Source organism: Leishmania martiniquensis, chromosome 11, assembly GCF_017916325.1.
Source record: "Leishmania martiniquensis isolate LSCM1 chromosome 11, whole genome shotgun sequence".
In the NCBI taxonomy this organism is placed as follows: domain Eukaryota; phylum Euglenozoa; class Kinetoplastea; order Trypanosomatida; family Trypanosomatidae; genus Leishmania; species Leishmania martiniquensis.
In genome coordinates, this window is record NC_090146.1 from 176,333 (window position 1) to 295,412 (window position 119,080).

Sequence of the window (119,080 nt, forward strand, 5' to 3'; positions counted from 1 at the left end):
CTTCACCAGGTATCCACCGTTTGCGTGCAGAGCACTCATGCGTGTGCAGGAGAGACGGTGGGAAACGCAGGGGGAGAGGTAGAGTCACCATCCCGCACACAAGGTGGCGTCCACGCGTGTCCGGTGCCGTGCAGCCTGGTCGGCGAGCCGGGCCTCCGGTTCACCTCCGCCCCATCTGGCGGGGCAAAAAACGCATCGAGCTCCGTTGTCCGATTGGCACGCGCACCCTACATTACCCGACACGCTCTAACCTCACGCGGTTGAGCCTTTGCCTTTGGACGCCGCCAAAGGTAGTAAAAGCTGTGGTTCGTCCAAAAGCTTCCGCGTTGTAGGGGCTGGTTTGGGTGTCGCACAGGGAACCGCCTAACAGTGACGGGGGGAGGAGCCGCACAGGTTTTAGGGAAGCGGAAAGGGGAACTTGGAGCCCAGCTGGTAGGTTTGAAAGTGACGAGAAAAATCTCTAGTTGCAGAAAAGACGACCCACTGAAGACATGCGCCTGTTTTCACGGGTCGAAAAAGACACCTGCGCCGCCCGGGAATCGAACCCGGGTCAATACCTTGGGAGGGTACCATCATGCCACTAGACCAGCGGCGCTGTGTAGTGGGGCTAATCGTTCTTCTCGGATAGAGCGCGCTAGTCGTGTAGAAAAGTGGACGAGTAGGGGATCGAACCCTAGGCCTTCCGTATGCGAAACGGACGCTCTACCACTGAGCTACACGCCCATTGAACTCACCAGGTCCTCGACGTAACGCTCTGTAGGCAAGACCCCTCCCTACATTTTTGTGGGCGACGCAAGGTGAGATGGTCGAGTGGTCTAAGACGTTGGATTAAGGTTCCAATCCTTTCGAGGGCGTGGGTTCAAACCCCACTCTCATCACTTTTCGGTTCGCGGCCCACGGTCTCCTACACCACCCCCCGTTTCAGCAGGTTTCTGAGTACGACCACACTTGAGTGAAAACACCATATCCCGTCCGATTTGTGAAGTTAAGCACTCACAGGCTTAGTTAGTACTGAGGTCAGTGATGACTCGGGAACCCTGAGTGCCGTACTCTTTTCTTTTTTCCCGGGCACGCGGCGGTGGCTCTTGGGCTTCCCCGTGTGCCTTTCCTGCTCGCCCTGCCGTCTCCCCCCTTTCCTCCTGGGGCGGCAAAAGCCCTTCGAGCATGGGTTTGTCGAATTTTGGCCTCTCTGCTTCCATGGCACGTGGGAGTAAAGATTATGCAAGGTTGTGTGAAGAATTGCCAATAGGTTAAGGGCCTGGGGGGGGGGGGTGAAAGAAAGTCAAGGATACCCGCAGTGACTAGTCGAGCGCTGGGGCAGCAAAAAGGTGCAGGAGTGGGCGCAGTATTTACGGCTGATGATTCTTTCTGAGGAAGCTAGGGGAGCTGAGAGAAGTTTTTCATGCATGTGGTGAGAACACTTCAGTTGTACACTCAGGCTGGCGGAACTCCCTGTGTCGGATGTCCCGTGATCACACTGCAGTGGTGCCATCTCCGTATGATGGGTGAACATACTAACAGCGCAGGGTCATGTATGCATGTTTCAATTCGCACATTGCTCTTAGTGTTTCGCAAAGTACGTTTGAGGTTTCGTGGCACGGATGATGGTGTGGTACGGGCTTCTGGACTGTTTTGTTTTCGGCGCATACAGTTTCCCCTGATAATCTGGGGCAGGTTTCTCACTGTTTGGCATCTAAGGGTCGACTGCAGACTCAGTGAAAAAGCCAAGCAGTCCCCTGACCTCTACTAATGGTGGGCTGTCTCTGGTGGCGGCTGCGTGAAGACCCTACGACGTGAGGGGGGGGGGTCAGAGCGACGTATCGCATTAGATACCGCCAGTCAGGTCTCCGGCTGTGTGGCGCTGCAACGATTCCCAACGGTGAGCGCGTCTTTGCCGCCGTTGTGGTAGGTAAGGTGCCAGTGCGACTTGAGCGTGGCTTATTTGGCCCTAAATGCATACCTTCGGGCAGCGTGAACCATAGCGAGGGGTGCACCATGTCGCAACCGGCATGGTGGTGGTGGTGCTATGAGGCGCCATGCTCAGCTTCTAGCGAATAGGTAGAAGTTCGGGCTGGGTGGTACTCACACGAATGAGGGCGAGTATTGCTGTAACGCGTATTTACGGCATCCTCTGACTGGACGACGATTCTTCAAGAAATGCAGCACAGGGAAGTTGGGCTGCACCTGTGTGGGTAAATGGACGATAACGTTTTTCCCGATGAGTTCTTATCTCCTGGGTGACGCAGAAGCTTCCGCAGAGAAATAGGCAAGTCTTTGTGAGCGCTTATATATATATATGAGAAGCTGTAAGAGACTTTTCGTGAACTCTACAGCGATCATATGGCTTGTGTATTCGTGAGGTGTATTGTGACTCCCTCTTTTGTGTGAACGACCTTTATCTTTTTGATTGAGCGCGGAGACAGGCAAAAGCTGGGATAAATGCCGCAAGAGAAACACGGCTGGGCAGGGTATTGTAGTGTGGATGTAGTTATTAAGCTGAGGAAGCTAGAAAAAGCCCATCTTTAATGAGACGCACAACCTTGTAGATTTGAGAGGTGCTTACGGGAGGCAAGTGTTTATTTGACTCCGTTTCAAAGGTAGTGAAAAAAAGTCATTTTCAGAGGGTTGGTGGGACTGGGAAACGGATCTGGTCAAGCTGTGCTAGCTTCTTTTTTCAAATGGCATACTCGGATGCGTTGCAGAGGGTCAATACTCGATGTGAGACCCAAACAAGAGAAAAAAGTTGTTTCTCATGTGCAATTTGGCGAACAGGTCTCGTACCGCTGAATCACTTTTGCAGCTGAAGAAATTGTAGGATTGCAGAGGCTTACATGCGCTCTCTTCGCGATACCGCTTGTTCTGATTCGATCACCGTATGATTTCGGCAGGAAATCTCTCCAGTGATTCAAAGAGCGGCAAACAAAAACAAGATGGCGCTGATCCTGACGCTCTCCCGTTAGGAAAGATGGTATGCTCTCTTTTTCTCATTTAAACCACTTATATGTCTTCTGCCGAAACTATGTGTTGCCATTTGATGAGAGTTTCATCAACAGTGCTGGTCTTTTTTCTCTCAAAGAATTCAACATGCTCAACGCTAATGCAAAAGCGTTCGTTCCACCGGGGGTGATCGAGGGGGCACCGCCGAGCTTCCTTACAATCGGCTGGTACCGGTATCGACTGAGCGTTCCGGTAGAGCGGAAAATGAGCGTCCTTCACGAAGATCGGTACCTGAACAGCATTTCATCGCTTTTGTCGCTGAAGTACCTCTACGCCGAACGAGGCGGCTTAGACGACGACTCTTTGCAGTACTTTCTAAACGGTCAGTTCATTATGTCGAACAACATCCCGTCAAACGGCAGCGACGAGCATGCTTCGTCAGGCTTTTTGCTCTCTCGGTCTATCTTGACGCTATACACAGACGTCGCCGCCATCGCACATTTGAATGATTCTCGGGGCCTTCTGGTGCACCTCAATTTGCCGACGGAATTCAGCGCCGACGTCTCTATTTTCTTGGCAAACGCATGGGAGGCCTTTTTCGCTGCCGTTTCGGAAAATGTGAGCGTGTCAGCAATCGGATACAGCCGCTCCGTGGTCGGTATGAGCGGAAACAAGACGAAAGGGACATACAGGCACTACTTTTTTGTAGCGTGCGTTTCGCCCGAATCGCTAGGGCCAGTGATTGCGAGCACCATGTCGGAGTCTCCTGTTCCCGTGGCGCGCATTGTTTGCGTGAAATCTGTTGTACCGTACCTATGCAGTCCCCATTTGCAACTAGGCGTTATGATTACTGTCGGCGAGGAGGCAAAGTGTAGTTCAATCAAGGATCGGCGCGCCGATTTTTCACTGGAAATGAAATATCGAGCAGACGATTTTTTCGAGGCGTGGAAACTTCTGCGCGGCATCGAAGAGCGAATATTGGAGACGCTCGACGGAGATGTGAAGTGGGACAGAATTCATGTTTTGCACCTGCACATCGACGTGGAACCAAGCGAAAACCCAGTCAGGGTACCAATTTGGGACATAATATGGTTCATTGGACTTGTGTGCAATGATTGTAGCGCCAGCATCATCGGTGTCTCATTCTCCACCTCAACTCTCGATGGTCCGACGAAAGGGCTGGTGAGTCGTAACAAAAGCGCACCATTTTATGTGTGCAGCAGTCTTGACGCAATGCTGAAGGCGGATTCGTCTCTTGACCCGGACAGCACATATTACGGGGGGGTTCCCTCGCATGTGAAGACAGTTTTGCCGACCTGGGCATGGGTGTCAGCCACTAGTGCCATGGAATTGTGGCAACGCGTTCAAAAACAGCTTCCCCAAGTCGAGATGTTGACACGTATGTCATTTGCGGAAGCTGCCGACAGCTTTGCTCGTGGCACGTACATGGTTAACCGAAAAGCTGTGGGAACGCCCATCGTCGTCGGAACAGATGCGAAGGGCCACATTTTTGGGCTCGACGTTACCCACCACAGCGTTTTCGGCCTTCCTCTGTGTTTTGGTGGCGCGGTAGATCCTGTGATCAGTTGCGTGTTCAAGGGCACGCTTTCTCCTTCGTACCGGAGCTGCCTGGATTATCGTATCATCATAGACGACGTCTTGCTTTTCAGAGGCAAGGAAACTAAAGGCATTCCATTTGCCGAGCGCATGCGCATGGTGAGCAGTCTTGGGATCGAGGACGAAAGCACGTGGCCGCACGCCCATCCTGGGCACATTGTGATTCTTAAAGCGGAGTGCCTTCCGCTAGATTCCTCCAAGAAGCTTGTCGACACTCCAGTCTTTGATCACAGTAATCTGGGTCTCGTTTTCACCCCATCGATGCGGCCAGATGATGATTCGATATTACCCACGTTTGTCTGGCTCCCCCCAACGTCCATCACTGTTCGTTTCGCAGTCGAAAGCGTCGTACCCGCTAAAGAAACGAATGAAGGTTTCGATCGCGCTTACCTTGGGGTCTCTTCAAACAACGTCCACAACAAAATAATCATACCCTACGAAGGCGAATTCGCAGATTACCAGAGGGAGGCGTACCCCACACTAGCTGCGGGCTCGATTGTGGAATGCCTACTTCGCCGTGCGGAGGATGGAGCTCACTGGTGGGATGTTCTGCAGGACGTTGACGTCGCCGAAAACTATGAGGCAGATTCGTTTGATCACGTTGATGAGCTTGTTCATAGTCCTGGTGTGACGCAGGAGGAGATGTTGTGGCTTTTGAAGGCGCCCTCTTATCAGTGCGAGAGATGCCACAAGGTCAATGATATGGGAAGAAGGAATATTAGGCACAATGCGTACTGGTGCAAGAGCTGCTGGATCGAAACGGGCCATGGCGATTGCATGTACTGCGGACGCATTTTTCTGCTAGGCATGCTGGACGGCACCAGCAAGCTTTTTTACTGCGAAGAATGCTGGAAGACGTTTTCGACCCTCAACACGGGGGCTGAAATCGGATACCACGTCCCACCGCCGCCAAACGCGACGTTTACACAGCAGGTGACCACGCGATGTATCTCTCTCTTGATCGATCTGATGAATCCAAAGACGCCGTCGAACGACGTACTGGATTTGTGCTGTGGCGGGTCTGTTGTGCGAAAATGGATGCGGAACAAAACTTCGCGCTATGTGGGCATCGATTTGAAGCGCAGTGTGATCGATGCGACGACGAGCGTCATTTGTAGCTCGAAGGAAATGCCACTCGATGCACGCTACGACGCCATATGCGGCGACGTGTTTTCCGACGACTTTTGGATGAGCACTATTGTGAAAATCCATCCCCGGCAGTTTCACGTCATCAGCTGCTTCGCTGGGTTTCACCATGCTTTTGGTAGCGAGGAAAAGGCGCGTCATTTTCTGGGCAGCGTCGCCAACGCCCTGGTTCCTGGCGGCACCTTTCTCGGTATGTTTATCGACGCTAGCGTTCTCTTTGCCAAAGGGAAGAAGTACGCAAACAGCATCATGAAAGCAGGATGGTCCGTCGACTCCGTTCCGCGCATTGGCCACACGTTCCAGTTCACCACCAACGACGGGCCAATGCGTGATGTGAACGTCATACCCATTGATTTCTTGATAGCGGTGGCCTCAGAGTATGGGCTTCATGCGGTGTCCGAAGCTTACCTGACGTTTCGCGAGCTGATTGAGAAAGATGCCAGCTGGACCAAAGTTCCTTCCGCAGACGAAAAGGAGTACTTGTGCGCACGGCGAACATTTGCCTTCAAGAAAGAGAGCAATGAGCTCGCACCGTCCTCGCCTGGACGTAAATCTGACATCGATTGACGTTTCAAACGCCATCCGCTCGGAGGGGTTGCTGCTCTGACTTTTTTCCGCCTAACTCGTTCGGCGCTGAGGATAAAAGTACAGCGGCGCAAGTCGTGCTGCGCAAGTCGACTCATTCTGCTTCCTTTCCGCCTATCTATAGCGCGCCGACCACCCAACTTTACGCCGTAAGGTAGTCTCTCTTTTTTCTGTCAGCTCGCCACCTTCTTTTTCTTATTTGACTGATTGTCTCTCTTCCCTTTTTTTCGTTCTCGTTAAGGAGGTGTGCGTGTGTGTACTACACTCTGATTGATAACCGTTTTTATCTAAGCAGGAGCGAAGACTCGAGAAGGCTTACTTAAGAGTTACTTGAAAAGAGGAGCAAGGGCGCGGATATGCTGAGCGCCGCTGCGGCAGGCTCTCAATTCTCAAATGAATATTACACACTGATGCGCGTTGCTCAGCCTTCTCCGCTGTATTGTACCGTGCGCCCTCGCTTTTCACACGATCACCACTTTTTTCCTCTTCACTAAAAACTACAAGATTAAGTAACCCTTTTCCAGAAAGCGAAGCAAATCTAACCAATTGGCAGATGCAAAGGCGATGACGCTGCTGCGCGTTGGGACAATCGCTCTGGGTTCGTCTGGGCAGTCTCTTCCCCTCAAGGCAAACTTCACTGAGCTCTTCCCGCGGTTTTGGTGAAGTCGAAGGTGTCACCTCGTTTAGCTTATCCGCTGCCGAGGGGGTAAAATGGAAGGGAGAGAATGTGTCACGTATACTTGTCTTACATCGCCTGGCTTCTTCCCGACCGCTTGCTTCCCCATTGTATGTAGCACATCTGCCCTCGGGGTGAAAACTAGAATCCTCTGGTGTCTTGTGTATTTAGTTGTCTGCATCGCTGCAGCGTTCTCGCTGAGGTCGAGGGCGTCTCTTGCACCTCTCACGCTTAGCACATCTAGTAGCTCTTTCATACATCCCAGCAGCTGGTCGCCATGCCTCCGAAAGGCCGGTCCAAGTCCTTGGCAAAGGCTCAGAGGGCAAAGGCCAAGAAGGAGAGGCAGCTGCTGGAGGCTCGGATGCGGCTCTGCGAAGAAAAGTGCGCTGAGGTGCGAGGATATCTCGAGCCGACAGGTCGTAACGCTGAGCCCAACTTCATCAAGGCCAAGGCGGCGTTGGATGCCGCCATTGAGGCATACGACGCCAACTCGCTCGCGTTCTTCATGCTCGGGCAGTGGAACCGGAAGCAAGGAATGTACGAGGAAGCCATTGAGAGCTACTCTCAAGCGCTGGATTTGGAGCCGACGAATGTGCAGGCTCTCGAGTGGCGCGCAAGCTGCTATCAAGCTTTGCACGATTACTTGCATGCCATCGAAGACAATACCAGTATCATCTCGCTAGATCCAGAAAACGATCACGCGTATAACATGCGTGGCCTGTGTGTTCTGCAGAGCAGTGTACCCGGTTTGCGTTTGCGCTCCATTGACTTCAAGTCGTGCGTGCGTGATTTTAGCACCGCGGTCCGCCTCAACGAGGCTAACTACTACGCCATGGCAAACCTGGGCAAGGCGTACGAGATTCAAGGCCATTTGGAGAAGGCGGTCGATTGCTACAGAAAGGCGCTTGAAAGCAGCGAGAACTATACCTACGCGAGGTTTCGCCGCGGTTGCACGGCACTGTGCATGGCTGAAAGGTTGCTTCTGCGGCGGGGGGAGGAGGAGGGGAATTCTGAAAGCGACACGGAGGCAGCTTCTGGCACGAATAAGGCACAGGGTTGCACCTCGACCCGACATATGACAGAGGCGGCATCCTCAACGAGCAATCGAGCCCCTGGAGGCGCAGCGACTCTCAAAGAAGTGAAGGCGGAGGTGCGCCAGCAAATGGAGGAGGAGAAGGAAGCGCGAAAAGTAGAGGAGTTGTTGAAGCTGGCTGATAGTGATTTCTCCTTGCTTCTAGACCATACCCCAGAGGCAAAACAGCTCGCGGCGGACCCGGCAGTGGTACTGAGCATCGGCATTTGCGCACTTTTGAGCAAGAACATCAACAGAGCAGAGGAGTACCTGAGGCTTGCTCAGGACATCGTGGCGAAGAGGCCGAGCCTTGTCGAGAATGGGGAAGCGCCACCGCTCGAAAACAGAGACACGTTCAAGAGTGTACTGGATATTCGGCTAAAGGAGCTGCAGAAGCTGAAAGACATGGCAAGATCCGCGGCATAACACCGCTTACACTCTTTTTCTCTATGCATATGTACAGATGAAAAGCTCCGTTTCGTTCTTGGGCACCTGCCAAGCGCGCTGGGCGTTTCATTTTTCCGAAACGCCGAGCCCTATGGTACCTCATTGTTTTCGTCGTGATGTGAAAGAGAAGTCAGACAAAGCGGCGACACCCTCGCACGCACGAAGCGAGAGCCTCGGCGAGTCGGGTTATCAGTGTTTCAACCTATTTCAAAGCAACGTACGCTGCGAAAAAAGAAACACCCCCTTGCGTAGCTCACAAGGGGGCCGGGAGGACTTGAGTCCGTCTTCGCGCACACGGCTCTCGCATCTCAGCAGAGAAGGAGATGAACATGTGCCGGCCACGGAATGGCCGGCGATGGGGCACGCCTGCGGGTTCTGTTTCATCGTAAACCTTTTCTGCTTGGCTATCGATGACGGCACACACTCTACCCTTACTCCTTTCCGCGCACTTCATGACGTTTATTACACGCGCAACGAGAAAAAAACACAAATCATATGCATCCGGGTACACACACACACACAAACCGAAAAGAATCTTTCACGTGTTGTCGTACCCTCCTCCTGTGGGTATTTTCGATTCGTTTTTATAGCACATTTGTTCGCCCATGCTTCGCTCTACGGTGACGAAGCGGAGCGGCTTCAGCGTAAAAGAGCTGTATCCGCATGGGGTGCCGACGCGCACCTTTCCGTATCGCGAGCATCAGAAACAAATTAGCTTGGCACCCACCGCAGGCGGGTTTTATGTAACCAAGCATGCCCTTGGCTGGCCGTTTCAAATCCCGTTCGAGTGGCTCTTCTATCGCTCCTCCGTGACCTTCTTTCTGCTCTGCGTTGCGTATGATATGCTCTTCGGCCTTCCACACCCCTTCATGAAGGAGGTGCCGCCTGGAACGCCGCATCACTTTTTTTTCGGTAACGCCGGCGGGGCGCCGCATCACTTGTGGCAGTACCAAGACGGCTGGACGGTGCCGAACATGTCTGGTGGCCGGCGCTGGTGCGACTAGGGCGCTCTCCCAGCTCGCGTCTGCCACGCTAAAGAGCTGCAGTCAGCGAGGTGGAATACCCCGGTGGGGGGGGGAGGGTGAAAAAGGGGCAAAGCACCACTAGGATACCACTCCCCCCCTTCCTCTCGCCCCAGACAGTTTGCACGCACACATGAACCACCTGGGAGGAGTGGATCGGGGTCTTCCTTTTTTCCATTTTGTTTTTCCTTTTCTGCGTAGAACTGCTTAGCACATCTGTAGCCTCTGCGATCTAGTTCTGATGCCGGCTCTCCATACACCACATGCCCTTTTTTTCCTTTGTCCCGGCAGCGATGTGGACTTGGCATCATCTGTGCTGCCCCCTTCCCCCCTCAAGAAGAAAAGGCAAAAACAAAGAGATATTTTATGGGCGCATTGCTTCCAATGTGCCCACGTATGGAATCGGCGGACTCTCAGCGCAAGAAGCGCAGCTCGCCCTTTTTTCACCTCAAATGAGCACCATCTCCCCCGTGACGGGAAGGGGCGCAGGCACATTTGATGCTCATCGCCAGCTGATAGGTGTGTGCGTGTGTGTGGGGAGGTGAATGACAATCAGCACTCTTTTCTTTTCTGTCCTCCCTTTTTTCCTCCTCTCATGACCTTGACGCTGTCAAAGCTTCGTCACCCTTTTCACACATGAGCTCTTGTGCTGCAGAGGATCAAGAGCTGCATTAGGTTGATTCGCTCTCTTCTGGACACACGCACTCGCAGCCGAATATATATATATGTGTGTGTATCAAAACCTCTCGCGTATGGGCTCTTCCAGCCGCTGGCACACCGCTCAGCGAACACCCCTTTCGATCTCTTCAACTCTCACGGTTTGCCTTCGGCCTTATCTTTATCGGCTCCCTTCTTGCCCCTTCCACCACATGTGCACCCTGAACGGTCTTTTTTTTTCTTTCGCTCACATTCTGTATCCTCGGACTCGCATTGCCGAATGCTGATTCACCTCTCTGCACACCCTTCTACAGCCTGCTCTGATGTCGCGTGGACTTTAGCGTTATGCTTGTTTAGTTCCCTTCCCTGATATGTGTTCTACCCTTCGGTTTGCTCTTTTCCACGCGTCGAGCGGTAACCTCTAATAAAGTTCCTTGTTCCGTGCTTTTCTTTTCTGGGTCGCTTTAGTGCACCTATGTCTGGCTCTCCCTGTCCCACGGCCTGGCTATTGTGGCGTTTCCTTTCCGCCGGGGGTGTCGTCTTTATTTTTTTCGCTTCTGGTGCACTTCTCGGTGCTCCTGTGCTCTCCTCGAAAGCGCGGCTCATCGCCAACATCGACTCCCTCTCTCCTTCCACGTTCCTCTTATCCCGCCGGTCAACCCTCCTTATCGCCCTTTCGGTCATGCCTTGCCTCCGAGAAACAAAAAGGCAACGCCACATCCTTCCGCCCTCCTGTCTCGCCCTTGCGGCTGGACACACTTCCGCGCGCACGCACACACCTGCAAGATCGACGCCTGCTCCTCGATGCGCTCTGAGAGTGGGCTTCGCCAAAGGTGCTCCTCTTTCCCTGGCCGCCACGTGGCGCGCCGAGCCGGAAGATTGGAGTTTTTGGCCACGAACGAGGGCGGCCAACAGGTTTGGGGGGGGGGCTGGCTTCAGCGAGCAGGGAAGCCTTCTCCCCTGAACGCGCCTCCTCTGCGATGATGATGTCGTGAACAAGTCCGATGCCCTCTTGGCGTCTGCATAGTGTATATTACCGTCACCTGCCTACGGTCAGGCGACGCGCTTGCTCACCCGCTTTACGAGTGCGACGGTCTGGCAGTGGAACAGGGCAGTCTGGACGGAGACGGTGCTCTCACACTTGTGAGCGCAGAGCGTGACGCAGCGGCAGCAGACCCCCGCTTCCCTCGATTTCCCGGTTACCATAATCGGCAACCTGCAAAGGGAGGCGTCCGGCAGGTCCACGGCCACTCAGGGCTCACAAGGCGCTGGCGCCAATGGCTCTGCTCGGCGGGTTGGCGGCCAAGGCCTACGTCCTTCTTTCCAGAGGGCTTCGAAGAGTGCGTCGTCACGGTTTTCATGGGCCAGTATCGATGGGTGTGCTGGGGTCGGCGCAGCGGCTCTTGGAACGCTAGCATCAAGGTCGAATGATCCTCTCAGATGAAGCGCCACTCGCGCCAAGCGCTTTACGGCATTCTGGGAACTGAGCAGACTTTTTCCCGACAGGAGCCGTAGTTTACCTTCTCATAAACCACAGCCCAGCGTCGCCCGCCACCATGCAGTCGGAAGAGGGCTCGGCTCCTTGCTGAGGCTTCGCCCTTCTCCCCCCCCCCCCCGCGTGGCCGTGGCGGGGGGCGGCGGAAGGTCCCCCTACCGCGCTCTCATTGAAAAAAAAAACAGCTGCAGAGGTAAGCTGGCGGCCCGGAGAGATGGTGCTTGTGGGGGGACGAATCCTAGGGGGGAGGAATGGGATCTCTTTCCCTTCTCTTAGAAAAACACAAGGTAAATGGGGAAGCTTCTTGACCTGTGAATATCGAAAGCGGCACTATGGCAGCCCTGCGGGTCAGTCAAAGATGATCGTGGGCAGCAGAGGCAGCTTCACGTCACTTCCCTTGGAGTGTGCGCAGCTATGAAGACAATGCATCCATGGCTGTACAGCACCCTCGGAGGTGACCACACTTCCACTCTACTCTCCCATATACTTCATGTACGATATGGGGAAGAAACACACACATGCACACACAAAGTATGTGTGTGGGGCTGAGGAGAGCCAGAAGGCGAGGATGTTCTGACTTTTGTGTTGCCCCACGCTCTCTCTCTCTCTTTCTCTCTTGTTTTCTTCTCCGGCGCACGCCTCCGCTTTTTCTGACTCTCGTGTCTCGACGAGACGACTTTTTTTTTTCTCTCTCTGCTCTCATCTGACATTCCTGCATCCTTTCAGAGTAGAACAGCGAAACACACATACGCAGACGCACACGCACGCCCATAAGACGAAGGGAATACACTGGTCTGCTCGTGCTTTCTCCCCCCTTTTTTTCCCGTTCTCACCCCCTTACCCTTCCACCTCTTTCTCTGTCGTCTTTTGCATCTGCATAGACGTCCGAGTTTACATGGATGGCACTTCATCCACCAACGAATTTCTTGTTTTCTTCTCATGCTTTTCATCTTATTTACTGGTCTCACCGGATCCTATAAAGCAAGCTTTGCCACAGTGGAGGAGAAGCGCCTGCAGACGTGGGCGCAAGGAAGTGAGATAGCGGCGAAGCTAGATGTAGCGTCATACCGCTTGACTTTGTAGGAGTTTCAGCGGTGCTGCCTTTGGAGGTGCACCAGCAGAGGCTGACCAACATGGATCCTTCTGTGTACGAGGTCTTCGAGGAGTGCCGCTACAAAAGTCTGCTTGCCGTCTGTCATCTAGCCCGGCTAATTGATGCCGCCATGTCTGGGTTTGAGGAATCGGCACAAGTGTCTGCTGCGCAGACGCACGAGGACGCAAGCTACTACGATGGCGCCCTTAGCAGTACCTTAAGCACAAAGCGGGAGGAGCCTATCGGACAGCCCACCTCGGACGTCGCCATTAGCCCCGGTAGCACGGAAGATCTGCCCCTCTTCATTCCCTTGGTCGATAACGACTCGGACAGCTCATTCTGCACGATGCTGCACGTGGAGGCGGAGGGTAGCTCGAACGCAAGTGGGCTGGGGTACTTTTCTGAGAATGCCGCAAAGGAGCGAAGCAAGCAGAGCACAGACGTGAAGGGTGCCTCCCCGGCCGCTCCTGGAAGCGGAGAGCGTCATGTTGCCCTGTTTCCTCATTTCAACGGTCACTGGGAATGCGGCATCTTCAGCGGGAAACGGGTGTACATCGATACAGGCGGCTTATACATCGGTCGTGGAGCGACCGCGCTGGTTTACGAGGGGTGGATGGTGGTGACGGATATGGTGGGCGGCAGTGAGGTTTGCCTTGCCAAGGTTCCAGTAGCGATCAAGGAGGTAACGTACAATGCAAAAGAGAGAAAGGTGCGCACGTTGTATGAGCTGGCGGTGAATCTGCGCTTGGATATGGTACATCCTGGTATAGTGCACAGCTACTACGCAGGGACGTACACGCCCCACCTAGATGTCTTCCGCGGAGGAGGGAAAGCAATGCTGTACGCTCACCTGGTGCTGGCACGCAGTGCCACAGGCAGCGTTGCCGATGTGCTGAAGCGCGCTGGCCCGCTTCCTGAGTCGGAGATTAAACGATGCATCGCGGAGGTGCTTTCGGCGCTCCAGTGCATTCACGAGGACTACCGCCTCGTTCACAACGACATAAAACCGCACAACATTCTTATCTTTGACGACCCCAGTGGCTATTATGCAGATTTCAAGTATCAAATTACAGACTTGACCAGCATTGCGCCGTCCACACCTATCGAGGATGCTCTGCGGGATATTGCCGCCGCAACGAAACGGCATGGAAGTGTTTTCTCGGAGGGGGGTACGGTCATGTACATGTCCCCGGAAAGCTGTCTGGGGCTGGGGACACTGACCAGCAACGATGTGTGGTCGCTCGGCATCACGGCGTTCCACATGGCAACGGGAACGTTGCCTTGGCGACCACTGGAGCGGCAGTATCCCAGTATCATCTTGAACGGGTACCGCCAAAAGTACACCTTGCAGAGTTTGGTCGGCATGCACTTCAACAACATAAGCGAAGCTTCCCGGGCTTCTAACCCGACAGGGGCAGGGGACCTACCGCATGCAGACTGCGACAAAAAGCCCTGTGTCCGATTTCACGCCAGCAGCACTTCTAGCCCAATGACGACAGGTAGCTCCAGCTCCACAAGCCAAGTACTCCGCGACCAGTACAAGGAGTTTGAGCCCGTGCTTGACATTTTGGACGAGGTGAACGTCTCAAGTGAATTCCGCAGCTTTTTGGCACAGTGTCTCATTGAAAATCCAGTCAAGCGCCCTACCTGCCGTCAACTAAGAAGCCATCCATTTGTGAAGGACGTAAAGTTGGCGTCACAACACTGACGTCTGTCTGTGGCTGCGCATGTGCGCTGTCGCTGCAACCTCTCTTTTGCCTTCCACGCTTACTTCGTTCTCTATTCGTTGTCTACTACTCAAAGCCATTGCTCTTTTCCGTCCTTTTTGTTTCTGTATTCGCTCGCTCTCTCTCCTCCGCGTCGTCTCGGACGCTCATCTCTGCAGGGTCCCGTTACGGATTGTGCCACGATGCGCGCGTTTCCCTCGCTTTTGAGGTAAACGGTCGTCTTGGAGCTGCAGAAGGGAAGGCTACATATCGAGAGGGATGCGCGCGGCGCCCGATTGCCTAGCATGTTGCGACCACGCAGTTGGTTCGTCGAGGCTATCTCTCGGTCCTTCTCGGCGACTTGCGCGGTGGAAGAGTGCTGCGGATGTTTTTTGAGTCCCCTGTGTGCTCAACATCCGCCCAAGCTCGCTTGCCGCGTGGTAGGAGCGGAGATGAAGCGGCACTCGTCACGTGTTGGGTAGTATGGCACCCGCGGATGACCCTGTGCTACGACCCTCGCTTAGTAGAGGTGGATATGCACACTCCACAACTTTCCTGGGCGCAGATGGGCCTTAAGCGGAAGCAGAGACGACGTTTCGGGCAGCCCCCTCACTCCCTCTCCCTCTCCCCCCGAAAAATTTTCGACTTGCGTGAGCCTGGGTGACACGAAAGCCGAGGCGAAAGTGAGGAGGGAAAAGTGAAAATTGATGCACGGACTGTCGTCGTACATTTTTTTGTTTGGCTTCTTCAATGCGTGCGTGTGTATATTTTTCATCTGCGCCTCGCTATTCCTTTCCCCCTCAACCCTCTGAGCTTTATTACCTGCTCGTTTTTTCTCGTCTCTACTCGTGTGTGTGTGCGTCGTCGAAACATGTGGCAGCACGTGCGGGCAGAATTTCACTATGTGGGTGTGACTTCCCATGTCGTGGTTGGGCAAGCGTTTCATCGCCTGCTCTCCTCCTCCTGCTACACGTCTACTTTGCTTCCCGATCTGTGATGTGTGTTGTGGTGCGCTGCCCCCACCACGTACACCCCGACGGAGACACGGAGGATACAGCAAAGCGTTCTCTGACTTCTTTTTTTGTATCGGTTTGCATTTAACCCTGTCGGACGGTTTCGTCTTGTCCTCTCCCCTCGTGCGCGTCTCGCGCGAGCTTCACTCTCAGCGGGTGCGACCACTTTTCTGTTTCCCGTTTTCTCTCTTTTTTTTCACTTTCCCTTCCAATCGCTGGAGAGAAAGGGCTGGGCACACTCAGCACATCAGAGCAAAAAAAAATGAAAACGCCGCCACGCAAATAGGAAGAGCGAAACGAAGAGGGGCAAATCGAAGTCGCCCTGGAGGCGAGCATGACACCTGTACCCGCTTGCTTTCAAACGTGCAACTCATCGAAACGATGCTTTGGATATGCTTTATTCACCCTTTTCGCAGGCCGTCGCAGCGAATCTTATCAACAGCGCCAATCGAGTTTTTTTTTCTTTCAAAATGGTGAAAAAGAAGGAGCCGAGGAAGTGCTCACCAAGGGTACTTAGGGGTGCGGAGCGCAGCATTCATATACACCAACATACGCACGCTTTCATACACCTGTGGTCGATCCCTAGCAGAGAGGGAGGGAGGGAGGGGAGGGCCATCTGAACCTTTCCAAGTAGACATGGTACTTAGTCGTGGTGGTGGACGCGAAGCACCTGCTTGCTAGTCCTCTGCAGCTCACATCATCCTTTCTCTCTCTTTTCTTACAGTTCTGCATCAATAAGACTAGGCTTCTTCTGACTTTTAGTGCGCACGCAAACGGGCAGGGAGGAGAGGAAGGACGCACCTAAGCGAGGAAACAGAAAGTGAAGAGGTGAGAGGGGGGCTCTCTTTTTTCCGTTAGGCTTGCTTCCAGCGTTCAGCGGAGTGCGTTCGCCCTGCGGGCGGGTGGGGTGGGGTGGGGGGAGGCAGAGGAGTGAGTGCAAAGGCACATGACCCCGGCTTTTCTCTACGTGAGGGGGAAAGGACAATAAGGGGGGAGCGTGACGAGATCTCTCGCCCTATTCCCTGTAGGGCAGGCCATCCAGAACCATGCAAACAATGCTTTCAGCTTCACGCAAAGGACAGCGTATCTGCGTATCCGCTCAGGTGACGATATGTATGGGAGCACACACGCGAATGAGCAAGGCAGCAGCACTGTTGCGCACGCTTCTTTTGCGCTCTCCTCACGAAAGGCGTACACCACCAAGGGCCATGCCTTCCGGGGTGTACTCGCCAAGCTGGTTGAGGGAGATTGAAGCCATGGGCGAAAACGTTTGACTGAAAGTACTATGAGCGCGCTGTTATTTCAGCCCGGCTCCACATGACGCTCTTCTTTCCACTTAGACGATGGCTGACTGCTTTGATTTCTCACCTTTGATTTCGCACCCCTGCATCTTTGTGCGCCTTCACTGGGCACAGCCTCTGCAATACGCACTATCCCCCCCATACAGCTTTCTTGCTTCGCAAGGCGCATTGCATCGCCTCTACTCTACGGCCACAGGCTACCCTATCCTCTCTTTCCATATTGTACTGGTTGCAGTAGCTCTCCTCCTTGTTCTTGGCATTTCTCTTGCCACCCTCTACGGATCATTGAGAACGCACTTTCTTTGGTCTGATTTAGCAACACTAAAGGCGCAGAGGCTGTGCTCCACCGCGCCGACGAGAACAACTGTACGCTTGCCCCGCTCAACCAGTGTGTGGCTTCTTTCCGTATCTGCCTTGGCAAACATTTCCTTTGCAGTTTGTAAGGTGCGGGTGGCTCGGAAACGACCGTATTACTGTGCCTAACCTCACTCACGCTACGGTCAGCGCGGTCTTGTTCCTCTCCCCCCTCTCTTTCTCCTTAGCTGACGTTACAAGGGGCAAGACGAATTTGCAGAGAAAGGCATACACGCGCCACGCCACACGGCATCATACATAACACTCGAGTGCCCCACTGCTCACGAAAGGGCATTTTTCTCTCTCTGTGTGCTTGTGTCTCTTTCCAACCCCCCTCTTCCCCCCTCAGTGTCGTCACCGTTCATTACCGTTTAATTCCTCTCAGGGTCGCGCCCCTTTCTCGCCGATACAGACGTATACACACACACACACACGTTTTTTTTCGAGACTTCAACTCTTTTTTTGTTGCAGCCAGCACAGTCTTTTTTCTCGCACACCACCGTCGACTGCTTGCGAGCGAAAGGCGCCCTTCCTACTTTTCCGAATCGAGATACCACAGCCCCCTTTCCGCGCTCACCATTCTAGTGCCTTTTAACACTTTCACACTGCTCTTTACGATCGTTGTGTGAATGAAGAGGTATGACTCTAATCAGTTAGTTCGGCAGGTGTACGAGCACCCGCCTCGTAGCCACCTTTATAACCCTGTAGCACCGAGCGAGGGCAATCTCACTCCTACCGCATCATCCGTCGATGCGGCCCCCAGTCCGCACGAGAGCCCGGGCGGCAGGAGCGCCAGAGGGGAAAACCAAGATGTGACCGATTGTTGCGTCGACTCCTCTGTTTACGCCTCAAATAGGGTTGATGCGAAGGCGCCGCAGAAGGCGGCGGTGAGACGAAAGACTCTCTCCACCTTGCTTCTGACGGGACTAATGTACACATTCACCATCAGCGGAGCCTACGGGATCGAAGAGTCGGTGATGGGTGGCGGTGTCTTCTTGACCATTATCTCTATTATGGTTCTTCCTGTGATAATGGGGGTCCCCATGGTGCTGGTTGTCGCAGAGCTCGCATCTGCGGTGCCGTCCAACGCTGGCTTCCTCATGTGGATCAAACTGTCGTTTCACCGGTGTGTGTACCTTTCCATGGCCCTCATGTCGCTCATCTACATTGCCGTCGACAACGCCCTCTACCCGACGTTGTTCTCCGAGTATTTGTGCACATCTATCAGATGCAGCGAGCTGGGGGCGAAATGGCTGCGGGTGGGCATGCTTCTCTTCACGTATGCCCTGAACCTGCTTGGGGTAGAAGCGGTGGGTGTGGCGAGTGTCCTGCTAACCGTGCTCACAGCATCCCCGTTTGTCATCATGTTTCTTCAGCAGCAGCTGACCACCGGCTTTTACGTGAACTGGCCAGCCGTGGCCTTCATCCCGAAATCCATCAACTGGACCACGTTCATCGCCACCGCTTCTTGGTGCCTCTCTGGGCTTGAGCAGGCGGGAACCGTCGTGGAAGACGTCGAGGACTCGCAGCGCACCATCATTGGCTCTCTCATCCCCCTCATCGGGCTCGCCATTGTCACTTATGTACCCCCCATCGTCACGGGCGCCAGCGTATCGAGGGAGTCGCTTGACTTGTCAAAGTGGCGGACAGGCTATTGGGCGGAGGTGTCTTTCCAGGTGGGCGGCAATGCTCTCAAGTTCATTACAGTGGCGGGCGGCATTCTCTCCGCGCTCGGGCTGACTCTCTCGGCGCTATGTACGACGACTCGCATCATTTCGGGGATGGCACTCACGGAGGCCTTTCCAGGAAAGGTGGGCGTGTGGCTGTCGCAGCGCAACGAGCGATTCGGCACGTATCACTGGACGTTGACCCTCAACACCGTGCTCACCGGCCTCTTTTCGACGGTGCTGGGCTTTGGCTCGTTGGTGCTGGTGGATCAGTGCCTCTATGGCATTCGCGTGATTGTAATTCTGATCTCGTTTTACCGCTTTCGCCAGCTTTACCCGTATCTGCCGAGGCCCTTCCGCATTCCATTCGATGGTTGGCGACTGCACCTCATGATGGGCGTGGCGCTCCTTTCGTCTGTGGCCCTCACCATTATTTCTCTCTGTCAGCAAAAGTTGACTGCTATTTTGTGCGCGGCTGTGGTCGTGGGCTCCTGCCTCGTATCTTTTGTGTATTGCCACTTTTTCCACCGGAACGATTTTGCTGGGCGTATTGTGACATTCGTCACCACGATCCCAACCGATGCGGAGAGCACTGGTGGTGGCGATAGGGCTGAGACCGTCTCGCAGCGGGAATCGCAGAACTCTCTTCTCCCCAAAAGGGAATAGGGACTTTCTTCCCCCCACCTCCGCGTGCCCACTCTCTGCCGTACAACCTGCATGCAGCCCCACCGCCCCCCCACGCTCCCAGACGGTCACGGGGACAATCACGTGGTGCGGAGGAGCATGAGACGCCCGTTGCAGCAATGTGCCCGCTCAGCTGTCTGAGCTCGGCCTCTGCCCTACACTCTGCCCACCCCGCCTCGCAGGTCGTCTTGAGGCCGCACGGCCCATGCCCGTCGCCACCTGGTGCGCTTCTCGAGGTGGTGCAGGCTGCCTGCGAGTGGGCAGAGCGAGGCCGAGGGATGGGGGGGCGATGCGCTCGAGTCATGCTGGCACCCCCTCGCCCATCATGTGGACGGCGCAGACGTGCCGGCTGTCGCTGGTCTGTGAGCCGCGCGCACGGAGGGGTGCGCCTTCTCTCGTCATGAGGGCGAAGAAGAGAGGTGACGTGGACGCACCACAAGGGACTCATAGGACAAGGGAAACGAAGGCGAAGAAATGCCGGGCAGGACTTACGCAGTGAACCATATGTTTTCGTCCCCCTTTCTTTTTTCGTATAGTGCGCGCAACGGCTTCACGCCGCGCGGATCTAATGGTTTAGTTTCCGTCTCTTTTATGGAGTGCTTTCCTGTCTTTTTTTTTCCGTTGCTTCGCTTCTGTGCTCTTACGAGAAAAGGCAGGTACTGCCGTAACCCCGCCTGCGGCTCTCTCTCTCCTCTCCGTGGGCTGGCAAACAACATTACCTCCCCTCTGTCTGGCCAGCTGCCGACCAACCGGAAGCGAAGGCCCCCTTTTTAGTGGTTCTCGTTCTTGCGTGAAGCCCTTAGAGGGGGGGTTGTGCGTCATTTCCGGTGAGGGTGTGGAGGCCTCTCTCCCCCTGAAGACGTTTGTATTTACATATATATATATAGAAGCAGGTGCATGTGGAATGTGTGAGGGCATTCATAGGTAACTAAATGCTTCCCCCCTCGTCCTCTTGCATTGTACCAAAGAGAGAAAGTGGTTGCGTTTTTCGTTTTTTTTCCCGTTCTGCTTTGCCTTCTCTCTTTTTCTGTACACCCTTCGCGAGCTCTTTTTGCACACGATTTGGTAATGTGGGGGGGGCGCGTGCTTCTTGGATGCATGCCTGAGCTTTTCTGTTGCTTCATGCCGAAGGCGAGGCTATGATGCAGCGCGGGGATGGAAGGAGAGGGGGTGCGCCACAACGAGAAGGCATTGCGTACGCTTCTAAGCGCATGCACGCACCCATGCATGCCTATGCTTGTGCTTTTATGGTGAAGCGGGAGCGAATTGTTTGGTGATGCTGGTTAAGAGGAGCGCCATTTCCTCATGTATTCGCTTTCTCGACCGCCGTCAGGACTGCGAGTACAGGGGGGGAGGTGAGCCTCCGAGAGGGAAGGGGGCGGAAGGGAGACGGCATTTTCAACGACGCGACACCTCGTCAGGTGATGAGAAAGAACCACTTGAGGGAACGTCACAAAAGTGGCGTGCGCCGTACGTGCGTTCAACCCACCAGGCCCTTCCTCTCCCTAACTCTTCTGGCTTGACCCATCACCAATCCACATGAAATGCTGAGATGCGTCTTGAGGGGGTGTGGGACTGGGCGATGGGTTAGTGCTCTTGTAGTCCCCTCTCCGCCCTTCCTCAACACGAATCGTACAATAATGAGTGCCTCCTCCTAGGTCAAGGTTCGCGAGAACCCCGGCAATGCAAGGGGGTGATCCTGACGGAACCCAACGCAGTGCTTTCCCTTTCCTTGCGCATGTGCTGCAGAGCGGACATCCCGGGCAAGGAGGACCGTGCGCCGCCGGCGACTTTGGAGATGCGGCCAAGTGGTCGATCGCGTGGGTCAAGGAGCGCTCCGAAAACGGAAAGCAGCGCTGCAGTGCTATCGACCCGCAGACGTGATTTCTCTTCTGTGCAGCTGTCTTCAGTGCCACATAGAAAGACATACACGCACACGCACAGACAAAAGCTCCGTGCCCCTTTCCCTCTCTTCCTCTTCGAAGCGTCCAACACGGGCACACTCAGAACATCGCCGCAGTCGTCGAGGCGTGGAGTACGATTTTTTGGAATAGGTGCACGCTATACCAAGCATGCATATACATATACGCACACACGAACGCATAGTTGCCTCTCTTATTTGCCCTGAAAGTCACTGTTTCTCTTGGTACGCTGACAATCTTCATGTCTGCTGCCGCCGTGACTGCGGCACCCGGCTGCGCTGTGGGGCCAAAGGATGCGCTATGCTACCCGTGTGCTCTTCGCATGTCAATGCTGTTCGATTACCCCCCTCCACGAGCGGTGGGACAGCTTCACAAGCGTCTTGCTCCAGGACCTCTCTCCGACCTTTCTGATGACACACTGCCAGCGCTGGACGATGACCATCACCCGCTCTTCACTCTCGTTCATGAGACGCCTCTGAGCGCTCGCCGCTACTTTGGCGGCACTCTACGACCGATTGCCACCATCACAGACGATCTAAAGGCGCCTCCTTCAGCTGGCACATCCGCGGTAGAGGGAATCACGGCCACCACATCCACAGCACATGGCATGCTTGGCGGCGATGCTGACCCCAAATACGCAGTATCGTGGCTGTGTGTTGCATGCTTGGGCCTGTACCAGTTCATTGACTTCATCCACGCCCCCTTGGCGGCAGCCGCCGTGCGGGCAAGCCCGTTTTACGATTCCGAGTCCATTACCATTAACGTCAACATTAACCGTAGCTTCACCTTCACGTGGCTGGCTGCGGCAACCCGCTACTTCGACGTAAAAGGGACGGGCACGGGGCGGCCATTGCCGTCGTCGATCGTGAAGGAGGAGCTGAGCAATTTCAAAGACTTTTACATGAGCGACTTGCGTGCACGTATTGTGTCCTATCTGCTGCACTCGCATGATGATGTGGCAGCCTCAAGGGGGTCGCCGGCAGCCGTTTCGAGAAACGCCCAGCTTCCTGGGCTCGCTGTGTATGCTGAGGCTGTTGCGGCGATGTTATCGAAAAGCGTGAAGACGGCAGGAAAGGAAATCACTGAAGGAGAGCCCGTTCCCAAGCGCGCTCGAAGTGAGGTGATGGCCGCCGCTTCGGGGCCGGAGAGCTCTTTTACAGCAGCTGTGCCAGATCGAGGTGCGACCAGGCCTGCTCTCGTGGCGCTGCAGGCCTTTCGCTACGGCGGGACGAGCGAGAGTCTCATTGGAGAAGTGTTTTGCCGACATCGCGCAACGGAGGGCCTGATCACGGAGGGGCATATGCCCGCCGAATACTGCGGGAACCGCTCCACTGAGGTGCTCCCGTACAGTGTCATCTACGACTACGCCGTTCCGTACCTTACCAAGGTCGGGTGGATGCCGGCGCCGGTGACGGGGCCGAGGGAGACATGCCAAGGGGATCGCCGGACAACTGTCCGACAGGCGGCCAACGTGTCCTGTCATCTGCAGCACGCGAACATTTACCTCATGGGGAGCTACCGAAAACTGATGCGTAACATGTCGCAGTCTCCGTGGTTCCTGAATGGCCGGCGCATCGGCTCATTCTCTCTTCAGGAGGTCATCGCCAATCCGCTGCTTCCTTTCTTTTTCCCGGATATGCCTGCCGCGCCTTCTGAGGCGCCTGAGTCGCCTGCGCTGCTCACTAGCGACGAAGGGAGGTCGACCTCAGCCGCGCTCCTTCCTCAGGAGCGCGGTGCCCATGCCACTCGCTGGCAGTCTGTTGCCCCGTCTGTCGCTTCATCTGCCATGGTCTTTGGCTACCACCGCTACAAGTTTCATAGCGCCGGCCGCGAGGACGTGGATGTGCGGATGCTTGGCGAGGGGCGTCCATTCGTGCTGGAGCTGGTTTCACCGATCCGTGAGCGCTTCACTGAGGACGATCTGCGTCGCTTTGAGGCGTCTATCTATGCCAGCTACGAAGGCAGCGTAGAGGTGAGCGAGCTGCGGCGCACGGATGCGAGCATCACTGTCCGCCTCGCCCGCCATTCGGAGAGCAAGGTGAAGCGGTATCGCTGTGTCGTTTGGTCCAGCCGCGCCATCGACGACGCCGCGATCGATCCCCATGTGCGCGCCATTCACGCGATGAAGGACTTGGCGATTCAGCAAAAGACGCCCCTGCGTGTGCTGCACCGGCGCTCGCTGCATTCGCGGCCACGACTGATTCACTCGATGAGGCTGACGCCTCTCAATACGCATTGGTTCCTGCTCGATCTCGAGACGCAGGCCGGAACCTATGTGAAGGAGTTCGTTCATGGTGACATGGGCCGCACGACGCCGCATCTGGGTATGCTGCTGAATACCCGCGCGGACATCATTCAGCTGGATGTCGTGGGGATGGCTATACACGGCCTCAGCGGCAAGTGATACGTTGGCAAGTGCTCAAGAAGCTTATGGCGAGTGGAGGGAGGTAGCAGCTTGATGTGCAAAGGTGCCCGCAGTAAAGGTTGTGCCGGTGCTTATTGAGCGACTCCTGGCGTGCCATTTCGCCGCAGGCATTGAGCGATATCCACCTCTTCGCTCCCTTCACCCTTCGAGTAACTAAGGTGCGTACGCAGAGGTATGTGTGTGTGTAGGCTCTCGCACTTCTCTCCGCTGCGCACACAAAGAGCAAACAGGTATAAAGAGTAGTGCGCTGATGCTCGAGCAACAGCGACGAAGGTGAGGTTAGAGAGATGCCTGGCACCTCGGTTATGGAGCCTGCCACTTGTGTGCTTGACGCGGAAAGTCCCCTTCCCCCCCTCCCGCTCTTTCCAGGGAAGCTTCCTACTGGTTCCACCGCTGCATAGTACAGCATCTGAGTGGTGGAGCATGCCCCCCGTTTCGGTGTGTGTGTGTGTGGGGTCGGTGACGCCCTCTTCAATTAGTGGAAATGCGTGGGATCCGTGGCTGCATGTGGGCGCGCCATTTTCTCTTCGCGTTACGGAGGAGGACACGGCGCATATAAGGCATATCTCTCGTCACATCTCTACTGGTAACCCAATGTACGCCTGCCTCTCCCTCTCTCTCTGCTACCCGGCTATAGCGCGACTGCTGATCGGCTAGCCAGACAGCCGCAGACGAGGAGGCAGCGGTGTGGAATGGCAATGAAACGCCCTTCACTACCGCTATCTTGACTTCTGCTGCGGCGCCACGGCTCATCAAGACACAGACACTGAGAACGTGCATTGGTGAGCTCGCTTGTCAGCCTTGGGCCAGCAGGATGATGCCGGAGGCAATTCGCAAGCGTGGAGCCGCGCATGCGTCGCCTGCATCCCACCTACCGCCATCACTCTCAGCAGCTTTTAGGGCGCTCAGCTGCGGCTCTCTGCGTCGTCACTTTCGGCGCGCCCGTCGAGGAGCCTGCGGTCTCCAGCTCCTTTCCTTGTTGCTCGGTGTCACCACTATCGGCTTTGTTCTTGGCTGTCTAATCTGGATACAGACGCAAGGGTGGGGATGGGACTGGCACGGCAACGATATGGCTGTCCTTCGACAGCAGCAAGAGCGCGACGATGCTCGTCGGCGCTTCCGCTGTCCGATGACCGAGGGGCTTGTTCTCCCGGCAAACCGCTCGGCAGAAGACCCCCGCGAGGTGACCTACGCACTGACGCGCCAGACGCCGTCAGGGATGGCGTCCTCCGAGCTATACGCTTTCGGGCCGGAGCGTGGTCTGCCCGATGGTGGTGCGTCTGCGGGCAAGCGGAGCCGTGTAGAGGCGCTCTTGGACTACTGTGCGGCGCGCGTGGCGGAGAGGCCTTCGTGGAGGAGCGCTAGGTGGCAGCGAACAAGCGTGTCTGTGTCGCCGCGCTTTTTGGCAAACGCGAGCTACACCGCCACTGGCAGCCCTGTGTGTCTCCGTGCTGGCCGTATTCACTTGACGGATGCCCGCATCCGCGCTGGGATTTCCGAGTTTCGCGCGGCTGGGCTGACTACTCTTCCTTTAACGGACGATGTGCTCTCCCCACAGTCTGCCTCTCCCACCTCTGAAGTCGTCGCGCGCGTGGTGCCCGCGATGGCGGTGCTTCTTCATGGAGCGTGGATTGCCACCCACTTTTTCCACCTCGTCACCGACACCCTTGATGCGCTCCACAACGCCTACTTCACTTGGCAGGACGGCGCGCTGCGGCGAATCCCGACACAAACGGTGCTCCTGCATCAGCCGGAGTCGAACTGGGGGGACCGCGGCGGGGACACGCAAGGGAAGATGGAGCTAAGCGCAGCGTTGGCGAACGCATTCTCATCGCCGGAGCTAGGCTGCGGGTCTCGGTACAACAGCTCCTTTCTTTTCCGCTCTCAGTCCCGCCACTGTGCAGAACTCGAGGCGAACGCGACGGCCACGATGACGTCCCCACCGGGGTCGCCGCCGCCGCGACAGTCTTCAGCCACTGCGGCGACCGTGTGCTTCTGCGACGGCCTCCTCGTGACGAATCGCCGTCTCCCCGTCCTCGAGCGGGAGACGTTTCACGATATTCAGGATTGGGTCGCGAGGCAATTCCGCTCTTCACCGTACGGTGTGAACCGATCCATGCAGGAGATGGAACGGCTGCAAGTGCAGCACGCGTCGCTGTCGCGGACCTCGGCGCTGTGGAGCATCGGAGCAGCTCCGGCTTCTCCGTCGACGCCGTCCTATCAGCCGCGAGTTCTCTTTGTGCACCGCACCACCCGGCTGATAGCCAATGCGACCCGCTACGCGGGGTGGATGCGGGAGATGGGATTTCGTGTAGAGGAAGTATACCTTGAACAACATACGGCTGCACAGCAGTATCACCTGGGTCGCTACGCGGACGTTGTAGTTGGCATGCATGGACTAGGCATCGGCCACGCACTGTGGATGGAGCGCTCACCGCCTCACTGTCGCACGGTAATCGAGTTCCGCCCGTGGGTGATTGCTTCTATGCTGACGCAGCCCATCCTCATCCTTAAAGGCGCTATGCAATACAACTTTGTCCATATTCCACCGATCGACGTGCGCTTTGGACCTTCCGTTACAAATCCGGCGGAGGAGCGAGAGCTCTTGCTGTCATCAGCGCGAATGATAAACGCCTTCCGCTATCCAAGCTTCACCGACCAAATCGCCATCTACGACGATGAAAGGGTGAAGCGCGTGATAGCGGATGTACTTCAGCATCTCAACAGCTGCCTGCCATCGTAGTGCAGCGCTGTGGATAGGCAGAAGCCGCGGTGCGTCACAGTTTATGTAGTCATTCCTTGTGTGCGTGCGTGTGCTGTTCTTCTCAGCCGGAAGGTGGCGAGGGTTTATCCCACCGTCACTCCACCTTCTCCGCGTCAGCGCACCTCCACTCTTTTTGTGCAAACTGCCATCTCCCCGATGACTGAGGGGGAGCAGGGGGGGAGAAGCACCCCTCCGTGCGCGCCTGAAATGTCGCGCACGACCTGCTCTCTGCGCGCGGCTCACAGACCAGCGACAGCCGGCACGTCTGCGCCGTCCACATGATGGGCGAGGGGGTGCCAGCATGACTCGAGCGCATCGCCTCCCCCATCCCTCGGCCTCGCTCTGCCCACTCGCAGGCAGCCTGCACCACCTCGAGAAGCGCACCAGGTGGCGACGGGCATGGGCCGTGCGGCCTCAAGACGACCTGCGAGGCGGGGTGGGCAGAGTGTAGGGCAGAGGCCGAGCTCAGACAGCTGAGCGGGCACATTGCTGCAACGGGCGTCTCATGCTCCTCCGCACCACGTGATTGTCCCCGTGACCGTCTGGGAGCGTGGGGGGGCGGTGGGGCTGCATGCAGGTTGTACGGCAGAGAGTGGGCACGCTTGTATTGGAGGCAATCGGTGCTGCCGGTGATTCTCCGGCGGCGCCCGCGAGGAAGTAGCCGAGGTGGTAAAGGGCTGATTGGAGCAAATCACGCAAAATATCGTTTGTGGGGGGCTTTGCTGCTTCCTCAGCCACCAGGCCACGCATCGGCGTATGTGTGTGCAACGGGACACTCGGGCCTGCCTAAAGGCCCCAGGCCCCCTTCTGCACCTCCCATGCCCAATAGCATGCGTTTAGCTGGGCTGAACGGCGTCCGTAGAGTGCATGACCCGCACGCTCTTGCATCTGAGACGTGGCACTTGCTCATCCTCTCCCTCCTTTCTGCCGCGCGTTCGCCCATCTCTCTCCGTTACTCGCTCACGCACGAAGAAAAAAGTGGAGCAGATGCTCGGTGCGCGAAGGCATCACCATCGGCTCTGTTGATCCACACTATCGCGAGCAGCCGGTCACACGGGCTTCCTTTGCCTCCCTAGGTGACTCTTCTGTACCCACGCCCTTTTCCTTGTGAGACGTTGCCGAGGCGCTGCTCTTCTCTCTCCCCCGGCCCTCCCACCTCATCACAGCTCTCCCTGCACTCCCTACCGTTGCTTTTCCGTTTGCTCTCTTCCCTTCTTGCCAATCCGACCTCGGTATCCCCTCCCACGTATATCTTTTCGCCCCCCTTCTCTCCCCCTCTCCCTGTGCTCTCTTTTTGCTTGTGCCCTGGGGCGTTTGTGTGTGTGTGTGTGGCTCATCTTACTCCGCCCACAGTCATCGCGCTCCTGCCGCGCTCACAGAAAAGGCCCCAAAGCTTGAGTACCACTCGAGACGCACTACAGTCGGCGCGATGTCGAAGCTGCCGAAGCTGGCCATGATGGGCACCAGCCTCTTCGTGGGCGTGACCATGGTGGTGGGCATCAACGCCATCAACAGCGCCCCAAGCTTCATGCTGGAGTACTACAAGTACCTCGCTGGCAGTGAGGTCGCAGAGCCGCGAGCGCCGGTGTTCTGGAAGAATATCCTTAATTTTTACACAGTGGTTACGTTAGTGGCGCAGGCGATTCATGAGCCGACAAACCTCACCTCTTTCATGTGCCGCTTCTCGCTGCTCTTTCGCCTGGAGATGAGCTGCGTGGTAATGATGATAGAGATGCTCGTCATTCTCATCATGCCTCACACGCACGTGTCCGAGTACAGCGCTATCACGGCGATGATGATTGTGGCATACCTGAGCGGCGCTGCTCGTGCTTACTTTGAGAACACCGGGTACGCCCTCTTTGGCCCCTGCCCTCCCATTATCCTGACCGGCATGATGCTAGGCTCAGCAGTCTCTGGGGCGCTGGTGTCTTCGCTGCAGATCATCTTGAAGGCAAGCATGGCGGACACCTACAGCGCTATCTTGTCGCAGTCCCTCATCTACTTCTGTATGGCGATCGGTATCATCTTCCTCGCAGCACTGCTCCTCGCGGCCCTGCTGTACAACCCGTATGCGCAGCGCTACGTTGCGGAGTTCCGATCCAAACGCAGTCCGCTGGCAAACATCTACCGCCGGCACAGGGTTGCGAGAGAGGTGTCCGATGAGAGTGCATGTTGCAGAGACGCTGCCACCGACTTGCACGACGGCGCTGCACGCCGCTACCTAGACGACTCTGACTCTGAATCAGAGGCGGAGATGCTTCTCGAGATGGATGGCGGTGGTGCCGCTGAGCCCGGTGAGCTGGGGCGCCACCACCCCGACGTCCCCTTCGACGACCGGGTCTTTCCCACGAGGGAGGAGTGCGAGGCGGAGCCGGCGCGGGCATTTACCCCGAGGCCCTGCGACCACAACGTTGCTTCGGCGACCACTGCACAAATCGGGGCATGTGATGACTGCGCGCAGTCTGGGGTGGCCCCCGGCGAGGTCGACGAAGCTGCGGCTCCGGTGAAAGATGATCTTGAGACCAGCAGCAATGACCTCCGTTTGGCTGCTGAGGAGGCGCTGACGACGGCCGAGCTGCTGCAGCAGGTGAAGCTGCTGCAAGTCGTCAAGAAGATCTACCCAATGATGATCTCGTGTTTCCTGACCTTCACCGTCACATATCTCGTTTACCCGGGTATCATTGTCGCGGTGGACAGCGCTGACGGCTGGTTCACGACCCTCATTATCGCGGCCCACAACTTCGCTGACCTCGCCGGTCGCTTGCTGACCCTATGGAAGCGACTGTGGCCTTCGAGAAGGGTGATCTTGATTGGCTCGATTGTACACATACTTTTCGTTCCTCTCCTGTTGCTGTGCGCGGCGCACAAGATCCCGTCAAAAGCGGTGGTGTACATCCTTACAATCATCATGGGTGCGTCGAACGGCTTTCTCGGGACGCTGTCGATGGTTTACAGCCCTGATACGCCAAGCCTATCCACCTACGGTGAGCGGGCCATGGCTGGTCAGCTGACAGGTGTGTGCCTCCTGATTGGTTGTGCCGTGGGCTCGCTCATGCAGCTGGCTGAGGTACTTCCGTTCAGTTAAGTGAGACGCCTATACGCCTCCACGTCCCGTTTAACCTGCCCATGCTCCCCTTTCTTCGGTTGCGTACGGTGCTGCAAAACATAATTGGGTCGTTCGAGTACTGCTTTTTTTGTATTGCTGCCTCCTGCCTCCTGCCTCGTGCGTCATGCGTCATGCCCCTCTCTCCCCATGGAGAAACTGCCCGTCTTGTCCTCCTTCTGTTGTATCGCCCTTCAGCTTACTGTAAGGAGCTGTGACGACGACGAAGTGACAAGAATGGCATCGGACTGACGGACACGCGCAAGTAACGTTCACGGGCCGACACACCGAGACGGGTATCAACTTTGGGGATTTGAGAACGGGTGCAGAGGGCGTCTTTCCCGAAACTTTGCTTCGCCTTTGTTTATATATATTTATATTTAAATTCGTCCAACTGTCTCTCTGTGATCTCCTTAAGCTTTCAAACGTGGCGCCGTGCATATCTCGCTCAGCCTCTTCGTGAAAGTGTGAGTGGACGTGTGTGTGTGTGTTTGACGAGAACAAAAAAACGAAGAGAGACTGGTGTGGCTTTCTCTTCTGGGTGTTGCCGGTGCACTGTGAGGCCCTAAGCTGTAGCTGCCTGTTCTGTTTTCTCTCTCAGCACGGCACCTCAGCCGGAGATGGGCCTCCTTTCAGTGCTTTATTTTCCATCGACGTAGGAGCGAAATCGAAGGGGGCCTTCTATTTACCGCAGGTGCTGTTTCTGCTTTCCTTTTCACGTAACCTTTTACACTTCCCTCGCGCCTCCCTGTTAAAGGCCCCGTACCTGTGTGGCAGTCGACTCGCCACTATGCTTTGCTGTATTCCTTTTTCCTTGCTTCTGTTTCTCCCTGATGTCAGGGAACCACCTCGCTGCGCTCTATTACGGGGCTCGGTGTTGACTCTGCGTGCGGATGCCAGGCAGCCCCCTAACCTACCCCTATCCCTCCTATCCCATGCAGGTGCCGCACCACCTCTCGTGGTCGCAGGGTGAAAGACCTGCGGGGGATAGGAGGGCAGAGCGGTTTGCCGCTGCCGATGTCGGCAGCCAGATATCGGATGGTGCTGCGGCTCACAGACCAGCGACAGCCGGCACGTCTGCGCCGTCCACATGATGGGCGAGGGGGTGCCAGCATGACTCGAGCGCATCGCCCCCCCCCATCCCTCGGCCTCGCTCTGCCCACTCGCAGGCAGCCTGCACCACCTCGAGAAGCGCACCAGGTGGCGACGGGCATGGGCCGTGCGGCCTCAAGACGACCTGCGAGGCGGGGTGGGCAGAGTGTAGGGCAGAGGCCGAGCTCAGACAGCTGAGCGGGCACATTGCTGCAACGGGCGTCTCATGCTCCTCCGCACCACGTGATTGTCCCCGTGACCGTCTGGGAGCGTGGGGGGGCGGTGGGGCTGCATGCAGGTTGTACGGCAGAGAGTGGGCATATTGGTAACGAAACAAACAGAAAAGTAAAGAAGGACCGCCTCGTGACGGCGATAAAAGTGAGGAGTGGAGGCCACCCTCCCCCCGCGGAGCGAATTGGCGAAGGAGGCCAAAGGGCGAGGAGCAGCGGCGTTTTTTTTTCATTCACCTTCCTGGCCGCGTGTGGCGAAAAGGACGCCTTTGCGCTCCTCTTCCGATCCTCTCCGCCCATGTCTGCTGGGCTTCATTTTCTTCTCACGCCCACCCCCGCCTCTCCCTCCACGGCACACAGAAACGCACGACATACCCGCCAACGCAGGGCACACCCACACACCTCCGCATAGAAAGACACTATATACATACCAACGTAGATGTGTGCGTATGCACCTCAGCATGTTGCTTCGCCGTCGTGCTGTGAGTGATGCAGGTTTTAGTCGCTGACGTTCTCTCTCGGATCTTGTGGTGTGCATCTGCGCGATGTGCGCGCAGACCGGTCACCACTCGACTTGTTTCACGTTGATGAGGGAGCGCCGGTAACACCCCTCCTCTCCTCTTTTCGCCCCTCTCGTGTCGGCTGCAGAGAAAACGAAAGAGTATTCGTCTCTCTCTCTCTTTGCCGTGCGTATGTCGGCTGCGATGTGAGCCTACATTGATTTGCAGGCGGCATGTACACCCAGGCGTGTCTCATTCACTCGCAGTCTGACAGAATATTCCTTGTCGCACGCAGGATGAGGCATCGTGGCTAATCCTGCGCAGCATCGGGGAGGTGGGGGGCTTGCAGAGCACACGCAACGCCCAGTAGCTGATCACAGCGGCGCTGCCAGCACCCCAAGCCACGTGAGCATTTTTCAGGGCCGGGCGATGCGCTCAGCAGCGCACGCTGATTTTCAGTGGGCACCGTCAACGATAGCCGACCTGGTACAAGCTCCAAGCACGATCTGGGGGCGGGGAAGTGTGACAGAGCTGGATGGGGTGGCCTCGTCGCACACTTCCAGGCGCTTGAAAAGACGCAGAAGCGGTTCACGACCGGACCGCATGCCATTGAGACGAAGCCGACACCTCCCCGCGCACGGCTTCACGAAAGCGGAAAGGCGGGTGGCCGAGGAGCACGGAGAGGCTGGGAGGAAGCGCCCATGAAGGCTGCCGGCGAGGACAAAGGCGGGTGAGCGAGAGACGGCTTACATGACGCCCCCCTCCCCAAGCAGCCGCCCGCCGGCAACACACAGCTGAGTAGGGTCTTGGATACCCCCCGCTGCATCGGCTTCAACGCAAGCAACCACTCAAAGGTGCGACATCAGGGTCCGAGAGAGTGACCATAGGAAGTGGCGGACGTGGAAAGCACGGCAACGGAAGCAGCAGCAGCAGCCAGCCCAGTCGCGCTGCCGGGCGAGGATGCGAGGGAGGGGGGAAGCCTCGGAGATGCGGTGTGTGCTCCGCCGGAAGCCCTAAAAAGAGTCACTCATCAGACGCTCCCGATGCCCGATGCGGGTAGTACCCCGGCAACGGAGGGTTCGGCGCCGTCGGTTCGCCTTGCCCGAGACGAAGGCCTGGGTGGCTGGGAAGGAACGGAGGGCTTCGGCGTTCTCGCCCCCCTTCGATTGCAGAGCGTTCGTGGCTACGGGCAGGGGCCTGACTGACGAACCGCCAGTGACGGTATGGTGTGATCCCTCCCCTCCCCCACCCTAGGCCTCAGGACAGTCGAGTTGAAGGTGGAGTGCGGTGGAGGGGGAGGGGTGGGAGAGGACAGGGCGGTATGCGCTGTTGGGAGCGCCGTGGGTCGCGGCACGGGTGCGCTCGCGACTCCCTCTCATTGGCCTTTGCCGTCGTCATGTGAAAGAGTCCCAAAGGATCATGGCGGGGCTGCACGGCGCAGCGGCCCATTGCCCGTGCCCTTCCGGCGGCAAGCGTGGCCGAGCCGAATTCAATCGGATGAAACATATGCAGCTACCCGAAGGCTGGGGCTCCCTTCGCGGCGCGATCCCTCTCAGCTCCTGCACGCACCTTCTCGTGGGTAGCACGCCCGGGCTTTCCGGAGTGCGTGAAGTGGTGGTGGTGAGTGGGGGGCGAGCGTGTAGCCTCGCTGTCGGCGGCGAGCGGCCCCACGGCTCTGAAAGCGATGCCCCCACTCCGAGTGAGCCTCCGTTGCGTCCCCCTCGCAGGGCAGCTCGGCAGAGCGGCTCCAGTCGGACAGTATGGCCGGCAGGCGGGCCATTTGGGACACATCTTTTTCCTTTTTTTTCTTCGCATCAATTTAACGGTTGCCCTCGCGTCATGCGACGGGAGCAAACTGTCGCACACACACGCACACATTTCAACGGCGAACGAGTTTTTGCCACTTTTTGATTTCGTCCCCATCCGATGATCCGCCGATACGCGCACGTGTGCGTGCGATGGCCGCAGCCGGCGTGGACATTCTTTCCTCCCCCCTCTCTCGTTTGTCTCGACGAATGCCCCCCATTCGTCAGTTCCCCCTTTGACCCAATTCACCGCTGTCCCCCTCACCCACGGTGAGCCTCCTCCTATCCACCCGGGGCTGGCGATTCGCGTCGTGACTGGGCAAGTGACGCACTGCCGGCCGAGCAGGCAGGGGAAGGGTCGGGCAAGGCGCGACCGAATAGGTCGGCGGAGATCTGAGAGGTTGCGCACTCGTGTCGTACGTGGGCACTAATGGACTGTGGAGGCACACATCCTGTACGGGGCGCCGCGTCCTATTCGTGGTGGGAGTGGAAGTGCCCCGCGCATCCTCTGGCCCCTGCGCTTACCCGCGTCGATTTCGGCTACTGGGAACAGAGGCTGCCGAGGACTTACCCACCTTGGCGCCCGAGCATGCCATTGCAATAGCACGCCTTCGGCATGTAGAACGCCAGCATCATCTTCCATGCGCCGCCCCTGTTCGCAGCCTCTCCTCAGACGCTACGGCGTCGGGGTTCTCCTGGCGGGGTGATGTGTAGCGCGTCGATCCATTCCTCCTATCAGGCATTCGCGAGGGGGTCGGACAAGTGTTCTCTTACGTGTACGCTGATACGTATACACAGACATATATACATGTGCGGATATGTATGTATGGCCACACACACACACACACACACATTCGCTCCTCTTCTGACTAGCCGTTTCTGCGTAGCGCCCCCCCGTTTATACACATATATATGTATCTTTTTTTTTAAATGATGGCAATGACGTTTTTCACTGATGGATGTATCTGCCCTCCCTTTTTTTTTCTGCTCTTCCTTGAGTTTTTACCTGTTCGCGCACGTTTGTGGGTGCGGGTGTGCGTGAAAGTCGGTTATCGGCTCCCTCTCTTATCCGTCCATTCGATTGTTGCCCGCGAAGCCGCGCCGGCTTCTCCTTCCCCATCTCTCTTGCCGTCTCTTCCGCCGCCTCGTATGAGCTGTCTATGTGGGCGCCAGTGCGCACACTCTCTTCTCCTCATTCACTGCTTTTCTCCCATATATATATATATTAGCTCTAACCAAGAATGGCTGCGCGTGAGGCGGAGGAGGCGGGGCCGGAAGGGGAGGGAGGGAGGGGGCAGGATGCGGGCAATAGAGCGGACCACAGCAGACGAAAAAGAGACTGAACTGGTGTATGTGTATGTGTGTGCAAGTGGCGCTTGTTGGCTGTGCTGCGAAGAAAACAAGGAGGATGACGGGCGGAGGAGGAGAGTACCCTCAGTCATACACTGAAGCGTGAAAGGCCCGCGGCTACGCAATATGGACCGCAAAGGCGCAACGCGAACAGCATAGGCGGCGGACCAGGCAGACGCTGATTTCGTTAATCTTTGTGCCCTGACATAGCGAATAAGAACGCTCAGCACCCAAGAAATATCGACAGCGGCGCAGCGACTTGGTCGCAAAGGCTGGTGGGACACGGAGTGAACCATGGGGAGGTCCTTCATGCCCTTCACCACTTCCTGGTGAGGCGCGAGTGAGACTACAAGGGCTTAGATGAAGTGTGGGAGAGCGAGCGAAAGCGAAAAATATGCGTTAGATGAGGGGCGTGCGGGTAAGCGCTCTGGCATTGTTGTGTGCGTGTGGGCTGCCTCTCTGCTTTGAACCGACTACGCCACGGACCGTCTTTGGCAGCCTCAAAAATCGCGTGGCGAGGAGGTCATGCATCTCTTTCCCCTTTCAGCACTTCTATCTCGCCTCGCTCCTTCTTTCACGCGCCCTTCCCACCTTCTCACTGACTACACGATTTTCATTGCCCGCACATCAACCTGCTGCTTTTCGTTCATGGGTGCGCAGCCGCCTCTTTCTTTTTTTTCGATTGGCTCTCTTTCCCCCATTCATCTTCCTTGTGCGGCTGCGCACCTATTTTGCCCTCCGGCACCTCTTCCCCACACCCACACACACGCATACGGTCCTGATCCTTACACGCGCCTTATTCCTCACATTGCTTTCGCGTAGGTGTCTCTCGCCTGGTACTTCCTGCTGTTACATCTCCATCTATCGCCCAGTGACCACCGGCGCTTGGCTTTTTTCTGTGTCCTGCGAGGCCTTGCACTTTTTCCTTACCTCAGCCTCACTGGATGAGTTCATCAACTCTTCTGAAGACACACACACACACACACAGACAGGGTAGGGCTCGTCGAGCACTTGCATGCACCTACGCGCGCACGCACAAGCGCACGTTCGATATCACCACCTTGCCTGCTGAGGGAGGCGAAGGCAAACATTCACGAGGGTATCGGGCAGAGGTGAAGGGCAGACCCACACACTCACGCACAAGGTGAAAATACGCTTTCACAAGGATTGCTACTCACTGCTTTACCCTTCTGCCGGTGTGGCCGCTTCGCCATCCTTCCTCTGCTTCTCACGTGACGCCTAACAGAAGCATAAACCGCACGCCAGCAGAACAGAAGCCGCTAAAATAAGTCCACGTCTCATTCGCATCAAAGAGGACGGAGAAGCCTTACTGCGACTACGGCGAGCGTCACTGCCGCCCCCCCTCTTTGGTGCTTAAGAGATAGCGCTAATAGGGCCCCTACCCCCTTTCCCCCCTTCTTCTTGCCTCCCTCTCCTTCGGTTAATAGCGAACCATTTTTTCTTGATTATCTCCTTGTATGAGGGAGGCGAAAGAGGCGAGGTTAGGGCACGCTTGGTCGTCTCGACTTCGACACAGACATTCTCCTCTGTGCTGTCCTGCTTGCCGCAGCGCCTTCTACACGGCAAAACACGCCTGTTCTCTCTCTCTTCCTCGTACACACACGGCCGTCAAGCGGTGCGGTGACCCGGCACATCTGCACGGATACATACACACATATATATATGTATGTATGTATGTGTATGCGCACCTTTTTTCTTCTGCCGGATCTTTTTTTTGCTCGGGAACGTGTGCGCTTGGCAGAAGCGTGAGTTGGTACGGGCACGTGTGTGAGGGGCGGACTTTCACGTACAAGAGCAAGGGCGGGCGTTGTGCATAGTGATGCGGGGCTGTGGTGGCGGCTCTTTCGGTACCCGTGCCAGCCGAGAAACTGAAGCGGGAATCTTCTCACTGTCGCGCAGTCGATCGGTCGTTCTCAGGCTCAACCAGTACTTCCGCTGGCTCCGATATCACACGGCGCCAGTGTCACTGCGTTCTTGCTCTACACCAACGCTGTCCCTGCTGCAGCCGTGGATCCCGGCCCCCACATCGTTGCCGTTGTCACAGTGCACAGCAGCCGCGTCTGCGTCATCGTCGCTGCCTTTGCGGACATCCCTGTCGTGTGCTAGCCGAGGCGCACCGTGTGCCCTTCGCGGCCGCCCCACGCCCCTTCTTCGCTCACTGCTCCACCACTTCGGCAGCTCTTTTGCCGCAGCAGCTTGCACCGTGGGTGTTCGCCACTGCGCATCCTCTCACCTTTTCAGCCCCACGCACATCTCTCTCGGCTCGCGGGCGGTGGCTTGTGCAGCGGTGACTGTAGACGCCTCCGCAGGTGGTGAGCGGGCGGATATGGTAGTCAATGCAGGCAATGAGGTGACGCTGAGGCGCACCAGGAAGGCGCCAGCCACGCGCATGACGCCAACCGCTACAGGGAAGAGGAAGTACACTCGAAGGGTGGTTGCTGCTGACTCTGCTGCAGCGGTGGACACCGCTGACGACGCCACCGTAGGAAAATCGGCACCTAGCTCTTCGTCCTATAATAGTGGGGTGAATGGTCTCTCCTCTACGCAGTGTGGTGGCGACGGCGTCTCAGAAAGTGATGCGCCCGAGACCCGAGAGGAGGAGGAGGAGTACAGTGGGCAGTGCGAGCTATCTCTAGAGGAAATATGCCGGCAAACAAGTGCGCGCCTGCTGCTTCCCCTTCATGCCGTCCGATTTGTCCTGAAGCGGACGAAAGAGGGCGCTACGGTACCCTTCCTGGCGCGGTACCGGCAAGGCGAGACCGGCCGCATGGACGAGACGCAATTGCGCCTCGTCATGGATACCGCCAAGGAAGTGGCGGAGGTGCACCGTCGCCGTCAGTTCATGCTGCGGAGTTTGGAAAGCCGCGGCTTACTGACGCCAGCGCTCCGCACCGCTCTCGAGTCCATGGCCCACGTCAGTCAGCTCGAAGATGCGTGGGAGCCGTACAAAGAGCGTCGGACGAGCCTTGCCTCTCGCGGCCGCGCTGCAGGCCTAGGCCCCTACGCCGAAGCCCTCCTCAATTTCAACCCTGAAGACCCCAAGTGCAAGGCGCTCCTCGATGAACTGACTGCGTTCGTGTGCCGCACTGAGGATGGGGAGCGGTTGCTGATCGCCATTGTCGCCGAAGACGTGCAGCGAAGCGAAGCGCTGCGGCGCCGACTCGGCGAGTACTGCCGTAACACGGCGCGCTTGTCGTGTGCACTGTTGGCGAAGCCGCGCAAGAAGGCCGCGAAGGAGCTTCACGAGGAGAGCTTCGAAGCACTGCGAAAGCACTTTGCCTACTACGACAACAAATCATGGTCGGTGCAGCGCGTCGCGGCGCACGTTGTGCTGGCACTGCAGCGCGGCGAGGCCAAGGGCGCATTGAAGGTGGATACCGAGTCAGGCCCGAAGAGCCACGGATTGTTCATGCACACCGTTCGCGAGCAGTACCCTGCCCTGTATCGGCTTTTACCGGCCTCATCGTCCTCGGTACCCACCACGGACAGCGCCAGCTCGTACTCCCACGTCTTTCGCGATTTCAGCTATGGACGTAAGATTGTGCACGCCGGCTTGCAATCTGCCTATGAGCACCTCATTAAGCAGGCGCACTTTTCGATTCGACGAGACCTGAAGAAGAGCGCGGAGCATGAAGCCATCGTCGTGTTTGCGCACAATCTACATCACATGCTTCTACAGCGACCCCTCTCCCACTCACGCATCTTGGCGATGGATCCCGGCTTGGCGAACGGTGTGAAGTGCGTGGCGCTGGACGAGCACGGCGAAGTGGAAACCTTCTTTACCTGCACGCTTATGGACGAGCAGAAGATGCGGCGCTACATCATTCAGGTGGTCGAGTCGAAGAAGCTGAACAAGATCGTGATTGGCAACGGCACCGCTTCTGGCCGCGTGACGGACTTGATTGCAGACCTCATCAAGAGACAGAAGTGGTCAGATGTCGAGTTCGCCGTCGTGAGCGAGGCGGGCGCGAGTGTGTACTCGGTGTCCGACGTTGCGAAGGAGGAGTTTCCCAACCTCGATGTCATGTACCGTGGGGCAGTGAGCATCGGCCGTCGCGTACTGGACCCGCTGAGCGAGCTGGTAAAGATACCAGTGCGCAGCATGGGCATCGGCATGTACCAGCATGACGTAAACGAGAAGGTGCTGATGCAGGAGCTGAATTACGTGCTGGAGTCCTGCGTCGCCAAGGTCGGAATCAACGCCGCCAGCGCGAATCGCTGTGTCATGGAGAAGGTGCCCGGTATCAGCAAGCGAATCGTCGACCAGATTGTGCTGGCGCGTCATGCGAAGAAGCTGCATAGCCGCGAGGACTTGCGGCGGGTACCGGCCATGACAGAGAGCGTCTACGAGCAGATCGCAGGCTTCTTTCGCTTCCCAAACTCTCCAGAGCCACTGGACAACACGAACATCCACCCCGAGTCGTACCCTTTGGTGTGGCGTCTCGTGGCGCTGTACAAGGCGGGCCAGCTAGGAGACAGCGAGGTGGTGTTCGATAAGTCGGAGGACGCTGCACGTCGCGAAGGGATGCCGTGCGGCAACACACACATTCGCCAGCAGGTGGCCCAGCAGCTGAAGCGCATGTCTACCGCTCAGCTTGCGACATTGGCCTCCGAGAGGCTGTCGTGCAGCGTAGAGACACTGGAGCTGCTACGCGAAGAGCTGCTTCACCCAGGTTTGGACCCGCGCGCTTCGCTGCCGCACGCTGGGCTACTGCGTCGCGAGGTCTACAACCTGAAGAATCTACGCCCTGGCCAACTGCTCTCCGGTGTCGTTCAGAGCGTGACGATGTTCGGCGCTTTTGTCGATTGCGGTCTGCACGACTCTGTGCTCTTGCGCGGCGAAGGTGTGGATGCGCTGCAGGTGGGCATGTACCTGAACCAGTGTATTCGCTATGACTCCCTCGATCACTTGGAGCGTCCGCGTATGTTCTTGGTACGCGCTGCAGCTCCTACTGCCTCTGGTGACAGCGCGGATGGCGCTACGACAGGCGCGCCTCGAAGGCTTCGGCTGGAGGCCGAGGACTTTCTCGGCAGCAACGGTCGAGGCTTTGTCAGCCAGGCTGCGCCGAACGCGCGCGCCTACGACTCGCTGGCGAACAACGTGGAGGGGTGTGTGACAGCGGCGCCCCCGACACTGACCGCGCGGGTGCTGCAGGAGCGCAAGCGCCGCGCCGAGGAGGCGCTCGGCAGCGCAAGCAGCACCTCGGTGACCAGCACGATGAAGGCGGAGGTGAGCAGCCGGATAAACCTGGTATCTTCCGAGGACCTTTCGCACCCCCAGGTGAAAAAGCGTGCCCGAGCAAAGCCAGAGGCAGACGACGCACTTCGCCACGTGCGGCGGCGTGTGGACACCGTCGCGGCTGCTTCTGCTGCTGCTCGTCCGCATCCAAGCCCGCCCATGCCGCTGCCCTCCTTTTCCACCGAAAAGGGCGCTCCCACGATGCCTCCTGTAGTCATTTCGAAGATTTTGAAGCCGGCTGCTCGGCAAGTGGACGCCGGGGGGGCCAGTGACCCCCACAGCTCCGTTGGCGACGGCGGCGACATGGTCTTCTCGTTCTGAGATGCGCTGGCTCCGTGCCGCACAGAGATACTGCGGATTCGTGCGGGAGAGTGTGCGCCTTTTCTGTGTTGCATTCTTTCCTCTGGTTTCTCCCCACCCCCGCTTCGTGCGCCGGTATCTCTGACTGACGATGCGCTGGAGAGGGAGGGGACGTGTTCATGTTCGTGTGTGTGTGTGTGGTGTGTGTGCCGCGCTAAGCAAATCGCAGCTCTGAATGATGCTGCTGCTGCCATGCTGAGGCGACAAGAAGGAGAGAGGTACGAGACGCGAGTATGAGGGTGCAGGGCAGTGGGCCGTGCTTGCCAGCTCTCTCTCTCGTGTAGTTCACGTCTTATGCGCCATTAACCAACCCTTCTTCGTGACGAGTGGCCTTCCGTCCGCCCCCACTTGACACTCACATACACCCGATCACACACAGAGGCGTGTGCGCAAAGAGGTATTTCAGCTTGCGTGGTCAGCGCATGCCGTCTGGATGGCTTTCCGCCAACCCCCATTGGTGCTCGTTGAAGGCAAAGGACAAGAAAAGAAAAAAAAGAAGGTCCCTGCCCCTGTCTACGTCTGTGTGCGTGCGTGCGTGACTCTTCTTCCCCCCTATCTACAATCCTGCGACTCTCTCCTCCTCCCCCCTCTCTTCTGCCTTCGCTGTGATCTCAAACGCATCCCCCCACCCTGTGACGACGACAGCAGGCGATCTGCTGCTCGTGCGTCCGAGAATTCTGCCAGAGAAGAAGCGTTCCGATCAACCGTGCTCACGCGCACATAGCCCACGTACAGAATCTCTTTCAGCCATCCCCTTGCGTTTGCCCAGCGGTGCAGCGCGTGCTCTCTTCGCATTGGCCCTTCCTCCCCTGTCTCGTCTCTCCGCTGTTGTCGATCACCTTCAGAAAGGAGGGGAAAAACGCAAAAAAAAGATTTCCTCGAGAAAACAATGTTGGCGATACACTCCGATTCTCAGAATAGCCGCCACGACCGCGGCGGACGTGGCGGCGATCGTGGCGGGCCTCGCGGCGGATTTGACGGCGGCAGCAAGAACGTGTCCCGCAACCTCGAGAAGTTGGCTGTCAGCGTTGCCAAGGAAAATGCGCAGAGGTTGATGAGTGAGTCCCTTTCGGTCGAGACAAACTGCTTCCCCATCGACGTCTCTGACGGCAAGTTCCACAACTACGTGGTGTCCTTCGAGTTCCTTGAGAACGGCAGGGACATGAAGGGTGAACAGTGGAAGATTGACTTTCAGCACGAGCTCCTCCGTGCGATTCGCAAGAAACGCGTGAGAGAACAGCACACACAGACGGAAGCCGAGGTGGAGGACCTCTGCGTGTGCACAGGGCAGGCCATTCTCGCTCCAAAGAAGCTGGACGTCGAGGACGGTTTCTCCATCGAGTGCGTGCGGAAGGAGAAGGAAGGTCAGACTACGATCCTGGAGCGTCACTACCGAGTCAGCATCCGCTACGATGGCGAGCTGAGCCTGAGGCTCCCGGAGCACGCTGTGTGGGTTAACAAAATTCTTGCCTACGGCCTCGCTGACACGTACAGCGAGCACATCGGCTCCAGCTACGTGGACATGAAATCTGCCGTGGAGTGCGGCAGCGGCCTAGTTACGATGGATGCCATCTCCCTTAGCGTCTCGCGTATTATAAAGCAGGGTGGCGAACAGACGGAGATGAACGTGCTACAGGTGGACGTGAGCACTAAGGCATCGACGACGACCAAGTGCAGCGACGAAATGCGCCGGATCCGCGAGCGCAATCCGTTAGTGTTCAAGCGCGCTGCCAATGAGGCACTCGTCGGCGTTAACGTGACGACCATCTACGGGGAGCCGACGTTCCTGAGGGTGAAAGCCATCGCCTTCGACGTACTCGCCGGCTCCCCGGCCAAGCTCAAGGCGAACCCAGAGGAGACCTTTGTGGAGTACTTTAGACGCAAGTATGACGCTACCATCGACCCCACGCTGCCGGTGCTGTACTGCCGCTTCGCGGACCGCTCCAAGGTTAGTCGGCTGATGCCGTACCCCGCCGATGTCCTGCAGCTCAGCACGCTGAACTCGATACAGCTGAGCAGGCTTCCCACGCTGTGCTCCATCTACGCCGGCGAGCGTAGCAGGCGTATCAATGCTGCCCTGCAGCGCGTGCTACGCTCCCCGTCGATGGCGGCGGTACTCCAGTACTACGGCATTCGCATCCAGTCGTATCCACTGATGGCGTCGGGCAAGGTGCTGCCGGCCCCAAACATCTACGTACCGACGGGGCTGCACAGGTTCAACCGAATCGACGCCGCCGAGTTCACAGGTCAAGCCGGCTTTGCGCTTGGACTGAAGGGCTTATGCCATCCGAATCAGCCTTGCAAGTACCAGAGACTGCTCATGGACGAGCATTTCAACACGGGCAACATCGCTCGCTGGCTGCGGGAGTACAACGTGGCGTTGCCTAAACCGACGGTTGTGCGCTTCGGCTCCGCTGTGCCGCCCCTCAAGGGCCAGCCAGGCACGTTTGCCATGGTGAAGCTGCGCACCAAAGACGCTGGGCCGTACAACGACTTCAAACAGCATTTCGCGCGGGACTCTGTCATCTCTCAGATGGCCGTGGTGCACCTCCACCGCAGCGTGCCGCAGATGATCACGCAGCAGGTGGCCGCCAAGATCGGCCAGCTGTGCTTTTTCATCGATGTCAACGAGACGGGCCCCTCCTTCTCGAGTCGCCCGCTCCTTGTTGTGGGCGCCGTGGTCGGCTCCGCGATGAGCACGCTACAAGAGAAGCACGTGAGCGCCAACGTGACGCTGCACACGGTGGCCTTCGTGGCTTTCCTGGCCATCGGCAAGTGTTGGAAGCCGTACTGCATGCACTACCAGGTCCAGGGCGAGGAGCGCGTGCTCTACACCGAAGGTGACGTAGCTACCTCCTCCCTGCCTGCCGACGCCCCGGCAGGCCGGCGGCAGAACGCGAACGAGGTGCTGAACGAAAAATTCCCCGACTTCCTCAAGGAAGTGGCGGTGCACTTCCAGCTGGATGGGAACAGCACCAAGGGGACGGTGGTGCTCTACCGCGGTGCCATGACGGACTCTGAGGTCGGCTTCGCGGCGAACATGAGTCTGGCCATAGAGCAGGTGCTGCCGAGCTGGGATGCCGCGATATTAGTCGTGCAGCCCCGCTCACATTTTCGCATGGCCTGGGACTTCACGACGGTGTTTCCAGAAGAGAAGCGCAACGGCCACGCCGGCCTCTGCAACGTCCCCCGTGGATTTTGTACGACCGACTGTCGCTTTGCCTTTGCTGATGTAGATCCGTCCACACCCGTTGAGTCTTTCTATATGTCGAGCGCCAACTGCTTCCTCGGGCACGCGTCGAACACATACTACCTGGTGCAGAAGTGTGCGGCCACGATCTCGCTGGCAGACCTTCAGCAACTGACGTACAATATGTGTTTCATGTACCCCAACAAGCCAGACGCGCTGCCGCTCCCACTACCCATCAACTGTGCCAACGAATACGCGCGCAAGTATGGCTCGCTGAAGGCCGTGAAGGAACTCCCGCAGGGTATGCGGACTACCATGCACTACTTGTAGGTGACGTGACGAAGACGTGCCAAGGCAGGCGCAGAGAGAGGAGGAGGAGGAGTGGGGGAGGTGCGTGGCGCTTGCTTCCTCAGAGGGGTGCCTTTTTTTTTATTTACTCGCCCCCCCTTTCGCCTACCTATCACAATCTTTTGCTTTATCATCCCCAATAAAGCTGCCGCCGCTTCTCTTTCCGTTTTGTTTATCTCTTCCGTCCCCCTCCCCTTCCCCCTCGTGTGTGTGTGTGGGGTCCGTGCCGGTGCTCGGGGGAGGGGGTGCTGCCGTGCTTTCAGAGGCGCCACCGCGTGTGGGGGATCGCCTCAACAGCTCTGCGCCTCCTTTTCTGCATGCACATGAACCTGCACTCTCCATTTTCTTCCCCTCCGCGGCTCTGCTTAGGTTACGACAGCTTCGGCTGCCGAGCTGATGGCAGCTCGCTCGCACCAGTCGGGGCGGCAGAGTGAATTGCCTCTGCTCTTCCTGCATGGCACTTGCCACATCAGATCTGCGCTACAGCGCCACCGTGTGGTGAGACAGCAGCAGCAGGGAGGGCCCTTGAAGCGCTTGTGCAAGCCAAACGTTGTCGTGGCCATAGTAGGAGCCCTCGCCGTACGCAGTCAACAGAGACGTGCTAAGCAACGCCGACCTCCTGGCCCCCCGCACTCCCTTCCGCTGCCGTGGCCACCCCTAAGCGCCCCCACCCCCCTCCCCCTCTGCGCAACACCAAGGGAGGTGTGGAACTACCTTGTGCACCTGGCGCCGGAGATGCGCAGGCCAGATCACATTATGGCCACAGTCTTTCTGCAGGTCCTGCAGGGGTACGACGGTATCCACCCTCTCGGAACTCCGCACGCGCACAAACCTCATGCGCAGCGGTCGTGCGCAGCTTGGCGTCTCACCCCCCCCCCCAAAGGGCCCAGGGCCGAACCCCCAGACGAAGAGAAAGCAGCCGCACCCATGCGGCGGACCTCGCGCTTTGCGAGGCGCCCTTGCCCGCTGTGGGCGGATGGCGCGCCACAGACAGACACCGCAGCGAGAGCGGCCGCGACGCCGCACGGCACTTCCACACATAGGGGTACGGCGACAAGCGGCGGCTGCCCTTTCTGCCTGCACCCGCCGCGCTGCGCGTGAGAGGTTGCAGCTATGAGCGACTCGCTCCGAGGAGAGCCCCCGTCTCCTGAGAGAGGAAAGGCAAGCATGACCAGCACCACAGAAACGCCCTTCCCCTCCCCCGCCACGAGCCCTACGCGAAGAGTGTGCGGCATGCGGCAACGCGTAATCGCACAGCCACCGGCGCTGCCGCATCCCTCCCTCGTATTTCCTATTTTGGGCCGCCTTTGGCCGCCGCCAATCGGGGCACAACGACGCGCGCGAACGGGCAAAATGGGCAATGCTAGAGGCGCCGATGCCAATCGCATGGACCGCTGGGCCAGCGCCCATAGACCCCCCCGATACACGATGCGGTGCGCTGGTGCGGGGGGCCCTCTGCGGCAACGCCCCAACGCCGCCCGCGCTTGCCATGAGGGTGCCCGACCCTGGCGCTGATCTCTGCACAGGCCCCTGCGCCCGCCGACTCGCGGCAGCGCTGTGCCTGTCGCGGCGCATGCGGCGGTCCCCGTGCCTTATCGGACGTGGCGGCGGGGCGCAGGCGCGGGAGGGGCGCATGGGCAGGCTGCAGGGTCTGAGAGGGTCGTGGCTTGGGGCTGGCCGGCCTCCCCCCTCGCCCGCCCCCCCTCTCCGGCGTGCGCCTGGACCGCTGCCGAGCAGGGCACACAGGCCCGTGTGGCGCAGCGCGTGTGCGAGGGGGTGGGTGCGGTGAAGGACAGGGCGAGCCCGGTGGACGCGTGGGCCGCGTCGACGGCAGAGGTGCAGCCCTGGAGGACGAGGGCGCCGCTGCCGTGCATGCAAGGCGTGCGGGCCGTGGCTGTATGCGTGCAGCTGCGAAGCTGTTCGTGGCGGAGGCGGCGGCTTCTTGACAAATACGGCCACTCTTTACCGTACAACGTGCGTGCAGTCCCTTTGTGCACTGGGCCGCTCACAGGGACAATCACGTGGTGCGGAGGAGCATGAGACGCCCGTTGCAGCAATGTGCCCGCTCAGCTGTCTGAGCTCGGCCTCTGCCCTACACTCTGCCCACCCCGCCTCGCAGGTCGTCTTGAGGCCGCACGGCCCATGCCCGTCGCCACCTGGTGCGCTTCTCGAGGTGGTGCAGGCTGCCTGCGAGTGGGCAGAGCGAGGCCGAGGGATGGGGGGGGGCGATGCGCTCGAGTCATGCTGGCACCCCCTCGCCCATCATGTGGACGGCGCAGACGTGCCGGCTGTCGCTGGTCTGTGAGCCGCGCGCAGAGAGCAGGTCGTGCGCGCCTGAAATGTCGCGCACGGAGGGGTGTGCCTTCCTATCTTCTCGTCCTGATGCCCCCGCTCTATCCCCAATGATGTGTGGCATCGTGGGAGCAGAAGGGGGGAGAGGTCCGGTGGCAAGCGAATTAGCGGATGGGGCTGCTCCGCTTTTTTGCTTTTAAGGTTTCCGATCGCCTGCTCGTCTTTTGTTTTCTTGAAGAAACGATTAAAGCGCCGACGTCGCCCATGGGATGTACGCATCCAGGCGTGTGTGTGTATGTGCGTGTGCTAATTTCGACCGCGATGATGTGGGCAGAAGGGTACTGCCTGGTGGACCTATTTTTTTTTCCGTTCTTGATAGCTGATGGTGAAGCCTTTTCCTGCTGATCACTCGAAGAGGGCGTAGCGGCTTTTACGCCGTGCTCTCTCTTTCTCTCTTTTTTTTTAGCTTTGCCGCGTCGTGCTGATCATTCCCCTCTCCCCCTCTCCCTCATAGGTTTTTTTTCCTGCCTCACCTCTCGTCTCTAATAATCGGCAGCTCTCATCCACACGGCCGCACGCGCGGCATGACATTTATCCACCACAGAGAGTACGAAGAGGAGAAAGCGAAGCACGCCACCCAAGGGAAGGAAACGAGGAAAGGGGCGCTCAATATTGCGCTCTGTTTTTCTTCTGGCTCTTCTGTCTCTTGCTTTGGTACTGGATCACGGCCTCCACCTTTTCTCTCTCTGTTCTCTTTTTTTTTGGTACCCTTTTCGTCTTGTCCGATGCGTGTGTTGTTTACTTGTACCGATTTCGTTCCATCCTCGCTAGACTTTTTCCTCTTCCCCGCTTTCCTCTCCCTCTCGGTGTAGTGCTGCGCTGCTCTCTCTCTCCCCCTCTCTCTCCCTCCCGGGTTCATGCTGTGTTGCTGTCCCCACAAACCTTTGCGTTTTCAACTCTTTTTTTTTTCATTGGACTTCCGCCTGTCACGTGCGGCCGCCCAGGATGGGAGGGCGGGGATGACGCTGACGATCTTTTTTCTTTTCGAGTGGCGTATGTATATGTACACGTGTTAGGGGAGGCGTGTACCCGCAGCTGTACCTCTGAGTACCACAGATGATACCCCTATTTTTGCCTTTCATCTCCTTCCCTCTTTTTTTTTTCATGAGATGCCGCATCGTGTGGCATGTCATCATCTCGACTTACGGACGCCATTTCCCCCCTCCCCCCTTTTTTAACGTTCGTTAAGCGTACCTGCTCCTCTCTTCCCAATTCCTTCCCTTGATGAGGTCGAAGCTTTATTTTTTTTTGCCTTCCAAGCCTGGTCTTAAACTCTTCGCCTAGCGCAAAAGGGACCGGGGGGAAGGGAACAGCGGGAAAGGAGGTGGCGAAGAAGACGAGGCGGCCTCGTAGTGTGGCGAAAATAAAGCGCGAAGGCAGAGACGCCGCCAACTCAGCCAGGGCTGCCCTGCTCTCCGCATCTCGTCTTTTTGGGGCGCTCTCATGCCGTTTATTTGGTTTTCCGCCTCCCTCTTGTCTTACTTTCCTGGGCACCTGTGCTTCTTCCCCCCCCGTCGAGCTTGCTTGCTTTCCTGTCCCCTTTCTTTCCCTTTTCTTCTGTCCCCCTCAATTTTCCCTACCGTAGCATCCAAGGGAGCATAGGAGAGAGCCATAGGAGAGAAAGAGAGGATAAGGGAAAGCGGGCATATTATACACAGGCACCAAGGCAGGCACCTACACACACACACAACATCGAGCGACAGACCGGGAGCAACGAGCTTGTCTTTCTCTCACCTGCTCCGTGTAAGTGTGCGTGTTTGCGCTCCTCCTTCTTGCCCTCGCATTCCTTCCTCGGTACCCTTCCCTCATTGCCCGGTACTCGGCGTCACTGCGTTCGGCTGTCTGCTTATGTGCTCAGCTGGTGAGCCTCACAGCGGGGATAGCGTTGACCATTGCGTATGTGCTCTGTTTTCCGTTTGTTTTCCTTCCCCCCCAAACCGATGCCCTCTTCTCGATACACGCTCGCCCTCTTCCGGGTCAGCAGCGAGGCCTCCAGAGCCGCAGACCTTACAGAACACCTCTTTCATGGGCAGGGCATCGTTGTACTCTCTGGGCAATACACATAAATCTTTAAATATATATATAAATAAATATATATATATATATTTATTTATATATCAGACACGCACGAAAACGGCGGTGCTCCTCTCGACCCTCTCGACGCTGAGGAGGAGGAGGGGTGGGGAAGAAGGAAAGAGGTGCGGTTGCTGCTCTAATGCTGAAGGGTAACGAGAAACATACAAAAACCTGCCGCAGACTGAGCTGCCTCTCTCGATGCTCTACCAAAGAACTCAACACTACGAGGCAAGGAAGAGTAGTAGTAGTGGGGGGGGGGCGGGGACGGAGAGAGCGAGCGAGCGAGGGAGGGAGGGGGAGAGAGAGAGGGCGCTGCCAGGGTATGCCGGTGTGGGCCTTGGAGTCTGTCACGGTGACAGCTGTGGAGCACATCTATGCATCCTCCTTGCCGATTCTGGCACTCGTTTGGCGCGCCAGTTCAACGCAGGGGCGAAACCATGCGACATTAGCAGCTTCTTTCTGTCTCTCTCTCTCTTGTTCCGCTTTTCTTTTTGCGTTCTATGCCACCTGCTGTCACGCCTACGCGAGATGCTGTGTACATTGATAGAGGCCACCTCTTCGCGCCAGCTGGGGCGACGGGGTGAGGCGAGGGTGGGGCGGATGAGTGTTCTCCTTCACTGAATGGCCCACCCTGCTTGCCCTTCGCACCCCTTCTCCCGATTTTGTCGCGCGCTCTCTCTGCTTCGCCCCTTCTGAGCGACGTACTGACGTGCCGTTTCTCTTTCACAGACGTATCAGCGCTCACGCACATTCTATTATTTACGTTTGCCCATCTCTGTGACGGAGAACGGCACCGTCTGTGGCTCTCTCTCTCTGTGTTCAGCCACCGGCTTCATCCTCTTTAATCTCCTCGTTGGACATCGTCGTCATCCTCAAACAGCGCCCGCACACGCGCAGAGGACGCTCGGGAGGTAGAAGACAGCAAAGAAAGCAGCAGCGGAGTTGCTCTCTCCTGTGCGCTAAGGTTGATTTTGCCCCCTCTCACCTTTTCCGCCTCCGTCTCACTTCGGTGTCTTCCATCGTCTACAGAGAGTACCCTTGTCTCCCCCATTGCTGGTGCGACTCGCACCCGTGCTTTCAGGCGTACTGTTCTCGTCTCTCTCTCTGTCGGCGGCGGCGGCCCGTTCACCCTCTGCGCTTCTCCATCCACTTAGTTGCCCCTGACTCTCTCCCTCTCATACTGTGAGCGCGGCCTGGCGTGTTCCCCGAATACTGAAGGAGACATACACTCAAGTAGAGGCGCGCACCCCCCCCCCCCCCACACGCTTAGTAGCCATCAAAATAATTTTATCGCGCTCTCTTCACAATGTCACAGAATGAGCTACAGATATACTCCTGGTCCGAGATCGCCAAGCACACGGAGGAGGAGGACTGCTGGGTGGTGATGTACGACAAAGTGCTGGATGTAAGCAAGTGGCTGCACGAGCACCCTGGCGGCTTTGACCCCATCAAGGACATGGCCGGCATGGACATCACAAACAGCTTCGAGAGCATTGGGCACTCGAGCACGGCGCTTGTGAAGAGTAAAACTTTTATTATCGGCCGCGTCGACCCGCAGGAGACAGAGATGCGCAAGGAGGCGGAAAAGAAGGCATCGACTCCGGCCCCGAAGTGGTCGGAGACGAAGCGCGAAGATCTGCGGCGCTACAAAGGCGGCGAAGGTATTATTCCGCTGCGCGTCATTTTCGGCGCGGTTGTTGCCATCATGGCCCTTCTATTCTATCTGTTGAAGTGATACAGCTTTGCGTGCGCGTGCGCGGCAAAGTGTGGGGGTGAGCGCGCGAGGCGCCGCCGCCTCTGTCGAGCCCGCACCCGCCATGGAAAAAGCGTCTTACATGGCAGGCGCATACATGAAGATGATGGGATAATAAAGCCGCCGGAAAAGAAATGGGGGCATTTACGTTTTGGACGCATCCGGTATCTCGGGGCTCGTCGCTCCGCACCCTCTTTTTCTGTCTCCCTCTCTCTCTCTCCCTCTTGAAGCCCTTTCTATTGTATGTTCCTCATCTCCAGCGGGTGGTGGTGGTGGAGGTGGAAGAGGTAGAAAGGATTTCGAGCGAATTCGGAGCGCTGAATTCGGACGGTAGGATGACTAAATGACGGGCACCCTTGGAGGAGGGGGATGGCCGTTGATGGTGTCCACTGCGAAAGCTTCAGCGTGATGCGATCGATGAAAGCGAAAAGAGCAGAGAAGAGGAGAGCGAAGGGGAGGGGGAGAATTCCCGTGTGCCCTTGCGCTTGAGGGGTCGATGAGCATCTATCTATTAATTTTCACGGCTGGAAGGGGACAGGGGAGCGACAACCTCAGACGAGAGGCGAAGAGCGTCAGGGGGGATGAAGGTGTGAGGGGGATGCCTGACCAAGCGAAACACGGAGTGAAACACTAGAGCAACGCGCAAGAAGCGGCACATCATGGCATAGGCTGCCGGTGCAATAGCAACAGAGAGAGAGCCATAGTTGTCCGACTTGAGTCAGCTGTGCGCCGCCTCCTCCTCGCGCTCTTGCCTTTGCGTGCGCTGTGATAGTGGCACATGTGTGCAGAGGCGTGTGCGCGCGTAGGCCCCATTGGTGCTGAGAAGAGGTTCAGGAACACGAACACGTACTTCGTCGTCTACCCATCGACGATGACTTCTGCCGTTCACACACCGTTTTGCACAGACAGGCGCGCGCTCACTCGTCGAATCACCTTCGTGGCAGAAGCACTGCGCTCTCTGAGTGTCCATCCTCCTTCGATCGCATATCCAAGAGGCGTCCTCCGTTTCTAGTCAGACATTTTCTGTCGTGATTCGGAGGCTCCCCCCCCGAGGAGGAGGAGGAGGGGGGTGGGGTGCGCGAAGACTTTTAGACGCGCGCCCAACATTACGGACTTCATTTGCTTTTCGAGCACGGACGGGGGAGGATGGGGCGGCGGAAACACAATGCGGTGGAAGGAGAAGCTGCGCATCGGAAGGGCGCACTGGCACAGCCGTCAACGCCTTCACGTTGCCCCGTGACTTGGCTCCTTCGTAATAGTACGCTGGCGCACGGAGGGTTTCTTTTTTTTTCTTTGCCTTTCCCCGCTTGCACCCGTGTGAGCTTTCGAAGCGCAGGGCGAGAGGACCTCTGCGCCTTCCCCCGGGAGGAGCGGTGCTGGTGAGGACGAAGCCAATGGAGAGAGAGTACACACACATACACGCCAAGACAGCTGCGTATGCGAATGGGCGCATATCAATGGGTTTGGCGGTGTGTTCGCTTGTGTGGGTGTGCCGCGTCTCTCTCTCTTTCGTTGTGACCTCACAAAGCTTTTTTCCCCACTATGGCCTTTTCTTCCCCGGAGCCGTCGTCCCCATCTTCTCGCCTCCGCTCTCGGCGAGAACCCCATTAGCCCTCCTCCTCCTCCTCTCCTTCCTCCCCCTTCCCTGACCACTGCCGCTACTTTTTTCCCTTTCCTTGTGCGCTTCCCACCCCGGTGCTTGACTGCTTCACCCATGATTTGAACACCATCACCACGGCACCGGGAATGGGCGCTTGCGCAAAGAAGCTGATGGCCTCAAGCTGAGGGGAGGGCATGAGGAGGCTCCGCCAGCATAGTCGTCTCATGAGGCGCACTGGAAACTGCAACGCGCCCCCGTAGCGAAATCGATCGGCAAAGACCGCCCCCACGGCAGCGGCAAAGGCGCGAAGACGCGCGGGCTTCAGAGTGCTTGCCCATTATCCCCACGCATCACGACAACCCGAAGTTGAGCCAGGGAGGAAGTGCAGGCCGCCGAGGCCCTCTTACTCCCCCCCCCCCACACATACACACATACAATTACCAAAGGCCACTTGAGGATACGCAACACGAGATTAAACCTAACGGTGAGCCGCAGCCATGGCTTCAAGGAAAGCTGCTCCGTCGTGTTGAGCCGCTGCCAGACCGTTCTGGGAACCAATGCTGACGCAAACAGACGCGACACTCGAGAGGGTAACCGATGCTTCGCTTTCTCTGATCTGCGCATCAAAGATCCTCACAGGATTGAGCTTGGTGGACGACTGCCATCTTGCAACCCCCCTCGCCCCTACCGTTCCTTGCTTCTCGGACGCGCATAAAGCCATACATCTCATCATCCCTTTCACCTTGCGCACAAAACGCGTACACCTGCTATGAGAAGGGGTGACCTCCGCCATTCAGTTCGAGAAAGCAGGGGACACACGCGTTGGTGAGGAGGTGGTAGAAGGCAAGACGGCATACGGTAGCCCCCCCTTGCGTCTCGCTGAGGCCTGGTCTGGCAACGCACCTCTTCAACCCGCTCATGGTGGGAGAGCTGGAGAAGACATACCGCTACGTCCACTGACTCTCCGCCTCAGGCCCCAGCGAAATCCACTTGGAGAGTGTCAGAGCACCTTTCGGCGCACGGCAAGTGAGCGCGGGTGACCGTATGCTGCCGAAGCATCGCCACGAGCCGCGTCGCTACGGCATGGAAAGAGGAGACTGTCGGCCCCCCCTCCCTCCACACACACACACCGAATGCCGCACAGGCCTGTTGATGCCGCGCCGTGCCCCCCCCTGCGACGTTGGCACAGCAGCCTGTGATAGCCGCTGAAACGGGCCATCTCGCAGCGGCTGCCCCTGCCATCTGGAAGAGAAGCCCCACCGCAGCCGCCCCGGACTTGCTCCTCACCACGGAGGTCCAGCGCCGGACAGGCACCAAGGTAGGGGCAGTGCTTGTGAGCGCCGCTCGCGCGTTCGACTCTGCGGGACACAGTACTATCGTGCTGAGGCCGCGGAGGCTTTACGCAGATCCTCAACGTACTCGCCGTTGCATAAATTTCGTGGACGATCGCTGCGCCTAAGGTCCCTTCGTCAAGGAGGAGTCGTGTCGTTTGCCGGCAGAGCTCTACAGGGGCCAGTCCACGGCCCTCTCATCGTCATGATTGCGCTTGGGCTCGCAGCGTGTGGCCCGCAAGAGGGCACCCCGACATCACCACGTCCTCTCTGCTGATGGCCTTCCGCATCTGACATCCTCCGCAGAGAGGGAGTGGGGGAGGGCAGACGCGCCACAGTGCAGCGCACGCCCAGGAGGGCATATCACCGAAAGTCGGTGCCTCATGGAGCCATATGCGCCATACAGAGTGCAGACCGACGCCTTCGGTGAGCGACACAGCCAACAGCGAAACCTCTGCGTTGCACGCAGGGACGCGGCCAAGCGCCGCTTACCAGCGCTGCATGGGGCTTCCCTCGTTGGGTGCCCGTGGCTGCCCTCTCCCCCGCCCACAATGGCCGCCTCCACGGCGACAGGCTGCGACCCCCTGTGCGCAGGCGCTGATCTCTGCACAGGCCCCTGCGCCCGCCGACTCGCGGCAGCGCTGTGCCTGTCGCGGCGCATGCGGCGGTCCCCGTGCCTTATCGGACGTGGCGGCGGGGCGCAGGCGCGGGAGGGGCGCATGGGCAGGCTGCAGGGTCTGAGAGGGTCGTGGCTTGGGGCTGGCCGGCCTCCCCCCTCGCCCGCCCCCCCTCTCCGGCGTGCGCCTGGACCGCTGCCGAGCAGGGCACACAGGCCCGTGTGGCGCAGCGCGTGTGCGAGGGGGTGGGTGCGGTGAAGGACAGGGCGAGCCCGGTGGACGCGTGGGCCGCGTCGACGGCAGAGGTGCAGCCCTGGAGGACGAGGGCGCCGCTGCCGTGCATGCAAGGCGTGCGGGCCGTGGCTGTATGCGTGCAGCTGCGAAGCTGTTCGTGGCGGAGGGGGCGACAGGCTGAGGAGGAGAGGAGTGGGCCGTTTGTGTATCCTCCGTTGCGTGCTCGCGGTGGGTCTCGCGCTTCGTGTCGCTGCCGTTCTCTCGTGGATTGCATGGCAACCAGCAGCATGTGCGGGACACCAGAGGATGCGGCAATCGTTGCCGTGCCAATGAGGGCGCAAGCTGTCAAGGAAGCAGAGCAATCACGAACGCCGTGCTGCAATCGATGAGAGAGAGCCGGGCGACGGGACATTGCTGGGGAAGGTGCGCAAGGCAGAGGAGGGAGACGGGCACAGCTTGGAAATGTGTGGTGCCGAAGCTTGACAGATGTTGCTGGCCGGTCCATCATATAGTGTCGCTTCGCATGGGTTTACTATGCGGCCTGCTGCCCTTTTTTTCCCTCTGTGTGAAGCGTTTTGAAAGCCGCAAAGGGCGGGGGGGTTAAGGGTAGCGTCGCTGTACGGGGTCGACCGTAATCTCTTCTCTCTCCCTCCACACATGCTCCTGTACGCAGGCGTGAATGTGCATGCTAGGGCGAAACTGTTCTGTGGAGGAGGCCTGCATGCGCGCCGTCATTGTTGCTTCGGCTACCGGCCGCTCTGTTCCCATGCGTGTGTCACCCTTCCGTCCCTCGTCTTCCCCCAACCCTTCATGTTGCATTGTCCTTTTATACGCACATACACAGACACGCAACACTAACGGGCTGGAAGAGTCGGCTACACTCCCCTTCGCCCTCCTCCATTTTGGCACAATCTGCGAATATCATTGCGTAACGGCGTACATGAGCAACAAGGCCAACAAGAGAAGAGAGCGAAGGCGGGACCGGAGTAAGGGAGAGAGCGGAGGTGTGCGCACTAAACATATACGCTCTTCGCCTCCCTCTGCCGGGGAAGCTGACTCGATCTGCTCGCTAGTCTGCCGTCACCACGTCGCTGCGCGTCTCGTTCACCTTTCAATTTTCGCTGCAGGCTGCCCCCCTTCCCTTCCCTTTTCACGTATTGCCACGAGACGAGGAGTGCTTTCGAAAAGAAAAGCTGAGGCTACGGGCTGCCTGTCAGTCTCGCCTCTCACCCCCTCTCTGTCATCTCCGCGCTTACAACGACCAGCCGTTTCGGCACCCATCTGTGCCGCTATGCGCCGTGCTCGTCCGGATCGCTCTTTCCTCCGCCCTCCTCTCTCTCTCCCTTTGCTGCACAGCTTGAGACAGACAGCGTATAGCGGAGGGAGGGAGGAGGGGGGAGAAGAATGCAAAGGCGGCGGCCGCGTTCACATCTGTCCTTCCCACACTTTCTCTCTCTTTCCCTTACTCCCTTGGAAAAGAAGAGGCAACAAAAACTGAGAGAACAGCTCAGCCACGCTCGTTTCATAAGTGCGGCGTCCAACGAAACGCTGAGGATATAATAAAAGACAGGTGGAGGAGAGCGTGTGAGCAGCGGTCTGCGCCACCTCATCACTGATCCCTTTTACAGCTCGTTTTGACCTCTCGTCTCCGCCAGTGCCTTCGCCTACTGCTTCCTCTCCCCCCTCTCGACCTGATTCTGTGTGCGTGTGTGCAAATCTGCAGAAAGGCACACCCACGCGTAGGCACTGTTCTCACCGAATCGTAGAGCCAGTGCACGTGCTCGGCGCAGCGAGACAGACGACATGTTCCGTACGTCGGTGATGCGCGCTCTCGGGAGGCCGGGTCGGCCCAGTATCACTGCTGGTCCTGTTGACACGGTTCGCCTTCGAACGGCTGCGCTGCTCCGCCACCCTTCCACGCCGGTGGTGGCCCCTGCCAGCACCGCCACTGCCACGCCAGCGCTGTGGTGTTCACGGCACTCTGAAAGCACCAGTGCAGATCCGCCAGCAAAGGGCGCTGGAGGGGGAGAGAAGGCGAAAGCGACTGAGGATCTGTGCGCCGAAGCAACTCCGGCCGCTGCCGCTACTTTCAAGCCTGCCGCCACAGACGATAGAGTGGGGATCGACTACGTCCGCCTCTATGCGCATCACCCGATCGACTACGAGCGCTCCACGTCGCATTCTCCAAACACGCTGCGGTTTCCCGCCGACACGTCTGACCCAACGTTCCAGGAGAACATGGCGCGCATGGAGGGCCTTGTCCAGCAGCTGCGCGCGCGTGTGCGGTACGTCCAGGCCGGCGGCGTTGTGTCGGCGGAGGAGGCTGCCAAGGCGGGCGTCTCGGTCTTATCCCTCGAGGCGGACGACCGCACCCGCAAGCTCCACCTGAGCCGCGGCAAGATGCTCGCGCGCGAGCGCATTGAGCGACTGATCGACCCCGGCACCCGTTTTCTCGAGCTCTCGCAGCTCGCTGGGTGGGATTTGTACTGGGATGACAAGAAGAAGGAGTACGAGAGGTGCTACAGCGGCGGTATTGTGACGGGTGTCGGCATTGTGAATGGAGTTCGCTGCATGCTTGTCGCGAACGACGCGACGGTCAAGGGCGGGACGTACTACCCCATTACGGTGAAGAAGCATCTGCGCGCGCAGAAGATCGCGGCGCAGAACCACCTGCCTTGCATCTATCTCGTGGACAGCGGCGGTGCCAACCTCAGCCGTCAGGACGAGGTCTTCCCTGATGAGCAGCATTTTGGTCATATATTCTTCAACGAGGCAAAAATGTCCGCGAAGTCCATCTCGCAGATTGCGGTGGTAATGGGTAGCTGCACGGCAGGCGGCGCTTACGTGCCGGCCATGGCGGACGAGAGCATCATTGTGGCCCGCAACGGCACTATCTTTCTCGGTGGCCCGCCGCTTGTTTTCGCGGCTACCGGAGAGAAGGTAACGGCGGAGGAGCTTGGTGGCGCTGACGTGCACTGCCGCGTCAGCGGCGTGGCGGACCACTACGCAACTGACGACTTGCACGCTTTATACCTTGCGCGCCGCGCGGTGGCCAACCTGAACCTGAAGGAGTACAACGAGGAGAGGAATCCTACGGATGTGAAGCCGGTCCCGCCGCTGTACGACCCGAAGGAGCTGGGCGGCTTTATCCCGGACATGCTCTCAGACGTCGTCAAGAGCTTCGACGTGCGGGCTATAGTAGCGCGCATTGTGGACGGTAGCCGCTTCGACGAGTTCAAGGCGCTGTATGGCAGCACGCTTGTGTGCGGCTTCGCAAGCATCGAGGGAATGCAGATAGGCATCATCGCGAACCACGGCATCCTCTACTCGGAGTCCGCCCTGAAGGGGGCGCACTTCATCGGTCTATGCACGCAACGCAAAGTACCGCTGCTCTTCCTCCAGAACATCACTGGCTTTATGGTGGGCAAGAAGTACGAGGCGGGCGGCATCGCTCGCAACGGCGCCCGACTTGTGATGGCCGTATCTACAGCGCCGGTGCCCAAGGTCACAGTAATCATTGGCGGCAGCTACGGAGCTGGCAACTACGGCATGTGCGGACGCGCTTTCGAGCCACGCTTCCTTTTCATGTGGCCGAACGCGCGCATCAGCGTTATGGGCGGAACGCAGGCGGCCACGGTGCTTGCCTTGACGAATCGCAACCTGAAGAATGCCTCCGAGGCCGAGGTCGTTGCCTTCAAGGATAGAGTCAAGAAGAAGTACGAGCGGGAGGGGTCATGCTACTACAGCACCGCGCGTCTCTGGGACGACGGTGTCATTGCTCCAGAGGACACACGCGTTGTGGTAGCCGAGGCGCTGCGCGCGACGCGGCTCGCGCCTGTGGAGAAGGGCTAGCAGAGGTTCAGGAGGGGAGGGGGAGCTGTGCGCGTTTTGAGTGCGAGCGTTTTTGCAGTCGTGTGTGGCGCGCGACCTCGATGGTGTTGCTGTCGGCACTTCTTCCACACTTTCCGTCACTCTCTCTTTCCCTTGGCGTTCTCAGGCGCCTGCGTGGTCGCGGGGCCGGTGGCGGATTCGCTAATTCTTTTCGGTTCGCGCATCTGTTGTTGGACGGTGGGGCAGCGCGGGGCAATGGGCGCGGGTGTCGAGTGCCTCGCTCCCTATTCCGTACCTCTGTCCCTCCCTCGATGCTGCCGCGGTGCCGCGCCCGACTTGCGATGCTTGCTATGGGCGAAGGCCGAGGAAAAGAAAAAAGCCAGAGCCTATCAGAGGAAGTGGAGGACTGAAGTGCGAAAAGCGAGCCATAGAAGCACCTCAAAGGCACAAGCCCCCCTCCACGACGAGGCACAGAGCTGACCCTGTCTGAGGGCTGCGTGGTCCACGGACCATCATGTTTTCGTGGGTCGTTCCTGTCTCAAGAAGCGCCGCACGAACAGCGCTGCTGCTGGCGTGCATGCGCGCTACACCTACAACGAACACCACCCGCACAGGTGGACGGGCCACCATCATTGGCGTCCTCCCTCTTCTCCGCTTTATTCTCTTCCCGAGGAACGCGCGGGCAGCGCAGGCTTCTCGTTGCATCGCACTGCTCTTCCCCTCTCCTCCCCTCGCCTACCGCTGGTGCGGCTCCACCCTAAGAAAAGGAAGCAGAGAGAGAGAGAATACAAATATATCCGTAACCGGAGAAGCGCGTGCGGCCGTGCCCACAGATATACACGGCTACGGCCAATCCTTTTTGAGTGTCGCCCGACTTGCACCGCAACGCTTTTGCTTACGCAGCCGTACTTCACTGCCTCGGCCGCCTCATGACAGACCTGAGAGGGGTGCCGGCCAGCAAGGAGATTTCAACTCCAAGCGGCTTCGTGCAATGCCACACGCACAATGTCCGGCGCAAGGCTGAATGCTGCGAGATGAAGCCGATATTGGACGCTGATATGAAGGTAATCGACTACGTTTGTGTATGCAAGCACCCCTTCACGTGCAAGTCGGGCAGTGATCGGCAGAGCAGCGGCCTAGCATGCGGTGTGAGTGCTGCGGACGCTCACAGAAACGCTCGAAACGGGGAGGGCAGCAACGCTACGCCGCTCATCATAGACGCCAGCAGCACGAGCATGATGGCTCACTCAGCGCACCAGCACCATCGCGGGCAGCTGAGCACCACCGGGGCAGCTAGTGCGGAGGCCGGCTTGGGGGCTCTCTTCGCTGTGTCCTTTCACGACGCCTCGCGCAGCACGCCAGGCCCGAGCGCTTCTGCCACTGCTGCTGGCATCTCACCAAACCTGCTTTCCGACGACGGTGAATGCGAGGGAAAGGGTGACGCGAACGGCAAGGGCACGAGGGCTAATGCGCTGACAATCACTGACAGCGATGCCGATGACGCAGACTCCTTGTGCAGCGTACCTGTGCTCACCGCCGGAGCTGCCCCAGCCACCGCTGCTGCCACGTCCTTCCCGGCTGCTCCACGAGCACGGCCGCGCTACTACGATTCCTTGCAGGGTGCCTGCACCGGCGGCCATGCACCGCCGGTCAAGGTGTGCTGGAGCTGCGGCATGGGAGGGCATGAGAAACCCTCTTGCCCTAACACGCTGTGCCGCACTTGCCACCAGAAACGCGGCCCGTATGGGACACCGCACCGATGCACACCTATGGCCACGCCGTCGCCGTTCATTGTGTGCCCGACGCCATCCGACTGGCGTGCGGCGACTCAGAAGACAGTGGCCGCCGCGGGAGAGCCGAGTGGCATGACAGCCGTGCGCTGTGTGGCGTGCAACGAGTACGGCCACTTCGACTGCTCCACCGTGGTACTGCCCTCCTCGTACGCCCTCGTTGCCTCGTCGTCTTCTGGCCCTGCCGCGGTGCCGCATACGGTCCTCCCCACCTGCTGCTTCTGTGGAGTCCCTGGGCACACTGTGTTTGACTGCCAGCAGCGGGAGCAATTCAACCCTGACTACTTTGAGCGGCGCTGCCGACTCGTCGCGGGCGCCATGCGCCGAGAGGGTGGCAATGCCGCAGCTGGTGACTCCTTCAGCAGCAGCGGCAGTTACGGCGGCCGTGGCCACCCCTCTCAACAACAGCATCAGCCGCGGCCCTGTGGCAGCCCCACCCACGGGGCGCCGTCATCGTCCTACACGTTCGCGCGCTATGGCAACAGCCGCGGCGGCGGTGGCATCGGCCAGCGCCGTGAGCGAGACTGCAGCAATGGCCCCGAACAGCGCAGCAGTGGTAACTGGTACAGCAACAGCCACCGTGAGGGCGGCGTGTACCAAAATGATTCTTACCGTGGCTATGGGGATGGTCAGCGACGGCGCTACGAGTCACCGTCGCTCTCTTGCGCTGGGGGCGGCTTCTCCTCCACTTCGTCTCCTGCCCTGCACGGACGAGACCGTTTTCCTGGAGGTAATCAGAGGCAACAGGAGGAGCGATTCCGTGACAGCTATGGTGACAGCCGCCACGGTCGCGCAGAGGGCGAGCGCGACGGTGGCGAGTCACACTTTCATGGTCAGTCGCCGCATCCTTCGCAGCAGGCACAGCAACGCTACCGCCATGGACCGTCGCATGGCGGAGGCCATCGTGGGCACAGAGGCTACTGTAGCGATGAAGACTTGTTTTAACACCATTGAGAGCCACACGCAAGTGAGGAGCAATGACGAGGTGGCGGAGTTGGGAGGGCGAGGGGCAGTGAGGGGAGAAGCGTGCCCGTGGGCTTAGAGAGTCGCGGGACGTGCATGTGTGTGAAGCAAGGCGGGCTATGCTGCGTTGTCCCACCCACTCCACCCATGCTCATGCACCTCTTTCTCTGCGGTGGCAGGTCCAAGTGGATGCCGCGCGCTAAAGTCGGTGATGCGGCATACGTGTTAATGAAATGGGAAGGAAAGACTCTAAGGGACTGCTGACTATGGGAAACTCCCTCTTGCACCTGTACGCACGCGCACTTCCGTGAGCACCAGACATCGGCACTGGGTGCTCATGCTTTCCCCGGACGTCTTGGTAAAGAAACAAAAAAGAACTGAAAAGGGAGGAGAACCGCCAGGGCAGGCTGGTGCCGCGCTGCGTGTTGGTGGCCTTCCCTCCGTTCCTTCCTGTTGCCTCTTTCCACGGTGCGCCCGCTGGCCGTGGATAGGTGGCCCACCGGCGTTCGATTGCAATGCGACAGTGACCCCCGGCTCGGATGCGAGGGGGTGGTTGAGCGAGGACTCTCCTGCTGGCGAGTCTGGTGTGTGTGTGTGTGTGGGGCGGACACTGTGAACTGCCATCGCGTGCCCGCGAATCCGCCAGCCCTGCTCCGTGTCGACTTCACCCAGTGTCGTTAGCGTCGCCAGTGTCTCACTCTCTCTCCCATCCATACAACCCCCCCGCCCTCCCGCCACGGACCACCGTCACTCCACTTGTCGCCGCCCTGCTCCCTTCCTCTCCTCACGCTTCGCGCTTTTCGCGTGCGCCTCTTGTCGCTGGCCTTACCGGCCACTCTTGGCGACGACGTACCTGCTCAACGTAAACACATGCGCACAGATTATCATACGGTAGACTCTTTCGTTTCCTCTTCTCACCTGCCCACGAATCTTTCTCCGTCTCTCGCGGTGTGGCTTGTTTCGGTTCATCTATATATATATTTTTTACTGTCTCGTTTTGTTTACGCTTCATTGACATTTTTTTCTTCCTTTGCGTGGCCGTTTCGTTTTGTGTGACCGGTGCGCGCGCGCTTTTGGAGCTCTTTTCCCCTCCTCACTCCTCCACTCGGACTCCCTATTCTTCTCGAAGCGTTTCGCACCGTGGTGCTCTCTGTGTATCTGCCTGCCGCTCTCTGGCCGCCCTTCCCCTTTTCTGTCTCGGCTCATCACCTCCACAGCCGCACAGCAAATCTAAACGAAGGAGCGGATCCCTCCGGGACTCCGTGGGAGAAAGGTGGGAGAGAGGGCATAACGGAAGCACCGACGACAGCATACAAACACACACACATATATATATTTATATAGCGTGCACATATACGAGCGCACAAGTGCCACGGCGCAAGGGAAAAGCGGTTCTAATCAGCACATATCTTTCTCTGCCTTCCTCATTTACCCTCACTCCTTTCGTCCACGAGCCCGCTCCCTCCTCAAAGAGCTGTACGACTGCCGGGACTGCCATCCCCCCTCCCCTCCCCCTTCGCTAACGTGCCGGGAAGCTGAGTGACGAGAAAGAAGTTCACAGAGTGGGAGGCCTGTGTGCCAGGCGCTTCTCGTTTCCTTTCGATTTTATATCACTTTTTTTCTCCCCGCCTCTCTCTCTTTGACGGTGGTGTCTCGGTGCTCGGCGTGCGCACCGGTAACGTGCATACATCGGCACATCCCTTCCCGTCCCCCTTCCCATCTCATCTCCCCCTTTCCTTTCCAAATATTTTTTCGGTTGCCTCTGTCTCGCTGATCATCGGTCTCGAGCCATTTTTTCCCCTTCCGCTTACTTTGTATGGTGCCTGCGTGCGCGTGTGTATAGGCCAAAGAAAGGTCACTCCCGCGCGTCCTGTTTTCTTCCCCTTTTTGTTGTATGCGCATTACCTTACTGCGCTATTCTCATACCACGCAGCAGCACATCCACACGCACCTCCACCGCCTCCCTCCCTCAGCACTTGGACGGTACATCTGAACAAATTCACCCCCTTTTTTCGCCGTTCTTGTATCCCTTCAGGGTTGATACGCGTGCGTGAGTGGCGTTCAAGTCGGCGCGTGCGCAGCCGCTCCCACTGCAAAGGGGATCGCTTCGCCTCTTCGGTGGCAGCTGACGTATCCCACCTCGTGTCGCTCTTCCTCACTCTTCCGCGCTTCTCGTTTCGGGCTGCATCGTATCACGCCCTCTATTTGGTGGCGACGAAAGGGGAAAACGTAGAGTGTGGACGCGGCACACGGGTCAATCAGCACGTCACGTTCTCGCCAGGCTCTCTTCGCCCCTTCAGTACCGCCTCCTGCACCCTCGCCTCGACCAGGGAGCCGACCCTCTTTCCCCCCGCACCACCCCAAACGGGTGCTTCCCGAGCACCCCCCTACACACACACACATACACACACACACACAGCCCGACTTAGGTTGACGGGGCGTACGCCACGAGGGGGTTGAGAAGTAGGCTCCCGCGATACGGCCGACAAGGGATAAGCTTCTCTGCAGCTGAAGCGAGGGGTTCCTTCAGTGGAAGAGACCGAGAAAGGTCGACGGCCCGGCGCTCTGGAGCGGGACGAAAACGACAACAGCTGCAGCGCCACAGAGAGGAGGCGATTGCATAGACGCAGAGAGCAGAAAAAGGGAAAGAGCGGTGGTAAGCGCGGACGAACAAAGGAGGAAGAGGGCTTGGCGCTGAGTACGCTGCTACACACTTGGGACACACACACACACATACACTGCCTATCCCCTCCTTCCTCTTTTTTCTCTCACGTTCTCCTGCTCACTTACTTTCTCCCGTCACCCCCTCACCCCCCCATTCCACGTCTGCGTATAAGACTTCCCCTTCCCCCCTTCCCCCGCCTTTCTCTCTCTCGTTGTCTCTCGCCACTCCTTCTGTCCTCCTCGTGTCTTTTTTCCATTTTGTGTCGAGTGTGCAGTTGTATATAGTTTATATATTGCTGCTTTTTCTCGCTTCATTCCCACCGTCTGTGCCGGCGCGTCTGTGTACGGGGAAGAGGATCGCCGTGCTGCTGCGAAATTCCTTTCCGTTTCGTCTTCAAAGCTGGCGTGCATATTGTTCTGCGCTCACCTCTTTTTTCTCCCTTTTTTTTGGTCTCCGCCATCTGTTTTCTGCACCCCTCCGTGCCACTCAGGTCAGGGTGCGTGGCCGCCGCAGACACGGACGAAAACGCGACGACGCACATGCGCATACAGAAACTCCTGATTCCCAAACAAGCCGGCACACAGACACACTTTTTCCGCTCCTGCCACTTTCCTGCTTTGCCCCTCTCACTCTTCTTAATTTTTTCTTTCATCTTCGCTTGACCTGTATTTTTTTTTTCTCTTCCTACCTTCTTCCATGCCTCTCTTTTCCTCTTGACTCCCTCTCCCTCTCTCCAAGCTCGAGCTTTGCCTGCCGGTGTAGTGTGTGTCTCTCGCTTTTCCTTTCCCTTTTGGATCTCCCCTATCTTGTCCAGCTTTTTTTTTCCTCGTCGTTGGCTGCCGCTTTCGTTGTGCTTGTCCATCTCAACGCACCAGACGCCCCTCCCCCTCCCCCCTCCCCTTTCGCATACAACTCTAGAAGAGTGACTTATGGGCGATTCGCGCAAAAAAGCACACGCAGAGTGAGAAAAAGACACACGTCTGTGACGCACCTGTCCGTCGACTTCCGCCCTTTTCTCTCTTTCCCTTTCATGAACGAAACATTTTTTTTTCGTCCTTCGTTTCTCCTCCATCGTTCATCTTGTTCACACTCTCCTCTTCCTTCGCCTCCTCCTACTGCTCCCTCAGCCCCGTTCTTGCCGCGCTGTCTCTTTAGCTGCTGGTGAGCCTGCGTGCTCTTGTGAACTGCACCGTTAGCCGCATCTACAGTGTTTCGCGAGTGGGTGAGCCGCAGAAGGCCTTTCCTGACTTGTCCTCTCTTCCGCTCCCCCTTCTCTCCCCAGCGACCAACCTCGTGTACGCCCTCTCTCTCTCACACACACACACGCACACACCCTTTGAATCTACTCCGATCCGCGACAGTTGCCAGCGTATTTCTTCCCCTTCTTCTTCCTGACATCACCCCTGCACAAGTGCAGCTGCGCTTTGTGTTTTTCTATTGCTCGCCGCATTTTTCCGTTTGTGTCATTGGGTCGGGATTTGGGAAGGGGAGGGGGGAAAGCAGTGCCGCTGTGAACCCACAGGTGGTGTTGCCGAAGGGCGAGCGGTGAACGGCAACGGCTTAACTAAAGAAAAGAAAAAGAAGGAGGGGTGGTGCATACGCCAGCAGCTTTCTCCCCGCTCAAATTAAAGCAACGGAGAGGCGCACTTGTGACGTGCGCATTCGTGCGATTAGGCTGCGCCCTTTTCCACTCCACAGAGGAGAAACGGCCAGACGGCTTTGACGCGCGAGGCGCACTTCAAGAGGGAGAACGAGGCGCATCATACTCCCCCTCTCCCCCCTCCCAGCTCCTTCTGACAAGTTGATTTAGGAAGCGCAGGTGGAAGCATCGGGTAAGAAAAAAAAGCCAAACCAAGCGCCCACGCACGCAGCACAGATACAGTCAGTGGCGCAATCGTCTCCTCTGACTCTCTTGCATCTCCACGTCTCTTACTGGGTAGAAAGCTCAAAAGCCGCGTCCTTCTCTCGATATCGTTTGACCCTCCCCCTCCCAACTTCCATTTCAGCGAGGCTCCGTCACGTTGTGCAGTCTGAGTGCGTACCTGTCGGTGGATCATCATCTCTCTCCCTCTCTCTCTGTCCCTCTTTGCCGTGCCAGAGGTGATTTTCTCTTTGCGCCTTCGCTACTGTGAATCATTCCTTTAGACAGAGAGAAAAACGAAGGATTTATCCCTCTCTAGCCGATTTTCTGTAGAGAAGTTGCGTCGCAGTCTTGCGCGTCTTCTCATCGCTCTCTTTAGCTCTCTGGCAAAGTGGGCTGAAGGGAGGCTCGGCACATCACCGAGCGAGCGAGTGAGAGAGTAAGAGTAAGAGTGAGAGAGAGAGAGAGGGAACAGGAAGGAGGAGGAGCGAGACGGAGAGAAGAGGAACGAGCCTCCCTGGCATCCAGAGAGTAACAGACGGTACACACGCACACAGGGAGAGTCAGCTGCCGCCCGACGAGGTGGTGTGGAGAAAAAAACGATATAGAGCACCAGGGAAAGGCGCGGAAGCGTCGAGAAACGAAAAACTGAGTTGGACTCGCTCCACCAAAGGTAAAGGAGGAGAAAACAAAGGGGGAGAAGAGCGGACAGCAGTCGCACGACATACATATACAAACGCAAACAAGCTTGACTTAGGACATCCCTCCCTCCCTCCCGTTTCTCCACTGACTCACGCTTGTCCTCACACGTCAAGCCGTAAGAGGGTCCGCTACCATTTTCTTAATCCATTTCAGAAAAAAATCCTGTATGCCTTTTTGGGCTCATCGAATTCAAATTATTCGTCTTTTCCTTTCTTCCTTTTTTTTTTTGCTTCTCTCTGTGTCACTGTAAACTTTTTTTTGTCTGCCGCTGCTGCTTTCTGTCGGCGTCCGTGTCGCTGTTGTTTATTATTTGTTTCGAACTTCCCCCATCTCCCTCCCCCCCACTGTCGCTCCGTCTGTTGCTCTCGGTAGAGGAGCAGACACATTATTCCATATACTGGCGTTTGGTCGTCTTTCCACCTTTTTTTGTTTTTTTTTTCTATTTCGGTTTCCTCTTTTCGAGCGTTGCTCCGCTTTGTGTTCGCGCCCTTCTGGTTGGAGGGCCTCTCCCTTTTCCTGCCCCGTCTGCACGAACATCACTACCGTGCGTGTGGTCTGTGTGTGTGTGTGTGCTCTTGTGCCGCTAGTCTCTCTCTCGCTTTCACACGCTTCTTTTTCTTCTCTGGCTGCGCTGATTGCGCCTCACCGACTTGATCATCACCCCCCCTCCGCGCTTGAATAGAGTTCGCCTCTGCTTCTCGCTCCCTTTTTTTCTCTGCTCCTCGCGCACCGCGCACGATGTACCCATGGCACTCGATGGGGTCGTCGTCGCCTCATCCTACCCTCAGCACCAATATCACCTCGCCCAAACCCCCCCCGAATGCTGCCGCTTCCGCCGCCGTTGCCCCCGGGGCTCAGTGCGTTGCTCACGGCGGCAATGCGCGTCTCTCCCAGTTTTCGGTCCCCCCAAGCAGCATTCTGGACGAAGACATGAGCCACCTGCTGAGCCTCAACGACATGGGCGCGGCCGCGCTTCCAGTCGCCAATGCCGCTTCCGCAAACGACCTTGGAGAGGCTAAGGGGCTGGTGCCACCGCCGCCGCTGAGTATTCAAGAGTATCCAGAGGAGCGGCACCAACAGCAAGAGGTGGCACCCTCACAGGCCTTACGCCGGCCGCAGGCTCCTCTGCAACCACGCTTCGCCCCTTTCACTGGCGCGGACGCTTCCGCCTTCTCAGCTTCTGTCGGCGGCGGGATGCGGCAGCGCCTCGTCTCATCAGTGTCACAGCAGGGTCGCTCGTCTTGCATCCTCCAGAGCTTCTCGGAGGAGTCCCGAGCACTTGATCAGATCACTGCATCGTTCGCGGCGCAGACGCTCGACGTGAACGCTACTACCGTCATCAACGCCTCCCTTGCCGGTACCCACGGCAGTTTTTCGATGCTGGCGACGGCGTTGTCGGCGAACCTGGCGGAAGAGAAAGACTCGAGCTGGGACACCTCTTACCGCACTGACCGCGGGGAGGCGTGCGATGATGACCGACCCCGAGCATCGAGACACACGCACGTGCACGGGGCTGCTTCGTTCTTTTCCATGTCGCTCTCGTCAAGGCCTTCCTCGCCACTGTCGCCATCACCGCCCGTGACAGAGGAGTACATTGTCGGGTACACCTCTTTCCACCCGCCGGCGGCGCCCCCCTCGTGCACCGAGGACGACGAGTATGACCATGCGATGCATGGCCAGGCTGAGTTCGTCAAACAGCTGTGCGACGGGACCGGCGACAAGAACAGCGAGTCGGCGGGGCTGAACGAGCCGTGCGACGTGTCTCGAGGATCTGCGCAGCAGCAGTCGGACTCTCTGCACGTGAAGGTGGGCGGCCTCGGCAACCTGTCGGCGATATCGGGGCTCCCAGCGGCAGGAGAGCCGGCGGCCGTCGCCGGTCCCTTCTCAGCATACAAGCTAGCAGCGACATCGAATGCGTCGGCACAGCCGGCATCTCCTCCTTTGAGCGCGTTCCAACCACTCAGCACTCCCGCAAACGAGCCGAACGAGCATCAGGCATGCATGGCGATCAGCGTCACCAGTGTTGGGACTGCGTGGGACGCATCTTTGGGGAGTGCTAGCTTGGACGGCAGCACGTACGCGCATTCTCAAGCGTCTTCCGGGAACCTTCAGGCCGCGCTGTGGCCGTCGCCGGCGATGGCTACCGCCCAGCCACAGCCGAAGCAGCAGGTTCAGCGCATGCCACCACCGCGGGCTCCGTTTGACCTATCCCCCCTGCTGGCGCAGACGTGGCCTCGCACTGCTCAACCTGCGAATGCCGAAGCGGCGTCCCGCGGCAACAGCCAAGCTCCATGTCTGCATCAGCGTGAGGGAAGCGTGGATTCAAAGTGGAGCCTGCGGCCATATTTTGTGGGAACCACACCTGGGGGAGTGGCGACGCTCGCAGGTTCGGCGCTGCCTGGAAGGGGTGTCTACACAGCAACGCCAGCGCAGCCCTTCCATGCGGCGAACAGTTACTACACGGGTGGCGGCACGCCTCCGTCAGGTTGCCCAGCGCAGATGGTCATGCTACTGCCCGCATTCAACGAGAGCTCGTCTCCAGCTCACTCTCCGCAAGCGCAGCAGCAGCAGCAGCATCTGTACGCCCTGCAGGTACAGGCGCAGACTCTCTCTACGAGCGAGGCGGCTTCCGCTCCGGCCCACGCATCTACTCACGGCAGTGGTACTCTGTCATCTCCATTGATGCGTCCCTCGACCCCTCCCGCGATGGCTGCCAGTGGGGGCGTCGGTGCTGTCACCCTGTTTTACGTCGCCGCCCCGACAGCCTTCGCCGGGCTCCCCTCCACGGGAGCACCGTCTCTGGCGAACACATCTTCTCCCTGTAGCATCTCCGTCAACTCGTGCCCGGCCAGAATGACACAGGCCGCCGGCTCAGAACCGTCAGCTCCAAGCCCGCCCTACGTGTTCCTGAAAGCGTGCTCCCTACCAACGAACTCAGAATCGCAGCCGCTGCCCCTGCAGCTGTACGCGGGAAACGTTGCCTCGCAGCTGCCTAATGCAGGCATGCCGGCATCGCCTGAGCAGGCCGCCCTACACGTCAGGACGTCATCGCTCGTGGGTAGCTCAACCGTAGCGAACCTGCCGAAATTCGCGAGCACTGAGATCTTCTCTTCGGGGACTAAGTCAGCTGGACGGACCTGCTCTGGCCGCCGGCCGGGGGCACCGGCTGCAAACATCGAGCTCACGCGCAAGCAGGTCAATGTCCACGGCGCCATGGCGAACGTGTTGTCTTATTATCCCTACAATACAAACACCCCACCCGCGCCAGCGGCGCAAATTGTGACAGGGGTGGGTTCGACCAGCAACAGCATACTCACGCAATCTCTCTGTGGGTCGTGCTGGTCGGCGCAGTCCATGAACAGCAGCGCGGAGTGCGACTTGGACGAGAGCGCGCGATCGGTGGAGGGAGCTCAGAGCCACGGCGCGAGGGGGGAGTTGGTTGCCTCTGCGCCAAGAGGTGACACGCTCGCAGTGGTGAGCGCGCCTGTGCTGCCCGTCTTCATTCAAATGTTCCCTTGCGAGCTGCTTGACCGTGTCGGCCTACTGAACCGCGTGATCGAGGCGACGTGCGGGCGTGAGGCTGGCCTGGTGCAGGGCTTTGAGTCCCGCTCAGAAACCTCCTTCATTGCCCACGTGCGAACAAGCAATGTGTGGGAGCTGATCTACAAGTTGCGGTGCCGCGTGCTAATGGACAGGTTCGGCTTCTGGTACGCAGCCGACATCGATCAGTATGTGCGGATGAAGGAGTACTGCGAAAGTGTGCGACGACTGCCACAGCAGACGAGGCATTTCCAAACCGACGGGCTTCCCTGCATGCCCCTCGTCGTGGAGCTGTCGCGCGCGGTGGACCGCGCACTTGTCATTGAGAACACAACGCCGCGCTGCTTCGATGAACTCGTGCCGATCACCGCCGTGGATCGCCATCGCGCACGTATGCAAGGGTCGTCGTCAGTCCACTGTGGCCACACCAGCCCGAGCACAAACAGTAAGGCAATGTGCGGTGGCGGCGCCTCGGTGGCTGGCGGAACCGTTTTTCCCAACACCCCTGGTGGGGATGCGTGGTCGCGCCGAAGAAGGTCGCCGGCTTTCCTCACAAACGAGGCGCACGTGTTGATGCCACCACTTACGGTACCGGGCTTGGCGGGTGACAGCTACAGGGTAGGCGGCAGCTTTGGTGGCCGCAGCGCGCAGGTGCTCTATGCGGATCCGCACTTCTTACCACCGCCGTCCACAAGATAGTGAAGGCGATAAGCAGTGCGCGCACCGACACGCAAGCGGTGTGGATGTCACGCCCGTGTGCCCTGCCCCCTCCCACTGCTCCCCTCAATGTCTGTCTCTTTCTTCCTCTCTTCCCCTCCTCCTCCTCCTTGGTGTACGTGTGTGCCTGTGAGTGTCTTCGCTTCGGCAATAGACCTACCACTGCTAGCGTACGCTCGGCCATTGAAGGGGGAAAAAAAGGGCATGCTGTGCGTGGCGGACACCCTCACTCGAGGCTGTTTTCTTTTTTTCCTTTCCACCTCCTTATTCTATCCTCTGACGCCCTTCTCGCTGTCTTCCTCTTCTGTGCATTGGTGGATAGGTATGCCCTCTTCTCGGATCGCTGCAGAAGCTTACACCATCAGAGAGAGAGAGACAAGCACGGCATCGGTTGGCATGGCTATTTCGCCCTCCTCCACTCTCCCGTTTGCCGCTGGCCCTCCTCCTCCTTTTTCGCTGCGTAGGCCGCTGCGCGTCTTCGGTTACGCGTCTGCGCTTCTCCTTCTTATTGCCTTTGCTCTCTCTATTCTTCGGCACCTCCTCATAGCCCCCCTCCTCTTCCTTTTTTTCTTCGCCACGCACACTCGGATCTTCTGTCTTGGTTTGAATCTCGGTACATTTCATGTCGGTGAGCGTACCGCATGAAGGCATACACATACAGATGTATTTTTGAGGTGTCGGTCTGTCTGCGCATAGACGGTGCCTTCTGCGTCCGAGACACGTACGCGTAAGTCCTCTTTTTTTTTACTTTGCTTCAGAACTCTTCACGTTGCCGATCTTCGTTAGTTTCGTTCTGTGTGTTTCAACTCTGTCTGCCCTCCCTCTCCCCTTTCGTACTTTACGATGTCGCAGTCATCACTCAGAACAGTAGGGTAGGCCACAAGGGGCACCGTGCTGCTGCTTCTGTAGAGCCGGTCGTGTCTATGTATGTACTGTATCTCTCTCTCGCTCTCTCTGAGCGTTTCAAACGTGCACGTACACATAAAAAACTTATATATATATGTGTGTGTGTTCCTTCGTCATGGATAGCTTCGCTCCTTTTGCGCCCCCGACCTCACCCCTTTTTCTTTGACTGATGTTAGCTTCCTCGTGTCTCTGCGTCTCTCTTACTCTCGCGCTCGCTCGCTCTCTCTCTCTGTGTGCATGCGCTAGCCGGTACTGACCGCACTCACTCCCCCCTTTTCCCTCTCTTTGGTTCTCCTGTACGCACCTCCTCAACCCTCAGATGCTGCTTCTCAGGCTGATGCTGATGACGTTCGTCATCAGTCTGCATTCCCGCGACTTACCCTTCGCCTCGCCTTTCCACGTTGCGCGCAGCCGTTGTGGCGCTGTCTTCACTGATTCGCTTTCTCGGGGACGCCGCCTCCCCCCTTTCACGCCTTTCGATTTCTTAAATACATACACGCACGCACGCGCAACGTGTGTGGTGAAACATCTTTCCCTTGCCTCCCCCCGCCTTGCTGATCGTGTCCTCCTTTCTGCCTCTATTCCTCTTTCCTTCGCACAGGTAAGGCTGCGTACGCGCTCTGCCCCCCCTCCCCTTTGCCTCTCGTCCTCAAAGCCGATCGAACGTTTGGGTTCCCCTCCTTTCGAGGCGTCGTGAAGCGCATAGTCAGAACGGGGAGGAGGTGGTGTAAGGGCCACCGTTTCCTTTCGCGACTCCACCTCCCCATCTGCTTGGCCCTGTCGCTCTCCTTCGCCGCGCTTTTATTTGCTTCCCCTTCTCTCTGAATCACTCTCCCTCCTTGAGCCCTCCCCCCTCCCTGCACCTGCCTGTATAACACAGCCTCGTGGAGGGCGGGGCACCCTACCCTTCCCTCTCTCCCAACCACACACATACATACATACACACACGCACGCCTTTTTTCTCTTTTTTGCGTGTGAGTTGTTCGGGGGATTTCGCGCTGTCCCCCTCTCCCCTCTCCCTTTTCCATTGACAGCGCATCTCACCTTTGGCGCCCCTATTCGTTCTTACATATACATATATTTATGTATATTTATATATATTCCCCTCTTTCTCCCCCGCCCTTCGCTCGGCTTCGATGGCGTTCGTTACCGTCTCTCTTGCGGAGCGCCGGGCGAGTCAGCAGTGCATGCATGTGCACACATACACATACACGTGTGTGTGTGTGAGGTGCGACTGCCCTTCACAAGGCGAAACGAACGAAGAGCATCAAGTCGAAGAGGCTGACTGGTGGCATGCGCACGAGGCTTCTTCTTGCGTTGCAGCTCGCCCCCCTCCGCGCCACCACAGGCGGCAAGCCGGGCTCGGCATCCCAGTCGAATCCAAGGAAATGGTGGAGGTAGCGGACGATGTGGCTGTGTGCGTGTTGTGCCTCTCTCTTCGGCCTCCTTGCCTACGCTTGTGTATCTCACATAGAAGGTGGTTACCTCTCACGCCATCGCCGTGGTAGCGCGTCTAACGACCGTGCTCGCGTATCTATGCACTCCGCCGCTCTCTCTCTCTCTCCTTCTCCTTCACTTCTTTTCGTCCTCTTAAAAATGCCTCTCACTTCCTCTCCCGCGTGCCCGTGGAACATCGTCCTCAACGCCGACCTTGCACGCAAACGCACGAACACCCGCGCACATTCCACGGCCCCGAGATCATCATCGTCGCTTACCTAATCTGCCTTCCCCTCCTCCCTCCCCCCCCCTCGCCCTCTCTCTCTCTCCCCATTCACAGTTTCTTTTCCCTTCTTCCTATCGCTTATCTCTTCATCTGCCCTATTTCCTGTCGCTTTCGCGTGTGTGTCGCCGGGCGCCTACATCACCCGACTTCAACGCGCGTTGTCGAACTCGTCCTTTTTTTCTTTTGTGCGTACGCGGCGCTTCGCCCTCTCTGCCCTCCCCCCCTCTCCCTCTCTTACTGTGTTCGTATCCACGTCAGGCATGCCCTCGATGAAGCGTCAGCGCTCAGAGTCGGCGACGGAGGAGTTGGCGGTGTCGGAGTACGTGCGGTCATGCACGCAATTCAGGTCGAATGTGACGTTCACGGACATCTCGAAGGTGACGTGCGTTGCAACACGCGTGCTGATCGTGGGCACGGTGGCGCAGCTGCAGGACAAGTCTGTGGAGTCCCTGCAGTTCCACTGCCCGACTGTCGCCGAGGCGCTGAAGCGCGCCAAGGCTGGAGCGACGGTGAAGGTGCTCACGGAGGCTGTGGGGTGCGGGGGCTACAGGGAGGTGATTGTGGCAGCGCTGCCGCCATCTGCGTCGCGCACCAATTGCCCCTACCGCGCGGACAGCATATCGGATGCCGTCTCTGCTGCGTGCGCAAGCGTGGAGGAGGGCGAGACCCTGGATGTGTACGTGCGCGCGCCTGCCGGGGCGGAGTTGGCGATCACGAACGCTATTGCGCGCGCTGTGCCGCACTCGTACACGGCAAAGTGTGGGCAGGCGACGAAGGCGTACATGAAGCAGGCGATGACGGTGAACGTGGTGATGTCGTCACGGGCTGCGTTCACACAGGAGAAGGTGAATGGTAAGAGCGTGTGCGTGGCGGAGCTGGAGGCGATTTGCACATCGGTGCAGTTGTGCCAGCGCCTGGTGGACACGCCGCCATGCATGCTGGACACTGTCGTGTATGCGGAGATCGCTGCCACGTACGCTGCCGAGCTTGGCGCGGATATCACTGTGATTAAAGGCGACGAGCTGCGTGAGAAGGGCTACGGGGGCATCTACTCTGTGGGCAAATGCGCGCAGTACCCGCCGCACCTTGTGACGCTGCACTACAAGAATCCGCACGCCGCTGCGGGCGCCAAGAACATTGCGATGGTGGGCAAGGGTATCATATACGACTGCGGTGGCCTCGCGCTGAAGCCTGCTGCGCACATGGCAAACATGAAGACGGATATGGCCGGCTCCGCTGGCGTGCTCTGCGCCTTTATCGCCGTCGTACGCAGCATGAAACTGCAGAAGAATCACTACCACGGCATCCACCACATCAGCGTGACGCTTTGCATGGCAGAGAACGCCATCGGCCCGAAATCGTACCGCAATGACGACATCGTCGTCATGAAGTCGGGCAAGTCCGTGGAGGTGATGAACACCGATGCGGAGGGCCGCATTGTGCTGGGTGACGGTGTGTACTACGCGACGGGCGAGCAGTGCTTTATTCCAGATGTGTTGATCGACATGGCGACACTGACGGGTGCGCAGGGAGTGGCGACAGGCTCGAAGCACGCAGGCATTTACGTCAGCGACGCCGAGGCGGAGCACGACATGGTAAATGCTGGCCTGCAGTCTGGCGATGTGTGCTTCCCGGTGCTCTACTGCCCCGAGTACCACGAAGAGGTCTATAAGAGCCCCTGCGCTGATATGCGTAACATTGCGAACGTGCAGGCGAGCGCCGGCTCGAGCTGTGGTGGCTACTTTGTAGAGATGCATATGCACGATCGCTTCAAGGGCCCCTTTGTCCACGTGGATATGGCCTTTCCCAGCTCGAACGCCGCCGGTGCCACTGGCTACGGTGTGTCTCTCGTAGCCGCGTACCTACGCAAGTATTAGGAAGAGCTACCAGGCCAGGAAGAAGAGGAGTGACAACAGAAGAGCGAGTTGATTGCCTAGCCGGAGGGCGGCGCGCTACCCGAGACGCGAGCGTGACCCCAATGGCGCGTGTCTTCGTCACTCATGTGTCTCAATCGTTTTCCGTTTTTTTTTCTCTTCATGTTATGTGTGCTTGCTCGTACGCTCTAGCTCTGCGTCAAGCTCTATTGCTTGTGCGCCTCCTCTCCGTCGCCATCTATGAGGAGGTCTGTTGAGGGTGTGGCTATCGAGCGCTCACACATTTTTTTTTTCGATATCGCGTCCCCAGGTGGCTTGCGTCTCTCTCTCTCGCCCACACCTGCCCGTTAGCTATTCTTCGCTCCAGGCAGCGAGACCTACTCCCAAGCCCAGGCATCCCGGCTGCCTTCACTCCACTTCATCTTACCTTCTCCTTTGTGAAACCCTATCGCCCTCTTTATGTGCACGACCAGCGCCACTGCCTTCTCCCCCTCCTCTCTCTTGCCTTCATGCAGGCGAAGAGTCGCTGTGAGCGTTACGCGACACCACGCCAGAGAAAACGGCGTGTGCCGGTGGGGAGGGGGGAGGGGATGACTCTTTGATTCTGTTTCCCATGCCGCGAGCCCCACCCCCTCCCAAAGAGAAAAAAAAGAGCCTAACCGAGCTTGCCGTGTTCGGCTGTCAAACCTCTTCCGAAAGAGATGAGGCGCGTGCAGTAATCTGACACGCTAACTAATATATATATATATATATATACATACAAACGCACACACAGACAGAGAGCGAGACATACCCATAATATAAGCTTATATATATATATAGATATGCACGCGCGCCTGTGCGTGCGTCTCCGTCTTAGTGATTGTCTTTCTCTCTTTCTCTCTGTCTGTGTGCCTGTGTGTGTGTGTGTGTGTCATATATCCTCCCGGCGAATACGTACGGACCGATTCTTTCTTTCGCTTCTTTCGCTTCGTTTTGTTTCCGCCTCCGACTCCGTCTCTGCGCGTGCGCTCTCTCTCTCTCCGTCTCCCTTTACTCTTTTGACTTGGCTGTTACGCGCCCATTGTCGCTGAAGAGGCTCCACTAGCAAAAAAGACGTGAACGGAGGAGAAAAGGGGGGAGGGAGGAGGAGAGGAGGCCGCGAGAGAGGGGGTGGGGGAGCGAGACGGGACGGAAGCGGAAACCGCAGGAGGAGCTTTCGTCGGGGTGAATGAAGAGGCTGCTGATGCGGAGGCTACGCGTGTGCCGGCCGGCAAGCCTCCTTTACGCCTCTGGTCTCTCTCTCTCCGGTGTAGCGCAGACCTCAGAAGGGGTATGCCCGTACGCAGAGATACGGACACGAACGCGCGGCTACGGCTTACTATACCCTGAGAGAGACAGAGACTGACAGGGGGTGTCTCGCGTGTGCATGCCTGGGCATGTGCCGTGGGCGAGGGGGAAGGAGAGGAAGGCAGGTGGAGCACGAGTCGATCTTCTTCGAGGCGCGCTACGCGGATCAAGGAGGGGATGGCTTGGCGAGATGGTATGGGCTCCGGTGAAGGATACGGGGTCAGCTGGTGGTGTGTGCTATATATAGAGAGATACGAGCGAACGGCAGCAGTGTCGGCGGCCGGCTCGCCTACTTGACCACCACCACCGGTGATCTGCCTTTCCGCGGTTCTTCCTTCCCCCCTCCCCCCTTAGCCTTCTCTCTTGCTCGCCATCTTTCGCTCCAGTGACTTTCGCGCAACGCTTTGCCGCGGACCCGCACAGCGAGAGCCCGGCAAGGGCGAGATGTCACCACACATGCGCATGGTCGAACCCGCGCTTCTCTCTCGTCTGCTATGCCCTATCGCTTCTTCGGCACCTTTTGACCTTAGGCTCATCCCCACGCACCGACCAGTCGGTGAACCGCCCCACGCGCATCGAAAATACGACGCATACAGACACATCGTCGAGGTGCTGCAGCTGGTTCGCACTCGCTTCTTTTTTTTTTCCGTATAGCTTCCCGACTTTTGCCCTCCGACAGTTCGCTGCCTCTTGCGGGAGACGTGGCGCCGCATCGCTGCTGTCGTTCCACGGCAGCAGCGGCACCCGATAAGGGTGGCACTACACGGCATCCGCTGCATCATCAAACACAAATACGTAGGGACGCAAAGCTTGCCTGCCTGCGCGCCAGTCCTACACACACTTGCACCTCTCCTCCTCGACACACGCACATACACACTCTTACACACACGCAGATCCTTCACTATACAGATATATGCATACACCACGCTAAGCACGCACGAGTAGAGCAGCAGTAAGCACAGGTGAGTGTCCACGCTGCTCTGAGTGGACGCCTACGAGTCTCTCTCTCTTTTTTTCTTTTCCGCCCTCTGTGCTCTCTCAGGGGTGGGGTGGGGTGAGGAGTGAAGGGCGACCACCCTTCGCCATTCACAGCATCGAAATTCGACCTTTCGCCTTTGCCCCACAGTCGCGCTTCACGTTTTTCTTCAGCAGACAGCGGTGTTGCTCTAGAGCTGGTCATGCGCACTAGATGGGCGACCAGTGGATCACGGAGAGCCAAGTGCGCTCTAGCGTGATCGATGGCTCTGTGGGGCTGCCGCCATCTCCGACAGCGCGGCAGGAGTCACAGAGGAAAACGGGGATTCACATCGCGCGTATATTTCGTGCTCTGCAGCAGCTGCAACCGCGCGCTTCTGCACCGCCGGCGTCCTCTCTGCGCCTCCCCCGCGTGCTAACGCTCGAGGATGGCGCCGCTGCGTGGATGTGCTGTCAGCTGGACCTGCTGTGGGAAGCGATGGCGACGCCGGCAGCGACAACGCCAGAAGCGCAGGTTAACGCTGCTGCGATGCCTACACACCCTCGCACAGAGATTGTTCTCCAGCTTTTCGCCTTGGACGCTCTTCGCCGAGAGCGGCGTCGAGGTGCTTTTTCGACGAGCTCACCGTCACACTCCTCTCTCTCGACCGCCGCATCTCTGCAAGGAGCGCCTGGCCGGGCGGCGAGCTCTGCATCTGCCTCAACCGCTTGCTGCTCGCTACGCCTAGTGCCTTCTGGCGACGAAGACATCCGCTTCGAGATGGGCGGTCTGCATGCTGTGCAGCGTTGGCTCTGGCAGCGTGCGGCAGCGCTTCCATCTGAGCCGGCCGTGGCCATGTCCCCCTATGGCGATCTCAGCGCTCTCATGACGGAATGGGCGACACTAACGTTGCCGGCTTGGCTGGAGAGCCCAGAAGAAACGCGGTGGCGGCGCGAGCGTGATGGGGCGCGGCGCCTTATGCATGAGCTCGCTGCCGGGGCGGCCGCGCGCAGCCCGGTCGGCCCAACGGAGGAGGCAAAAGAGGTGAAGGAAGCACCCGTGACGGCGGCAAGCGTGGCACGCCAGTCCGCTACTGGCGCAGCCGACACGGCCGCTGCGAATGGTGCTAACAGCCTCAACAGCAACGAGGTCGCGTCTATGCCGCAGGCGAAGGACACCAAAGACGAAGCTGTGACAGCCCCGACTGTACACGGGCCGCTTCTGGTGCCGACTGCGGATGATGCGTCTCCTTCCCCTCCTCGACGAGTCCTGAAGCTCGGCGTTGCAGCGGCTGTGAAGCGCACTACCGCGCGACTGGCCAATCCCTCCGCTGCCACCGATGCTGACGCTGTCGCCTGCTTGCCCAGTCGGGGGCAGTCGAAGGAAAGTGCAGAGCAGCGGACGATCGCATCAGGTACCGTCATGTCCCTCGCGATGCCGTCGCCACCGCAGTACCGGGCTGCTGACACGCCGACGCTGAGCTCCGCAAGCGCCATTGACACTCACTGTAGGGACGTGATCAGTGAGAGGAGGCTGACCATGCCCCTACTTCATAGCCTCGGTACACTTGTCCCTTTAGAGACAGCTCCGGCCGCTGCCACCATCAGCGCGGAGCCTTCGCGCCGCACTGCTGCCAGTGAGCTGGGGGCGAAAGTGATGACGAGGACTCCAATGCTACTCAGCGACGAGGACGCCACAGATGAAGATACTGAAGCACGAGGGTCGATCGTGGAGGCGCGCACCACCGCTCAGGATGCTGTAGCGTCTGTCTCCCCAACGTCAGAGACAAGGGAGAGCGCCAGAGCGCGCACGCGATCGCGCCTGTGTCGCTGGCGTCGCCTCGCCCCTGCCGTCTTGGATGCCCCGCCAGGCAGCGAGGCAGCGGAGAACGTCTGCACTCTGCTAGAGGAGTTGGGCTTCGCAATAGATGGCGAGGATGGGCTTGCCGACAAGAGCCTTCGCGAACTAACATTGCCATGTTGCTCCGCGGCGTCATCTGGCGAGCTGTTGAAACCGTGGAAGACGCCTGTATCGCCTCGCGCCAACGAGAGTGGAGCACCTGCGCCGAAGCCGCGGTGCCCTCTGGGGCGCCTGCCGCCTCTCCTCGCAGCGCATGCGTGGCTGGCGAACATGTCGCTTCGATCGTCGTGGCTTACTCATATTCTCGCCATGCCAGATTCGGAATCCTCGCTCACTTGTGGCGACGGCGGCGAACCCCGCCTCGAGGAAGAAGAGGCGACGCTGCTCTCGAGCGTCCCGCAGGCGACTCCGCTCACGGTACCCACGCCGCCGGCTTCCCCAGTGGCGTTCTGCAGCCCCGGCTCGCCTCCTCGTCCACCGCTGCCCGCAGCATTACCTGCGCTGCCGTGCATCGCGTTGGCGGACCATCGCGTGTTTGAGATGCTGGACGAGTTGCTGTGGTGCGCATATCCGTCCACAACAGCTTTTCTGATTAGCCTTGAGAAGAAACTGCACGAGTACTTGTGCTATCCGTTGGCCGGGGTGCGCGGGGCGGCGACGGTCGATCGGGCGCCCCGCGAGGCACCTCCGAAGCTCGAAGAAGAGGTCGTTCTCACGGGTCGTGCCACCCCCGCTCCTCGCCCTCTCCCCATGTCACTCTGGAAGGCGTACCTCGAGCTGCGGTACGGAGCGGTGCACCCGCGGCGGTCGCAAGGTTCGTATCCTTTGCGGTCAAAAATGGGGACCGCCACCAAGGCAGCGGCCTTGATCAGTGGCGCTGGTCAGCACACCGAACTCCACGTTGCTGCAGATGCTGCTCGTGCGACAGCAGGCGACCATCGCTGCGTCGGAAAATGGGAGGCAAGGGTGCGCATGCCAGATGATGAGGCTGCCCAGCAACCTGCGGCGGCTGCCCTCGCTGCTTCAGCTGCTACGGGGGAGCGTGCTCCACTTGCGCCGTTCGCTGCAGCAGCCGTTGCCGCATCGTCTTCGCCGACAGCGAGTACCTTCACCTACGCTGCCGTCATGGATGTGGCCGCAATGGTGTTCCTCGCGGAGCTGCGCCGTTTAGGTGCCCTTGCCATGACGGAGAAAGCCATGCGCGCCGCGCACGCCGTCGGGGAGCTCCACGCGCGGTGCGGTGCCGGGCTGCTGCAAACGGCAGCACAACAGCGTGCTGGCGCGAGCGGCGAGAGCGCGGCGTCGGGTGCGCACTTAAGGTCCACCGACGATGCAGAGAACGTGCGGCGGTGGGCGTCTGCCGCCGCCGACGCTGCCAATACTTCGAGCCTCGGGGATGCGAATGGGATGTGTGGTGACTCCGTGTCTTCACTGCAGGCCCTCCTGGAGGGCACCGTCGAGTCGGACACAGCACTGCACAGGTACGCTTGCAGACGACTCACACCGCTTTCGGTGCTGCAGCTGGCCGCCACCACAAGAAAAGGCACAGAAGTGTCGCAGAAGGGTGGCGGAGAGCGTGAAAAATGCACATCGGTGGCGGCGGGGCGTGTGTGGTTGGCTCTCATGACGGTGCTTAGCCTTGGTGAGAGCGCGGTGGCACAGTATGTGCGCGGTGTCCTGATGCCGCCGCCAAGCGTTCCAGTCATGCCGTCTTGTTACTCGCCCGTGTCGGTAGCATGTACAGGAGCCGCGGCAGAGGCGATCGGTGCCTCTTCACAGACTTCGAGAACGTCGTTGGCGCCGTTGACGATGCCCACGCTCTTTCGCAGCACGTTGGAGGACCTGTATCAGGAAGAGAGTGCCGCCATCGCCGCCGCGGCTGCAGAGGCCGGCAGCGAGCACAGGCCACCACCCCAGCCGTTCTCACCGCCACTGTGCGCAGCCGTCTCTTTGGAACCGGAAGAGGACTCAGCGAGCGGGGCGCCGGCCAAAGGCCGATTTTCGCCCGCTCACATGACCGAAGCAACCCTAGCGACCCAGGACACACTTGTGCTGAGCGCGGCCGTGGCGCTGCGGCATCCTCGCTCGATACTACGGCAACTCCGCTTTCTGTGGCAGCTGAGCTGCGACGGAAATCACGGCGCGAGTGTAACGAGGGCTGGCGTCACCTCGCCCCGGTCAGGGAGGCTCACTCTCCCGACGCCCGCGCCGCCACATACCAGTGGGACCGTCACACACTCCCCGAAAGCCGTCGAGGCAGTAGACAGCCGCGCTGCTGCAGGGAACGCCGGCGGTGGTCTAGCGCCATCTTGCAAGGAAGCGTTCGCCAGTCGGATCGCCAGTCTCGTGGAGTGCGTGCAGCTGGCCTCTCTTGCTGGTCTGCCGCCTCCACTCGCCGCATCACTGACGCCAGCCAGACCATCTTCTAGCGCAGCTCTGGCAGAGGATGCTGGCCGCGCTCTGCGGAGGGATACCGCTGGCACCGCAACGCCAGGGTGCTCGGCAGCCATACGTACTTCTTCAGATGGGGTGGCACCGCTACAGCAGCGGGGCGACACGGTAGCTTTTCCGTCCCTTGTACCGCCCTCAGGTGCAGACCTGGCCAACACGGTCACCACGCCTGCGACGGCGATTCGCCTGCGCCTGCAACTCTCCTCCAAGCCTTCGCCCTCTGACTCCGACCGAGCTACGGTGTGTGCATCGAGGGCTCAAAGCACCGGTGGTGTGAAGCGGTCGCGGGAGCTGCACGAGACCAGTGAAGCTGACGTGGTCGCCACAAGCCGTGCTCTGCCATCGAGCGCGGGTGACGCCGCAACGAGGAGCTCGCGGCCTGAGAAATCGCATCGTGCGGACGGCGCAGCGATGCGCTCTCTGCAGCTCAAGCCAGATAGCTGGACACGCGCACCACCGCCGCCGCCGCCGTCGTTGGAGAGCCTGGCAGAGGTGCACGTGCGCTGGGCAGGCGAGGCACAAGGCGGCAGTGTCTCCACAAGGCTTTCACTCACACCCTCGACACCGACTCCGCCTCTGCGCTCGGCGAGCGGCGATGAGGCCGCAACATCGAGGCCAACGCTTCTTCTCAGTGTCGTGGCATGCACTCTCTGGGATGTACTCCAGGACATACACACACAGATGCCTGGGGCAGCGCTAAGCAGCGCTCGTGTGGCTTGCGGCGATGGCTCGGGTCCAGCAAGCGATCCTTCAGCTGCCATATTTGCTGCATCCGCAATCCTTGCAAGGGACGGCGAAGCGGCGCCAGGAGAAGCGCCTGTGCGTCGGACGCTGTTGCGGCTATGCGCTGGCCCCGCCTACCGTGCCCTGCAGCGCCTGTGGCAGGCCCTTCGCTCTTCACCCGTCTCTGAGCGTGGCGTGAGGGGCTCGTCGGATGCAGAGGCCCCTCCTTGCACTGATGGGGCAGCTGGAGGCCACCCACGACTGGACGTGCTTCTCCCCGCTACTGCTTCTGGTGGGCCGACGCCAGTAGCTGATCTGCGCGTGTACCACACCCTAACGGCGTCTCTGCGTGGAGTTGTGGGTGTTGTACTCGGCTACGCGGTGTACGCGGGTCTGCGGGCTATTTGCTGCGGCTGGTGTGCGCGGTGCGACGCACACACAGGCGCAGCGATGGCGGCGGGCTGCACGACGGCGTCATCTGATGCGCCACCACCGCCGCCGCGCACGCGTTTCTCACCCTCGTATGAGTCGTACGCCTGGCTCGCAGGACAGCTCCGCGCGCTGCACGACAATGTACTTCAGCCTCTTAATCGCATCCTTACAGTACCCGTGCCGGGGATGGACGGTGATGCGCCTGCCAGAGGCCTCGGCGCGCCCACCGTGATGGGGGGCGGCAGCCACCGCCCGGCAGTTCCCATTTCGTCGCTGGCGAGACCACCTAACGTGACGCACTCGGAGTCACTCGAAACGGCAGCATGGCTCAGCTACAATCCCCTTGGGCTGGTGCTATTGCCGGCCCTCATCCGCCAGCTCGAGGCCTCGATTTCTCATTCTCCGCCTGACAACTCTGCAGTGACGAGTGGAGGCCGTCATGGCCTCGATGCACACGGGGCTTGGGCTGAAGTCAAAGCCGCACTTGGGCGAGCCGGCGTGCACGTATGAGCTTGTGTTGACCCCCTCCCCCCCATCTCCAACGCCAACGCCATTTTTCCTTCCTTCACCGGCTACTCATTGCGGGGCTGCGTACGTGATCACGCCGTCTGAAGGCAATGCCACTTATCACAGGGAGAGAGTCCACTTCTACCCATGAGGAGGGGGACGCAGAGAGGCTCACACGCTCACGCTCAGCGCCCTGAATGATGGCGGGTGCAGCCGCGCATGTGGCATAGACCCGCAAAGCAGCCGAGGCAAAGGAACGCGGTTATGTAACGTTAACACGCTCAGGCACACAAAGAGAGAGGGAGGGGGGGACTGCTGCCAACCTCTCGGGCTCGACGCGGAGCTCTGGTAATGTGGGAGGCCCCCCCTCCCCCCTCCACCCCCCGCCTCTCTCTCTCCGTCTCTGATCTCACAAACGACTAACCGAGAAGCAGCACATCCAGCCAACGAGCGAGAGCATGCAAAGCCAAGTGACTCCCACCAGAGCCGCTGCCTCGTCGATAGGTGTGTTTGAAGTCAATGCATGTGTGCGTGTGCGCAACTGCTCCGCCTCGTGCCGACGGCGGTGAATTATTCGCTGAGCGTTTTCTCTTTCTGTTGCGCTCGGCGGGTTTACTTGCCGTCGCGGGACTCGGCGTCGTTAGATGACGCTCAGTGCGAAAAGGGGGAGGGTAGGGGTGAGATAGTGCCGTCACAGGGGCCGTCCATCTTGCTGAACTCTCTAGTTCTGTCGCCCTCTGACCTTTTCTGATGGAGGACGATCTTGACCTCAGCCTCATCGCTTTCTGGAGGTGTCTCTCTTGACTCCTCCCTTCCCCTCACCCTTCACACACACACACAGGCTCTGCCATCTCCCCAAAAGTCAATCACAAATAAGTTCACGACTCGCCCGCTTAAGAGCAATACCGCCTTCGCCTTCATTGCCCGTCCCCACGACTTCGCCCCTCCCCCCCAAAAGAAAGCCGTACCACCGAATTTCGGATCTGCAGGGTGGAGCCGAACTTCGAGCACTGTCCCCCTGGACGGCATACCCTTTAAGAACCTTAAAAGGGAGTGCGCTGAGCTGTACACGCGCCAGGCTAGCACCTTCCCTCTTACCCACCCTTTCCCTGCGCAGACTCAACGCCCGGAACGATTAGGATGACAGAGCTGCCCAACACACAGCTGCACCTGGAGGTGCTAGCGAGTGGCCCTCAGAAGCGCATCAGCGAACTGCACCGCTTCGCTCTTCTTGTCGGCTCGTTTGGCACGATCTGCGGCTCCTTTGGCTACGCCTTCACGTTGGTGCTGCCGAAGATGCAGGAGCGCTACAACCTCTCGCAGCGCGACTTGGCCTCCGTGACGACCGTCGGCCTCGTCTTCGGGTTCTTCATGCTACCCTTCGGTGCTCTATACGACTACGCTGGACCACTGCCGGTGGCTATCTTGTCCATGATTTCGTACCCGCTCGGTGCGATCCTAACGGCGCTGTGCTTCGAGGGCGTGATCGAGGGCAACACTCTGCGGCTTTGCGCCTTCAATGCCTTCCAGAGCGTGGGCATGTCGCTGACTGATATTGTGTGCTGCATGACGGTGCTGTCGTACTTCCCGTCGAACCGCGGTCCCGTGATAGCGCTGCTGAAGACGTTTCCCGGCCTCGGCTCCGCGATCGTCGGCTCCTTCTTCGCCGGGTTCTTTAACGAGCAGGTCTCGCAGCACTTGTTCTTCCTGGCCGTCTTCGCTTTCCTCACAAACACGACCTGCACCCTCGTGATGCGCCTGCCAGCGTACCACCTGACCGGGTACCAGGAGCGTCACCTAAGCGAGGGGGAGAAAGGGCGCCGCCTGGCTACGAAGGCACAGTACCTGAAGCAGCTGCCACCAATGTGGCGCTTCGTCTTCGGCTTCACTATCTTAGTCATCTTCATCGTCTACTTGCCGACCACGTCTGCTCTTGTCGCGTACCTGGGTTTGGGCAGGTCTCACAAGCTCGGGTTCGCTATTGGGACGGCTGTGCTGACGGTGGCCTACACACTGATCGCTGTACCACTGCCCGCACGCCTGACACGGCAGTTGGCGCGGTGCAAGCGCGGGCGCGTGAGCAACGAGGAGGAAGCGACGCACGACAGCGGCACGGTTGACCTCCGCCTGCTGGAGAGCGAGCCGATTCGTGCTGATGCGGCCGCTGCCGCAAAGAAGGACACCGGGGCGATCTCTGAAGAGACTGTCGAGAGCGACGCGCCGAAGTCGGGTGGCGTCCCCGTGGAGACGGATGTGGACTACCTTGCCCCCCAGTACCAGGGCACGTTCCTGCAGAACCTGTGCACGCTTGAACTTTGGGCGCTCTGGTGGACACTACTGTGCGTCTTCGGTGCCGAGTTCGTGATTATCTACAACGCGACGTTCATCTTGGGCGCGCTGCAGGGCAGCATGCCTGCGCCGTCTCTCACTGCACTACTGACGGTGCTGAACGGCGTGGGCAGCGCTGTTGGCCGCCTGCTGATGTCCTTCTTCGAGGTGTGGTCACAGAAGCGCAAGGCTGAGGACCGCAGCCCTATTACCATCGCGCTGTTCTTCCCGACGTCCACCATCATCACCAGCATTGTGCTGTTCCTGACGCTGCCTGCCGCTGCCGTACGTGATAGCCGCGATAGGGAACGGCTTCTGTGCTGCCTCTCAGATTCTGGTGGCCCGTACGATCTTTGCGAAGGACCCCGCGAAGCACTACCACTTCTGCTTCAGTGCTACTATGGTCGCTAGTGTGCTGCTGGACCGTTTCCTGTATGGCGAGTGGTACACGGTGCAGGCGGAGAAGCAGGGTAGCATGCGCTGCTTCGGCAAGTCGTGCGTGCTGATGCCGCTGCTGGTGATGCTCGGGCTGGCGTGCAGCGCGTTCATCACGGACGTGGTCGTGCACCTCCGCTACCGCTCATTCAGCCGGCGCGTCCTGACGGAGCGCGCGCGCCTGTGTGGCGAGTGCACCACTCCGGAGAAGGAGTGGGTCGAGTAGACTGGGGGAGTGCATGGGTGAGTCGTTCGTTCTCCGTAGCCGCCAAAGGACTCCGGCCGCAGCGTGCAGGGGTCAGAGGGATGCGAAGGAACTTTCCTTGGCGCGATGCCAGGGCCCTTCACAGGCAAGCACGCATACATACACACATTCTTCGATGGACGCTAATGCCCTCTGCTAACTCCCCCCACGAATCGCTCTAATGTGCATGCGGTGTGCCATCCCCTTCTCCGATGCTTTAATTCTTCCCATTTCGAGCGTTTTCCTTTTTTGTTTGTGTGTTGTCACGCCGGCGCACGCGTGGTCTGGTGCGTGGCTGTTCATATATGTGCATGTGTTGCTCATCATTTTTTTTCTCTCACACACACGCACGTTAAGGGCTCGGCTGCTCCGCAGATTTTTTTTTCGCTTTGATTTCCTGTCGCACGACTGCTTCGCAACGTCTCACCCTCACCCCCTCTTCCTCCTCTTCTCCGTCGCCGATCGCACACTTCTGCGGTGGTGGGAAGTCTGCGCTGCCGACCGCAGCTTTCTGGCACCCACGTATGTTTGCGCAGACGCTAAGCACATCTTCTTGCACCTGATGTGCGCTCGCCAGTGTGAGTGAGGAGGAGGAGGAGGGGAGAGAGAGGCGCGGGCTCTCGCCTTTGGTTTTCTGTCCAGCGCGGCTGCATCCCCCCTCCCCTCTCCTCCTCCTCCACTGGCTGGGAATGTTTCGCTCGCTGATACCTCTGGAGAGGCTCCCTTCCCTTCCTCCGCCTCGTTCAATTTTTTTTTTTCGCGCATCCAATGGTGCTCGACTATTCTTTCTGAAGCCTGAAAGGAAGAAGGTAGCAGCAGGGCCCCTCTTGATCACACGCGCAGAGAGAAAGATATGCATGTGCATATCTGAATATGGAGCGACAGACAGCGAGGGCGGCGGCCTAGTGGATACGTGCATATACATATATATATTTGTGTGTGTGCTTGCATGTGTGCCTATGTGCCGGTACCCTCCTCTTTGCTCCTCGATAAGAAGCTGAGAATGCCAGCGTGGACCTCTCTTCTCGCTGTGTTCGAGCGTTTCTTTTCTTTTACGCTGTGTATTCTCTCTCACTCTCTCTCTCACTCGCTCTTTTTTTTTCTCGCCGCTGGCGTGGGCTCTGCTGTTGATCACCCTCTCCTTTTTCCCCCACCACCCCCTTTTTCTCGTGCTGTTGGTAAAAGTGCGCGTCCTTCGTTTTCTCTCTTTCTTACTTCTGTGCTGAACGCTTCGTCTTCGTTGAGCGCACAAGGGCCGCGCACGAGATTGCGGTGGCGCCCGCTTTTCGGTCATGTGTGTGTGCTTGCGTGCGCGTTTTCTTAACCTTTCCCTGTGCTGCGCGCTTTCTGTCCAAGACAGCGCATGTGCACAGAATCGGATGCCCCGTACCCGGACGCGTTCTCAGATTTCCCCCTTCCTTTAAACTGCTTTATTTCTTCTCCACCTACCCCACTTCCCCTTCACACACACACACACACATACCGCCTTGCTCTCTTCGTACGCACGAACAACATCCATCGCCCCACCCTACCCTCTACTCTCGTCCAATCTCACCCGGCACTCCCGTGCCGGTGCGCCGGCGAGCGCGTGCGTGCATGCGTGCATGCGCGTGAACTTCGGGGGTGAGGAAAACTGCGCTGGAGAGGGTGCCTCTCGTAACCAACTCGCCTAATCGCGCACGCATGCGTAGGCAACCCTCACTTCCTCGACGAAATCCATTACACAGTGGTGCAGAGGAAGCCGAAAAGAGGGGAGGCGCGTGCGGAGCGAAAGCGAGAAACAAAAAAGGTAGACGAAGAGAACACCTCACAGGGGGCGGTGCTCAGTACCGCCCTCCCTTTTTTCCTCTCCCTTTTCGTTTGCTTTCGTTGACTTCTTCATTGGCTGTGCTGCCACGCATGTGCCGATGCGCTTTCCCCCCCAATTGGGCGACTCTGCTTCTGTGTCGGTAAGGAAGACCTGCCCCCGTGTCTCACGCTTGTCTGCTTTACTCTACCAATGGAACAGCGACCGTGGCCCCTCCCCCCTCCCCCACTTCCCTTCTCTTTCCTTCCAGCATCTCGTGACATTTTTGCCACCCTCCCTTCCCGTCGACCCCTCCTGGTCTATCCCCGCCATTCTTTACTTCGTCTTCGGTGCTTTTCTTCAGATTCCTCAACGCGGCGCTTCTCATTGCCCTCCCCCGCCCCCTACTCATCTCTGTATTGCTCAGTATCGCCGTGACTCCGCCAGACAAATTTGAACGAGCTCATCGAAGAGAAGGGCGTAAAAATTTTTAGCGGACTGACAGTCGCGTACAGCTGCAAGCGGCTGCGGGGGATTCCTGAAAAAGAACAGCGTGAGCATGAGTCAGAGGGAACAGAGGAGGCCCCCTTTTTCGTTTACCTTCTGCCGATCTGCCACCCCTCCACACCCACCGAGACGTCAGCGCAAGCATCATACATATATCTTCTTCTTGTCCCTCTGTGAAACACCTCTCTCTCTCTGTTCGAGTGCCTTTTTTTGAAATCTTCTGTCGATAGCCCTCACCGATAACGTCTGCCTTGCGCCTCCTCCCATAGGATTAATCTTGGCTGGCGCTTCTTCGGAAAAGCGCCTCCACTTCGCATCGCTCTCTCTTTCACGTGTCTTTCCTCAGACGTTCCCGCCCCGCCTCTTCTCTCGTCCTTGTTCATCGCCATCACTCCCGGTCCCTATCATGCCGCCGCTCTCGCCTCCTGATGACGAGGGGGGATGACGTACCCCTGCGTGCGCGTGGTCTGAGGGGCCGAGTATCTCGCCTGCCTCCTGCCAGTGCGGCGCCGCCTCTGGTGGGTGAGGGGCTGAGGCACCGACGGCGCCGAGGAGGTCGGAGCGGCGCACCAGTGCTGATGGCGGCGGTGGGGCCCTGGGTGGCGCCGCGCCGGTGCGGCCTGCGACGCCGAGCGCGCCTGCGCTGCCCGCGTGGTGTGTGGGATGCCAGCGCGACTCTGCCGCCACGGACGCGGCCCTCGCTCTGCCTACTGGTGTGTGAGCACCCTGAGCGATGGCGAGGGGTGAGCGCGCCTGGCGGCGCTCGACTCTGTGGGTGACCTGCGGAGAGGGGGCGGTGGTGGGCGGAGCTGAGGGCAGAGGCCGTCCTTCCGACGAGCGTGTCTGCGGTGCTGCTGTGGTGTGGCCTGCGTGTGTGTGCGCGCGTGTGTGCTGGTGCTGCGTTGCACGCACGCGATTTCTGGCCGTGCGACGAGGCCGGGGTGCTGTTGGTCGATGGCGCGCTCCATCGCTTACGGCTTATTGCTAAGCGACTGTTAACCGACGGCGGAATCGAACCCCCATCACGTCTGTCGTTGGGTGGGCGATGATCAATAGATTAAGTGGTGGTGTAGGTGTTCGCGTTGTTGTATGGATGCACGTTTGCTACAGAGAGTGTGTGTGTGTGTGCCCCGAAGAGTCGCTGGAGAGCGATGGCATACGTCCTGTGTTTGGGTCTGTCGGCATTGGGCGCGTGGGTGCGCACACATCTTCACGAGGTGGGAAAGAATTTTTTCCAGACTTTCTCTTTGAGCGGGATCCTCCTTGACTGCAGCGCTGCGTGAGGCAGGCCCGCGGGAGTGGAGCGGAGGGGTTGCCTCTTGCTTTAATGCATATGCGCATATACAGAACGGATGATGACCGCGAGGAGGAGTGGGGGCGAGGCGCGGGACGCTCCATGGCTTGAAGGTGCACCGGCCGATAAGCGTGTGGACACTTCAGCTTTGTTGGAGACCCACGGTGAAGAGGAGAGCCGCGCGAAGAAGAGGTGAGCTTCGCGCCGTCACAGGTCAGGACGGAAGCGCTCAAGAGAGGAAGCAAAAGGGCTCCGCATAGGCCGACGGACAGAAACTGGCAGCCGCCGACAGAGTGGAGACAGGGCGCACTGCAGCACGGCGGGGCTGCTCACCTGCGCAAGGCGATGGCGAAAACCACAGGAAAAAGGAGGCATCGTGGCTTTTCTGAGTGGCGCACCGACCGTAATCCCCCCCAGCGCGCTCTTACCCACCCCTTAATGCCGCCCCGTTTGGCGGCCCACATCTACTCTTCTGCCTTTGGCGTTCTACTCCACCTCTCTCTTCCCACCGTCTCGCACGATACCGGACTCTTCACCGTTGTACCGGGGGTCTAACTCCTGCTGTTCGGACGAGGGGGGTGCCCGTAGTCGGCAGCCTGCCCTCGGGTACGGCTGCGGGCTCTTGTGTGCTGGCAGGCGGCTCTGGGCTGGTGCTGTGCGGAGGGGACTCGCTGCCATGAGCACGTTGGGACCAGCTCAATGCGTATCCTGCCCATGGTTCGGCGGAAACGCCCGTCCATCCTTGACCCTCCCCCCAGTGCCCGCCCCCAGGGCGACAGGCTGCGACCCCCTGTGCGCAGGTGCTGCTCTCTGCATGGGCCCCTGCTGCTCAACGCGCCCACCGCTGCCAGAGGCGCGCCCCTGCGTCCTCCGACTCGCGGCAGCGCTGTGCCTGTCGCGGCGCATGCGGCGGTCCCCGTGCCTTATCGGACGTGGCGGCGGGGCGCAGGCGCGGGAGGGGCGCATGGGCAGGCTGCAGGGTCTGAGAGGGTCGTGGCTTGGGGCTGGCCGGCCTCCCCCCTCTCCGGCGTGCGCCTGAACCGCCCGCCTGCCACGCGGACGACAGTGGCGACCGGGACGGCTGCCGAGCAGGGCACCCAGGCCCGTGTGGCGCAGCGCGTGTGCGAGGGGTGGGTGCGGTGAAGGACAGGACGAGCCCGGTGGACGCGTGGGCCGTGTCGACGGCAGAGGTGCAGCCCTAGAGGACGAGGGCGCCGCTGCCGTGCATGCAAGGCGTGCGGGCCGTGGCTGTATGCGCGCAGCTGCGAAGCTGTTCGTGGCGGAGGCGACAGGCTGAGGAGGAGAAGAATGTGCCGTGCGGGCTGCACCACGGAATGTCCTACTGCTTCGTGGGGGTAGGGCGCTTCGAATCGGCGCGCTGCCTGCCGCGAGCGAAAAAGGGGATGCTGTCACTTCTACGCGTTTGGCTGAGGCGCTTGGTCTCACGGGAGGCCGGGTGAGCACTGCGCCTTGCCCCCCCTCTCCCATTCCCCTTTCTCACCTGCGCCGGCACCAGTGATGTGTAAAGCGCGTGTGGGCGTAGCATCTGCGGCCCCCTGCTCCCCGGCACCTCCACACCTCATCCCGCCCCCTCGTCGTCGCGGCTACGTGATTCGGACGAGTGCGTTGCAGGAGCGAAAGGTGGCGCGCGAATAAGCGCGGGAGATCTCCTCCGCGAACAAGGTGATAGGAAGGGACGGAGCCAACACGAAGGGGAGCGGGCCGGCATGGGGGAAAGCTGTGGCGACCCCGCCTGCCCGCCCGACTCTCCCTGCCTTTCTGTAAGGCTCCGTGGAGGCGACGCGGGCTGAGCCGTCTTCTATGAGAACGGAGTGCGTTATGCTGCTGCTCGCCTGCTCTGCCTCTCTGCTTCGCGCCTGGTGGTGCCAGTATGCGACCACACCATACGCTCGCCCCTGGCCGAAGCGCTCGGCGACGGCGCCGGAATGCCAGCCTCGCAGGTCTGGTGGCGCATTCACCGCGCTGTCGTATGGGCACTGCGCGCCCCTCTGCCCGCAGCCCCATGAAGTGCGCTCTCCTTGCCCCTCCGTGTGCTTCATATCTCCATGGTGCGCGTGTGGGTCTGCTTCTCTCTGCGTCGCCCTCTCCCTCCCCTACAGGCACCGGCGCATCGCCCCCTTTTTTCTCCCCCGTTTCTTTGAAGGAATAGCCTCGACGCTGCCGCTCACAAGCCGCCGGCCCCTCTCAGCGGCTTTTCGCCCTGCGCCGTTCACGAGCGACCAACAGAGCCATCGCTTCTTCCCTAATTTCCCATAATTTGTTCTGCCCACCCCCTTTCCAGTGCCCTCACGTGCCCCCTGCGCAGTTGGTGCCCCTTACCCACACGCGCACAGCGCCGCTTGCCTTCTCTGTTTGACTCGACCCTCCTTTCTCCGTTCTTTCGCACAGCTCGTGGCGACGACGCAGCAGTTAAGAGCTCCCCCTTCGCGGCGGCGACATAGCGGGAGCTGCGGTCTGGCTGCCCACCGTGTAGCGCGTGCACGCATACGCCGACGTTTACCTGGCTCACAGACATGCAGGCCAGCGAGAAGGTCGAGGTTCTCCGTCTGGCGACGGGGCCGCAGAAGCCCGTCAACGAGTACAAGCGGTTCGCATTGCTGGCTCTGGGCTCCTTTGGCTGCATCGTGTGCTCCTTCAGCTATGCGTGGAATCTCATCTCTGGCACGATGCAGGAACGGTACGACTTCACACAGCGCGACCTGAGTACGATTGTGACGGTGGGCTTGGCCTTCCAGTACGGTGTGCTTCCCTACGCCTTTTTGTACGACTTCCTGGGCCCCCTCTCCATCAGCGCCATCGGCACCGTCTACTTCCCGCTCGGCACGCTGCTGCTCGCGCTGTGCTTCATGGGCAAGATTGAGGGCAGTGTCGTGCGCCTCTCAGTGTTCAACTCCATGATGGCATGCGGATGCACCATGTTTGACCTGACCTCGTGCATCACCGTTCTTTCACATTTTCCGACGAACCGCGGCCCTGTGGCGGCGCTACTCAAGACATTCACGGGCCTCGGCGCTGCGATTGTTGCGTGCCTGTACGCCGGCTTCTTCGACTCAGACCCTCAGAAGCATTTCTTCTTTCTGTTTGCTGTGGGCCTTTTTGTCGGGCTACTGCTCATTGCGTTCATGCGCCTGCCCCCTTACCATCTTACGCAGTATGAGGAGCGGAAGTTGCCCGCTGAGGTGAAGGAGCGCCGGCTGGCGACGAAGGCGCAGTACCTGCGCCAGGAGGCGCCGCTCCGCCGCTTCGTGTGGGGCTACCTCATCCTGATGGTGCTGCTGGTGTTCCTGCCGACGCAGAGCGCTCTCGTGAGCTACCAGAACCTCGACAGGGGTGCCCAACTCACGTTCGCCATTGTGTGCAGCGTTCTGATACTTGCGTATCTCCTGGTCGCGGCCCCTCTGCCGTTCCTGAACAGCAGCCACATTCCTCTTTTCCACCCTGTCCGCGCCGAGCGGGCCGACAAGGTTGATGAGTGTGACAGCTTGTCGGAGGATGGGAGCCGGGCGCGAGGCACTGCGCTCGGCAACACCGACGCCCTCGATCCGGTGCATATGACTGACATGGCGCAAGGCGCCAGCGCTGACGAAACGACGTCTGACCAGGTGGTGACGTTGGGGGCGTCGGCGCCCGATGAGCCGACGGCTGCTGCGAAGGTGCCGGAGGAGACGGAGCTGGACTACCTTGCCCCGCAGTACCAGGGCAGCTTCATCCACAATCTGAGGATGCTGGAGATGTGGGCGCTGTGGTGGACGTCCTTCGTGACGACGGGCGTGACCTTCGTCATCATTTTCAACTCTGCATTTCTCTTTGCTGCGCTACAGAATGCGCCGGTGGACAGCTCGCTGCGAACGATGCTGACGGTGCTGAACGGCGTGGGCAGCGCTGTTGGCCGCCTGCTGATGTCCTTCTTCGAGGTGTGGTCACAGAAGCGCAAGGCGGAGGACCGCATCCCCATTACGGTGTCGGTCTTCTTCTCCTCAGGCTGCGTCATCGTCAGTGTTTTGCTGTTCCTGACGCTGCCTGCCGCTGCGCTGCCGCTGCCGTACGTGATAGCCGCGATAGGGAACGGCTTCTATAACGGCGTCATGCTGCTGGTCACCCGTACGATCTTTGCGAAGGACCCCGCGAAGCACTACCACTTCTGCTTCAGCGCACTTGTGGTCAGCGGCGTCGTTTTCAACCGTTTCCTGTACGGTGAGTGGTACACGGTGCAGGCGGAGAAGCAGGGCCGTGGGGATAAGCTGTGCTACGGCAAGTCGTGCGTGCTGATGCCGCTGCTGGTGATGCTCGGGCTGGCGTGCAGCGCGGTCTTCACGGACATCACGCTGAATTTGCGCTACCGCTCGTACTGCAAGAGGGCCTTGGCGGAGCGCGCGCGCCTGCGTGGGGAGGCTGCGGCGGCCAGCGGCGCTGAAAATGACGGCCTGAGCGTCTGCGATGCTGCAGAGGAGGCAAGCGAGCAGCGCGGCGAGGTTTAATGTGGGGAGAGAGACGACGGGCGTAGCGACCCGAGGGAGGGGCCCCTCTGCGCCATCGCCGCGAAGGCGCAGACTTATCGGCGCCTGACTGCCAACGCCCGACTGAGGAAATCGTGCATTGGCAAGGGGGGCCCTGCGGTCGCCGCAGCAGTGCGCATGCGCACCTTTCCCGGCAATCGCTCGTAGACTCGAGAGGGAGAGAGGGGAGGAGGGATCTCCGTAGGTTCGTTTCTTTGCCCCTCCTCCTCACTCCCGGTCCCTATCATGCCGCCGCTCTCGCCTCCTGATGACGAGGGGGGATGACGTACCCCTGCGTGCGCGTGGTCTGAGGGGCCGAGTATCTCGCCTGCCTCCTGCCAGTGCGGCGCCGCCTCTGGTGGGTGAGGGGCTGAGGCACCGACGGCGCCGAGGAGGTCGGAGCGGCGCACCAGTGCTGATGGCGGCGGTGGGGCCCTGGGTGGCGCCGCGCCGGTGCGGCCTGCGACGCCGAGCGCGCCTGCGCTGCCCGCGTGGTGTGTGGGATGCCAGCGCGACTCTGCCGCCACGGACGCGGCCCTCGCTCTGCCTACTGGTGTGTGAGCACCCTGAGCGATGGCGAGGGGTGAGCGCGCCTGGCGGCGCTCGACTCTGTGGGTGACCTGCGGAGAGGGGGCGGTGGTGGGCGGAGCTGAGGGCAGAGGCCGTCCTTCCGACGAGCGTGTCTGCGGTGCTGCTGTGGTGTGGCCTGCGTGTGTGTGCGCGCGTGTGTGCTGGTGCTGCGTTGCACGCACGCGATTTCTGGCCGTGCGACGAGGCCGGGGTGCTGTTGGTCGATGGCGCGCTCCATCGCTTACGGCTTATTGCTAAGCGACTGTTAACCGACGGCGGAATCGAAAGAAAAAAAACGCCGAAGAAAACGAAACTGACGACATCTTTTTTCTTCCCGTCCTCCGCTTCTCTCTGTTTCATTTTTGGCCGTGCGCTCCTTTCGTTGCGGTGCGGCTATTCGTTGAGATTTCGTAGCGTTTTTCTCTTTGAGCGCGCCTGTGTCTCTGTTTATGTGTGCCTTTCCTCTCCCTCCCTGCCTTTGATTCTTTCTTCTCATCGCAGAAGTCTTTGCGGGTACCCCTGAGAAGTTCAGTTGCTCTCTCTCCCTTTTATTGTATACATGTTTTTTTTAACTTTACGGCTTGTGACCGTGACGTGCTGTGCAGGTGCTTGTGCTTGTGTGAGTTGCTTTTGTACTGCACTCCAACCTCCTCTCCACTCCTTGAGTCTTTTCCTTCTTGACCTTTCCTTCTCATGCTTCGTTTTCTATTTTTTTTCATGTCGCGGTGTGTGATCTTTGACTTTTCAACCGTGTGTGGAGGGTCTAGTCAGTCTTCCGAACCCTCTTAGCCAGAAAAAACGCCGAAGAAAACGAAACTGACGACATCTTTTTCTTCCCGTCCTCCGCTTCTCTCTGTTTCATTTTTGGCCGTGCGCTCCTTTCGTTGCGGTGCGGCTATTCGTTGAGATTTCGTAGCGTTTTTCTCTTTGAGCGCGCCTGTGTCTCTGTTTATGTGTGCCTTTCCTCTCCCTCCCTGCCTTTGATTCTTTCTTCTCATCGCAGAAGTCTTTGCGGGTACCCCTGAGAAGTTCAGTTGCTCTCTCTCCCTTTTATTGTATACATGTTTTTTTTAACTTTACGGCTTGTGACCGTGACGTGCTGTGCAGGTGCTTGTGCTTGTGTGAGTTGCTTTTGTACTGCACTCCAACCTCCTCTCCACTCCTTGAGTCTTTTCCTTCTTGACCTTTCCTTCTCATGCTTCGTTTTCTATTTTTTTTCATGTCGCGGTGTGTGATCTTTGACTTTTCAACCGTGTGTGGAGGGTCTAGTCAGTCTTCCGAACCCTCTTAGCCATCGGCTCCCCCCCCATCACGTCTGTCGTTGGGTGGGCGATGATCAATAGATTAAGTGGTGGTGTAGGTGTTCGCGTTGTTGTATGGATGCACGTTTGCTACAGAGAGTGTGTGTGTGTGTGCCCCGAAGAGTCGCTGGAGAGCGATGGCATACGTCCTGTGTTTGGGTCTGTCGGCATTGGGCGCGTGGGTGCGCACACATCTTCACGAGGTGGGAAAGAATTTTTTCCAGACTTTCTCTTTGAGCGGGATCCTCCTTGACTGCAGCGCTGCGTGAGGCAGGCCCGCGGGAGTGGAGCGGAGGGGTTGCCTCTTGCTTTAATGCATATGCGCATATACAGAACGGATGATGACCGCGAGGAGGAGTGGGGGCGAGGCGCGGGACGCTCCATGGCTTGAAGGTGCACCGGCCGATAAGCGTGTGGACACTTCAGCTTTGTTGGAGACCCACGGTGAAGAGGAGAGCCGCGCGAAGAAGAGGTGAGCTTCGCGCCGTCACAGGTCAGGACGGAAGCGCTCAAGAGAGGAAGCAAAAGGGCTCCGCATAGGCCGACGGACAGAAACTGGCAGCCGCCGACAGAGTGGAGACAGGGCGCACTGCAGCACGGCGGGGCTGCTCACCTGCGCAAGGCGATGGCGAAAACCACAGGAAAAAGGAGGCATCGTGGCTTTTCTGAGTGGCGCACCGACCGTAATCCCCCAGCGCGCTCTTACCCACCCCTTAATGCCGCCCCGTTTGGCGGCCCACATCTACTCTTCTGCCTTTGGCGTTCTACTCCACCTCTCTCTTCCCACCGTCTCGCACGATACCGGACTCTTCACCGTTGTACCGGGGGTCTAACTCCTGCTGTTCGGACGAGGGGGGTGCCCGTAGTCGGCAGCCTGCCCTCGGGTACGGCTGCGGGCTCTTGTGTGCTGGCAGGCGGCTCTGGGCTGGTGCTGTGCGGAGGGGACTCGCTGCCATGAGCACGTTGGGACCAGCTCAATGCGTATCCTGCCCATGGTTCGGCGGAAACGCCCGTCCATCCTTGACCCTCCCCCCAGTGCCCGCCCCCAGGGCGACAGGCTGCGACCCCCTGTGCGCAGGTGCTGCTCTCTGCATGGGCCCCTGCTGCTCAACGCGCCCACCGCTGCCAGAGGCGCGCCCCTGCGTCCTCCGACTCGCGGCAGCGCTGTGCCTGTCGCGGCGCATGCGGCGGTCCCCGTGCCTTATCGGACGTGGCGGCGGGGCGCAGGCGCGGGAGGGGCGCATGGGCAGGCTGCAGGGTCTGAGAGGGTCGTGGCTTGGGGCTGGCCGGCCTCCCCCCTCTCCGGCGTGCGCCTGAACCGCCCGCCTGCCACGCGGACGACAGTGGCGACCGGGACGGCTGCCGAGCAGGGCACCCAGGCCCGTGTGGCGCAGCGCGTGTGCGAGGGGTGGGTGCGGTGAAGGACAGGACGAGCCCGGTGGACGCGTGGGCCGTGTCGACGGCAGAGGTGCAGCCCTAGAGGACGAGGGCGCCGCTGCCGTGCATGCAAGGCGTGCGGGCCGTGGCTGTATGCGCGCAGCTGCGAAGCTGTTCGTGGCGGAGGCGACAGGCTGAGGAGGAGAAGAATGTGCCGTGCGGGCTGCACCACGGAATGTCCTACTGCTTCGTGGGGGTAGGGCGCTTCGAATCGGCGCGCTGCCTGCCGCGAGCGAAAAAGGGGATGCTGTCACTTCTACGCGTTTGGCTGAGGCGCTTGGTCTCACGGGAGGCCGGGTGAGCACTGCGCCTTGCCCCCCCTCTCCCATTCCCCTTTCTCACCTGCGCCGGCACCAGTGATGTGTAAAGCGCGTGTGGGCGTAGCATCTGCGGCCCCCTGCTCCCCGGCACCTCCACACCTCATCCCGCCCCCTCGTCGTCGCGGCTACGTGATTCGGACGAGTGCGTTGCAGGAGCGAAAGGTGGCGCGCGAATAAGCGCGGGAGATCTCCTCCGCGAACAAGGTGATAGGAAGGGACGGAGCCAACACGAAGGGGAGCGGGCCGGCATGGGGGAAAGCTGTGGCGACCCCGCCTGCCCGCCCGACTCTCCCTGCCTTTCTGTAAGGCTCCGTGGAGGCGACGCGGGCTGAGCCGTCTTCTATGAGAACGGAGTGCGTTATGCTGCTGCTCGCCTGCTCTGCCTCTCTGCTTCGCGCCTGGTGGTGCCAGTATGCGACCACACCATACGCTCGCCCCTGGCCGAAGCGCTCGGCGACGGCGCCGGAATGCCAGCCTCGCAGGTCTGGTGGCGCATTCACCGCGCTGTCGTATGGGCACTGCGCGCCCCTCTGCCCGCAGCCCCATGAAGTGCGCTCTCCTTGCCCCTCCGTGTGCTTCATATCTCCATGGTGCGCGTGTGGGTCTGCTTCTCTCTGCGTCGCCCTCTCCCTCCCCTACAGGCACCGGCGCATCGCCCCCTTTTTCTCCCCGTTTCTTTGAAGGAATAGCCTCGACGCTGCCGCTCACAAGCCGCCGGCCCCTCTCAGCGGCTTTTCGCCCTGCGCCGTTCACGAGCGACCAACAGAGCCATCGCTTCTTCCCTAATTTCCCATAATTTGTTCTGCCCACCCCCTTTCCAGTGCCCTCACGTGCCCCCTGCGCAGTTGGTGCCCCTTACCCACACGCGCACAGCGCCGCTTGCCTTCTCTGTTTGACTCGACCCTCCTTTCTCCGTTCTTTCGCACAGCTCGTGGCGACGACGCAGCAGTTAAGAGCTCCCCCTTCGCGGCGGCGACATAGCGGGAGCTGCGGTCTGGCTGCCCACCGTGTAGCGCGTGCACGCATACGCCGACGTTTACCTGGCTCACAGACATGCAGGCCAGCGAGAAGGTCGAGGTTCTCCGTCTGGCGACGGGGCCGCAGAAGCCCGTCAACGAGTACAAGCGGTTCGCATTGCTGGCTCTGGGCTCCTTTGGCTGCATCGTGTGCTCCTTCAGCTATGCGTGGAATCTCATCTCTGGCACGATGCAGGAACGGTACGACTTCACACAGCGCGACCTGAGTACGATTGTGACGGTGGGCTTGGCCTTCCAGTACGGTGTGCTTCCCTACGCCTTTTTGTACGACTTCCTGGGCCCCCTCTCCATCAGCGCCATCGGCACCGTCTACTTCCCGCTCGGCACGCTGCTGCTCGCGCTGTGCTTCATGGGCAAGATTGAGGGCAGTGTCGTGCGCCTCTCAGTGTTCAACTCCATGATGGCATGCGGATGCACCATGTTTGACCTGACCTCGTGCATCACCGTTCTTTCACATTTTCCGACGAACCGCGGCCCTGTGGCGGCGCTACTCAAGACATTCACGGGCCTCGGCGCTGCGATTGTTGCGTGCCTGTACGCCGGCTTCTTCGACTCAGACCCTCAGAAGCATTTCTTCTTTCTGTTTGCTGTGGGCCTTTTTGTCGGGCTACTGCTCATTGCGTTCATGCGCCTGCCCCCTTACCATCTTACGCAGTATGAGGAGCGGAAGTTGCCCGCTGAGGTGAAGGAGCGCCGGCTGGCGACGAAGGCGCAGTACCTGCGCCAGGAGGCGCCGCTCCGCCGCTTCGTGTGGGGCTACCTCATCCTGATGGTGCTGCTGGTGTTCCTGCCGACGCAGAGCGCTCTCGTGAGCTACCAGAACCTCGACAGGGGTGCCCAACTCACGTTCGCCATTGTGTGCAGCGTTCTGATACTTGCGTATCTCCTGGTCGCGGCCCCTCTGCCGTTCCTGAACAGCAGCCACATTCCTCTTTTCCACCCTGTCCGCGCCGAGCGGGCCGACAAGGTTGATGAGTGTGACAGCTTGTCGGAGGATGGGAGCCGGGCGCGAGGCACTGCGCTCGGCAACACCGACGCCCTCGATCCGGTGCATATGACTGACATGGCGCAAGGCGCCAGCGCTGACGAAACGACGTCTGACCAGGTGGTGACGTTGGGGGCGTCGGCGCCCGATGAGCCGACGGCTGCTGCGAAGGTGCCGGAGGAGACGGAGCTGGACTACCTTGCCCCGCAGTACCAGGGCAGCTTCATCCACAATCTGAGGATGCTGGAGATGTGGGCGCTGTGGTGGACGTCCTTCGTGACGACGGGCGTGACCTTCGTCATCATTTTCAACTCTGCATTTCTCTTTGCTGCGCTACAGAATGCGCCGGTGGACAGCTCGCTGCGAACGATGCTGACGGTGCTGAACGGCGTGGGCAGCGCTGTTGGCCGCCTGCTGATGTCCTTCTTCGAGGTGTGGTCACAGAAGCGCAAGGCGGAGGACCGCATCCCCATTACGGTGTCGGTCTTCTTCTCCTCAGGCTGCGTCATCGTCAGTGTTTTGCTGTTCCTGACGCTGCCTGCCGCTGCGCTGCCGCTGCCGTACGTGATAGCCGCGATAGGGAACGGCTTCTATAACGGCGTCATGCTGCTGGTCACCCGTACGATCTTTGCGAAGGACCCCGCGAAGCACTACCACTTCTGCTTCAGCGCACTTGTGGTCAGCGGCGTCGTTTTCAACCGTTTCCTGTACGGTGAGTGGTACACGGTGCAGGCGGAGAAGCAGGGCCGTGGGGATAAGCTGTGCTACGGCAAGTCGTGCGTGCTGATGCCGCTGCTGGTGATGCTCGGGCTGGCGTGCAGCGCGGTCTTCACGGACATCACGCTGAATTTGCGCTACCGCTCGTACTGCAAGAGGGCCTTGGCGGAGCGCGCGCGCCTGCGTGGGGAGGCTGCGGCGGCCAGCGGCGCTGAAAATGACGGCCTGAGCGTCTGCGATGCTGCAGAGGAGGCAAGCGAGCAGCGCGGCGAGGTTTAATGTGGGGAGAGAGACGACGGGCGTAGCGACCCGAGGGAGGGGCCCCTCTGCGCCATCGCCGCGAAGGCGCAGACTTATCGGCGCCTGACTGCCAACGCCCGACTGAGGAAATCGTGCATTGGCAAGGGGGGCCCTGCGGTCGCCGCAGCAGTGCGCATGCGCACCTTTCCCGGCAATCGCTCGTAGACTCGAGAGGGAGAGAGGGGAGGAGGGATCTCCGTAGGTTCGTTTCTTTGCCCCTCCTCCTCACTCCCGGTCCCTATCATGCCGCCGCTCTCGCCTCCTGATGACGAGGGGGGATGACGTACCCCTGCGTGCGCGTGGTCTGAGGGGCCGAGTATCTCGCCTGCCTCCTGCCAGTGCGGCGCCGCCTCTGGTGGGTGAGGGGCTGAGGCACCGACGGCGCCGAGGAGGTCGGAGCGGCGCACCAGTGCTGATGGCGGCGGTGGGGCCCTGGGTGGCGCCGCGCCGGTGCGGCCTGCGACGCCGAGCGCGCCTGCGCTGCCCGCGTGGTGTGTGGGATGCCAGCGCGACTCTGCCGCCACGGACGCGGCCCTCGCTCTGCCTACTGGTGTGTGAGCACCCTGAGCGATGGCGAGGGGTGAGCGCGCCTGGCGGCGCTCGACTCTGTGGGTGACCTGCGGAGAGGGGGCGGTGGTGGGCGGAGCTGAGGGCAGAGGCCGTCCTTCCGACGAGCGTGTCTGCGGTGCTGCTGTGGTGTGGCCTGCGTGTGTGTGCGCGCGTGTGTGCTGGTGCTGCGTTGCACGCACGCGATTTCTGGCCGTGCGACGAGGCCGGGGTGCTGTTGGTCGATGGCGCGCTCCATCGCTTACGGCTTATTGCTAAGCGACTGTTAACCGACGGCGGAATCGAAAGAAAAAAAACGCCGAAGAAAACGAAACTGACGACATCTTTTTTCTTCCCGTCCTCCGCTTCTCTCTGTTTCATTTTTGGCCGTGCGCTCCTTTCGTTGCGGTGCGGCTATTCGTTGAGATTTCGTAGCGTTTTTCTCTTTGAGCGCGCCTGTGTCTCTGTTTATGTGTGCCTTTCCTCTCCCTCCCTGCCTTTGATTCTTTCTTCTCATCGCAGAAGTCTTTGCGGGTACCCCTGAGAAGTTCAGTTGCTCTCTCTCCCTTTTATTGTATACATGTTTTTTTTAACTTTACGGCTTGTGACCGTGACGTGCTGTGCAGGTGCTTGTGCTTGTGTGAGTTGCTTTTGTACTGCACTCCAACCTCCTCTCCACTCCTTGAGTCTTTTCCTTCTTGACCTTTCCTTCTCATGCTTCGTTTTCTATTTTTTTTCATGTCGCGGTGTGTGATCTTTGACTTTTCAACCGTGTGTGGAGGGTCTAGTCAGTCTTCCGAACCCTCTTAGCCATCGGCTCCCCCCCCATCACGTCTGTCGTTGGGTGGGCGATGATCAATAGATTAAGTGGTGGTGTAGGTGTTCGCGTTGTTGTATGGATGCACGTTTGCTACAGAGAGTGTGTGTGTGTGTGCCCCGAAGAGTCGCTGGAGAGCGATGGCATACGTCCTGTGTTTGGGTCTGTCGGCATTGGGCGCGTGGGTGCGCACACATCTTCACGAGGTGGGAAAGAATTTTTTCCAGACTTTCTCTTTGAGCGGGATCCTCCTTGACTGCAGCGCTGCGTGAGGCAGGCCCGCGGGAGTGGAGCGGAGGGTTGCCTCTTGCTTTAATGCATATGCGCATATACAGAACGGATGATGACCGCGAGGAGGAGTGGGGGCGAGGCGCGGGACGCTCCATGGCTTGAAGGTGCACCGGCCGATAAGCGTGTGGACACTTCAGCTTTGTTGGAGACCCACGGTGAAGAGGAGAGCCGCGCGAAGAAGAGGTGAGCTTCGCGCCGTCACAGGTCAGGACGGAAGCGCTCAAGAGAGGAAGCAAAAGGGCTCCGCATAGGCCGACGGACAGAAACTGGCAGCCGCCGACAGAGTGGAGACAGGGCGCACTGCAGCACGGCGGGGCTGCTCACCTGCGCAAGGCGATGGCGAAAACCACAGGAAAAAGGAGGCATCGTGGCTTTTCTGAGTGGCGCACCGACCGTAATCCCCCAGCGCGCTCTTACCCACCCCTTAATGCCGCCCCGTTTGGCGGCCCACATCTACTCTTCTGCCTTTGGCGTTCTACTCCACCTCTCTCTTCCCACCGTCTCGCACGATACCGGACTCTTCACCGTTGTACCGGGGGTCTAACTCCTGCTGTTCGGACGAGGGGGGTGCCCGTAGTCGGCAGCCTGCCCTCGGGTACGGCTGCGGGCTCTTGTGTGCTGGCAGGCGGCTCTGGGCTGGTGCTGTGCGGAGGGGACTCGCTGCCATGAGCACGTTGGGACCAGCTCAATGCGTATCCTGCCCATGGTTCGGCGGAAACGCCCGTCCATCCTTGACCCTCCCCCCAGTGCCCGCCCCCAGGGCGACAGGCTGCGACCCCCTGTGCGCAGGTGCTGCTCTCTGCATGGGCCCCTGCTGCTCAACGCGCCCACCGCTGCCAGAGGCGCGCCCCTGCGTCCTCCGACTCGCGGCAGCGCTGTGCCTGTCGCGGCGCATGCGGCGGTCCCCGTGCCTTATCGGACGTGGCGGCGGGGCGCAGGCGCGGGAGGGGCGCATGGGCAGGCTGCAGGGTCTGAGAGGGTCGTGGCTTGGGGCTGGCCGGCCTCCCCCCTCTCCGGCGTGCGCCTGAACCGCCCGCCTGCCACGCGGACGACAGTGGCGACCGGGACGGCTGCCGAGCAGGGCACCCAGGCCCGTGTGGCGCAGCGCGTGTGCGAGGGGGTGGGTGCGGTGAAGGACAGGACGAGCCCGGTGGACGCGTGGGCCGTGTCGACGGCAGAGGTGCAGCCCTAGAGGACGAGGGCGCCGCTGCCGTGCATGCAAGGCGTGCGGGCCGTGGCTGTATGCGCGCAGCTGCGAAGCTGTTCGTGGCGGAGGCGACAGGCTGAGGAGGAGAAGAATGTGCCGTGCGGGCTGCACCACGGAATGTCCTACTGCTTCGTGGGGGTAGGGCGCTTCGAATCGGCGCGCTGCCTGCCGCGAGCGAAAAAGGGGATGCTGTCACTTCTACGCGTTTGGCTGAGGCGCTTGGTCTCACGGGAGGCCGGGTGAGCACTGCGCCTTGCCCCCCCTCTCCCATTCCCCTTTCTCACCTGCGCCGGCACCAGTGATGTGTAAAGCGCGTGTGGGCGTAGCATCTGCGGCCCCCTGCTCCCCGGCACCTCCACACCTCATCCCGCCCCCTCGTCGTCGCGGCTACGTGATTCGGACGAGTGCGTTGCAGGAGCGAAAGGTGGCGCGCGAATAAGCGCGGGAGATCTCCTCCGCGAACAAGGTGATAGGAAGGGACGGAGCCAACACGAAGGGGAGCGGGCCGGCATGGGGGAAAGCTGTGGCGACCCCGCCTGCCCGCCCGACTCTCCCTGCCTTTCTGTAAGGCTCCGTGGAGGCGACGCGGGCTGAGCCGTCTTCTATGAGAACGGAGTGCGTTATGCTGCTGCTCGCCTGCTCTGCCTCTCTGCTTCGCGCCTGGTGGTGCCAGTATGCGACCACACCATACGCTCGCCCCTGGCCGAAGCGCTCGGCGACGGCGCCGGAATGCCAGCCTCGCAGGTCTGGTGGCGCATTCACCGCGCTGTCGTATGGGCACTGCGCGCCCCTCTGCCCGCAGCCCCATGAAGTGCGCTCTCCTTGCCCCTCCGTGTGCTTCATATCTCCATGGTGCGCGTGTGGGTCTGCTTCTCTCTGCGTCGCCCTCTCCCTCCCCTACAGGCACCGGCGCATCGCCCCTTTTTTCTCCCCCGTTTCTTTGAAGGAATAGCCTCGACGCTGCCGCTCACAAGCCGCCGGCCCCTCTCAGCGGCTTTTCGCCCTGCGCCGTTCACGAGCGACCAACAGAGCCATCGCTTCTTCCCTAATTTCCCATAATTTGTTCTGCCCACCCCCTTTCCAGTGCCCTCACGTGCCCCCTGCGCAGTTGGTGCCCCTTACCCACACGCGCACAGCGCCGCTTGCCTTCTCTGTTTGACTCGACCCTCCTTTCTCCGTTCTTTCGCACAGCTCGTGGCGACGACGCAGCAGTTAAGAGCTCCCCCTTCGCGGCGGCGACATAGCGGGAGCTGCGGTCTGGCTGCCCACCGTGTAGCGCGTGCACGCATACGCCGACGTTTACCTGGCTCACAGACATGCAGGCCAGCGAGAAGGTCGAGGTTCTCCGTCTGGCGACGGGGCCGCAGAAGCCCGTCAACGAGTACAAGCGGTTCGCATTGCTGGCTCTGGGCTCCTTTGGCTGCATCGTGTGCTCCTTCAGCTATGCGTGGAATCTCATCTCTGGCACGATGCAGGAACGGTACGACTTCACACAGCGCGACCTGAGTACGATTGTGACGGTGGGCTTGGCCTTCCAGTACGGTGTGCTTCCCTACGCCTTTTTGTACGACTTCCTGGGCCCCCTCTCCATCAGCGCCATCGGCACCGTCTACTTCCCGCTCGGCACGCTGCTGCTCGCGCTGTGCTTCATGGGCAAGATTGAGGGCAGTGTCGTGCGCCTCTCAGTGTTCAACTCCATGATGGCATGCGGCTGCATTTTGTTTGACCTGACCTCGTGCATCACCGTTCTTTCACATTTTCCGACGAACCGCGGCCCTGTGGCGGCGCTACTCAAGACATTCACGGGCCTCGGCGCTGCGATTGTTGCGTGCCTGTACGCCGGCTTCTTCGACTCAGACCCTCAGAAGCATTTCTTCTTTCTGTTTGCTGTGGGCCTTTTTGTCGGGCTACTGCTCATTGCGTTCATGCGCCTGCCCCCTTACCATCTTACGCAGTATGAGGAGCGGAAGTTGCCCGCTGAGGTGAAGGAGCGCCGGCTGGCGACGAAGGCGCAGTACCTGCGCCAGGAGGCGCCGCTCCGCCGCTTCGTGTGGGGCTACCTCATCCTGATGGTGCTGCTGGTGTTCCTGCCGACGCAGAGCGCTCTCGTGAGCTACCAGAACCTCGACAGGGGTGCCCAACTCACGTTCGCCATTGTGTGCAGCGTTCTGATACTTGCGTATCTCCTGGTCGCGGCCCCTCTGCCGTTCCTGAACAGCAGCCACATTCCTCTTTTCCACCCTGTCCGCGCCGAGCGGGCCGACAAGGTTGATGAGTGTGACAGCTTGTCGGAGGATGGGAGCCGGGCGCGAGGCACTGCGCTCGGCAACACCGACGCCCTCGATCCGGTGCATATGACTGACATGGCGCAAGGCGCCAGCGCTGACGAAACGACGTCTGACCAGGTGGTGACGTTGGGGGCGTCGGCGCCCGATGAGCCGACGGCTGCTGCGAAGGTGCCGGAGGAGACGGAGCTGGACTACCTTGCCCCGCAGTACCAGGGCAGCTTCATCCACAATCTGAGGATGCTGGAGATGTGGGCGCTGTGGTGGACGTCCTTCGTGACGACGGGCGTGACCTTCGTCATCATTTTCAACTCTGCATTTCTCTTTGCTGCGCTACAGAATGCGCCGGTGGACAGCTCGCTGCGAACGATGCTGACGGTGCTGAACGGCGTGGGCAGCGCTGTTGGCCGCCTGCTGATGTCCTTCTTCGAGGTGTGGTCACAGAAGCGCAAGGCGGAGGACCGCATCCCCATTACGGTGTCGGTCTTCTTCTCCTCAGGCTGCGTCATCGTCAGTGTTTTGCTGTTCCTGACGCTGCCTGCCGCTGCGCTGCCGCTGCCGTACGTGATAGCCGCGATAGGGAACGGCTTCTATAACGGCGTCATGCTGCTGGTCACCCGTACGATCTTTGCGAAGGACCCCGCGAAGCACTACCACTTCTGCTTCAGCGCACTTGTGGTCAGCGGCGTCGTTTTCAACCGTTTCCTGTACGGTGAGTGGTACACGGTGCAGGCGGAGAAGCAGGGCCGTGGGGATAAGCTGTGCTACGGCAAGTCGTGCGTGCTGATGCCGCTGCTGGTGATGCTCGGGCTGGCGTGCAGCGCGGTCTTCACGGACATCACGCTGAATTTGCGCTACCGCTCGTACTGCAAGAGGGCCTTGGCGGAGCGCGCGCGCCTGCGTGGGGAGGCTGCGGCGGCCAGCGGCGCTGAAAATGACGGCCTGAGCGTCTGCGATGCTGCAGAGGAGGCAAGCGAGCAGCGCGGCGAGGTTTAATGTGGGAGAGAGACGACGGGCGTAGCGACCCGAGGGAGGGGCCCCTCTGCGCCATCGCCGCGAAGGCGCAGACTTATCGGCGCCTGACTGCCAACGCCCGACTGAGGAAATCGTGCATTGGCAAGGGGGGCCCTGCGGTCGCCGCAGCAGTGCGCATGCGCACCTTTCCCGGCAATCGCTCGTAGACTCGAGAGGGAGAGAGGGGAGGAGGGATCTCCGTAGGTTCGTTTCTTTGCCCCTCCTCCTCACTCCCGGTCCCTATCATGCCGCCGCTCTCGCCTCCTGATGACGAGGGGGGATGACGTACCCCTGCGTGCGCGTGGTCTGAGGGGCCGAGTATCTCGCCTGCCTCCTGCCAGTGCGGCGCCGCCTCTGGTGGGTGAGGGGCTGAGGCACCGACGGCGCCGAGGAGGTCGGAGCGGCGCACCAGTGCTGATGGCGGCGGTGGGGCCCTGGGTGGCGCCGCGCCGGTGCGGCCTGCGACGCCGAGCGCGCCTGCGCTGCCCGCGTGGTGTGTGGGATGCCAGCGCGACTCTGCCGCCACGGACGCGGCCCTCGCTCTGCCTACTGGTGTGTGAGCACCCTGAGCGATGGCGAGGGGTGAGCGCGCCTGGCGGCGCTCGACTCTGTGGGTGACCTGCGGAGAGGGGGCGGTGGTGGGCGGAGCTGAGGGCAGAGGCCGTCCTTCCGACGAGCGTGTCTGCGGTGCTGCTGTGGTGTGGCCTGCGTGTGTGTGCGCGCGTGTGTGCTGGTGCTGCGTTGCACGCACGCGATTTCTGGCCGTGCGACGAGGCCGGGGTGCTGTTGGTCGATGGCGCGCTCCATCGCTTACGGCTTATTGCTAAGCGACTGTTAACCGACGGCGGAATCGAAAGAAAAAAAACGCCGAAGAAAACGAAACTGACGACATCTTTTTTCTTCCCGTCCTCCGCTTCTCTCTGTTTCATTTTTGGCCGTGCGCTCCTTTCGTTGTGGTGCTTCTCGTATGTCTTCTCCTCAGTGCTTTTTGAAGCGCGTTCTTCGCGCCTGTGTCTCTGTTTATGTGTGCCTTTCCTCTCCCTCCCTGCCTTTGATTCTTTCTTCTCATCGCAGAAGTCTTTGCGGGTACCCCTGAGAAGTTCAGTTGCTCTCTCTCCCTTTTATTGTATACATGTTTTTTTTAACTTTACGGCTTGTGACCGTGACGTGCTGTGCAGGTGCTTGTGCTTGTGTGAGTTGCTTTTGTACTGCACTCCAACCTCCTCTCCACTCCTTGAGTCTTTTCCTTCTTGACCTTTCCTTCTCATGCTTCGTTTTCTATTTTTTTTCATGTCGCGGTGTGTGATCTTTGACTTTTCAACCGTGTGTGGAGGGTCTAGTCAGTCTTCCGAACCCTCTTAGCCAGCCGCCCTTCTGGATATCGTCTGCAGTCGCTTGAGGCGCAGTGATGAGAGGAAGTGTGTGGCTGTGTGGTCCCTCTTCTTGAGCTTGCTCGTTTTCGGTGAACTTCGCCAGGTGAGCGTGCACTTCCTTTGAAAGGGGCCACGGAAAGAGCGCAACAGCGCTGCCGTGGGGGTGGGCATGAAGTTGGCTCCTTCTCGGGGCGGGTGGCTCATGTCGCGTCTGCCGATGTCGCTCATGAGCATGTGGGAGGCGGCAGAGGGCTCCTCTCTCCGCCGCTGCTTCGTCCGGGTGCCACGTTAACGGGGCGCTGAAGGTACTCGGTGATGAATGGCATGAGTTGGGCAGTGGCTGCCAAAGGTGACTTCGCGCGTACTCTCTCCCCTTCTCTCCCCTTCTTCTCTCCCCCTCTTCTCTGCCCTCCCCCCTCCATCACAAACCAACAGGTGAAGTGCACCGTTGCCTGCGCGCGAGCGGGGGCGTGGCCAAACCGCCGTCATTCCTGCAGCTCGCGCGAGGCCTCGGTGCCTTTCGTTCATCCCCCTCTTCCCTTTCTGCTTTAGAATGTCTGTGGCGGAGAGGAAAATTCAGCACGCGACCGTGGCCCTCATCGTGCAGAGAGCGGGGAGACAGAGGGCCCCCGCATTTCTGTTGAGCGCCGAGGGGCTGGCCGGCCGAGACCGGCCAGCCACAGGCTTCTAACCCTACGGCCAAGCCTCGCGCAGCCTCACGCTCGTGGTGCTACGCAACGGGTGCACTCGCTACCGCTCACAGCCCCATAGGTTTTTGAAGATGGGGGCGAAGGCGGGTGACCTACGCGCGTGGGGATCCTGATACCGGGTGACGCCGACGGGTGCACTGCTAAGAATGAGGAGTTGCAGGTGCCCGAGGAGTGCATCCATCGTCTCGAGGGCCCCCACGCATAACGCCTGCCTCCAAGTTCTTCTCAGCAGCCTCGCGGAGCCCTCCCCCTGCCTGCGTCTGCTTCCAGGAGAGCAGAGTGATGCTGAACGGGGACGGCTTGTCGCAGCTTTGCGAGAGCAAGGCGTGTACCACCCGAGAGGGCTCCGCCAAAGACTGCCGCGCACAGAGGAGGATCCGTGGGCGTTCTTCTGCATCGCTTCCTCCCGACTCGGTCGGCAATATCTCACAGCAGCACAGGTGTAGAACCCTCGCTGGCTCACTGCCCGGCCGGCATCAAAGGCTCAGCGAACGAATGCGCAGCAGACCGCGGCATCGTCACGGCCCAGCTGGGGCCCTAGCTTCAGCGCCTCAACGCCATGCTCACCAGGGCCATAAGAGAGACCGCTTTTTTGACCGGGCAGCGAAGGACTGCCACGCAGGGTCCCGTTTGGTGAAGGACGCCGTGGCCTGGCCCTCGCTGAGCAGTCGCCCCGCCCCATTTCTCAGGATCAGCCCGCACATCGGCCAGGCTCGTGCACCATGCGACTCCCCGTCGTCGTTCTCTCGATGGTCGGCAGCGGCGCAGCTGATGGACGCGACAGGACCCTGACTGCGTACAGGATCCTCGGCATTCGCCGCACGGAGACGGCGTTTTCACGCGGGCGCGCCCTCTGCGGCGTCACGTTACCGAGACGAGCAGACAACGAGCCCCATGGCACTGATGCTCTCTCGCGAGCAGGACCATGGGAACAGGAAACGGCACCAGGAGGGCGCGTGCCCGCAGAGGAGTATGGGGAAGCGGGCGGCCGCTACCCCGAGTTCGGTGGCAATAGAGGAGTGGCCGAGACGGAGATGGACGCGGCAGGCAAACGAGACGAGCGCGTTTCTGCACGCACTCCTCTCGCAAAGCCGACGCGCACGCGACACAACGCCGGAGGCAGGCGCCCTTGCAGCTCCAAGAATGCGCGGGGGCGGTCTCTGCGGAAGGTTTGCACCGCAGCAGCGTGCGCGCAACTTCGCGGCCTCTGAACGTGGTCCCGGTCATTCGCAGACAAACGCTCTTCCGATAGACCAGTACACGGCCTTGAGGCACGTTCCCGGTGCGATGGCGTCAGGTCGAACGACACGCGCATCTGCGCGGGACCTTATCCGTGCACTCCGCACCGCTGGCAGGACGGCCAATCAGCTGAGAGTTGCGCGAAGGGGTAGAGGCGAATGGTAGCAGCGGCGTTGGCTGGCCACCCTTCCTACGCCGGTTGACCTGGCGTGTATATCAAGGCTGATGCGTGGATGGGTCGCATAAAGGCTGCGCCCTCGGGTCTAACAGTGCAGCGGGCAATGGGGTCGACGATGCAGTCAGCAGGCCAGCTCAACCGTACTGTTGGCAGCGGCGAAGCCCGATGAGCTCATAGTCATGCGCCAGCAAAGGTTGTGCAAAGCCGCAGGACGAACACCGCCTGCCCTAGAGAGACAGAGAAACCGGCAGGAAACTGCGCGCGGAGTACACTGGTTACCTGACCATGAATCAGCTTGAGCGTCTCTTGGAGCGACTGAGGCTCTCGGCTCGGGCCACCGTGAAGCCGACTCGCTTCTTTTGGTGGCGGTCGCAAAGGGGGAGCGGTAATCGCCCTCGATGTGACCGCGTTGCTTCCTGAGTGTCCCACTGCTGGCCGCGCTGCCGGCGATAGCGGGCTGATGCGGGTCGAGGGTTGGCAGCGGCCCGCAGCGAGTGCACCACCTTTGCCATCACGGTCGATTCGCCTCTTACAGCTTCCGTTTGTGTGTGTGTGTGTGTCACTGCGTTTAGGGGAAGCGAGCGAAGAAGGCGGGAGGGGCGGAGTTCTGCTGCCTCATTCAGCTTTTTTTGCACTCCCCAGCGGCGCCCCTTCAGCTTCCTGCGTCGTTGCCGGGAATATCACACCCTGCTGCTGGCCGCCAAAAACGCGCGTGCACCTACATAGCAACGGGAGAAGGAGGGGGTGGGGTGGTCACGTTTTCACCGCACCTCCCCTCGTATGCTGCGCTCTTCCTGACGACCCCTGTCAAACCTTTTTCATGCGACGAGTGTGCGGAGCGCAAACACAGAAAAGCGCCCGATCGCGCTCGCCTCCTCCCCTCCCCCCTACTTTCACCTCTCATCCCACACCACTCAGTATTCTCTTCATGCCCCGTCTCACTTCTCGTCAGACGTACGCACTCTTACCCGCACACGCTCACCGACGCTCTCAGCCGATTCAGCTCTCTCTCTTTCTACAGAGCCCTTGAATTCCTCTCTCTTTTTTCTTCCACATCTCCGTTAGCGTCGCTGAATAAAAAAACGTGTCGAACCGCACCTGACCTCGCCAGTCAACTGCACCCACCGCACCGAACCTCCTCTATCAGCAGGTGCGTTTGTTGTCCGGCGCCACCGATCCCCCCTCTTTCCGTCCTTCCCCACCCTCCACGCAATTGTATCCATTGCCACCACCCCTCTTCTCCAACCGCTTCACAAGCAGACAGGCGGCGGAGCGGGTGCCCGCTGCCACACCCCGAGACGCTCGCGCGAGTCCTTCGCGTATCGCCTGTGCGTCCTCTCCATTTTTTTTGTTGTTGAGGAGGTTGCAGATTTTTCTCTGCTGAGGCGAGTAGTGCTGCCGCTAGGTCGCGGAACCTGCCCTTCTACTCTGCACGGGCAGCAGCATCGACCACGGAGTCTGCGGCAGTACCATTGCGCACGCACGCGGAGGGCATCCCTCGACGAAGCCTCACAGCCCGCCATGCCCGGTAGGAACGAGCCAAGCGACGTCGGGCACGGAGTCTCGAGCGACTCTGGCGCGGACTTCAAAGTGCTGAGGCTTGATATGACCAACCAGCGCCCGATAAGCGAGGCGCGCCGCTACGGTCTGCTGACTCTGGCTGCCTTCGCCATGATCTGCGCCTCGACGTCGTACGCCTTCAACCTCTTCAGCGGCAGCCTGAGCGACACGTATAATTACGACTCGCGCCAGATGTCCACCATCAACACGGTGGGCATGGTGTTCGCCTACTTCTTGCTGCCCTACGGCACCATGTACGACTACCTGGGGCCGCTATCGGTGTACGTCCTTGCGTGCTTGCTCGCGCCGCTAGGGCTGCTGCTGATGGGTCTGACGTTCCAGGGCGTGATTGCCGGCTCTGTGGTGCGCTTCTGTGTCTACAACGCACTGCTGAGCCTTGGCAGTCAGCTGTTCGACCTCGCGACGGTGGTGACGATGCTGAGCATCTTCCCGACGCGAAAGGGGTGGGTTGTCGCGCTGCTGAAGACGCTGATGGGGCTGGGCTCCGCGATCATCGGGTCGATGCGAACGGGCTTCTTTCTCCACACGCCGGCGAACTACTTCTTCTTTTTGATGGGGATGGTGCTTGTGATCGGGCTGTGTTGTGCAGCTGTCATGCGGCTACCGTCGTACCACCTGACGGGCTACCAGCAGAGGCACCTGAGCGATGAGCAGAAGGCTGTGCGTGGTGCGCGTTTCGCGGCGTACTTGACGCAGGAGCCGCCGATGTGGCGTTTCTACATGAGTATTGCGGTGGTGCTTGTGCTTGTAGTGTATCTGCCGACGACGAGCGCGGTCGCTGCGTTCACGAACACGGCGAAAACGCCAAGCGCCCTTCTTACCTTCGCGATTGTGACAGTCATGATCACCTGCTGCTTCCTGCTGATGCTGGTACCGTGCCCGTTCCTCGACCGCGTGACGACGAAGCAGTCGACGAAGGTTGAATCGGCTGAGGGTGCCGAAGTCATGACGGACATCGACTACATCGCTCCACAGTACCAGACAACCTTCCTGCAGAGCTGCCGCACTGCGGGCCTATGGTGCGTCCTGTGGACCGTGTTCTGTGGTGTTGGTGCCGAGTTCGTGATCATATTCAACGCGTCGCCCATCTTCTCGGCGCTGACGGAGACGCAGCAGCTGGATACCACCGTGTCTGCGCTTCTGACGGTGCTCAACGGTGCTGGCAGCGCGCTAGGTCGACTAGCCATGTCCTTGTTCGAGGCTTATACGCAGAAGCGCAAGGCCGAGGATCGCATGCCTATCACCGTTGCCTTTTTCGTGCCGACGACGATAATTCTCCTCTCTATGGTGCTGTTCCTGGTGCTGCCGGGACGCTCACTGCTGATCGCGTTCGCGCTTGCTGCTGTGGGTAACGGCTTCTGCGCCAGCGTCGTGATCCTCGTCGTACGCACCATCTACGCCAAGGACCCCGCGAAGCACTACAACTTCGCCTTTAATGCGCTGTGGATTGCTGCCATCCTGCTGAACCGCCTGCTGTACGGCGAATGGATCGCGTCTCGAGCTGACAAGCAGGGCAGCAAGGTGTGCATTGGCCGCGAGTGTGTGCTGATGCCGCTGCTTGTCATGATCGGCATGAACCTGACGGCGCTTCTGTCGGACTTGTACCTGCACCTCAGCTACTGCCGCTTTTCGCGCAGGGTGCTGGCGGAACGGCGCCGCGTGAAGGAGGAGGCCGCTGCCGTAGGCACCTCGGAGGCGATCTTCCCCGAGAAAGAATTCGTCACCGGTGAGGCCAACGCCACGCAGGACTCGGCCAACAGCCTTCGCGACTCCCTTGAGAGCACGCAGAGGCAGTGAAAGTGTGGTGGCTAGCGTCTAGAGGCGCCTGCTCCAGTGAAGAGGAGGACACACGCAGTGTCCAATCACAGCCGCCGACCCTCCGACCCTCACTTTCCTTTCCAATGCTGCGCGCCCATGGTGCCCCCCTCGATTGACTTTCAGGGCTCCTCTCCGACCTCGCGCTTCATGTGGTGCTCTGTGTCGCATCTGCTCGACGCTACTCCGCAGGTGCCACGTAGCCTCCAGAATTCTGCCATCGTCGCCTTCTCCCTCGCCCCGAGCGCGTTGCTTGACGGCGTACTCGCCCCCGTGCCGGTCCCTCTCCCTCCTCTCTCGCCCTCCCTCTCGCCTTCTCTGCATGTCTGCTCGAGCTTGTCGCGCCCCGACGCCAGCATTCCCGCTCGCCCCGAGGGGGGACCGTTGTAAACCCACGCCTGTGCAGAAGAACGTGCACCACCGTTTTTTTTATATGTGCGTGTGTGCGAGGAGATGACCCGCCACGACGCCCCAAACGCGCAGACATGCCGCTGAGAGACGACTCGCAAAGGTATCCAAAGGTGGGGGCGAACGCTGCGAGGCTTGAGGGACGATGGGGAGGGGAAGAAGGCAAGGGAAAAGGGGGGCGGCGGTGCGCGAGAAACCACTCGCAGACGCTGTTCCTGTAAGCATAGAGACTAAGTGTGCGGCCATGTAGGCCCCCCTCCCCCCGGGCCTCTGAGGACTTTTTGATGGCGGGCCAGTCAACTCTTTTTTTCCCCTTCTCTTCCCTCTCCCCCTCTGTGCGTATGTGTGCGCATCCATCGGCTGTTTGCTATTCCTTTTTCTCTTGTGCGCGCTTTCAGTACACCCCACCCCCCTCCTCCCCTTTATCAACCGTCCATCCCTCCTTTAACCCCTTCACACACACACACACACAGGCACACACTGGCACTCGCCTCCGCCCTTCTCACCCTCTGTTGAAAAAAATCGTGTGCGCGTGCCACATCTGCTTCTCTCTCTCTTGGCGCTCCGTCTCGAAACGAGAGAGGGAGAGGGGAACAGAAAGCGCGCCAGTGAGAATGCGATGGAGGGGTGAAACAGGGGCTGCTGCATGAAGGTACCGCGCATGTGTTGATGCCTGTGTGACGGGTGATAATAATCGAGCAGAGAGAGAGAGAAAGCACAGCGCCCCCATCTGCCTAAGAAGTGATTTGTTTTCCCTTTCCTTCTTCCTTTTTTCTCGTCGCCAAAGACATCCGTTTTCGTTGTCTTCGGTCTTTGCATTCGGTGGCACCCTCACCTCGCACAGAGGAAGAGGGAGGGAGGGCGGCGGGGGGACTCTCGCTCGCTCTCTTTCGTTTCCCTCCCCCCTCTCTCTCGTATACAAAAATCCTTCCCGCGCGTGACTGTGTGTGTGCGTGTGTGTGCTTCAGTCTGTGTGTCGCATCCGAAGCGTTCTTGTCCGCATGCCCGTCTTTTGACCCGCACTTCCCCTCACCTCTCTCATTATTATTATTATTTTGATTGCCGCTGTTGGCGACTCTCATGCGCATTGCGCGCGTAAGGCCTCAGGCCATCGTGTCGAGTGATACGATGCCAAATAAAAGGGCACATGCGGCGCGCGCAAGAGGTGCAGGGTGCCTTGGATAGACAACGAAGACGAGCAGACACACACACCCGAGCAGGGGCGTACGTGCAGTGTCGACGATGTCGTGCTCGAGCAGCGACGGGGCACCGTGCACGCATATCTGCGACAAGACGCATCTTACGCGCGTCACGCACACGCGCGAAACAGTGCGAAGCGCGATGCGCCCAGCGCTGGCAAGAAGGACAAAGGACAGTATCTACGCGGCGACCCTCTCTCTCTCCCCCTCTCTCTCACCTACATTCCTTAATGGCGGTGGTGCGCATGCAGCATCTCACGTCACGAAGGAGGATGCGAGTGGGGGAAAGACGGGAGAGGGTATATATCTCTTGCTTACACGGGCTAGGCGACCAAAAAAAAACGTGTGCCTGTGACGCACATGTGGCCGTGCAGATGATGCGCTCGGCAAAGCGAAAGACAAAGCGAAACAGTCTGCGGCAGAGTATCCCATTCTTTCCGGCACCTCTCCGAATCCTCTTTTGCATGCGGGCACCGCCTCCCGTCTCCTTTTGTGTGTGCCTCGTCGGCCGTCTACCCCCCCTCACCCTCCTTTTTTCAATTACCGCTGACGTTGATTTCGCAGGCTTCTTTCACCCCCCTTCAACATGCCGGTCACCTGACCCTCTCCTCTCCCCCATGCTGGAGAGCTTCGGCACAGCTGCTTCTGTTCATCTCGCCCATGCCTTAGCCTGGTCATACTGTGCCTCCTCCACCTTTCTGTTGAACCGTTTCAGAGTTGCTCTCCATCTCGCTGTTTCTCATGGCTTTCCGCTGTTCCATCCTTCCCTCCCTCTCTTTCTCCCAGTCCCTCACCTCGCAGACCATGGCCGACCCCCTCATGTATGTAGACACACATACATATATATATATGTATATGCTCTCACATGTCTGCTCGCCTGCTCATGTGGGAGTGGTCGAGGCACGTCTCTTTTTTTCTTCTTTTTCTCCTCTTTGGTGCTCTCTGCCCTCCCCCCTCTCCCTCCCCCTCTCTCTCTGTACCCTCGGTACGCATCTCTTCCACCCCTTCACCCTCCCCCTTTCTTCCCCCTTCGTATCCTGTGCGCGGCACGCATACGTTCATATGCCGTTTACAGAGCAGAAGCGAAGCGGGGCGACCCCCTTCCAGCCCGATAAAAAAGGGGAGCCCTCTCATATCCGCTCCCCTTTCCCCCCTCCGTGCCAAGCTCAGCGCCGGAAGCTTCCTGCCTCCCCATTCGCCTTCCCTTCCCTGTCTTTCAGAAGCGGAGGCGCGAGCGGATTCATCACGTGCTCTCTCACTCTTTCCTCCCATCACGCGTGCTTGAGTGAGGGGGAGAACTGTGCGTGGATCGTCTGCGCTACTCGCTGGCAGTCAATCGTTGTGACGTTTCACCGCAGCTGCCGTGGTAAGCAGGCGCGGTGTATGGAAGAACTTTGCACTTTACTCTCTCCCCCTCTCTTCGTCTTCTTTCTCTATCATCCGGTACACTGCCCCCCTTCTTCGGCCTCTTTCCCTCTTTGAAGACGTGATTGTCTACGCGTGTGCACCATTGATAGACATCAGCGAATACAACGCACACCATCAAGCACAGAGGGGTGTGAAAGGGGAGAGTGCAGAGACGAGGCACGGGAGGAGGAGACGTAACGGAGGCCGCGCACAAGAAAAAGCTGAAAAGAAGCAGGGCAGCGGCGCCGCTTGTGTCCGTCGCTTACGACATACATGCGCAGGGTACCGCATCGACCTCTCCGTCGCTCACACGAGCTTCTCTGTTTCGCCTTTTCGCCACGCCGTAACGTCGCTGAGGGCGATCTGTTATGCAGATCGAAATCAACCGCCGTAAAAAAAAAGCAGCCATCTTCGGGCAAACCTCACTCACAACCCAGTCGCCGGGCATTTTGTCGAACTCCGCATCACAACAACACATTGACATCCACCCGTACGCACTCATCACGAACGCTACGGAGCGCATGCCAGAACAGCCCCAGCAACCGTACTCCCAGAGGGGACGAGAGGAGGTTGGCGGGGCCGCAGATGGGCGAGGGCTTGGCGAGCATGGCGCTCCCTCTGACGATGAATGCCTCTATGCAGAGGCGAAGAATGCTGTGCAGCAGCTGGACACGCGCCATGTGAAACACCTGAGCGAAGCGAAGCGATTTATTCGCCTGACGGCCGCTGCCTTCGCCATGATCTGCGCCTCGACGTCGTACGCCTTCAACCTCTTCAGCGGCAGCCTGAGCGACACGTATAATTACGACTCGCGCCAGATGTCCACCATCAACACGGTGGGCATGGTGTTCGCCTACTTCTTGCTGCCCTACGGCACCATGTACGACCATTTCGGCCCCTTTCCCATCTACTGCATTGCCACCGTTTTCTTCTCTCTTGGCGCGCTGCTGATGGGTCTGACGTTCCAGGGCGTGATTGCCGGCTCTGTGGTGCGCTTCTGTGTCTACAACGCACTGCTGAGCCTTGGCAGTCAGCTGTTCGACCTCGCGACGGTGGTGACGATGCTGAGCATCTTCCCGACGCGAAAGGGGTGGGTTGTCGCGCTGCTGAAGACGCTGATGGGGCTGGGCTCCGCGATTATTGCGTCCATCCAGACGGGCTTCTTTCTCCACACGCCGGCGAACTACTTCTTCTTTTTGATGGGGATGGTCATCCTTGTCGCCTTCGGCGTTATGACGCTTGTGCGGCTACCGTCGTACCACCTGACGGGCTACCAGCAGAGGCACCTGAGCGATGAGCAGAGAGAGAGCCGTGTGACGAACAGTGTTGCGTACTTGACGCAGGAGCCGCCGATGTGGCGCTTTTACTACGGCACCGGCTGCATTCTTGTCCTGGTGGCGTACCTACCAACAACAAGCGCTGTTGTAGCGTTCTGCGATATTGGTCAGACGGGCAAGCAGGCGGCCGCGATTGTCGCTATTATTCTGACGCTGCTGCTGTTGATGATGACGGTACCGTGCCCGCTGCTGGACCGCGCCACGACGAAGAGATCGCCCGCCTTGGGGGATGCGGCGGCTTATGCGGGCGCTTCATGCGAGCCGCTCGAGGAGGCGGGCATGCCGGTGGGAAAGCGCCTGTCGGCCTCCTCGTCGACGTGTTCGCTGGCGCGACAGCACGACGAGCAGCGCGCTGAGCCGCCCAGCGATGACAACCTCGTGCGCGACGATCTTTCCATGAACAATGCGCGCGTGAAGGGCAGCGCCGCTGCTAGTGAGGAGCGCATCGGGCCGGTGCGTACGGACATTGACTACATCGCCCCACAGTACCAGACAACCTTCCTGCAGAGCTGCTGCACGCTGCGCTTCTGGTGTATTTTTTGGACGATGTTCTGTGGCCTTGGCTGCGAGTTCGTGATCATATTCAACGCTCGCTTCATCTACCAGGCCCTCGACGGCGCGCCGGTCGACGCTACGGTGTCTGCGCTTCTGACGGTGCTCAACGGTGCTGGCAGCGCGCTAGGTCGACTAGCCATGTCCGCTTTCGAGATGTACACACAGCAGCAGGACCCCGAGCACCGTACCCCGCTGACAGCTGCCTTCTTCGTGCCGACATCCTTCGTCATTATCTCTATGGTGCTGTTCCTGGTGCTGCCGGGACGCTCACTGCTGATCGCGTACGCCATAGCGGCCGTGGGTAACGGCTTCTGCGCCAGCATCACGATTTTGGTTCTGCGCACCATCTACGCCAAGGACCCCGCGAAGCACTACAACTTCAGCATCAACGCTCTCGTTCCCGCTGCCATCCTGCTGAACCGCCTGCTGTACGGCGAATGGATCGCGTCTCGAGCTGACAAGCAGGGCAGCAAGGTGTGCATTGGCCGCGAGTGTGTGCTGATGCCGCTGCTTGTCATGATCGGCATGAACGTCACCGCGTTCGCTTCGACGCTGTACGTTCATTTCAGCTACTGCCGCTTTTGCCGCAGGGTGCTGGCCGAGCGCCGCCGCCTGCGCAGGGAAGTGGCGCTGTAATGCCTGGAGAAGGCGCAGCCCCGCTCAAGTGCGGTGCGGAGCTGGTGGGTGGGTGGGGGAAAGGAGGGGGACGCAAAGAGCACTCAACCGC

The 119,080-nt window shown here is 59.4% G+C and overlaps 16 protein-coding genes across 16 annotated transcripts; all 16 read left to right on the top strand.

The window, feature by feature from the left end:
* Nucleotides 1–3,084: 3,084 nt before the first annotated feature.
* LSCM1_06561 (uncharacterized protein) lies at nt 3,085–6,267 on the top strand (the record flags this gene model as incomplete). Its single annotated transcript, XM_067323978.1, has 1 exon — nt 3,085–6,267. The coding sequence occupies one exon, from the start codon at nt 3,085–3,087 to the stop codon at nt 6,265–6,267; it is 3,183 nt and encodes a 1,060-aa protein (XP_067180519.1).
* A 971-nt stretch (nt 6,268–7,238) lies between these two features.
* On the top strand, nt 7,239–8,459 carry LSCM1_06562 (uncharacterized protein; the record flags this gene model as incomplete). Its single annotated transcript, XM_067323979.1, has 1 exon — nt 7,239–8,459. One exon carries the CDS (start codon nt 7,239–7,241, stop codon nt 8,457–8,459), a length of 1,221 nt encoding a protein of 406 aa, XP_067180520.1.
* Nucleotides 8,460–9,085: 626 nt separating this feature from the next.
* LSCM1_06563 (uncharacterized protein) lies at nt 9,086–9,484 on the top strand (the record flags this gene model as incomplete). The annotated part of the gene is made up of 1 exon (XM_067323980.1): nt 9,086–9,484. The coding sequence occupies one exon, from the start codon at nt 9,086–9,088 to the stop codon at nt 9,482–9,484; it is 399 nt and encodes a 132-aa protein (XP_067180521.1).
* Nucleotides 9,485–12,787: 3,303 nt separating this feature from the next.
* Nucleotides 12,788–14,455, top strand: LSCM1_06564 (uncharacterized protein; the record flags this gene model as incomplete). The annotated part of the gene is made up of 1 exon (XM_067323981.1): nt 12,788–14,455. The coding sequence occupies one exon, from the start codon at nt 12,788–12,790 to the stop codon at nt 14,453–14,455; it is 1,668 nt and encodes a 555-aa protein (XP_067180522.1).
* Nucleotides 14,456–17,750: 3,295 nt separating this feature from the next.
* Nucleotides 17,751–19,454, top strand: LSCM1_06565 (uncharacterized protein; the record flags this gene model as incomplete). The annotated part of the gene is made up of 1 exon (XM_067323982.1): nt 17,751–19,454. One exon carries the CDS (start codon nt 17,751–17,753, stop codon nt 19,452–19,454), a length of 1,704 nt encoding a protein of 567 aa, XP_067180523.1.
* A 2,181-nt stretch (nt 19,455–21,635) lies between these two features.
* LSCM1_06566 (uncharacterized protein) lies at nt 21,636–23,798 on the top strand (the record flags this gene model as incomplete). Its single annotated transcript, XM_067323983.1, has 1 exon — nt 21,636–23,798. One exon carries the CDS (start codon nt 21,636–21,638, stop codon nt 23,796–23,798), a length of 2,163 nt encoding a protein of 720 aa, XP_067180524.1.
* Nucleotides 23,799–24,888: 1,090 nt separating this feature from the next.
* Nucleotides 24,889–26,562, top strand: LSCM1_06567 (uncharacterized protein; the record flags this gene model as incomplete). The annotated part of the gene is made up of 1 exon (XM_067323984.1): nt 24,889–26,562. One exon carries the CDS (start codon nt 24,889–24,891, stop codon nt 26,560–26,562), a length of 1,674 nt encoding a protein of 557 aa, XP_067180525.1.
* Nucleotides 26,563–28,012: 1,450 nt separating this feature from the next.
* LSCM1_06568 (uncharacterized protein) lies at nt 28,013–29,668 on the top strand (the record flags this gene model as incomplete). Its single annotated transcript, XM_067323985.1, has 1 exon — nt 28,013–29,668. The coding sequence occupies one exon, from the start codon at nt 28,013–28,015 to the stop codon at nt 29,666–29,668; it is 1,656 nt and encodes a 551-aa protein (XP_067180526.1).
* Nucleotides 29,669–36,503: 6,835 nt separating this feature from the next.
* LSCM1_06569 (uncharacterized protein) lies at nt 36,504–40,244 on the top strand (the record flags this gene model as incomplete). Its single annotated transcript, XM_067323986.1, has 1 exon — nt 36,504–40,244. The coding sequence occupies one exon, from the start codon at nt 36,504–36,506 to the stop codon at nt 40,242–40,244; it is 3,741 nt and encodes a 1,246-aa protein (XP_067180527.1).
* Nucleotides 40,245–41,172: 928 nt separating this feature from the next.
* Nucleotides 41,173–43,803, top strand: LSCM1_06570 (uncharacterized protein; the record flags this gene model as incomplete). Its single annotated transcript, XM_067323987.1, has 1 exon — nt 41,173–43,803. One exon carries the CDS (start codon nt 41,173–41,175, stop codon nt 43,801–43,803), a length of 2,631 nt encoding a protein of 876 aa, XP_067180528.1.
* Nucleotides 43,804–49,555: 5,752 nt separating this feature from the next.
* Nucleotides 49,556–49,984, top strand: LSCM1_06571 (uncharacterized protein; the record flags this gene model as incomplete). Its single annotated transcript, XM_067323988.1, has 1 exon — nt 49,556–49,984. The coding sequence occupies one exon, from the start codon at nt 49,556–49,558 to the stop codon at nt 49,982–49,984; it is 429 nt and encodes a 142-aa protein (XP_067180529.1).
* A 5,603-nt stretch (nt 49,985–55,587) lies between these two features.
* LSCM1_06572 (uncharacterized protein) lies at nt 55,588–57,636 on the top strand (the record flags this gene model as incomplete). The annotated part of the gene is made up of 1 exon (XM_067323989.1): nt 55,588–57,636. One exon carries the CDS (start codon nt 55,588–55,590, stop codon nt 57,634–57,636), a length of 2,049 nt encoding a protein of 682 aa, XP_067180530.1.
* Nucleotides 57,637–58,544: 908 nt separating this feature from the next.
* Nucleotides 58,545–60,350, top strand: LSCM1_06573 (uncharacterized protein; the record flags this gene model as incomplete). Its single annotated transcript, XM_067323990.1, has 1 exon — nt 58,545–60,350. One exon carries the CDS (start codon nt 58,545–58,547, stop codon nt 60,348–60,350), a length of 1,806 nt encoding a protein of 601 aa, XP_067180531.1.
* A 6,002-nt stretch (nt 60,351–66,352) lies between these two features.
* Nucleotides 66,353–69,835, top strand: LSCM1_06574 (uncharacterized protein; the record flags this gene model as incomplete). The annotated part of the gene is made up of 1 exon (XM_067323991.1): nt 66,353–69,835. One exon carries the CDS (start codon nt 66,353–66,355, stop codon nt 69,833–69,835), a length of 3,483 nt encoding a protein of 1,160 aa, XP_067180532.1.
* A 2,907-nt stretch (nt 69,836–72,742) lies between these two features.
* Nucleotides 72,743–74,359, top strand: LSCM1_06575 (uncharacterized protein; the record flags this gene model as incomplete). Its single annotated transcript, XM_067323992.1, has 1 exon — nt 72,743–74,359. The coding sequence occupies one exon, from the start codon at nt 72,743–72,745 to the stop codon at nt 74,357–74,359; it is 1,617 nt and encodes a 538-aa protein (XP_067180533.1).
* Nucleotides 74,360–76,874: 2,515 nt separating this feature from the next.
* Nucleotides 76,875–82,616, top strand: LSCM1_06576 (uncharacterized protein; the record flags this gene model as incomplete). The annotated part of the gene is made up of 1 exon (XM_067323993.1): nt 76,875–82,616. One exon carries the CDS (start codon nt 76,875–76,877, stop codon nt 82,614–82,616), a length of 5,742 nt encoding a protein of 1,913 aa, XP_067180534.1.
* Nucleotides 82,617–119,080: the final 36,464 nt, after the last annotated feature.